We start from the raw sequence: 142,684 nt of genomic DNA, 5'->3' as shown, positions 1-142,684 counted from the left end.
CTACTGGGGAGCAGGTTTGCGTGTATTCTCCTGGAAGGAAAAGGGGGCTCTCGCCTAAGCTCATGTCTCACTGGGTGGGCCCCTGTATGGTAATCGCCCAGCTCTCTGAGGTAGTCTACCGGGTGAGGTTGACGCCTCAGGGAGAGGGTAGCGGCCCTCCTTCCCCCGCAAAAAGTTCACAACGCCAGTGCCGACCACCGTCACACTTCCAGGACTGAGTTCGCCATCGTGACCGGGGACGGTCACAGCTCGGGTGGGGGCAGTGTGGCGTGGGTGGGGTTTGGACTAGTAACCATCATGCTTTGCGGGAGGGGTTGTTAGGTGTTCACCCTGTCGAGGAAAGGTGTTCGGGTTAGTGGCTTCGGCCAGGGTGTGTGTGTGAGTCAGAAGTGTGTCCTGTTGTTCTGTGTTTATTGACTGTTTGACTGTGTGGTTTATGCTGTTTTGTGCCGAGATGAATAAAGTACTCCCAGCCATTTGCATTGGGCAGCAAGGAAGTTCACTCGTCTCTCCAGGTCCCTTTGTAGCAGTGAAAAACGCTACAATATATATATAATTTTTTATTTATTTAATTTTTTCTTATTTACTGTTTTTGCTTTCATTTTCTTTTATCGTAATTCCGTTTATATTTCTTAAAATGTTTTATTTTTATGAGTTCCCCTACTTCCCCCAAAAGGCTTAGCCTTTGCCAGGCCATGGTTGTAAATAAAACCTGTTCTTAATCTGTCTTGCCTGGTTAAATAAAGGTAAAAATAATAATAATAATAATAATAATAATAATAACAATAATAATAATCTACTGTATTTTGGGCAATGAAACTAAACTTTGTTTTTAAATGCATTTATAATCTGTTATTTTAAAGCTGATACTGTACTAAAATAATTAATTCATAATAATATGGACTGGTCCAAAGACAAGCAGATTAGGCTTACTGGCATTCCCAAATTGCCCACTGTGTGTGAATGAGTGTGTGAGTGAGTCTATATGTGTGTGTGCCCTGTGATGGATTGGCACCCTGTGCAATGTATACCCCGCCTCGTGCCCTAAGCCTCCTGGGATAGGCTCCAGGCCCCCACAAACCTAAATACAGGATGAAGCGGTATAGACAATGAGTTGTGGATAGCTGACTAAATTCAAATTTAAATTCAAATTCAAATTTTATTTGTCACGTACACAGTCATACACAGTACGATATGCAGTGAAATGCTTTTTCGACTACCATTGACCTTTAAATAAAAGCTTAAACATAAGAAATAAATACGAATAAAGGTAATACGGTAGAAAATAAAGTTAACTGGTAAAATATACTGTACAAGTAAAAATAAAGATATATTGCAGTAAGAGAAATATTGCAGAAAAATTTAATTAACTAGTAAAATATAGTTATTATATATATATATAAAATACATTAGACTAGCATATATATATATAATATATATAAGACTAGTTATTATTGTTTTAAGATGATGTGTATATATAATGTGTATTTTGGAATTAACTTAAAATCCAACTAGCCAGTAACTAAATACAGTTTCTGTCACAGTAGACACTTGATAAACTTACTGAAGAGGACATCAATCTCACAACATAGTAACTAAGTATCTATTATACGTCGGTGTCTATTACTTGTTTGTATTCTCTTTGATCTGTTTTATGACTTCATTTACACCAGTCTTATTGGTCTTACCTTCTACATGCACTGTGACTGTCCTTCTGTCATTCCCAAGGTCATTCATAGCAGTGCATGTATATACACCATCATCAGCAAATGTGGCTTCAGAAATTGTCAGTGTGGTTTGCCGCCTCCCAGTGGCTTTAGTTTGACTCTGAAAGCTCCATGTCACTTCAGGTTCTGGATTTCCCCCTGCAGTGCAGCTCAGAGACACAGCTTCACCTTTCTGCATCACATGTGATAAATAGTCTGGCTCAATCTCTGGGCCGTCTGTGGAAAATGTTTACACAAGCAAATCTTTAATATATTGCTGTGTATGTATTGTAGCTGTAGGATAGATCTTTTTTTATTATAAAATGGCAGTGGTATAAGGAGAATAAGGCACATGTTTTTTAATATATAAAATAATTTTACATTTTAAACCAGTGAATCTTAAATTCAACAGCACTGTGGTATAAATAAAAGAAACCTACACAGAACATTAACAGCATTTGAAATAAATCACATAATATAGTAAGTCACATAATAGAAACCTGTTATTTGCAGCTTGATGTATTATCAGAGAAGTAATCAATTAATCAACGAAAAATAACTTACACAGAACATTAACAGTCAGACTGTGCTTTTCAACTCCATGCTTGTTCACAGCCGTAATCACATAGGTGCCGCTGTCTTCCCTTGTGAGATTATAAAGAGGGTTCACCGTTTTTCCATCTTTTTCCCAGCTGATGTTTGCTACAGGAGAAGCCATAACTAAACATTTATCTAAGAAGGAGTCATGCTCTTGCTCCTCATAGATAGCAGGACACCTAAATGTAGGAGCATCTAAAATAAATGGAGACAGTCATCAGTATCAAAATATGTAAATCTGTAAATTATAAAACAATTGATGACACCTATATAGTCTTTACAGCTTTTCCACTCACACTCCACCGTGATCTTTATGACACAGGATGCTCTTCCCATGTTGTTGTTCGCAAGTAATTCATACGTGCCCGAGTCATTCCCGCTGAGAATTATATCAGAGCTGACCGGTGATTTGTCTCGATGCCAGTTGATGTGTGGAGTTGGGTTTCCCGTAACATTATAAGGAAAAGAGCTCAATGGGGTGTGTATCATAGGGGACCAATCTGAACAAGGTTTAATTACAGGTTTGTCTGAAAAATAGGCATAAAGCAATGTAAGATGCCATCTTTTGTGATACATATGTAATGTCTAAAGCATCTTTAAAGCACTCACAGTGAACTGCAACTTTAAGAAGATTTGATTTGATCGTAGGAGAAGGCTGAGGTCCTGCTGGTCCCAGTTTCAGCTTTGCCTCACACCAGTACTGAGCTTCACCTTCATCTCTGCCAGCAGTGATCTTATGTGAAACCGTCCGATTACTAGGAGTTTTGGTGGGCAATTCTGCAAATCCTCTATTTTTTAATAACTCTTCCCCTTTGTACCAGAAAGCAGCGAGGACGTTCACAGGAGCAAAATTATAAACCTTACACTGGAGCTCATACTTTTTGCCTTCAATCATCGGTCCTACATGATTCACGATGCTGAAAGACACCTCGTCTGGAAGCTCTGAAAAGAGACATTATTTATCTGACTTCAACATATTTCTTATAGTATTTGAGTTATTATTTATTTGAGATTGTGGTCCACATGTTAGCTATCACAAAGATCAGTAAATCAGCTTACTGTACACGGTGAGGGGGAGAGTCCTCCTGCATTGTACACCATTCAGGATCATGTAGCACACTGGCACTATTTCCCAGTCAGTCAGATTGTCTGTTTTCCAGATAACAGTCTGATTATCAAGCAATGAAACACTTCCCAGTGAAACATCCCAGCCCAGGTCAGTGTATTCAGACAGGGAACGGCAGCTCACTGAGACAGGATCTCCATATCGCACCACCAGCTCAGGAGGGTCCAGGACAAGGTCAGGGCATTGGCTGGATTGTGCTATTGTTAGGAATCATGCAAACACATGTGTATGTTTAGCTGAGGTTTATGCTTATCAAAATAGTATATAAAGATCATTATTCCAATGCTCAGTTGTATGTGCTTTGCTGTAAATATATCATATCTCAGTTTAATTATAAACAGTTAGAATTTACCAGTTGTTGAATGTAACAAATCATGAGGAGCGTTCAAGTCAAACCAGTACTTGTGATAAAAATTTCTGGTGAATGAAAGCCTAAAACCTGTTAACATAACTGTGTTCTCTTATTCAGTACCTGAGGTCACTAATGCTCTTGTAGCTACATAAAAAATCCCTACTGCCCAGAATTGTAGTGAAGCTTATTTGAAAAATACTTTTGTTCTTATTATTCTACCTGAAAACAATACAATGCAGTATTTTCCCTTAGCAAGAATTGGTTTAGTTAAACCAGAACTAATTATGCTCACAATCCTAGGATTAGTAAAACCTAGTTAAACCTTGGATTGCAGGCGTAATTCATTCCGAGTGCTTGCATATCAAAGTACTCATATATCAAAGTATTTCCCCATGAGAAATAATGTCAACTCAGATGATTCATACCACAACCTGTTTTACAATAAGTTTAAGAACAAAAAGGGCAAAACAACAGTAGAAGACAGTTTGTAGTGAAAGAAGATAATACAATTTGACAGTAGTTGATAGTGATCTTCACTGCCATCACATTCATTAACACAACATTTACCTTTTTTCTAAAATGTGTGTTTGCAAAAGATTATGGCATAAACAATGCAAATAAACACAGTCTTTGTGTATGACACACAAGTCCATTTAACTGTGATGATTATATGTGTTGGATGTCCTTCCATGACATGTCATTTTTGATCATGCTGATTTAGAGGTGATTGCCTTAAAGGCATGTAGCTACTAAAACTTATAGACCCCACCAGACATTTAAACAGACAAACCCTGAATTAATAGTAAATTTGAAGGGTGAACATGCAATGACTTAATGCCCTGAAACCTTGAGACAACTGAGAATGAAATCGCGTTCTAAACTTTGGTAGGATTTAATACTGTCAGGATAGCATTGTAACTGTGAATAAGAGGGAAATTTCTAAGTAAAAAATTTACAAAATGAAATTCTCAAAGTATCATAATCTTTACAGATTTTCCACTTACACTCTACTGTGATACTTATGACACAGGATGCATTTCCTATCAGATTGCTTGCAAAGAAAGTATATCGGCCCGAGTAATTTTTGCTTAGAATCACATCAGAGCTGATCAGTAATTCGTCTCGATGCCAGGTGATGTGTGGAGTTGGGTTTCCCACAACATTATAAGGATAGGAGCTCAAGGGAGTGTTTATTATAGGAGACCAATCTAGACAATCCATTTCAGGTTTGTCTGAAAAAAAAGAGAATAAAATGGGAAACTTCTGGTTTAGACTAAAATGCAATATGCAAATATACTGCTGCTGATATGTAAAGCCTATTTTATTCTATGCAGCACTCACAGTGTACTGTGATGTTTAGAGGATCTGATGTCACTATAGGAGGATGTTGCGGTCCTTCTGGTCCCAGGTTCAGTTCTGCCACACATCTGTACTGAACTCCATCATCATCTTTACTCGGTGAGATCTGAAGTTTCACATTTACATTAACAGGAAATTTGTCTTCACCAGAAAGGCTTTCTCTTTCCACAAGATGGTGTCCTTTGTACCAGTTTACAGTGAGGAGACGAACAGGAGCAACATTCTGAACATCACACCGGACCTCGTATTGTCCACCTTCAATCATTGGCCCTGTGTGATCCACGGTGCTGATAGACACCCGGTCTGGACGCTCTGTAGGGAAGGATTCAAAATTCTTTTTATTGTATATGGCATTCTGAACAAGGCAGAAGTTTTTATATCTCATAGCTAATAGGTAAGATATGACTCACTGTAAACAATAACTGGAAGGTTGTTTGAACACTGCGTTTTCATATTCATGAAGCAATATGGTTTTATGTCGTAGTGCGTGAGATTGTCCACCCTCCAGGTGATGAGCTGAACGTTTTCCACCATGTCCACTGCTCCCTGTGATGCCTCCCATCCCATGCCATGGTGGATGATGGTTGTGGAACAGTTAGCTGAGGCTGAAGCACCAAACTCCCTTACTAATTTAACAGGCCAAATTTTAACAGGACAATCACCTGCAAAAACAAAAAATGGGTTTGGGTGAAATCTAGACCTGGGTTTTGTCCGCAATGTTTGGGGATTTGTTCATTTTTATGCTATAGGGACAACAATCAGCCATAACATTATGGCCACTGACAGGTAACACAAATAAAAATTGATTATATCTTTACAATGGCACCAAGTAGGAGAGATGTTGAGCAGTGAGTGTACATTTTGTCCATGAAGTTGATGCGTTAATATCAGAAAACATGCATGTGCAAAGATTTGAGCAACTGTGACAGGTGGAAGGTGAACTTGTGAACCCAGCAACAAGGTCATGGGTGGACAGGGCCACAATTGTGTCAGAGCGCACAATGAACGCACAATGCATTGCTGTTCATTGCAAATGCATGCATGTTCATAGCCACAGACTGGTTACCTCTTAACTTACAGCATTTAAGGATCTGCTACTGACAGCTTGGTGCCAGATACCACAGCACTCCTTCAGTGCTCTAGTGGAGTCCATGCCCTGAGGGGTCAGGGCTGTTTTGGTGGCAAAAGGGAGGACCTATTAAATATTAGATGAGTGGTCATAATGCTACAGCTGATCAGTGTAGTTGTTCAGTTTATTCAGAATGTGTTTCTTCCAGTTTCCTCAGTTTTCTCTCATGTGTCAAAAGCACACCAGTAGGTAAACTGTTTAATACAAATGCATTTAGATGTGAATGGGTGATGCTTGATGAGCCATAATAAATTCCAAACAAGGTAAATTCCTGCCTCAGATATTAAACCATGACAAACATGAAGTGGTTATTGAAGACAAATAAATGAATGAATGAATGAATGAATGAATGAATGTTCAGTTTCACATTCCAACCCTAGTGTTTTACAGCTAATTAAGCATGATGGGGAGAACAATGTCACAAAATGACAGACCATATATATATATATATATATATATATATATATATACATATATATATTACAATAAATACATAAATTTGTTGCCAAAAATTTGGACAGGGGTTCAACTGTTTTCTTTTTTTTTTGGACAGCAGCCCTTGCAAACACAAGTGTTAAGTGTTGTAAATGTGCAGGTGTATCACCTTTCAACTTATTAAATAGTTCTGGTTTCTTTGGAATTATAATCTACTGTATTTTTGGCAATGAAACTAAACTTTGTTTTTAAATGCATTTATAAATTGTTATTGTAAAGCTGATACTGTACTAAAATAATTAATTTATAATAATATGGACTGGTCCAAAGACAAGCAGATTAGGCTAATTGACATTTCCAAATTGCCCACTGTGTGTGAATGAGTGTGTGAGTGAGTGTATATGTGTGTGTGCCCTGCGATGGATTGGCACCCTGTGCAATGTATACCCCGCCTAGTGCCCTAAGCCTCCTGGGATAGACTCCAGGCCCCCACAAACCTAAATACAGGATGAAGCGGTATAGACAATGAGTTGTGGATAGCTAATGTTTACACAAGCAAATCTTTAAATGGTGATTATTCTGCATGTTCTCTAGTGGAGTTTGGCGTTCCGCAGGGTTCCGTTTTAGGTCCACTGCTTTTTTCCCTTTACATGCTTTCTCTGGGCAACATAATCCGTAAGCATGGTATTAGTTTTCATTTTTATGCTGACGACACACAGTTATATGTCTCAGCAAAACCTGATGAGAAAAAACAGCTTACTAAAGTTGAGCAATGTGTGCAGGACATAAGAAATTGGATGCTAATTAACTTCCTTCTGCTTAATCCGGATAAGACAGAAGTTCAAGTCATAGGACCGCATACAGCTAGGAGTAAAATTTTAGATCACACCATAACTTTAGATGGCCTTTCTGTTCCATCAAGTGCAACAGTAAAAGACCCTGGGTGTGATTATAGATTCCAGCCTTTCATTTGAAGCTCATGTAGATAATATTACCAGGATAGCATTCTTTCACCTCAGAAATATTGTCAAGATAAGAAATATATTGTCGCTAAACGATGCAGAAAAACTAGTTCATGCTTTTATCACCTCTAGGTTGGACTATTGTAATGCCTTACTGTCTGGTTGTTCAGCTAGCTGCATAAATAAGCTTCAGCTAGTCCAAAATGCAGCAGCGAGAGTCCTCACTAAAACCAGAAGATATAAGCACATCACCCCTATCTTATCTTTACTGCATTGGCTCCCTGTGAAATTTCGCATTGATTTTAAAATACTACTCTTGACATATAAAGCATTAAATGGTCTCGCACCGCAGTACCTGAGCGAACTGCTAGTGTCTTACGAACCGCCACGCCTACTTCGATCAAAGGATGCAGGCTACCTGTCAGTATTATGAAAAATACAGCTGGGGGCAGAGCTTTTTTTTTTACAAAGCCCCAAAATTATGGAATAGTCTTCCAAATAGTGTTCGGGACTCAAACACAGTCTTAGTGTTTAAGTCCAGGCTAAAAACCTATTTATTTAGCCAAGCATTTTTATAAATAGATTTGCCTTAGGTAAAGGAGCAGATCTGGGTGACTCATGGACGTAGAGTTTTATGGTGAACTGGTATGTTTGGATGCTGTCTTCCTCACTCTCATTGATCACTCAGGTTTGCTGATGGTGAGGTGATTGTTTGCATTACATCTCAGGAAGCCCTCATGTCTGTGTTTCCTTCTGGCTCTCCCTTTTAGTTATGCTGTCATAGTTAGTCCTGCCGGAGTCTCTGCTCGCACTCTACAGTTAATATACATTCACATTATACATTGTGTGACTGTGACCATACCTAACTGCCATCTCTCCTCTTCTTCTCTTTCTCCCCCTCTTTCTCTTTCCTCTCTCCTCCTGTCTCCCCCTTTCACTCTTTCTCTCTCTCTCTGTCGAGCTACACATGTCGTTCCTGAGCTGCCAGTGATCCAGACTCCCTCTGCCCTCCGGACCTGTCTGACCCATCCTGGTGCCCCGCTTCTGGTTGGAGATCTTGTCACATGGATGCCCCGTGTGTCTCTTTGGGATGCGTCTGGTGTCTGAGAATGATTCTCTCTACCTAGAAGATGGTTCTGGCCTTGACTGGTGTTGGCAACTGTTTCTCTGGGGACTTGACAGTTCGATAGTTCAGGACTGGAACTTCCTACAAGTCTACCTGGGTCTTCAATAACTACCTGGACTCCATATTAACATCAATTAACATCAGCTATTATAGCTGACCTGCCTGCCACCTAACACACTGTATAAATGCAGATCATTTACTGCTTTCTGTTTCACCCAAATGAGGATGGGTTCCCTGATGAGTCCGGTTCCTCTCAAGGTTTCTTCCTATTACCATCTCAGGAAGTTTTTCCTTGCCACTGTCGCCTCGGCTTGCCCACCAGGGACAAACTGACTGTTTAGATTCATACACATTCACATTTCATACAAACTGCAATAATTCTTTTGATTGTGTAAAGCTGCTTTGCGGCAATGACAATTGCTAAAAGCGCTATACAAATAAAATTGAATTGAATTGAATTGATTCGTCTTGATGCCAGGTGATGTTTTGGAGTAACAAAGAACACAAAATAACACCAACAGAAATCATATAAAGGGCAACAAAAGCTAGACGCCTGACTGAACTTCAGTCAGGCTATTTATAATAAACTTAATTACTTCCCTCGGTTCAGGTGAATGCCTATGTCACCTGACCGAGGTGCAGTCTGGGACTTGAAGTCCAACTAAAACAAACTACAAACAAAACATAACCAAACCCAGTCTTTGGGCGCTTTGGCGCCCTCTAGGGGTTAACCCTTACAATTATAAGGATAGGAGCTCAAGGGAGTGTTTATTATAGGAGACCAATCTATTCAATTCAATTCAATTCAATTTTATTTATATAGCGCTTTTAACAATGGTCATTGTCTCAAAGCAACTTCACAAAGATGAAAGAAATTCACGAAAAAAAAAATAATAATAATAATAATAATAATAATAAATTGTGTATGTGTGAGAAAAGTGTCTCTAGATAATAACGAGATGAATGAATGAAATTTCTCTGATGAGCAAGCCAACGGTGATGGCGACAGTGGCAAGGAAAAACTCCCTGAGATGGCAATAGGAAGAAACCTTGAGAGGAACCAGACTCAACAGGGAACCCATCCTCATTTGGGTGATAACAGATAGAGATAATATAACACCATGTGTGTTATGCAGCTGAGAGTACAATATAAACAGAAATTATTTAAATTAGAGAGCACAGGAGCAGGATGTGTAGCTCCAATCATAATAAGGCAGAAGACAAATCTAGACAATTTATTTCAGGTTTTTCTGAAAAAAAGAGAATAAAATAGGAAACTTCTGGTTTAGACTAAAATGCAATATGCAAATATACTGCTGCTGATATGTAAAGCCTAAAACTCTATGTAGCACTCACAGTGTACTGTGATGTTTAGAGGATCTGATGTCACTATAGGAGGATGTTGCGGTCCTTCTGGTCCCAGGTTCAGTTCTGCCACACATCTGTACTGAACTCCATCATCATCTTTACTCGGTGAGATCTGAAGTTTCACATTTACATTAACAGGAAATTTGTCTTCACCAGAAAGGCTTTCTCTTTCCACAAGATGGTGTCCTTTGTACCAGTTTACAGTGAGGAGACGAACAGGAGCAACATTCTGAACATCACACCGGAGCTCGTATTGTCCACCTTCAATCATTGGCCCTGTGTGATCCACGGTGCTGATAGACACCCGGTCTGGACGCTCTGTAGGGAAGGATTCAAAATTCTTTTTATTGTATATGGCATTCTGAACAGGGCAGAAGTTTTTATATCTCATAGCTAATAGGTAAGATATGACTCACTGTAAACAATAACTGGAAGGTTGTTTGAACACTGCGTTTTCATATTCATGAAGCAATATGGTTTTATGTCGTAGTGCGTGAGATTGTCCACCCTCCAGGTGATGAGCTGAACGTTTTCCACCATGTCCACTGCTCCCTGTGATGCCTCCCATCCCATGCCATGGTGGATGATGGTTGTGAAACAGTTAGCTGAGGCTGAAGCACCAAACTCCCTTACTAATTTAACAGGCAAAATTTTAACAGGACAATCACCTGCAAAAACAAAAAATGGGTTTGGGTGAAATCTAGACCTGGGTTTTGTCCGCAATGTTTGGGTATTTGTTTATTTTTATGCTATAGGGACAACAATCAGCCATAACATAACAATCAGCCATAACTGACAGGTAACACAAATAAAAATTGATTATATCTTTACAATGGCACCAAGTAGGGGAGATGTTGAGCAGTGAGTGTACATTTTGTCCATGAAGTTGATGCGTTAATATCAGAAAACATGCATGTGCAAAGATTTGAGCAACTGTGACAGGTGAAAGGTGAACTTGTGAACCCAGCAACAAGGTCATGGGTGGACAGGGCCACAATTGTGTCAGAACGCACAATGAACGCACAATGCATTGCTGTTCATTGCAAATGCATGCATGTTCATAGCCACAGACTGGTTAATTCTTAACTTACAGCATTTAAGGATCTGCTACTGACAGCTTGGTGCCAGATACCACAGCACTCCTTCAGTGCTCTAGTGGAGTCCATGCCCTGAAGGGTCAGGGCTGTTTTGGTGGCAAAAGGGTGGACCTATTAAATATTAGATGAGTGGTCATAATGCTACAGCTAATCAGTGTAGTTGTTCAGTTTATTCAGAATGTGTTTCTTCCAGTTTCCTCAGTTTTCTCTCATGTGTCAAAAGCACACCAGTAGGTAAACTGTTTAATACAAATGCATCTAGATGTGAATGGGTGATGCTTGATAAGCCATAATAAATTCCAACCAAGGTAAATTCCTGCCTCAGATATTAAACCATGACAAACATGAAGTGGTTATTGAAGACGAATGAATGAATAAATGAATGATCGAATGAATGAATAAATGTTCAGTTTCACATTCCAACCCTAGTGTTTTACAGCTAATTGAGCATGATGGGGAGAACAATGTCACAAAATGACAGACCGAATGTCCAATGCATTAAATATTGAAATAAATATATAAACTTGTTGCCAAAAATTTGGACAAGGGTTCAACTGTTTTTTTTTTTTTTTGTACAGCAGCCCTTGCAAACACAAGTGTTAAGTGTTGTAAATGGGCAGGTGTCAAACCCCTGGTCTGATCATTAAGTTTTTCATTTTCCTTTCTTTCTTCTCCCTTCCTCTTCCCCCTGTGTTGTTTACATGTCTATTCAAGCACATGGCGTTTGTTTTGATACTTCGCCATGTGTCCGCGTCACTGACATCACCACCTTCCCTCCCACTTCCTCTTTATCACTCTATTAAGATGATTGCACTCACCTGTTCCCCTCGTGTTCGTTGTAATCACTCGCCCTATTTATTCCCTCTTTTTCCGTTGTCCTGTGTCAGACCGTTGTTCCGTGTCGCTAACCATATCGCTTGCCCATTTCATGTCTTGTCTAGTTTTGTCTGTGTAGTTTGTTTTGGCTCCAAGCCAGTATCATCCGGGACTGCTTTTTCACCTTTTTTTCCCTTCTCCCTCTCTCTGGGTTTTTTTTTATCTTCTTTGCATCCAGGCTGGGTCCTGTTTTTTCCCCCCTTCTTTAGTGTGCCCTGCGCTGCGGTTTTCCTTCCCGAAGCCGGCCTGCTCTCGCCCTTCTTCGCGGCCGTGCAGTTCAGCGGGCTTCGGCCCTATCGCCCCCTGCTGGCCACCGACGGAACTACAGTCACGTCTCCCGGACAAGGCCTTTTTCCTCTTCGGAGTGGTTTTTGTTTGTTTTTTGTTTTCCCCCGTTTGGGACGTCGGCGCTCCGGGTTTTCCTTTTACTTAAGAAAAAGAATCTTGCAGCTGGTCACAGTTTTTATTTCTATTCTCATAATTTTGTTTTGTTTTGCTTTATTATTTAAAAAGAAGAAAAATAATAAAGGATTGGAGGAGACCTGCACTTGTGTCCGTTTCAATTCCCTGACAGAACGGTCTGACCAGCATGGACGCAGCAGGTCCAGACCCCATCAGATCAGCAGTGGCCCAACAGGGGGTGCTCCTAGGCCAGCATGAGACCCGGCTGACAAGCACCACGAGAGAGGTCGAGTTCCTCACCAACCAGGTGGCAGACCTCACGGCACGCATCCAGGAACTCCAGCGGGAAGGCACTCAAGCTGGTACCGTCCACCTCTCCTCACGTCATGATCCTGAACCCCGCTGTAACAACCCACCTCCCTATGACGGGGACCCTAACTCCTGCCGAGCCTTCCTGACACAATGCTCTGTAGTGTTCGCCCTGCAGCCACGTACATTCGCGGCAGAGGAGACAAGGGTAGCTTTTATCTTGACTCTTCTTACGGGCAAAGCTCGGGAATGGGGAACGTCTGTCTGGGAGTCCAGAGCCCCGTGTTGTGACTTATTTGACGAGCTTCGACAGGAGATGTTGAGACTTTTTGACCGGTCCGTCAGAGGACAGGAGGCAGCAGAGAAGCTTGCACGGCTTCGTCAGGCAGGCCGCTCAGTCACAGAGTTTGCCATTCAGTTTAAGACCTTAGCAGCCTCCTGTGACTGGAATGAGGCAGCCTGTCGGGCAATGTTCCGGGCAGGACTCGAGGAGGAGATACAGGACGAACTGGCCACGCATGACCTGCCCCGCGACCTTGAGGACCTCATCGACCTGGCACTCCGCATCGAGGCTCGTCTCTGTCGTCGGCACCAGCGCCAGATGATCCGTCCCTCTAGCAGGGTGGAGGGCCCTCACTCTCCCTCGGCGACCGTTGACCTGCCAGAACCTGAACCCATGCAGCTGGGACGCCTCCACCTAACGCCCCAGGAGAAACAACTGCGCCTGGTCAAAGGTCTGTGCCTCTATTGTGGAAAGCCAGGCCACTTTGCCGTCGCATGCCCAGCAAAAGCCAAGGCTCACCAGTGAAGCGGGGGATCCTGGTGAGCGCTATTCCTTTTTCACAATCCCCCTCCTCTCGCACTGTTTTATCTGTCTTAGTTCAGTATGGGGAGACTTCACAGTCATGCTCGGCCTTGGTCGATTCAGGGGCTGAGGGTAATTTCATGAACAGCTCAATAGCTGTACGTTTGGGTATTCCGGCTATTCCCTTGCCTGAACCTATTCCTGCCCGATCCCTAAATGGAACCTTAATTACTGCTGTCTCTCACCAGACACCCAAGGTTAGCTTAGTGGTCTCAGGTAATCACCGTGAACAGACGTTGTACCTTCTGGACTCCCCTAGTGCTCCTATTGTGCTGGGGCACCCCTGGTTGGTACAACATGGCCCTCACATTGATTGGTCTGGAAACTCTGTCCTGTCTTGGAGCCAAAATTGTCTAGCTTCTTGTCTTGGTCCTGCCCCTTTTTCTGGTTCTGTTTGTCCTGTGTTACAGGTGGAGGTTGCTGATCTGTCTGGGGTCCCGGCGGAGTACCACGACCTGCGGCTGGTGTTCAGCAAGTCCCGGGCCATGTCCTTGCCTCCTCATCGCCCTTACGACTGTGCCATTGAGCTCCTCCCAGGCACTTCTCCGCCCAAGGGTCATTTATATTCCCTTTCAGGTCCGGAAAGAGAGGCCATGGACACATACATTAACGAGTCCCTCAAAGCCGGCCTCATCCGTCCCTCCTCCTCTCCTGCGGGTGCGGGGTTCTTCTTTGTCAAGAAGAGAGATGGTTCCCTGCGTCCCTGTATTGATTATCGTGGGCTGAATGACATCACCATTAAGAACAGGTACCCCCTCCCTCTTATGTCTTCAGCTTTCGAGCTTTTGCAGGGAGCCAAGGTCTTCACCAAGCTTGACCTGCGCAACGCCTACCACCTTATCCGTATTCGGGAGGGAGATGAGTGGAAGACAGCTTTCAACACACCCACAGGACACTTTGAATACCGGGTCCTTCCTTTTGGTCTGACCAATGCTCCTGCTGTCTTCCAGGCCCTGGTCAATGATGTGCTGAGAGACATGGTAAATCAATTTGTCTTTGTGTACCTAGATGATATCCTGATATTTTCCCCCTCTTTGCAGGTACACACTCGGCATGTCCGCCAGGTGTTGCAACGGCTTTTGGAGAACCAACTATTCGTTAAAGCGGAGAAGTGCGTTTTCCATGCTAGGTCGGTTTCGTTCTTGGGGTTCATAATTTCGGCGGGTGAGATCAGAGCTGACCCTGCTAAGATAAGGGCGGTAGCTGAGTGGCCAACTCCTGACTCTCGGAAGGCTCTGCAGCGGTTCCTGGGGTTCGCCAACTTTTATCGCCGTTTCATCCGGAACTTCAGTCAGATGGCTGCACCCTTAACAGCGCTCACTTCTCCAAAGGTACTGTTTAAATGGAGTAATGAGGCCCAGGAGGCCTTTGATAAATTAAAGTCCCGGTTTGTCTCTGCTCCTGTCTTGTCTACTCCAGATCCTGAGCAACAGTTTATTGTTGAGGTGGACGCTTCAGATGTTGGAGTTGGTGCGGTCTTGTCACAACGCTCTCTTCGGGATGGGAAAGTGCATCCGTGCGCCTTCTTCTCCCACCGCCTGAGCCCCACTGAGCGGAATTATGACATAGGTAATCGGGAGTTGTTGGCAGTCAGACTGGCTTTGGGTGAGTGGCGTCACTGGCTAAAGGGGGGAAACCAACCATTCATGGTCTGGACCGACCACAAAAATCTAGAATATATCAGTTCAGCCAGGAGACTAAATTCTAGACAGGCCCGCTGGTCCCTTTTCTTTAGCCGTTTCAATTTTACACTCTCCTACAGGCCTGGGTCCAAAAACACCAAACCAGACTCCCTTTCTCGCCTGTTTAAGACCCCCGAGAAGGAGGCCTCCATCGACACCATCCTGCCCAAGGGTGTGGTGGTGGCCTCACTCTCATGGGATGTCGAGAGGGAGGTGCAGGAGGCCCTGCGTAAGTGCCGTGTACCCAGAGGGGTTCCAGCGGGCAAGTTGTATGTCCCTTTGGGACTGCGTCCCAAAGTCATCCAGTGGTGTCACTCATCCAGACTAGTCTGTCACCCAGGAGTTCGGAGATCGCTGGCCTCCATCCGTCAGCGATTTTGGTGGCCCTCCATGACCAAGGATGTCAGGCAGTTCGTGGCAGCTTGCTCAGTTTGCGCCCAGAACAAGAGTTCACCTTCGCCTCCCGTTGGTCTGCTTCGCCCATTACCCATCCCCGCCCGCCCGTGGTCACATATAGCTCTTGATTTTGTCACTGGCCTCCCCGAGTCAAGGGGCAACACGGTCATTCTCACGGTGGTGGACCGCTTTTCCAAAGCAGCCCACTTCATCCCTCTTCCCAAGCTCCCCTCCGCCAAAGAGACTGCTCAGGTGGTGGTTGACCAAGTATTCCGGATTCATGGTCTTCCGGTAGACGTGGTCTCCGAAAGGGGCCCACAGTTCGTCTCTAGGTTTTGGAAGGAGTTTTGCAGACAGATCGGGGCCTCAACGAGTCTGTCATCTGGATTTCATCCCCAGACCAATGGGCAGTCTGAGCGGGCTAACCAGGATTTGGAACGTGCTCTCCGCTGCCTGGCATCCCACAATCCGGCCTCCTGGTGTCAACAGCTGTCCTGGGTAGAGTATGCCCACAATACTCTACCGGTTTCTGCCACAGGTATGTCACCATTTCAGTGTTCTGTTGGCTATCAACCCCCTCTGTTCCCTCCACAGGAACCCGAAGCGGCAGTTCCGTCTGCCTTGGCTTTTGTTCAACGTTGCCGGCGCACGTGGAGAAAAGCTAAGGAGGTCTTGGCCCGGGCTAGTAGACGGACCAAAGCCGCGGCCGATCGCCACCGGACTCCTGCCCCTAACTATGTTTGTGGTCAAAGAGTATGGCTTTCTACCAAGGACTTGCCTCTCAGGGTAGCCTCACGCAAGTTGGCTCCCAAGTTCATCGGTCCGTACCGGATCACAAAGGTCTTGAACCCAGTGGCGATTCGGCTCAAGCTTCCTTCCACGCTTGGTCGGGTACACCCAGTATTTCATGTTTCTAGGGTCAAACCTGTGTTTTCCTCACCTCTTGCCCCTTCTGCTCCGACCCCCCCTCCCCCCCGTCTAGTGGATGGCTCCCCAGTATACACTGTTAGGAGGTTGCTGGACGTCCGTCGCAGAGGTCGGGGTTTTCAGTACTTGGTGGACTGGGAGGGTTATGGCCCAGAGGAGAGGAGTTGGATTCCGGCTCGGGATGTTCTGGATCAGGCGCTGGTCGAGGACCTCCGTCGACGACGAGGTGAGCCCCTCCCTGGGGGCGCCTAGTGGCGCCCAAGGGGGGGGGGGGGGGTACTGTCAAACCCCTGGTCTGATCATTAAGTTTTTCATTTTCCTTTCTTTCTTCAACCTTCCTCTTCCCCCTGTGTTGTTTACATGTCTATTCAAGCACATGGCGTTTGTTTTGATACTTCGCCATGTGTCCGCGTCACTGACATCACCACCTTCCCTCCCACTTCCTCTTTATCACTCTATTAAGATGATTGCACTCACCTGTTCCCCTCGTGTTCGTTGTAATCACTCGCCCTATTTATTCCCTCTTTTTCCGTTGTCCTGTGTCAGACCGTTGTTCCGTGTCGCTAACCATATCGCTTGCCCATTTCATGTCTTGTCTAGTTTTGTCTGTGTAGTTTGTTTTGGCTCCAAGCCAGTATCATCCAGGACTGCTTTTTTGCTTTTTTTTTTTATCTTCTTTGCATCCAGGCTGGGTCCTGTTTTTTCCCCCCTTCTTTAGTGTGCCCTGCGCTGCGGTTTTCCTTCCCGAAGCCGGCCTGCTCTCGCCCTTCTTCGCGGCCGTGCAGTTCAGCGGGCTTCGGCCCTATCGCCCCCTGCTGGCCACCGACGGAACTACAGTCACGTCTCCCGGACAAGGCCTTTTTCCTCTTCGGAGTGGTTTTTGTTTGTTTTTTGTTTTCCCCCGTTTGGGACGTCGGCGCTCCGGGTTTTCCTTTTACTTAAGAAAAAGAATCTTGCAGCTGGTCACAGTTTTTATTTCTATTCTCATAATTTTGTTTTGTTTTGCTTTATTATTTAAAAAGAAGAAAAATAATAAAGGATTGGAGGAGACCTGCACTTGTGTCCGTATGTACATGTATGTGTATGTGTATGTATATAAATATATATATATATATATGTATATATATATGTATATATATATATATATATATATATATATATATATAATTTTTTATTTATTTAATTTATTTTTCTTATTTACTGTTTTTGCTTTCATTTTTTTTTTTCGTAATTTCGTTTATATTTCTTAAAATGTTTTATTTTTATGAGTTTCCCTACTTCCCCCAAAAGGCTTAGCCTTTGCCAGGCCACGGTTGTAAATAAGAAACCTGTTCTTAATCTGTCTTGCCTGGTTAAATAAAGGTAAAAATAATAATAATAATAATAATAATAATAATAATAATAATAATCTACTGTATTTTTGGCAATGAAACTAAACTTTGTTTTTAAATGCATTTATAATCTGTTATTTTAAAGCTGATACTGTACTAAAATAATGAATTCATAATAATATGGACTGGTCCAAAGACAAGCAGATTAGGCTTACTGGCATTCCCAAATTGCCCACTGTGTGTGAATGAGTGTGTGAGTGAGTCTATATGTGTGTGTGCCCTGTGATGGATTGGCACCCTGTGCAATGTATACCCCGCCTCGTGCCCTAAGCCTCCTGGGATAGGCTCCAGGCCCCCACAAACCTAAATACAGGATAAAGCGGTATAGACAATGAGTTGTGGATAGCTGACTAAATTCAAATTTAAATTCAAATTCAAATTTTATTTGTCACGTACACAGTCATACACAGTACGATATGCAGTGAAATGCTTTTTCGACTACCATTGACCTTTAAATAAAAGCTTAAACATAAGAAATAAATACGAATAAAGGTAATACGGTAGAAAATAAAGTTAACTGGTAAAATATACTGTACAAGTAAAAATAAAGATATATTGCAGTAGGAGAAATATTGCAGAAAAATTTAATTAACTAGTAAAATATAGTTATTATATATATATATATATAATACATAAGACTAGCATATATATATATATATATAATATATATAAGACTAGTTATTATTGTTTTAAGATGATGTGTATATATAATGTGTATTTTGGAATAAACTTAAAATCCAACTAGCCAGTAACTAAATACAGTTTCTGTCACAGTAGACACTTGATAAACTTACTGAAGAGGACATCAATCTCACAACATAGTAACTAAGTATCTATTATACGTCGGTATCTATTACTTGTTTGTATTCTCTTTGATCTGTTTTATGACTTCATTTACACCAGTCTTATTGGTCTTACCTTCTACATGCACTGTGACTGTCCTTCTGTCATTCCCAAGGTCATTCATAGCAGTGCATGTATATACACCATCATCAGCAAATGTGGCTTCAGAAATTGTCAGTGTGGTTTGCCGCCTCCCAGTGGCTTTTGTTTGACTCTGAAACCTCCATGTCACTTCAGGTTCTGGATTTCCCCCTGCAGTGCAGCTCAGAGACACAGCTTCACCTTTCTGCATCACATGTGATGAATAGTCTGGCTCAATCTCTGGGCCGTCTGTGGAAAATGTTTACACAAGCAAATCTTTAATATATTGCTGTGTATGTATTGTAGCTGTAGGATAGATCTTTTTTTATTATAAAATGGCAGTGGTATAAGGAGAATAAGGCACATGTTTTTTAATATATAAAATAATTTTACATTTTAAACCAATGAATCTTAAATTCAACAGCACTGTGGTATAAATGAAAGAAACCTACACAGAACATTAACAGCATTTGAAATAAATCGCATAATATAGTAAGTCACATAATAGAAACCTGTTATTTGCAGCTTGATGTATTATCAGAGAAGTAATCAATTAATCAACGAAAAATAACTTACACAGAACATTAACAGTCAGACTGTGCTTTTCAACTCCATGCTTGTTCACAGCCGTAATCACATGGGTGCCGCTGTCTTCCCTTGTGAGATTATAAAGAGGGTTCACCATTTTTCCATCTTTTTCCCAGCTGATGTTTGCTACAGGAGAAGCCATAACTAAACATTTATCTAAGAAGGAGTCATGCTCTTGCCCCTCATAGATAGCAGGACACCTAAATGTAGGAGCATCTAAAATGAATGGAGACAGTCATCAGTATCAAAATATGTAAATCTGTAAATTATAAAACAATTGATGACACCTATATAGTCTTTACAGCTTTTCCACTCACACTCCACTGTGATCTTTATGACACAGGATGCTCTTCCCATGTTGTTGTTCGCAAGTAATTCATACGTGCCCGAGTCATTCCCGCTGAGAATCATATCAGAGCTGACCGGTGATTTGTCTCGATGCCAGGTGATGTGTGGAGTTGGGTTTCCCGTAACATTATAAGGAAAAGAGCTCAAGGGGGTGTGTATCATAGGGGACCAATCTGAACAAGGTTTAATTACAGGTTTGTCTGAAAAATAGGCATAAAGCAATGTAAGATACCATCTTTTGTGATACATATGTAATGTCTAAAGCGTCTTTAAAGCACTCACAGTGAACTGCAACTTTAAGAAGATTAGATTTGATCGTAGGAGAAGGCTGAGGTCCTGCTGGTCCCAGTTTCAGCTTTGCCTCACACCAGTACTGAGCTTCACCTTCATCTCTGCCAGCAGTGATCTTATGTGAAACCGTCCGATTACTAGGAGTTTTGGTGGGCAATTCTGCAAATCCTCTATTTTTTAATAACTTTTCCCCTTTGTACCAGAAAGCAGCGAGGACGTTCACAGGAGCAAAATTATAAACCTTACACTGGAGCTCATACTTTTTGCCTTCAATCATCGGTCCTACATGATTCACGATGCTGAAAGACACCTCGTCTGGAAGCTCTGAAAAGAGAGATTATTTATCTGACTTCAACATATTTCTTATAGTATTTGAGTTATTATTTATTTGAGATTGTGGTCCACATGTTAGCTATCACAAAGATCAGTAAATCAGCTTACTGTACACGGTGAGGGGGAGAGTCCTCCTGCATTGTACACCATTCAGGATCATGTAGCACACTGGCACTATTTCCCAGTCAGTCAGATTGTCTGTTTTCCAGATAACAGTCTGATTATCAAGCAATGAAACACTTCCCAGTGAAACATCCCAGCCCAGGTCAGTGTATTCAGACAGGGAACGGCAGCTCACTGAGACAGGATCTCCATATCGCACCACCAGCTCAGGAGGGTCCAGGACAAGGTCAGGGCATTGGCTGGATTGTGCTATTGTTAGGAATCATGCAAACACATGTGTATGTTTAGCTGAGGTTTATGCTTATCAAAATAGTATATAGAGATCATTATTCCAATGCTCAGTTGTATGTGCTTTGCTGTAAATATATCATATCTCAGTTTAATTATAAACAGTTAGAATTTACCAGTTGTTGAATGTAACAAATCATGAGGAGCGTTCAAGTCAAACCAGTACTTGTGATAAAAATTTCTGGTGAATGAAAGCCTAAAACCTGTTAACATAACTGTGTTCTCTTATTCAGTACCTGAGGTCACTAATGCTCTTGTAGCTACATAAACAAATCCCTACTGCCCAGAATTGTAGTGGAGCTTATTTGAAAAATACTTTTGTTCTTATTATTCTACCTGAAAACAATACAATGCAGTATTTTCCCTTAGCAAGAATTGGTTTAGTTAAACCAGAACTAATTATGCTCACAATCCTAGGATTAGTGAAACCTAGTTAAACCTTGGATTGCAGGCGTAATTCATTCCGAGTGCTTGCATATCAAAGTACTCATATATCAAAGTATTTCCCCATGAGAAATAATGTCAACTCAGATGATTCATACCACAACCTGTTTTACAATAAGTTTAAGAACAAAAAGGGCAAAACAACAGTAGAAGACAGTTTGTAGTGAAAGAAGATAATACAATTTGACAGTAGTTGATAGTGATCTTCACTGCCATTACATTCATTAACACAACATTTACCTTTTTTCTAAAATGTGTGTTTGCAAAAGATTATGGCATAAACAATGCAAATAAACACAGTCTTTGTGTATGACACACAAGTCCATTTAACTGTGATAATTATATGTGTTGGATGTCCTTCAATGACATGTCATTTTTGATCATGCTGATTTAGAGGTGATTGCCTTAAAGGCATGTAGCTACTAAAACTTATAGACCCCACGAGACATTTAAACAGACAAACCCTGAATTAATAGTAAATTTGAAGGGTGAACATGCAATGACTTAATGCCCTGAAACCTTGAGACACCTGAGAATGAAATCGCGTTCTAAACTTTGGTAGGATTTAATACTGTCAGGATAGCATTGTAACTGTGAATAAGAGGGAAATTTCTAAGTAAAAAAATTACAAAATGAAATTCTCAAAGTATCATAATCTTTACAGATTTTCCACTTACACTCTACTGTGATACTTATGACACAGGATGCATTTCCTATCAGATTGCTTGCAAAGAAAGTATATCGGCCCGAGTAATTTTTGCTTAGAATCACATCAGAGCTGATCAGTAATTCGTCTCGATGCCAGGTGATGTGTGGAGTTGGGTTTCCCACAACATTATAAGGATAGGAGCTCAAGGGAGTGTTTATTATAGGAGACCAATCTAGACAATCCATTTCAGGTTTGTCTGAAAAAAAAGAGAATAAAATGGGAAACTTCTGGTTTAGACTAAAATGCAATATGCAAATATACTGCTGCTGATATGTAAAGCCTATTTTATTCTATGTAGCACTTACAGTGTACTGTGATGTTTAGAGGATCTGATGTCACTATAGGAGGATGTTGCGGTCCTTCTGGTCCCAGGTTCAGTTCTGCCACACATCTGTACTGAACTCCATCATCATCTTTACTCGGTGAGATCTGAAGTGTCACATTTACATTAACAGGAAATTTGTCTTCACCAGAAAGGCTTTCTCTTTCCACAAGATGGTGTCCTTTGTACCAGTTTACAGTGAGGAGACGAACAGGAGCAACATTTTGAACATCACACCGGAGCTCGTATTGTCCACCTTCAATCATTGGCCCTGTGTGATCCACGGTGCTGATAGACACCCGGTCTGGACGCTCTGTAGGGAAGGATTCAAAATTCTTTTTATTGTATATGGCATTCTGAACAAGGCAGAAGTTTTTATATCTCATAGCTAATAGGTAAGATATGACTCACTGTAAACAATAACTGGAAGGTTGTTTGAACACTGCGTTTTCATATTCATGAAGCAATATGGTTTTATGTCGTAGTGCGTGAGATTGTCCACCCTCCAGGTGATGAGCTGAACGTTTTCCACCATGTCCACTGCTCCCTGTGATGCCTCCCATCCCATGCTATGGTGGATGATGGTTGTGGAACAGTTAGCTGAGGCTGAAGCACCAAACTCCCTTACTAATTTAACAGGCCAAATTTTAACAGGACAATCACCTGCAAAAACAAAAAATGGGTTTGGGTGAAATCTAGACCTGGGTTTTGTCCGCAATGTTTGGGGATTTGTTTATTTTTATGCTATAGGGACAACAATCAGCCATAACATTATGGCCACTGACAGGTAACACAAATAAAAATTGATTATATCTTTACAATGGCACCAAGTAGGAGAGATGTTGAGCAGTGAGTGTACATTTTGTCCATGAAGTTGATGCGTTAATATCAGAAAACATGCATGTGCAAAGATTTGAGCAACTATGACAGGTGAAAGGTGAACTTGTGAACCCAGCAACAAGGTCATGGGTGGACAGGGCCACAATTGTGTCAGAGCGCACAATGAACGCACAATGCATTGCTGTTCATTGCAAATGCATGCATGTTCATAGCCACATACTGGTTACCTCTTAACTTACAGCATTTAAGGATCTGCTACTGACGGCTTGGTGCCAGATACCACAGCACTCCTTCAGTCCTCTAGTGGAGTCCATGCCCTGAAGGGTCAGGGCTGTTTTGGTGGCAAAAGGGTGGACCTATTAAATATTAGATGAGTGGTCATAATGCTACAGCTGATCAGTGTAGTTGTTCAGTTTATTCAGAATGTGTTTCTTCCAGTTTCCTCAGTTTTCTCTCATGTGTCAAAAGCACACCAGTAGGTAAACTGTTTAATACAAATGCATCTAGATGTGAATGGGTGATGCTTGATGACCCATAATAAATTCCAACCAAGGTAAATTCCTGCCTCAGATATTAAACCATGACAAACATGAAGTGGTTATTGAAGACAAATAAATGAATGAATGAATGAATGAATGAATGTTCAGTTTCACATTCCAACCCTAGTGTTTTACAGCTAATTAAGCATGATGGGGAGAACAATGTCACAAAATGACAGACCATATATATATATATATATATATATATATATATATATATATATATATATATATTACAATAAATACATAAATTTGTTGCCAAAAATTTGGACAGGGGTTCAACTGTTTTCTTTTTTTTTTGGACAGCAGCCCTTGCAAACACAAGTGTTAAGTGTTGTAAATGTGCAGGTGTATCACCTTTCAACTTATTAAATAGTTCTGGTTTCTTTGGAATTATAATCTACTGTATTTTTGGCAATGAAACTAAACTTTGTTTTTAAATGCATTTATAAATTGTTATTGTAAAGCTGATACTGTACTAAAATAATTAATTTATAATAATATGGACTGGTCCAAAGACAAGCAGATTAGGCTAATTGACATTTCCAAATTGCCCACTGTGTGTGAATGAGTGTGTGAGTGAGTGTATATGTGTGTGTGCCCTGCGATGGATTGGCACCCTGTGCAATGTATACCCCGCCTAGTGCCCTAAGCCTCCTGGGATAGACTCCAGGCCCCCACAAACCTAAATACAGGATGAAGCGGTATAGACAATGAGTTGTGGATAGCTAATGTTTACACAAGCAAATCTTTAAATGGTGATTATTCTGCATGTTCTCTAGTGGAGTTTGGCGTTCCGCAGGGTTCCGTTTTAGGTCCACTGCTTTTTTCCCTTTACATGCTTTCTCTGGGCAACATAATCCGTAAGCATGGTATTAGTTTTCATTTTTATGCTGATGACACACAGTTATATGTCTCAGCAAAACCTGATGAGAAAAAACAGCTTACTAAAGTTGAGCAATGTGTGCAGGACATAAGAAATTGGATGCTAATTAACTTCCTTCTGCTTAATCCGGATAAGACAGAAGTTCAAGTCATAGGACCGCATACAGCTAGGAGTAAAATTTTAGATCACACCATGACTTTAGATGGCCTTTCTGTTCCATCAAGTGCAACAGTAAAAGACCCTGGGTGTGATTATAGATTCCAGCCTTTCATTTGAAGCTCATGTAGATAATATTACCAGGATAGCATTCTTTCACCTCAGAAATATTGCCAAGATAAGAAATATATTGTCGCTAAACGATGCAGAAAAACTAGTTCATGCTTTTATCACCTCTAGGTTGGACTATTGTAATGCCTTACTGTCTGGTTGTTCAGCTAGCTGCATAAATAAGCTTCAGCTAGTCCAAAATGCAGCAGCGAGAGTCCTCACTAAAACCAGAAGATATAAGCACATCACCCCTATCTTATCTTTACTGCATTGGCTCCCTGTGAAATTTCGCATTGATTTTAAAATACTACTCTTGACATATAAAGCATTAAATGGTCTCGCACCGCAGTACCTGAGCGAACTGCTAGTGTCTTACGAACCGCCACGCCTACTTCGATCAAAGGATGCAGGCTACCTGTCAGTATTATGAAAAATACAGCTGGGGGCAGAGCTTTTTTTTTTACAAAGCCCCAAAATTATGGAATAGTCTTCCAAATAGTGTTCGGGACTCAAACACAGTCTTAGTGTTTAAGTCCAGGCTAAAAACCTATTTATTTAGCCAAGCATTTTTATAAATAGATTTGCCTTAGGTAAAGGAGCAGATCTGGGTGACTCATGGACGTAGAGTTTTATGGTGAACTGGTATGTTTGGATGCTGTCTTCCTCACTCTCATTGATCACTCAGGTTTGCTGACAGTGAGGTGATTGTTTGCATTACATCTCAGGAAGCCCTCATGTCTGTGTTTCCTTCTGGCTCTCCCTTTTAGTTATGCTGTCATAGTTAGTCCTGCCGGAGTCTCTGCTTGCACTCTACAGTTAATATACATTCACATTATACATTGTGTGACTGTGACCATACCTAACTGCCATCTCTCCTCTTCTTCTCTTTCTCCCCCTCTTTCTCTTTCCTCTCTCCTCCTGTCTCCCCCTTTCACTCTTTCTCTCTCTCTCTGTCGAGCTACACATGTCGTTCCTGAGCTGCCAGTGATCCAGACTCTCTCTGCCCTCCGGACCTGTCTGACCCATCCTGGTGCCCCGCTTCTGGTTGGAGATCTTGTCACATGGATGCCCCGTGTGTCTCTTTGGGATGCGTCTGGTGTCTGAGAATGATTCTCTCTACCTAGAAGATGGTTCTGGCCTTGACTGGTGTTGGCAACTGTTTCTCTGGGGACTTAACAGTTCGATAGTTCAGGACTGGAACTTCCTACAAGTCTACCTGGGTCTTCAATAACTACCTGGACTCCATATTAACATAAATTAACATCAGCTATTATAGCTGACCTGCCTGCCACCTAACACACTGTATAAATGCAGATCATTTACTGCTTTCTGTTTCACCCAAATGAGGATGGGTTCCCTGTTGAGTCTGGGTTCTCTCAAGGTTTCTTCCTATTACTATCTCAGGAAGTTTTTCCTTGCCACTGTCGCCTCGGCTTGCCCACCAGGGACAAACTGACTGTTTAGATTCATACACATTCACATTTCATACAAACTGCAATAATTCTTTTGATTGTGTAAAGCTGCTTTGCGGCAATGACAATTGCTAAAAGCGCTATACAAATAAAATTGAATTGAATTGAATTGATTCGTCTTGATGCCAGGTGATGTTTGGAGTTGGGTTTCCCACAACATTATAAGGATAGGAGCTCAAGGGAGTGTTTATTATAGGAGACCAATCTAGACAATTCATTTCAGGTTTTTCGGAAAAAAAGAGAATAAAATAGGAAACTTCTGGTTTAGACTAAAATGCAATATGCAAATATACTGCTGCTGATATGTAAAGCCTAAAACTCTATGTAGCACTCACAGTGTACTGTGATGTTTAGAGGATCTGATGTCACTATAGGAGGATGTTGCGGTCCTTCTGGTCCCAGGTTCAGTTCTGCCACACATCTGTACTGAACTCCATCATCATCTTTGCTCGGTGAGATCTGAAGTGTCACATTTACATTAACAGGAAATTTGTCTTCACCAGAAACGCTTTCTCTTTCCACAAGATGGTGTCCTTTGTACCAGTTTACAGTGAGGAGACGAACAGGAGCAACATTCTGAACATCACACCGGAGCTCGTATTGTCCACCTTCAATCATTGGCCCTGTGTGATCCACGGTGCTGATAGACACCCGGTCTGGACGCTCTGTAGGGAAGGATTCAAAATTCTTTTTATTGTATATGGCATTCTGAACAGGGCAGAAGTTTTTATATCTCATAGCTAATAGGTAAGATATGACTCACTGTAAACAATAACTGGAAGGTTGTTTGAACACTGCGTTTTCATATTCATGAAGCAATATGGTTTTATGTCGTAGTGCGTGAGATTGTCCACCCTCCAGGTGATGAGCTGAACGTTTTCCACCATGTCCACTGCTCCCTGTGATGCCTCCCATCCCATGCCATGGTGGATGATGGTTGTGAAACAGTTAGCTGAGGCTGAAGCACCAAACTCCCTTACTAATTTAACAGGCAAAATTTTAACAGGACAATCACCTGCAAAAACAAAAAATGGGTTTGGGTGAAATCTAGACCTGGGTTTTGTCCGCAGTGTTTGGGGATTTGTTTATTTTTATGCTATAGGGACAACAATCAGCCATAACATTATGGCCACTGACAGGTAACACAAATAAAAATTGATTATATCTTTACAATGGCACCAAGTAGAGAAGATGTTGAGCAGTGAGTGTACATTTTGTCCATGAAGTTGATGCGTTAATATCAGAAAACATGCATGTGCAAAGATTTGAGCAACTGTGACAGGTGGAAGGTGAACTTGTGAACCCAGCAACAAGGTCATGGGTGGACAGGGCCACAATTGTGTAAGAACGCACAATGAACGCACAATGCATTGCTGTTCATTGCAAATGCATGCATGTTCATAGCCACAGACTGGTTACTTCTTAACTTACAGCATTTAAGGATCTGCTACTGACAGCTTGGTGCCAGATACCACAGCACTCCTTCAGCGCTCTAGTGGAGTCCATGCCCTGAAGGGTCAGGGCTGTTTTGGTGGCAAAAGGGTGGACCTATTAAATATTAGATGAGTGGTCATAATGCTACAGCTGATCAGTGTAGTTGTTCAGTTTATTCAGAATGTGTTTCTTCCAGTTTCCTCAGTTTTCTCTCATGTGTCAAAAGCACACCAGTAGGTAAACTGTTTAATACAAATGCATTTAGATGTGAATGGGTGATGCTTGATGAGCCATAATAAATTCCAACCAAGGTAAATTCCTGCCTCAGATATTAAACCATGACAAACATGAAGTGGTTATTGAAGACGAATGAATGAATGAATGAATGAATAAATGTTCAGTTTCACATTCCAACCCTAGTGTTTTACAGCTAATTAAGCATGATGGGGAGAACAATGTCACAAAATGACAGACCATATATATATATATATATATATATATATATATATATATATATATATATATATATATACATATATATATTACAATAAATATATAAATTTGTTGCCAAAAATTTGGACAAGGGTTCAACTGTTTTTTTTTTTGTACAGCAGCCCTTGCAAACACAAGTGTTAAGTGTTGTAAATGGGCAGGTGTATCACCTTTCAACTTATTTAATAGTTCTGGTTTCTTTGGAATTATAATGTGTGTGTGTGTGTGTGTGTGTGTGTGTGTGTGTGTGTGTATATATATATATATATATATATGTGTGTGTGTATGTATATATGTGTAAGTATATAAATATATATGTATATATATATATATATGTATATATATATATATATATATATATATAATTTTTTATTTATTTAATTTTTTTTCTTATTTACTGTTTATGCTTTCATTTTTTTTTTTTTTCGTAATTTCGTTTATATTTCTTAAAATGTTTTTATTTTTATGAGTTCCCCTACTTCCCCCAAAAGGCTTAGCCTTTGCCAGGCCACGGTTGTAAATAAGAAACCTGTTCTTAATCTGTCTTGCCTGGTTAAATAAAGGTAAAAATAATAATAATAATAATAATAATAATAATAATAATAATAATAATAATAATCTACTGTATTTTTGGCAATTAAACTTTGTTTTTAAATGCATTTATAATCTGTTATTTTAAAGCTGATACTGTACTAAAATAATGAATTCATAATAATATGGACTGGTCCAAAGACAAGCAGATTAGGCTTACTGGCATTCCCAAATTGCCCACTGTGTGTGAATGAGTGTGTGAGTGAGTGTGTGAGTGAGTGTATATGTGTGTGTGCCCAGCGATGGATTGGCACCCTGTGCAAGGTATACCCCGCCTCGTGCCCTAAGCCTCCTGGGATAGACTCCAGGCCCCCACAAACCTAAATACAGGATAAAGCGGTATAGACGATGAGTTGTGGATAGCTGACTAAATTCAAATTTAAATTCAAATTCAAATTTTATTTGTCACGTACACAGTCATACACAGTACGATATGCAGTGAAATGCTTTTTCGACTACCATTGACCTTTAAATAAAAGCTTAAACATAAGAAATAAATACGAATAAAGGTAATACGGTAGAAAATAAAGTTAACTGGTAAAATATACTGTACAAGTAAAAATAAAGATATATTGCAGTAAGAGAAATATTGCAGAAAAATTTAATTAACTAGTAAAATATAGTTATTATATATATATAATACATAAGACTAGCATATATATATATAATATATATAAGACTAGTTATTATTGTTTTAAGATATATATATATATATGTATATATAATGTGTATTTTGGAATTAACTTAAAATCCAACTAGCCAGTAACTAAATACAGTTTCTGTCACAGTAGACACTTGATAAACTTACTGAAGAGGACATCAATCTCACAACATAGTAACTAAGTATCTATTACACGTCGGTGTCTATTACTTGTTTGTATTCTCTTTGATCTGTTTTATGACTTCATTTACACCAGTCTTATTGGTCTTACCTTCTACATGCACTGTGACTGTCCTTCTGTCATACCCAAGGTCATTCATAGCAGTGCATGTATATACACCATCATCAGCAAATGTGGCTTCAGAAATTGCCAGTGTGGTTTGCCGCCTCCCAGTGGCTTTAGTTTGACTCTGAAAGCTCCATGTCACTTCAGGTTCTGGATTTCCCCCTGCAGTGCAGCTCAGAGACACAGCTTCACCTTTCTGCATCACATGTGATGAATAGTCTGGCTTAATCTCTGGGCCGTCTGTGGAAAATGTTTACACAAGCAAATCTTTAATATATTGCTGTGTATGTATTGTAGCTGTAGGATAGATCTTTTTTTATTATAAAATGGCAGTGGTATAAGGAGAATAAGGCACATGTTTTTTAATATATAAAATAATTTTACATTTTAAACCAGTGAATCTTAAATTCAACAGCACTGTGGTATAAATAAAAGAAACCTACACAGAACATTAACAGCATTTGAAATAAATCACATAATATAGTAAGTCACATAATAGAAACCTGTTATTTGCAGCTTGATGTATTATCAGAGAAGTAATCAATTAATCAACGAAAAATAACTTACACAGAACATTAACAGTCAGACTGTGCTTTTCAACTCCATGCTTGTTCACAGCCGTAATCACATGGGTGCCGCTGTCTTCCCTTGTGAGATTATAAAGAGGGTTCACCGTTTTTCCATCTTTTTCCCAGCTGATGTTTGCTACAGGAGAAGCCATAACTGAACATTTATCTAAGAAGGAGTCATGCTCTTGCCCCTCATAGATAGCAGGACACCTAAATGTAGGAGCATCTAAAATGAATGGAGACAGTCATCAGTATCAAAATATGTAAATCTGTAAATTATAAAACAATTGATGACACCTATATAGTCTTTACAGCTTTTCCACTCACACTCCACTGTGATCTTTATGACACAGGATGCTCTTCCCATGTTGTTGTTCGCAAGTAATTCATACGTGCCCGAGTCATTCCCGCTGAGAATCATATCAGAGCTGACCGGTGATTTGTCTTGATGCCAGGTGATGTGTGGAGTTGGGTTTCCCGTAACATTATAAGGAAAAGAGCTCAAGGGGGTGTGTATCATAGGGGACCAATCTGAACAAGGTTTAATTACAGGTTTGTCTGAAAAATAGGCATAAAGCAATGTAAGATACCATCTTTTGTGATACATATGTAATGTCTAAAGCGTCTTTAAAGCACTCACAGTGAACTGCAACTTTAAGAAGATTAGATTTGATCGTAGGAGAAGGCTGAGGTCCTGCTGGTCCCAGTTTCAGCTTTGCCTCACACCAGTACTGAGCTTCACCTTCATCTCTGCCAGCAGTGATCTTATGTGAAACCGTCCGATTACTAGGAGTTTTGGTGGGCAATTCTGCAAATCCTCTATTTTTTAATAACTTTTCCCCTTTGTACCAGAAAGCAGCGAGGACGTTCACAGGAGCAAAATTATAAACCTTACACTGGAGCTCATACTTTTTGCCTTCAATCATCGGTCCTACATGATTCACGATGCTGAAAGACACCTCGTCTGGAAGCTCTGAAAAGAGACATTATTTATCTGACTTCATCATCTTTCTTATAGTATTTAAGTTTTTATTTATTTGTGATTGTGGTCCACACGTTAGCTGTCACAGACAAAGATCAGTAAATCAGCTTACTGTACACGGTGAGGGGGAGAGTCCTCCTGCATTGTACACCATTCAGGATCATGTAGCACACTGGCACTATTTCCCAGTCAGTCAGATGGTCTGTTTTCCAGATGATAGTCTTATTATCAAGCAATGAAACACTTCCCAGTGAAACATCCCAGCCCAGGTCAGTGTATTCAGACAGGGAACGGCAGCTCACTGAGACAGGATCTCCATATCGCACCACCAGCTCAGGAGGGTCCAGGACAAGGTCAGGGCATTGGCTGGATTGTGCTATTGTTAGGAATCATGCAAACACATGTGTATGTTTAGCTGAGGTTTATACTTATCAAAATATTCTATAGAGATCATTATTCCAATTCTCAGTTGTATGTGCTATGCCGTAAATATATTATATCTCAGTTTAATTATGTTCAGTTAGAATTTACCAGTTTACGCATGAGGAGCGTTCGAGTCAAACCAGTACTTGTGATAAAAATTTCTGGTGAATGAAAGCCTAAAACCTGTTAACATAACTGTGTTCTCTTATTCTGTATAGTCAAACGTGCTGATTTGACTAGAATGCAACACAGAAAAAGAAATTCTACTATTGGTACCTCCAGGTTAGATTATTATATATGCTCACATAATATCCTTCTGTAATAGTTACCCATAGCTTCTCCCTGCACATATCCCTTTTAGGTGTACTTAGAACTTATACCTTTATCCTGCACTTTCTGCTGATTGCACTTCTGGTTAGACCTGAACTGCATTTTGTGGCCTTGTACATGTGTAATGACAATAAAGTTGAATCTAATCTAATATAATCTTATAACTACTATATGAAGCTTAATGACAATAATACACTATTTGGCTTTATGTCATACAGGTGTAGAATAATAATGACCCATAATCACGGTATCTAGTGTCGCCCAGAGGAGGATGGTTTCCTTTTTGACTCTGATTTCTTCCTCTTTTAGCCTCAGGAGGATTTTCCTTGCCATTGTGTCTCTGGCTTGTTCATGGGGGATTTAAATATAAATCTATAGCTGTATTTCTGTAAAGCTGATTTTGTGACAATATCTGTTGTTTACATACATTAAATTTAAACTCCACTTTACATGCACAAATTCAAAACGACTATCATACTAGCACTTTAGTCTGTTGTTATGCTAATATTCAAATAAACACATTATATGAGATAAGCTATGATATATTGGCAAGGAAAAATGCTAAATATTTTAATATTTCATACCATGTGTTGCAGTCTACAACTCTCATGTCTGATATGTTATGGCTAAATAGAAGAATACACACAAGAAATTATCTGTAATTTTGCACAGATGAAAAGACTTACATGTACCCCCATTTATGAGTGTGATAAGGAGAAGGCCGGAAAGCCATGTAAGGTACAGCATTGCCTGATTTTACCAGAAGAGCAACAGGTCACTGCAATTACGATAATAACAATGATGATGATCAGAAAAAATTTGTATAAATCCAGCATGTAGTCCAAATGGAACAAAGTCAAAGTGGTCTCCTGTCTGCATCAAGCAGAAGTGTGCACTGAGAAAATAACAAGCGTGAGCAGTAAATCCTGCTAGGTATCTAAAAGGAGGAAGCTTTTCTTTATGAGCAAGACTGGCAGGGGAGGGTTTTCTCAAAAATGTCTCAGAAAAAAATAATATTGTAACTTTAATGAACTTTTATTTTAACAAGAACTGTCAGGAATCCTGTGTAACACAGTGGGTATAGAAAATAATCACATTTTATTACTTTGCAGCCTTTAATGAAGACACAACAAAACTGACCACATGGTGGTTAAAGGAGAAAAAGGTGAATGTCCTTGCATGGCCTAGTCAGACCCCAGACTTAAACCCCATTGAAAATCTGTGGAATGACTTGAAGACTGCCGTCCGCAAACAGTCAACATCAAATTTAACTCAACTTGAGCAGTTCTGCAAAGAAGAAAGGGCAAATATTACAAAGTGTAGAAGTGCAACGTAAGTGGACTTCAACTAAAGGCTGTAATTAACACAAGGGCTGATCCTTTTCTAATGTAGTCATTCTGTTTGTTGTTTTCTATTTTTTCTGAAATGTTGTTGTTATATTCCTCACTTCAGTCTGCAGTGCAACAAAATGAAGGCAGACAAGCTTTATGTTTCTTTTATATGTAATTACTCATTACATATGGAAGAAAAAAAAATTGAAATGGCATACCTTCATTTCTATTTATTGTCATTTCAACCGTATACATAGCAGAGAGAGTACATAGTGAAATGAAACAATATTCCTGCATATTCTATCAAAAATAAGATATAAGAAAATAGATCAATATTCTATTAAAAATAAGCTCAACAGAGACGTTTAGGAGAAGTTATTTTTATAACTTTCAGTTCCTCCGTGTTTTCCCGACACAGAGCACAGATGGCTAGACTTCCCATTTTTAAAGCTAAGAAACAAAGGTATCAATAGTTAATAATAACTAATAAAATAACTAATCTTGTTATAATCTGTGTTTCACATTTAATCGTTGCACCATGCACTTCTATCTGCCGGCGCTTCATTTCTGTAAACAGTATTTAAAATGTGATTTTACAAATATAAAGACAAAATCAGCACCTCCATAAGTGTCTATAGAAGCGTTTATGAAGCAATGCCCTCAAAGTATCCCACTTGCTCTAACACTCCATGTCCAAACGGTCATAATCTGCAAAAAAGCCTGCTGCATTTAGACAAGTTTCTGTTAGAAAGAGAATCTCCCTGATTATCTCGTTCTCTCTCTCCAGCTTTACCTCTGAGGTCAACAAAACACCTTCTGTAGAAGGTTCCATGAGTGTCTCTTTACAGAAAACCTGAACAGCTACACACTTTTTTTACCTGCTTATGTGGAGCATTTGTTCTCTGTTTAGGTCATTAATACAGAAATGATTATGTATTAGAACTACCCAATTTATGTGATTTTCCTTGTAGCTTTAAGTATTATTAAAGGATTGTGATTCTGGTCGACAAGCTTTAAACATATTTTCAGGATGTGGATCATGCCACTGTAGCAAAATGTTTTCACATATTGTACAGTTTCACTGTTAAATATGCAAAAGTTCCAACCTCAAACCACAGGTAATTTTTTAATACCACATTCTGCACGATGTGTATGCAACTTCAAGAAGTGGTCACAAGCAATCTACATAACAACCAACTAACACCCTAAGGCCTTGTTCACATGGGCGTTAAAATCGAGCGTTTTTCTTGCGTTCGTAGCGTCCGGTGAGCGCAGATCAAGTGGCAAGTGTTTCCTACACATAGGAGTCAATGAGAGTGTTCACACGGGCTTTGGTGACGTGCGTTTGTCCGGCTGTGCGTTTATACGGCATTAAAAAAAACGTTACATGCAGCTTTTTCTTGGCGTTCAAAACCCAACGAACGCAAGGAAACCGCTTCTAGTTTGTTTTCTTCGCGTTCATTTTACGCTTCGGAGGACCAGATATATCCCATGATCCTACATGCTATACATAGGGAAATGCGGAAAAGAGCAAGATAAATAAAAAAAAATTAATTGATGAAAAACCTACGCGGAAATTTCCGCATTTCTTCATAAACCACCAAAAAACTTCCTTTAATCCGACGTTGTGCAGTCAGAGAGTGAACCCGGTAGCGGCGGGCTTTCAGTTCCCGACACACTGCCCCCACAGGTTAACACACAAACTACAATTTGCGCTGCAGGCTGACGTTAGACAGAGACAAACGAACGCCAGTGTAGAAGTCAATTGAGCGCCACTACAAAACTCAACATAAACGTCTAGGACATTCAGAGCAAGTTATCCAAAAACTTAAAGCCCGTGTGAACAAGGCCTAAATATACTGTACTAAGGAGAAAGCAAACTTTCACGCGCATTAAGAGTGTCCTTTTAATAAAACGTGCACTGCAGCATTTACAGTTCCCCTTTATTGGAAGAGGCCCAAACTTGTTCCAACGTGACACTGATCCCATGCACAAAGCCAGCTACATAAAGATTCAACTGCTCGGCACTTCTTTGGGATCAACTAGAACTCTAAATATTTCCCAGCTCTACCTCCTCATACAACATCAGTAGCTGAGCTCACTAATGCTCTTGTAGTCAAAGGAACAAATCCCCACAGCCACACTCCAAAATCTGGTGGATAGACTCCCAGAATTGTAGTGGAGTTTATTATGGCAGCAAAGTGGGGACCATATAGTGAACACTAATATCAGCAGTGTTGGGGGAAATTACTTTTTAAAGTAACTAATTACATTACAAAATTCCTGTCTTTAAAAACTAATCAGTTACATTACAGCGCAGAAAATGAAAACTCCTTTGTGACTCCTCATGCATGTTGTTTTAGTCAAGACCTTTATAATTAATCTACCATCATTACTCAGCAAAGTTTTTCTCGTAATCTACTAATACCCCTATCTATCTAATATCTCAATGCGATTTCGCACGGTGGCCGTAAGGACGGTTCATCATAAGTCATCATAAGTTTTGGCGCTGTGGTTAGGTTTCCATTCATCCGCGCGTCGGTCCTTGCATAGTCAAATCGCATAGGTGAGATAAGGGGGGGGCAGCTTGTAGGACGACTTTCACACACACACACAATAACGGACTGGGAATGACTGCTGTCTGGCTCACGGATTGCAAAAACTGTCAGAATAACAGATTACAGATTTTGAAAAAGTAACTAAGTAACTAAATACTTAAATGGCGACCATAACACGTTAGATTACTCGTTACATCAAAAAAGTAATCCCAGTACTCTAACGCGTTACTTTGTAACAGTACTTTATAATGCGTTACACCAAACACTGAATATCAGTATTAGTATATAAGGCTGTTTGAGGTAAAAATATCAATTTAAAGACACAAACCACATATGAATACAAGTAAATTCAAGTATTCTTATAAATGTAACTGTTATTACATTTCAACCGTTGTTTAATCCAAGCTTAGGCTGCAGCTCTTCAATAAGCATCTCATTGTAACAAGCACTGTTCATTGTTGAACCTTTTTCCTGATAATTTTTCAATACTGGCCCTTGAGAATCCCAAAAATTTTAAACATCAATTTTCCAGCTGTAGGGTGACTTTTGAACTTTTCGCGAATTTTCGACAGGTGTGTCCTTTCCGTACTCTGCCGTTTCCTCCCAGGCTCGTAGTGATGAATCCATGTCTCGTCACCAGTAATGATTCTCTTAAATAAACTTTAACTTTCCTTAAAATATCAGTCCAAATATTGTTTGCAGATATCCATACGCTTATTTTGATGCTCTTCCTTGTGTTGTTTTAGGACCAAGTACACCCTCAAACCAAAAAAAGTATCTCTGCATGCTGCTCTTCATTCGTGCAAATCAAAACTGGGTAATCTATTTTTGCTTGCACAAATGAACTGAGAAAACAAGTTCACACCTACTCAGCAGTGGGTGGGGAGATAGTATCTTTGAGCGGAAGTAGAAGTATGAGAGACATTTTACTACCAGAAAGCAGATCATTTTTAACTTGCTCTTATAAATCATTATTATCCTGGTAACATTATTTGAGACTAAGTGCACGATCAGCATAAAAACATTAAGGTACAAGTAAAGTGCTTCAGGTTCACGTCAAAGATCAGAAATTGACCGTAGAGCATTTCATCTTGGCTTGTTTATTGGTGCCAGACAGGCTTAAGTTTTCCCACTCAGAACATTCTGTAAAGTAACTGGAATGGTGCAAAAGACAAAAAATATATCTAATGAGCAGCAGTTTTGTTTTCACTGTGTTGATGGGATAGGTAAGAGGAGACTGGCCAGATCTCCTCAGCCAAAGTCAAATGCTGAAAGGAAAGCTTTCTAACATCTTGTGGAAACCAAGCAGTTAAGAACTTTGTACAGAGAGCAGATGGTTCTTATCCAGTATTAGTATGGTGTTATAACAAAAATAAATATAACAAAAGTAAATAAACATAATGTTCCATATAAATAGTAATTGAATTATTATTATTATTATTATTATTATTATTATTATTATTATAAACATTGTCATGTTTTTTTTTCTTAAATGAAAAATCTTAAAAAATGAACTGACCTTTTTCATTTGGCCACCAGGTGGCAATACACACACGTAAACGACTGTTTAATTTCCACCGTTTTCTAACACGCTGCGTCACACGCGTGCGCAGAACACACGCGCCTTTACGAACTATATTTTCTAACCCGTATTTGGTGACGTCCTCTGTATCTTCTGGATGATATATGGAGTGGACGAAACTCAAAATTTGTAAACCAGAACGCCGAGGTCTTAGAAGAAAAACTAAAATAAAAAAATATATAGAACTAACTATTATTATTAATGGTATTATTTTAAACTAGCACAATTAGCAAAAATGGCATAACTTTAACAACTCTGTTAACTTACAGTTTATAGTAGAAGCTGATATTACAATTTAACAGTAGTTATTAGAGATCTTAATTGCCATCACATTTATTAAAACAACATTTATTTATTTTTTCTAAAATGGCAACAGTTTCATTACAACCTATCTCATTACAAAATACATTTCAATTTCATGTGTTTATACAAAACATTGTCATTAGATGGTTTGTAGATGACTCAGTATTAACAAATTTATTATGATATATATGTCCAGGTCATTTTTTCCACAAGTAATGTGGTATTACAGCATGATGATATATTACTTTTAAATGAAAAAGAGATAACCTTAATCTAAATATATATTTAAACATACAGCAAGTGCCTTAAAAATAAAATTGTTTATAAGAATTACACACGAAAAAGACAGTATGGATGAGATTCATGATTTGTTGAGGGTGTATCCAAATTTGTGACAGAATTTATTTAATACAGTGATGTCATACTGATTTTTAAAAATATTTATTTAATCAACTTTGCCATTGCCTAAGCACTATCTTAAATATTTTTCCCTTGCGTTTATTGATTTAAGTCTAGTGTGTATGCAAAAAAGAAAATTACAGCAAAAACAAAGCAAATAAAACAAAAGCAGTCTCTGAGTATGAAGCTCAGATGGTGATCCAACACTAAAATCACACAGAGGCCCTTTACCCGTGACTATTATCTGGATTATATGGATGTTCTCCATGTCATTTTCATCATTCTGATTCAGTGGTGAACTCTAAATTATTCTCCCCCACCAAACATTTAAACAGGACATCTGAGAACAACTTGAATAAATTGTAAACCTGACCTGAAGAATGACCTGATAACAGGTTTAATGCAATAAACATGCGATGACTTCATGCCCAAACACCTCGCTGCACTCCACTCTTGACACTGCAGCTCTTGTTCTGAGAGACTGGGAGAGCTTTATGGAAAGATCAACATACCAGCGGGTCCGCATATATGCCTTTGAAGAAAAGATTATTCCCATTGGCAAGCATAAATATAAGTCAGTGTTGTTTTTGAGAGTTTTGTTGCTGCAGGAAATTAAGTTGAAGTCATCTTGTGGGGCAAATGTGACCAAGTGAACTGTGTAAATTGAAGGTTTCTGATCAATAGGCCTTCCAGTAGGGCAATAATTTGAAGCTTATGTTTAAATCAACAAAGGTTTTGTTTCTCTGCCAAATCCTGGTGCTGATCACCACAGCACAACCCCAGAGGTCCCATCGAGGTAGAGCTGCCCGGCCGCACAAATGGAACTCAAACCTAGGTGGCTTAAATGTTAATGGTCGTAATGTTATGGCTTATCAGTTTATAATCGGTTTTAATAAACTTTCTTTGAATGTTTCCTAAAGTCTGACTGACACCTTTGCATTACTTTTTTCTAGAATGATTCTTTTTAATTGATATACTTACAAAATGCATACCGTTGTTAAGAAATTTGTTAAGCTATGCCTTAACACAGAACATTGCTTGAAGCTGATTACCTGAAAAAGGGGAAGAAAAAGAATATTTATATTATCAGAAATTCAGTAGTGCATTCCTCACGTCTTGTTTCATTGTGTTTTAAAATGTATATTTTGTATCCAATTTATCAGAAAAACTAAAAATAAATCAATGCTGATAAAGTATGATTTTGTGTTGTTTCAGCCAACATTAACACCATATGAGTCTTACCTTGTACCTGCACTGAGACTGTCCTTGTGTCACTCCCGAGCTCATTGGTAGCAGTGCATGTATATACACCATCATCAGCAAGTGTGGTGTTCCAAATTGTGAATGTGGTTTTCCGCCTTCCAGTGGCCTTAGTTTGACTATGAAAGCTCCATGTCACTTCAGGTTCTGGATTTCCCCCAGCAGTGCAGATTAGAGACACGGCTTCACCTTCCATCACAACTTCTGTGGCCTTGCCGGCCTCAATTTCTGGATCATCTATTTTAAGTTTTTGATTGAAACTTAATCACATTCATACTATTGGTACACATGAAAAGGACAAATACAGCATGAAATAGAGGAAAATACCAAAGTAAAAAACAATAATGCTGCAAAATGAAGCACTCACAGTGTACTGTGATGTTTAGAGGATCTGATGTCACTATAGGAGGACGTTGCGGTCCTTCTGGTCCCAGGTTCAGTCCTGCCTCACATCTGTACTGAACTCCATCATCATCTTTGCTTAGTGAGATCTGAAGTGTCACATTTACATTAACAGGAAATTTGTTTTCACCAGAAACGCTTTCTCTTTTCACAAAATGGTGTCCTTTGTACCAGTTTACAGTGAGAAGATGAACAGGAGCGACATTTTGAACATCACATAGGAGCTTGTATTGTCTGCCTTCAATCATCGGCTCTGTGTGATCCACGGTGCTGATAGATACCTGGTCTGGACGCTCTGTAGGAAAGGATTTTAAAAGGATTAGAAAATATTTTTATCGTAATTGGAATTCTGAACAGGGCAGAAGTTATTATATCTCAATGCTAACAGTAAGTTACAACTCACTGTAAACAGTAACTGGAAGCGCCATTAAACGCTGCTCCCATGCTTTTATGATGAAGCAGATTGGTTGTATGTCCCAGTGTGTGAGATGGTCTACCCGCCAAATGACGGACTGGACATTTTCTTGCAGGTCCACTGCTCCCTGTGATGCCTCCCAGCCCATGCCATGGTGTGTGGTGTTTGTGGAACAGTTAGCTGAGACTGAAGCACCAAACTCCACCACTAATTTACCAGGCCGTATTTCAAGGGGACAACCTGCAGAAATATTTAAATAATTTTCCTATTTGATTATATTTTACTTTTGATTTGAAGTTAAATAAATAAATAAAGCATTTTATAAAGCATACTATAATTTTTTTTCCTTCAATTTACTTCCTGGCCATGTCCAATTTTTCATCCCCAGTAGCGACAAGGCTAATAAAAGATGCATGTCTTTTTGCCGTGACACTCTTGATCCGCTAGTGTCACATAAAATTCTTTCTTCACCCATCTGTGCTGTACAAAGAGGTCATGACTCTCACAGAACATTTAGACTGATAATAATATGCAATATACAGTACCAATCAAAAGTTTGGAAATCCCAGATTTATATTCCTTTCTACATTATAAAACAATCCTAAAGGCATCCAAAAGCTGCAATAATCACCTTTGAACAGTTGATGTTGAGATGTGTATGCTACTTATAAAGCTACTTGTAAAGTCTTCATAACAAGTTTCATCATGGTGTTTCATGGGTTTTGTAAATGCACTGGACAGTACTGTTGTTGCAAGAACTGTTCCAGAGCAGCTGTCCTTCATGTCTTAAATAAATAAATAAATAAATAAATACTGTTGGTGTTATTGTTACTAAATTACATCATTTCATATGTGTTATTTCATAGTTTTGAAATCTCCAATATTGTACTAGAATGTAGAAGGTAAATCCAAACTTGTGTCCAAACTTTTGACTGGTACTGTATACTCAAGTATACTGTATTTACACCAAGACATCAGACTTACAGCCTAACATCAGTGTTCATGTGTAGTTACCAAAGTAGCAGTACACATAACAGCGATTAAATATTAAGGCCAGGATATAAGCAAAATAATTTACGTTCAACTTGCATTTGTCACATAAACAACCAAGTATTACATGCAGTAAAATGACTAACACAAGGAAAATACACTGCACCAAGAAAATCTTAAAGAAACCTTCTGCTGCAAACCTTTAGAGTTGAAAGAAATTAGACTTACCGCCATTACTGAGTGTGATAAGGATCAAGCCTGTAAGCTGTGTAAGATACAGCATGGTCAGAGTACACCAAAAGAATGACGGGTGATATAAGCAACTTCAGATATAACAATGTACAATAAAACGGTCTTTGTGCAAGTGACAGCAGGAAATCCTTCACATGTCTTGTTGACCAGTCGCTCAAGAGTTCACGCTGCAGCCCTGTGGTGTTTGCACATGTTGCAAACATAAATCAGATAGTATTGGGCACTTTTATGGATAAGGCCATGAATGAATTAAATACAAAAAAAGTATACTACAACATTGTTTTTTTTTTTTTTATCATTTCCCAGCACTGTTCACAAGTTCTAAGCTTAAGGTATGAGGTAAGTTTCTTCTTAGAGGTCCAAAACAGGTCTATACAGGCTGAAATAATTTTTGTGGTTAACACATTTCTGATCTATAGGTACAAGCAAGATTTTTCCCTTTCTCGCTATCTTTCTCTCATTAACTACAAGTAAAGTTAGATTCATAGCATGTACAAGGGGTGTTCATGTCAATCTGGGACTTTTTTAATCAAAAACAAACTACACTACACTATTAATTTTACTAACTAACTAATAATTTATTATATGATTATATATAAAATTGTTTATCTAAAATTAGTAAAACATTCCCCAACATCTGACCTCACAAATGTGCTTCTGAAAGAATGATAAGAGCTGAAACTGTTATAGCTGCAAAGGGTGGGCCAATATCATATTAAAACCAATGGATTAAGAATTGGGTGCTGCAAATGCTTTTTTATATATGTGATATTTGCGAATGCTTTTTTATATATGTGATATTTTTGTTGAGTTGTATCATATGCATATCAGATGTTAATGAAGAACTAACTGGTGGGGGTTTGTTTCACCCAACTGATCTCAATACATCATTTGCACTTACATATATTCTGACTATTTTATTAAATGACATCCTAAAGTTCTTAACATAACCTGAAATACGCCAAGCTGCCAGTCCTGTTCTTTCTTCATGTTCTTGTAAGGATGTGTTACATAAAGTATCTACATGTGACTTTTTCTTGTGATAACTAAAACATCGATTACTCCACCAGCACCAACCAGATACCAAAAAACCCACAGATATACCATGACAACCATGATGTATATCACGGTCTACTGTATCATGATGTTGGTGTTTGCACCAACCAGCACAGGAAGGCAAACAGCATTTTAATCTCTTTTAAATTATCATTAACAATAAAATTGTTTGCAAAATGTAAGATTTGACTCTTTGTTCAATCCTGTTTAGCACTGTTTAACAAAAATTAGAACCTAAGAAAAACCTAAGAATTAATGATAAAACATTATGTCTTTAATTATGTCATTTTAATGTCTTTGACCTTGACAGAAAGTGGGAAAACCAGTTTAAGACTAGATTCCTGGCTGTAAGATTCCTAAATGAGGATGGAGAAAGGAGGAGGGGCTTAAAGGAGGTCAGTTAATATGAAAAAGTCCAACACATATACAGTTATCAGTTGGTTCAAATTCATACTGTATGTTAAATGACTCTTATATCAGGGGGGAAAAAAACGACTTTTGCACTTTTACTGTTATTAATACAGTGCTCTTATGAATTAAGCATGGGAGGAGATTTCTGAATAGGCTCCAGTATGCATTAAGAAACATGGCAGCATGATTAAAAAATTGATCAAGTGATTAAAATAATCAGGTTATATGTTGATATAAAAACTAATTATGCACATTCATTAAAGGAGATAACAAATATTTAGGGGAGCTAATGCATAAAAGTCATCTACTGTAGTAACAGCACTGACAATGAGTCAACAACACAGCACTTCATTCAGCAACTGCTCATTATCATCTGTATTGTTTCTGAGTAATGATAGAAAACGTTCAGTTAAATTCTATGCTCCAAACAGATGCAGTCATCAATTCCATTAGGTTGAAACACAATGGATTTACTGCTGACTTGGTGTTTTCTGTTCCTCTGACGTTGGCCCAACTGTACAGATCTGTCTTCACTTCACCAGTAATTGAATGTTCTGAATGGGTTTCACCATCATGGTGACCCTCTTAAGAGAGTACGAGCCTCCGTGGAACTCCGCCCAGTAAACACCATCCTGATAGCGGCTACGGTAATGACCTCCTCTGTACCAAACCCCATTTAGGTTTGAGTGAGCACACATGTGGTACCACCAGCCCCCCTTCTGGAAATGAGCACAGTTACCTAAAGGAGGACACAGGAGACTCCATCAACACCATCACCATCAAATCTCATAACACAAAAGTCATATACTGAAAATTCTGCAGTGAATTCAATTGACTAGACCCCACTGAGCAGTACATTTATTAATAAGAAGGTCTGACAAGTGAATATAAAGCTAATTTTAGGCAACCTGAGTAGGCGTCCTTGTCACGGTCAAGAGTGGTGAAAGCTTTATTGCTGTGCCAGGAGAGCGAGTCACCAGCGGTGCCCTGGTAGGATCCCAGTCTCAGGCGATACCAGTCGCTCTCAGGCTCTATGTAGAAGCTGTCATACTCTGCGAACGCGTGCCGGCCCTGCCAGTCCTCCATGTGCACTCGGAGCTTGTAGGAAGTCTGTGTTGTCAGCCAGTAGAGATTCTCCAGACCTAACCAGTACTCACCATCCAGATTCCCAAAACCTTGCTGTGTAAAAAGGCAGAAAATTCACACTGTGATTATATTTAAATAGGATATAAAAAGACTGTTCTATAGTCTGCCAGCAGATTATTAATAGAGGTTACAGGTGATGGGGAACACAAAAGGAGAAACCAGGCTTTCAGTTTAGTCTTAAAACTAATGTCTGTTGTGTGCTTAAAACTGAATAATTATTATATCTTATTACAAACTACAAAGTTGTAAGCATCACAAGACATATTTGCATTACAAATACTATATTACTGTATATTACCATTTAGCCACTTACGCAATATCAAACCATATGAATCTTTTAGCATTGTTTAAAAGTGTTACTTTAGCCAAATATCACTTCCTGTCTTTAGGCAGCAATGGATCATTTTTAATGCACTTTTAAAAAATTTTTCCCCCGATTTTCTCCCTAATTTAGTCGTGTCCAATTTAACCCCGTCACTAGGAGCTCCCACATTAAGCTACTACTATGTATCAGTCGGGGGCGCCAAAGACTATCACGTGTCCTCTGAACCACGTGACGCCAGCCGACCGCATCTTTTCGAACTGCTCGCTCACACACCGCTGGGGGCGGCGTAACATACTCAGAGGACGGCGTTATCCGCTCCTGCCGCTTGTGTGAGCTCACAGACGCCTCAATTGGCTGTAGAGCTGTGTTTAATGTGTGAGCACTAAGTACCTCTCATCTCTCCCCTCTGAAAGAGCTCGGCCAATCAGCTCTATTTAGACCTCTGCGAGGGGTTACAGCACAGAAAGAGCACTTTACCACTGCACCAGTCGGAGGCTCCAATACACTTTTATTAACAAAAGGGACTATAACATACTGCATTTTATCCTTAGCTATTTTTTCTGCAAAAATAGACAGATGAGCTGAGCCAACCTTGTACTGATCCCAGTTCCTGAAGAAGTTGACAGAGCCGTCTAGTCTTCTCTGGATGACGGTCCAGCCTCCCTGAGCACGGTTCTGGTCACACCATGCCTGGAACAGACGGTTGTTGTTGCGTGGACGCAGCAGGTAGATGCCACTGGTGCTTTCTCCTGAGTCCAGAACATGCTGGCAGTCCTGCCATGGCCCTACAACAACATAAGCGATATTTTTCAGATTAATAAACATATTGAAATTTTTTTTGTATCACTTTCACCACAGCACTGTTAAAGTCTCCAACCTGTTTTGTTAGAAGTTGTTGATTATTTTTCCATTACAAATAAGAGGTTTACTGTATATTAAAGTCCTCATTCTAATACAGTACATTATTGTTTTATTGTAAATAAGGTGAACACTTAGTCTTACTGGATGAATTTAACAAAGGTCAAATGCAGTACAGAGTAAACCTTGCTTTGTCTTGTCAATGGAGGAATAAGGTAGGACATTTCCACAGGCTGTTCATTAACCAATCAGGTTATTTCTACTGGTGACAATGCATTAAATTTGGACATGAAATAGGAATCCGGCTTGTTTAACTCATCAAGATATTCAGCAGCTTTTTGTATTTTCTGTATTTTGGTTCAACAGTTGTGGGCTAGTTTTCAACAAAAATCCACAGCAAGGTCATGCACTGCTAAGTATATACACCAGCTATCTCTCAGCCTGCGCTTATCTGTGCACTATGGAGGAATGTTCAATATCAGCATCACTCTCACACAAAGCCCACACTGACTGATATTGAGTATCGTACATCACCCACAAGACACACACACACACACACACACACAGACCAATACACTCACACGAAGATAGAGAGAGCTGTAAAAAAAATCTTAAAATGGGTCCAGTGTGCCTCATGCCCGTGTTATCTGCAGGCTCTCCCTTTTAGTAATGAGGTCATAGCTTGACCTGCTGGGTAAATGTGGAGATTCTTTCAACACACTCAATAGCAAGTTTTGAATTTTCAGTATTTACAGTATGGAGTTGTGAACAAGTAATGACTCTAACAATCATATAATAATTTCACCATGTGGTTCCTCTTAATGTTTATTTATGTTAATCATCACTTATTTGCTCTTTTGGGAGGTTAATCTATGTCTGGAATTGGGTAAGGCAGCTTTCTCACAATGTCTATTAATAAAAGTGTATATATACTGTATACTGTAAATGTCATTTAGCTCATTCAAATTATTTATAAATATGGCACAATAATAATAGTGATCTTTTTTTTTTTGACTGGTACATCTGAACCTATAGCCACACCCCAACCCCTCCATAAAACCTGTAATTGTTATTTCTCACACCCATCTCGCTGCAGTTGAGTGTAATTTGGGAAGGTGTGGCTGTCAAATCAACGACTGCGTTCAGCCCGGGCCCTGTCATTTCATGGTGTTTGAACCAAAGTAAAGTCCCATGACTGGTGTTGCCAGTTTATAATAAAAAAGCCAGTGGATTTTGAGTGTGTGTGTGTGTGTCTGTGTGTGTGTGTGTAAGAGAGAGAGAGAGAGAGAGAGATGTGTCTAGGTCAATGACACAAAGGGTTTCTACAGAGCACATGAAGAGTTTCATATACACTCACACTCCTTAAATACACTATATATATAAAATATATATATATTATATATAAAACACATGTTTCATTCCCACACAAAAATTCCATAAATTCCATAAATTCTATGTTTCTACATTGTACAGCTGTTTTTCTTATTCTACATTTTTTCAGCTATTTTCTTATATTGTATATTTTGTACAGTACAGTTATTTCATTTTAATTTGTATATTTAATTTTATTTTTTCTTAGTTAAATTTACCTTCTATTTTCTTTTTCATATTTATTTCATATTCATAGTCTTTTATTTTAAGGTCACGAGCGGTTGTCTAAGCATTTCACTGCATGTTGTACTTATATGACTGTGTATGTGACAAATAAAATTTTAATTTTAATTAGTGGGTAATATGTCCCTTAAAACCAAAAAATAAATACAAATGTGAAGATGATTTCCAACATGTTATATAAAGACATGTGACATCAAATGTGAACAATACATGATCACACACTTAAACGAAACATTTAAATAAAAAAAAAGCAATGAAAATTGTATCAACTGTGTGAAATTCATAAAATTTTTTGTAAGATTTATCATGTGAGTAATCACGTGTGTGCATTGGAACCTGAATGGCCGTACTATTTTATGACACATTAACTCTTTTACAAAGAAGTTCAATTAAGTATTCACATTTTTTTTTAAGTAATATCTGTCTTTCACAAACCTGGTGATTTAGTGGCAGGGAAACTGATGAACGGTGCGTTTGTATGGAGATCTGCGTCTGTGGTGAGAAGTCCATGCATCTCCTGCAGCTCTTGTTTCTGTTGCAGTGAGGCGCTTTGGTCTCGCTGAATGTTCTTGCCCTCGTGTTTAGGCCCGGAGCTGGACTGACCGAGCGCTGATGATTCGGCCTCCTGCATCAGATACTCTGTCTTACTCCAGTGATGTATAACATACAGAACATATGGAGCTGAGTGTTACTGTATATTGTGTTACTGATGAGGCCTCTCACCTGCTCTGGTTTGCTGATCTGACACCTTTTCTCAAACTGCGTCATTAGCTGACTGTGGTTGTTCACCAGAGACGTAAGTGCCTCGTACTTCCTCTCCAGCTCTCTGTAACTGTTGGATATCTGCAGCACCTGAAGCCAGAGAAAGATCAGCAAGGGGATTCATTTGAATTGCTGACCCTGTTACTTACTGTAGGGTTTCCTGTCTAATGAATGACGGCTAGTACAGATCACTGAGATTACCTGCAATGTGGTATTCAGGAGCAGCTCCTCCAGACGCCGCTGCTCTACTGCCTGCTCCTGCTTGTTAAGGATTTCATGGAGCAGCTGGGCGTACATCTGGGTTATCCGGGCGTTCATTGTGCTGCTCTCTCTGCGCAGGGTGTTCACCTCGCTTGCCAACGCGCCCTCCTGTTCCAGGCGTACACGCAACCTTTCCAGCTGCTCCTGTTGGTTATTGAGTTGAGCACGCAGGTCGGCGGTCTCAGACCCATTGGCCCGTGCAGTCTCGGTGCTCACACACAGGGCACCCTTGAGCTTCTGCTGGGGAACGATGAACGTGTATGAGCAACGGCCAGCTTTGGGCTCAGAAGAGCGTGACGGACGTTTCGGAGCCCCTTCGCTCCCCGAGGTGTCAGTATGAGATGCATTGCTACCACAGATTAGGCCAAACTTTAGCAACCACACTACAATCAGGAGAAGAGACAGCACACGTCTTTTATTTGTCTCCATCATCGTCTCCAGTGTCTCCTCTTGCTGAAAATGGTAACAAGGAAAAAACAAAAAAAAACATTTGGGGTTACAGGCACTCTCAGCTCTTAGGTTTTCCATTTTAATGCACAGGCTCTGGAACTTTTGACGCATACCAGATGTTTGTGTCTGACTCCAACAGCCAGGAGCTGATTGCAGGGTTAATTAGCAGGTCAACATGAACAGAACTACAGTCAACAGAAAAGTCTCAGAAAAACACACTTCCTCACTCCATGGTCAAAGTTTCACAGTCAATGCACTTCCAATTAGACATCTCAGCACACACACACACACATATATATACACATATATTTTGGGAACATCCCTATGATATAAGGACCTTTTCTATTTAAATTTTAAAAGTAGCATATCTTTTCTTACCATGGGCCAATTGCGATGAAACAAAGCCTATATTTTACTTCAACTTTGGCCAAATACACCTATAAAACCCTTTTTAAAATTTGCTCAGTAGTTTGACATGATGTGTGCACAAACATACAGACAAACAGACAGACAAAAATTACAAAAATCATCTTGATGTGTTCTATTACTGATTTTATGTCCTTCCAAATTATTGTCATGCAAATAACTTCAATGTAAATACACACCAACTTCATAGTTTTATTATATTTTATAGACATACAGTATATAACTACAGATATTTAAAAATTTGAAAAATCAACCACATGAATCAGGAAAAACGTACAATAGAAGAGTATATAAACAATTAATATTTAATATTTAAATTAGTATTTAATAATAAAAGTGCCACATGGATCAATATTACTTTAATGAACATTTTATGCTAGAATATTACTATTTACAGTGACAGTTTTATGTGATAGAATGCCTTGAGAACATGCATGTTTTCATATAAATACTGGCATTATATTATATTCTATATCTTGTAGTTAGATATTGTTTAGACGAGTCCCTGTAAAACAGACAATACTTAGATGAAATATGACAATAGGATAATATAATTTTAGAAAGAAGGGGAACCAAAAGCTCTAAAAAAGGATTTGAAAGAGGTTGTAGGGAGGAACAGACATTACAAATAGTGTTGTGGAATTACAGTGTTTTTATATCACATACAGAAAGGCAAACTAAACTTTTGAGCTGAAATAAATGACTGCAGTATATCTTAATATCTTTATCAACAATACTTAACATATTTAACGATTTTGATAATTATGCTGATTTGTAAAACTCAAAAAAGGGTATTCCCAATATACAGTGGATTCATTCTAAACAATGTTATAAGGGTATTTAAACTTTTTCTCTCCGCAGTAAGCTTTAAAATGTCTTACCTCAATAACAAGCAAGAAAATCTCTTCTAGTGTGCTGTGAAGTTTTGTCCTCAAGAAGCAGGTCAAGCTGAGAGGACAAATCACACTCCACTGCAGTCTTCAGTCAAACTTTAAAAACAGCAGAAAACTGAAATCCACTGCAAAATTAAGAATTAGAAAGACAGAAAGAAAATGTGAGTGACAGAAACACTACAGAAGTGATGACTGGACTTGGCTGAACTGTCTAAACTACACTGAGATTCATGACTCAAGTGCAAGATGAGACACGGGCACGCACGCACACGCACACACACACAAACTCACAGTGGGGTCTTAAAGTAGTAAAATCACTCCCCTTTCTCAGCCTTTCCAAACAAAGAGAAAGGTAAACTACAAAGCAGCCTGATGGCATGTTGACTCTCTGCTCAGTGGCCACACAGTCCTGACCTCCTCCCTCATTCCAGGATGAAGTGTTTAGATAGATAAAGAGATGATTGATTGATTGATTGATTGATTGATTGATTGATTGATTGATTGATTATTGATCCCTCTGGGCAATTCATACTGAAGCCAGAGAGCAGAATAAACTAAAAACTACATGACATTTTTCAGTAAACCCAAGCAGAAAAGTTTACATATGATGTTTTATATCGAGGTATTGAGCCTATTTAGTTAAATGATTTAGATTTAATTAATGAAACAGGAACAAATGTTTTACAGCAACAGGCTGCAAGGGCCTAAAGATACAATTTTTTAAAAATTATTGTTTATGTAACAACCTTAGCAGCAACCTCATTTCCCCTCTCAACCATTCATCATCACCAAAATCACCAGCCTGATGAACAGAGACTGGACTGAAAATGAATCATATACAGTACTGTATATGAACAGCGCTGTTCTCCTTTTGGCCACGTGGTGGCGATAGAAACAAATGTTTCTTCTTCGCTGTCTCCTCGTGTTCTACGCACGCGTGCGAAAGACAATCCACATGTCTTTTAACATGGTCCTTTATTTTTCCAACCCGTTTTCACAGAACTAGCCAATCAGCTAAGGCAACCGTTGACTTAAACCAATCGGGACGAAAGGGGCGGGAAATGAGTAACCAATGGTAGAACAGAATATTGCATTTGTCAGAATGCTGGTGGGAAAACGCGCATTGGCGAGCAGCGTGGTTTCTGGTGTGTGCTCTGCTTAAGGCTGGCAACGGAAATGCGGTTTATCATAAAATAAAACATCCACTTTATAGTCTAATTTTCTTATTTATTTATTTCGCGGTTGTTATTTAATTTTCAGTTAAAGAAAATGGGGAAAAGTAAGGTAAGAGCAGCTTTAGGTTTTAGCGCAGCAGCATAGCTGAGTAAAGCTAACTGCTAACGCATTAGCTGAGCTTTTCAAGCTATAAAGTTTACAGGACTTTTTCCTGCAACGTTCCATGTGCTTATTTACAATTGCTTATTTGTACTATAAAGTTAGAAATACTTAAACTGTTCTTTATTGATTTATAGCTGTATGAGAGTGAGCTGGGTTACATTGGGTAATAATGATTACATACATACACCCCAGCTCTTTATATGTAAATATACCACCTGATGCAACATTATCACAATACCTTAGTCTCGATTCGATATAGATTTATTTATACTGATTCAATATTATTTTTGGCCAGATTTCCTTAAATTGCTAAACCGTAGAAAATAACTTGCTTAGGATGCTATGCTGCCTGCAAATGTTTGAATACATATTTTAATATGAATACATAGTTTCTGTTAAGTGTTGTTCTGTCCTTGAGTTGACATCTTTGTTTATGTATTGAATGTTTGTCTGATATTGTTAATATTAAATTTTGTAGACTAAAAACCAGAAGAAGGCACGTGTCACAGCAAATCATTTGTCTGGTGAGACGTATGGAAGCGTACCACACTCCTTCGTCTTTCACCGTGGCCAGATTGGGAAGAGTGTGGAACAGCTGATGATGGACATGCGGCGTGTCATGGAGCCGTACACCGCGCAGTCCTTGAAGGTCTTTACTCCGAATCGTGCATACGTTTAGTTTTATGTTAAATATTCAGTGTCTTAAAATTCTCCCTTCAAAGGGTCAAATACTCAACTGGAAAATTGACATTAGATATGAAGTAACCTGGTGTATTTGACACATCTTAATTTCGACCCTACAAGTTGATCTAAATGAGCTGCTGGACGAATGCCATGTCGTCCTTGCTTAAAAAGACTGGCAAATTAATTTCCTGAACTATGACAAGATGTTCAATTTATTTGGTGTGAGAGAATTTTTTTTCTCTGTTTTTCAGGTCCGAAAAAAAAACGTTTTAAAAGATTTTGTGACTGCAGCAGGACCACTGGGAGTCTCACACTTTCTCATCTTCACCAAAACCGAGACCAGTGTTAATTTGGTATGAACAGACTTATTTAGACAGGGCTTATTTAGACATTTAGACATGTAAAACAGGATTCTAACTTGCCAAGGCATTAAAATGTGATCACTTTATTTAACTATCGCAGTATTGTGGTCACAGTCATGCAGGTCTTGTCAGTTAAAAAAGAAATTCTAATTGTGTTTTAACACTCTTTCATTCTATTTTTGGAGAAATTATAGCTGTACAGATTTCAATTTTCTGTATGATCAGCACAGAATTGGTTATATCTCAACAACTGATCACTGGTCTTTTGCTTTGGTCTTATTTAACAATATTTTGCTCACAATAAAGTAACTTTGGTGCTGAAATGCTTTTGAATGCACATGAAGATATAAACAAAGTCTGAATGTATATTGCGTTTAATGATTGTTAAAACGTTTTGAATCCAATTTCTGATGCATGAATTGCATCTTTTGCAAGCATAACTCTAAAAGTAGACTTAAATTAAAGTGAATGATCCTCTTGCAGAGACTGGCACGACTTCCTAAAGGCCCCACTGTCCATTTCCAGGTTACTAAGGTATGCTGGCTATGTTAATACTTAGGATTTGTTTGTAAATTTAAAGCCCTCAGATACAAATGATGAAATTTTATTATTTTGACTGTTAAGTGATAACTTTAAAGTAAACGCACTGATGTATCTGCTGATAAAGTTCTTATTCATAAACTAAAGTTCCTGTTGCGTATTAACTAATGCATGTGATTTATTTATTTATTTATTTTTCTTCATTTTCAGTATACGCTCATCAAGGATGTCATCTCGTCATTAAAAAGGCACAGGATGCATGAGCAGCAGTTTACTCATCACCCACTGCTGGTGCTGAATAATTTCGGCTTAGAGGGCATGCACATCAAACTGATGGCCACCATGTTACAGAACATGTTCCCCTCTATCAATGTGTACAAGGTATACAATCAGGAGTCCACCAGAAGTTTTTGTTATTAAAAAAAGCATGATGAATGTATAGTCTCCTGAGGTTTGCTGTGATTTGACTTGTACTCTGATATCTCATCTGTCACATTGCTGTTTTTACCCAGATACACTAAAATAAATACTTTTTCTTGTTTACCTAATTAAGGTCAACCTGAACGACATAAAGAGGTGTGTGTTGGTGAACTACGATCCTGCATCTCAGGAAATAGAGTTTCGGCATTAGTAAGTAAAATTATTGAGCGTACCGCTGCCGTGGCTCACGGCATAAAGATATGGTGGTGCACATGATGAGATCTTTACACGTGACTGTTCAGTGATAGTGTTCAAAGTAAACGCACTGAAGCACTCATTTTAATTGTCACTGGGTGTGACACTCACACATGCACAGTTAACACCTCCCCTATTCTCCCTCTGCCCTGTAGTAGTCTAAAGGTGGTTCCTGTAGGCATGAGCAAAGGTGTGAAGAAGCTCTTGCAGGAGAAGTTCCCTAACATGAGCAAACTAGAAGACATCAGTGAGCTGCTTCTAAAGTAAGTCAGATGAAAGGAGGGTGGTTTCAGAGCACTGGGAAGAAATAGAGGGAGGACTACGGGGGGATTCTGTTTATTTGGTTTTATTTTTTTAATTCCATAGAAATTGCTATTCTCTTCTCAGGCAGCAGGGGGCTCAAAATATCCTGTCTGTTTTAGATTGAGATGCTTAAGGATGGCCTTAAAGGGGTCATACAGCACTACATGCACTTTTTTAAGCTGTTTGGACTGAACTGTGTGTTAGGAGAGTGCGTACACAACCACTCTACGATGATAAAGAGCCGCCCAGTGGTTTTCTTTTCATTTATTACAATAACATGCCCCTTCTGAAATCAGGCCAATCGCAAATGCCTGTCACTGTGACGCCACACCACAAGAGGCCGCTCCTACACTAGTTGATTGACACTGTGAGAACACGAGTGAGAAGAAGCTGTCGGCCATTGTTTTTCGCCGCTGGAGCAAAATGGCGCCTAAGCGAGTGTTGTGTACAGTTGTTGGGTGTAATAGCGAACACAGCAGTTGTCATTCACTACCTAGGGTTAGTGACCTAGGGTACCTACCTAGGGTTAGGTATCTGAGCCACTGAGGACGCAGTGGCTGAATTTAGTTTTTGAAGCTAACGTCCCCGCCGATTTACCTAAATGCGTTCATGTTTGCGATAATCATTTTTCACCAGACTGCTTTATAAACGCGGGTCAATATAAAGCAGGTTTTACTAGGAAGCTGCTCCTAAAAATCGGATCTGTACTAACGCTTCGTGTTCCTGCTTCATCTTCACCAGACTCAGTGAGTAATTCCTTTTACTATGACTCTTTGCAGATCGCCTTTTCTAATAATCACGATGAATGCGGAGTGTGAGTTAACTTACACTCTCATAGAACATGGTTATGGCTTCTTCTCTATGTACATCCGTCTCTATATAATCCCTAATCGCCCGTTTATAATAAACAATGGATTAAGGTGATTGTCTAGTTGCGAACTGTGTACGTAGTCGGAAAACTATATTATGCTTACCTTTTTTACGTTAGATGGTTTATAACGATGTCTGTCGAAGATTAAGAAGTCATGTAAACACATCAGTAAACACATCGCGTCCGTATCTCCTTCGGTAAGTTTCTCCGCTTTTTGTTGTTGTTGCTCGCGGCAGCGTAACAGCCCGTTAATTCATGCCCATGCAGTGATGAGAGAGACAAATCGAGTCGATGCATGTCCGTTCTTTTAATTTCTGCGTTGTCAGGCGATATTACAAACTTCCGCGTAGGTTCCGTACTTAAATCAAACCAAAAACTACTGAAGAAAACAGGCTCAGGCTCTATAATCCAGTGTTTTCCAGTTTGGACTGCATTACCCACGAAGCACTGAGTTGTGGTCAATGCTTTGTGGGTAATGCAGTCCAAAGCATTGCCCGCACTGGACTACACTTCCGTGGCTATACCCCACGTGTGTTGTGAAGACACGCCCCACAGAACTGGGGGGGGCGGGCTCAGCAGAGGTCATGAGCATTTAAATTAGCATGTACTGAAACAGGTTGCTGAGAACAGAGCTAGTTTTTACCAGGTAAAAGTAGTGTTTTTTTTTTACACAATCCTTTTGAATTTTTAATTAATGTATAACACAAACTTTTCATTAGGACCCTAAAGATCATTAACATTTAATGAAAAATAGGATGTGTAGGACCTTTAAGAATGGGTTGTGAGATGTTTGGCAAACTTCACACAATTAATCTCATGTAAAATCGAAGTACGGTCCTGTGCGATTATGTAATGACAAAAGGCTGTGGGAATTTACACAGTTGGAGAATTTATATTGAATTTTCTAAAAAAAAAATTTGTTTCATTTATTTGTTTTTTTCTCAGGCATAAATATTGGCAAATGTCCTCTTAAGATAATTTTTTCAATTATTTGTTGTTAGTCTAGAAAAATGTTTGAATAAAAAGTGGTACATTTAATAGTTTAAATCAACATTGTAATATGTGTGAATCATAGTACAAATAAAATTAAAATTATGTGACCCTATGTTACACATCATATGTATTTCAAGCTAAAATTACTGTGGTCACTTTTGGTCACCTACAGCTGTTTACATATTGGTTTGTGGGTTACAGGGGTAATCCTGTAAGAACTGACCGCAAGGCTGTATGAACGCTGCATCTATAGAAAGTTGCTGAGTGCCTTCAAGTACTTATTTTTATGCTTAGAGATATTGAGGAGAAATTTCCAGTAGAATCGAGTGATGTTAGTCACCAAATCATATTTGATATATATAGTTATAATCATTTTAGAACTGCAATAAAGACAAAAAATAAACTCTCCTCACTGACTATTCATCTTCATTACCAATGTTAAATAAAAAAAAAAAGCTCTAACTAGGTCGGTCGGTTAGAAGACTCTAGTTGGACTGATAAGACTGTTGGTATGGTTACAGCCTTGTAATTGTATCGCCGCCAAACCTTGTGTTCCAGCCAGGGCTTTTTTTGTGACGGAAAGAAACAAGAGAAAACTCTCCATGTGGTGTTGGTGGTTGTTTTTCTGGGCTAGAAATTTGCTTTTGCTCAAGTTGGACAAGCTGTACACCTTTGCCATTTTCCATCCAGCTTTGCCATCCCGCCAAGCAAATGTAGTTTTAAAGAGAATAAAGATGGTAGGAGGGCTTTTGTTGTTGTTGCAATTCACTTTACAGGTAGCACAGGGATGTAAAGACAACTGCTTAATAAACCATAAAAAGCATGAAATTTTGTTTGTTCTTTTTGCTGTAGATTAAGGATTCAATTGTATCATCTGAATTTCTCTCAGATTTTCTCATTTGATTTCAAATGTAAACAGGCTAATGGGTTACATGCAATGTGGTGCAAATGATGACAATTTTGAATTTCACTGACTGCTTGGTGATTTTTCAAAGTAAACGCTCTGATGCTTTAGAAATATTAAATCTAAAAATGGCCTTCCTTTAATACATGTCCATTAAGAGTCTGTTTTGTTTGTTTTTGTTTTACCCTGTAAGGGGTGTAAACCTTTCAGAGAGCGAAGCAGAGCTGGATGGCGAGCACAACGTCACCGAGCTGCCTCAGGTGTACTCGGGTCGCGGGAACATGAGGTCACAGCAGAGTGCCGTCCGACTTACCGAGGTGAGGGAGGGGAGCATTTATTAAGCTTTTTGTAGTCATTGTTTTCTGTAACCTATGAGAGTAATTATTTATTTATTCGATTTGTAGATTGGCCCCAGAATGACCCTGCAGCTGGTGAAGATTGTAGAAGGCATGGGAGAGGGGAACGTGCTTTATCATTCTATTGGTGAGTGTCCTTTTAATGCAGTTATAGGAGTACATTTAGTCTGTGGTGCTTAAGTACTGAGTATATTTTTTGCTTTTTATAGTAACGAAGAGCGAAAAGGAGATTCAGGAGATCCTGAAGAGGAAGGAGGCCCGACTGAAGGAGAAAGCAGAACGCAGGACTAAACAGGAGCAGAACATAGCCCAGAAGAAAGAGAAGCGAGATGAGAACAAGTAAAAGTTTGCCACAAATAAATGATTGTCTAGGACCTGATACAATATCCTAGGGTTCATGTTCAGCAAACATGTTCATCTCACAGACATAGTGTGTGTATACTCTAGTGGGCAGTTTCTCATGCAACCATTTTAATTTTAATCAGCTGATTTATACGTAAACTGATTTACACTTAAATTACACACCAACTGATTTTACAATTTCTAACTGCAGTCAAATAGTCAGCATTACTTTAACATGCAACACCACAGTTTCTCGCATCACAAAATCAAGATTGTGCAAGTGTGCATGCCATTTCCTCAACAAACCCAGTCCATATATGCTGAACCATCAACAATGTCTGTTTCTAAGTGCAGTTATACATTAGCTTAGCAGAAGTAGTTTTCTGAGAAATTAATTTTATTTGAAACAAAACTGTAAGGGAAGTAGGATTGCAATCATATCTTTAATGCATTGCTTACACAGTTACCAGATGCAACCGTACTTTTGAAATATTTTTTTCCTTCTGTTGTGTGGTTGCTGCTTTAAACTTAATATCTTAGGACACACCGAAAGAGGGAGAGAGATGTGTATATTAACCATTGTAGCATTGTAATTCCTCACTCACTCACTCACTCACTCACTCATTATACCCCTTTATCATGTGTAGAAGGGTCATGGGGTCCTGGAGCCTATCCCAGGGGCACAAGGCAGGATGGTACATCCTGCATGGGGTGCAAATCCATCCAACCCGCAAAAAAACCCATCAAGCACAGACACAAGCACCTGATTACATGTTTATTTTGGTGTGTGTGCGCACAGAAAAAGGAGCCTGGAGGGCATGAAAAGAAAACAACATCAGGATGGTGAAGTGTCTGATGACAGTGAGGTGGAGGATCCTGGGATGCAGGGGGACCAGCCTGAGGCAGAGGAGTCTGAAGACGAGGCAGAGTATTACAGACAGGCCGTCGGAGAGGAACCTGATGAAGGTATAAGCATTCGTACCCATGTTGGTTAGCCTTTTCAGAATACTTTCAATAGTCACTATGTCCACAAAACCATAGCTACTTTCGGTACCCGCATTTGTTTCCCATAACTGCACATACTCTCACTCTTTGCATGCATTTATATTTTATTACATTTTTAATAATTCTTACCTGAGGAGTGGAGCAGTGAGTAGCTATTAAGTACTAATGCTATATATATTATTACTATACTATTGTATTACTTACTATGGGAAATATACATAAGTGTTTAATTTAATTAGACATACAGTTGCTTACTATGCCAGAGTAAGCTTTCCTATATGGCAAGGGCTGGAGTGGGTGAAGAATTTTATTTCAAACAACCTCAGTATTGGACACTGGTGCTCTCTATGCAGATGTATCATATACAGTGGGGCCTCAGTTCATGAACGCATTTCGTTCCTAACTTCTGTTCATGACCCCATTTACTTGTAGACCGATTCAGTTTTTTACATATGAATATATGTAAATAAAATCAATTCCTCCCCCATTAATATGAACTATATTAGCAGAGAACGAGCACTTAATTTTTATATGTAGTGGTTTGATCACGTGCCTTTCTTAGGCTAAGAGGCTTGCTGAAGTGAAGAAACGGAGGAGAGAAAGATGGATGGGGGGGAGATTAATGTTTGGAAGGAGATTTACCTTCCGTAATAACAGCGGGTAACTCTCTTTCAGGGGTTTCTTGTCCTCTGGGTTGTACGTGGCAGCCATTTTTACAAAAAAAATCTATCCAGAGGGAATTTTTTGTTTGGATGGTGCTTCTTGTCAAAGGTTTAGATGTTGCTCCACTTTGCACAAAATTCTTTTATGTTAGTGAGCAAAACTGATGCTCGGTGACGCATTCATGCCTTCAGCTGATGACGGCACCTCGTGATGGCAGTTTCTGGGTCGTGTTCTGAGAAGGAGTACATGAACATAAAGTGGGGCAAAAAAGTATTTAGTCAGCCACCAATTGTGCAAGTTCTCCCACTTAAAAAGATGAGAGAGGCCTATAATTTTCATTATGGGTATACCTCACCTATAAGAGACAAAATAAGAAATATAATCCAGAAAATCACATTGTAGGTTTTTTGAAGAGTTTATTTGCAAATTATGGTGGCAAAGTATTTGGTCAATAACAAAATTTCATTTCAATACTTTGTTATATACCCTTGGCAATGACGGAGGTTAAACGTTTTCTGCAAGTCTCCACAAGGTTTTCACACACTGTTGCTGGTATTTTGGCCCATTCCCACATGCAGATCTCCTCCAGAGCAGTGATGTTTTGGGTCTGTCACTGGGCAACGCAGACTTTCAACTCTCTCCAAAGTTTATGAACTGAGGTTCTGCTGTACTTGTTTATTTAGGCGCTTTAACCTGATTCTCTTTTTATCAATTTTCAGACATGTTTCCCACCGCAAAGAGGAAGCATGGCCCAGGCAAGTCCCCCATGCCCTTTAAGAAGAGGAAACTGTCCATGTCAAAAGCTGCTGGTGAAGGAAAATCAAGATCCAGACCTATGGGCAAGCCTTCATTTGGTGCTAAAAACTTTGCTGGTAAAAGGTTTGGCGGGAAGAACGCAGGTAAAATCACATCAGGAAACAAAGGATTTAAAGCGGCAAAAACGGGGGTCACTGGTCGGTTTGGGAAAAGTAAAGGAGGAAAGAGTTTTGGAGGAAACAAAAGGAGAAGGTTTGGGGAAAAGACAAGTAGGGCACAAAGTTCAAAGGGGAAAGGACAACGACCAAAAACCAGCTCTGCATTTAAAGGGGGCCCAAGGGGTGGACAAACCAAAAAGGACTTCAAGAAGAAGAAAGAGAAAAGATAAGATATGAGCCAGGATCTACGTTGCAGTGACTGGACAAGCAGCATGCAGCCCAGTGGTGGGAGTGATCTGCTTTAACAGCTGTAAAAAGACTGATCTGTCTGAGAAATGTTCATACAAATGTTTATTGCATTTACAGTGAGAAATAAGTCATTCATTAAATTTGTGATTCTTATGAAATTGGTTGGTGTGATGTAATGACAAATTGGTGCGACAGGAAAAGGGTTGTGAAACGAAATGAAACTTGCATCAGTTAGATGTGGACAAGTTACAAGAAAATATTTAGTTTTTAAAGATTGGTTGTTTGTCCAGAATGCAGGTAGGTAAACAAATTCTACTAGTCATTTAAGTATTTAAATGTAATACTCCAGTTTATGTTGAACTGTTATTGAGGAGAAGATTTTCAGATCAAGTGCACTTTATAAATGCTTTTTGGATATTATTTTATCTTGAATTTTTAGAAGATTTTTTTAGATTTTTTTATTTTTTTTAACTTGTTTTTAGGAATTAATGTTTGTTGGTATATATTGAAAGGATGTTTACTGGTGTATTAATATTGAAGAAATCTTGCTTCAATATCACAATGTGCAAAGATCTATATAATTCATGAGTTTGTTAGTTTTACACTAATGTGTATATGATTTTGGAATATGTTAACAGCTGTGCTCCAGGATTATAAATACATTTAAGTAGTGACATTTAAAAAAAAAACAATTAACACAGGGAATTAGAAATACTAGAAATTAAGGGGGGTAAACCCAAATACCCAAGAAATAGAGAAATTGTCTTTAGTTGTTTATAGATTGCCAGTCACTCGGCTGCTCAGATAAATTGGGCAATAACTTCCTCCAAATGCCTCTGCAGTGCAGAACAGGGTGTGAATAAGAGCTTTGAGGTAACGAGGCGTTTGTAGCTTTGTAGACAAGCATCAGTGTTTTGAATTTGCTGCCATTAACTAAAGGAAGTTATGGAGTGAAGACTGAAGGAGTGATGAGTGTTGTCCAGGGAGGTCATACAGCAGTTCAGTTTTACTGAGATTAAATTTCACTTAATGAGCTGCTATCCAGGTTGAGGCATCTGCCAGACATTTTGAGATCCAGGTGGAACTTCAGTGTCTTAGGGGAGGAAAGGAGACAATTAGTTTAATGTCATAATAGTACGAAAAGCCATTCGGTGATCTGACCTCAACAAGAGATTGGGTATAGAGGGAGAACAGAAGTGGACCAAGTATTGAACCTTGTGGGTCACTGGTGGAAAGTCTGCATAAAGAAAATGCAGATCCCCACCTTGTGACCTCATACAAACGATGAGAGGTTTGTAAAAGGCAAACCATTGTCAAATAAGAGGTTCAGAAAGTTGAGAACATCCGACCGTTTATCTGATCTACTGTAGCAGCATACACCTTCTCGGTCAATTTGCCACTTTGAATCCAGATTGGCGTCATTGAGGTTTTTCAGCAGAAGATAAAGAAATACTTAGAGAAGAGAATTCTTGATTCTACAAGCATAAATGCTTGCTTTAATCATCTATATATCTATATGAATGCTATTCATGTCTGCTGTCAGTGGTTTTAATGTTGAGGTTAACCTGTGCTTTCTATATGTAGCAGCTCTCACTGGAGGAAGAGGTGAATAATTCTGTTGCTTTGTTTTCTTAACTGCTACAGTGTGTGCCACAGCTGTGAACTGTGCATAAAAGCAAATGATGGATACTAGTTAAGTAATAATAATTAGAAGAACTTAGTAGATTTTATCTCATAGATTTTGTTTATCTTTCAAATTAACCACATCTTTTCAGAAAGTCTAAAAATCCCTAAATGTATGCTGGATTTCCATGAAAAGGTATTTAGGGTTTGGACAACTTTTTTCACTTAATAAATGAAATCATGAAGTAAAAATTACATCAATCATTTACGTGTGACAAAAATCAGTAAGAGGTAAACTCACTGCACTGCATTTGCCCATATTTACTACAATTTTGAGATGAAGATAAGATGCTTGTTGCTGAAAATTGCAAAATGAGGCAGATTTGTAGTCCAGCCTTTTAAATTGCTTATTAAATTGGATTGTTTTTTAATCCAAAAACATTTTATATACACTGATCAGCCATAACATAAAACCACTAGACTAATATTGTCTAGGTCCCCTATTGTATCACCAAAACAGCGCTGACTTCTCAAGGCATGAACTTCACAAGTTGTACATGGCACCAAGGTGTCATGCTCCTCAAACCACCAATTTTTGGTGTGTAGCAGTGTGCATTATTCTGCTGAGAGGTCACTCATTAGGGAATACTGTTGCCATGAAGAGGTCTGACTTGGTTAGCAGCAACAATTAGGTAGGTAGTACGTGTCAAAGTAACATCCACATGAATGGCGAAACTCAAGGTTTCCCACACAGGAGGCTGGAATCAATATAACAGATGGTGTCTATAAGTTAATATGGAGTCCAGTTCGTTATTGGAGGCTCAGTTAGACTATAGGAAACTCCAGTCTTTAACTCTTAGGCGACTTCAGACGTCAGGGAACATCTGTCAGCATACGTCGAGGCCACGACCGTTTTCATGGTAAATTGGAACCGTCCCTAGTCACCAAATGCATCCCAAGCGGACAACATGGGGCATCCCAAGCGGACAACATGGGGCATCCAAGCGACATAGTCTCTAAACAGAAGCGCGAAACCAGGACAAGTCAGACAGGTCCAGAGAACACAGGGGGTCTGGATCACTGGCAGCTCAGAAGCAACATGTGTACTGTAGCTCTACAGAGAGAGAAGAGAAGAGACAGGAGAAAGCTTTAGAGAAGGAGAGATAACAGTTACAGTAGATCTAGTCAAAGTCATATAATGTATAAGGTAAATTTATATTTAATGCGGAGTGCAAGCAGCGACTCCAGAACTAACTATGACAGCAAAACTAAAAGGGAGAGACAGAGGGAAACAAATCTTTAGCAGGCTTTGAAAGCAGAAAGTTTCATGACTAAGGTATACAGCCTAAGCGGTGACTAATTCTGCTACATATTTTTCAGTACATTGTAATTTTTCCATTGTCATTTTGTGTGCAACAGCTGCAAACTATGAGTAAAAGCAGATGTTGGATACTAGTTTAGTCAAAGTAGCAATACTAAGATGTAGTAGTTTAGGAATGTAAAAATGGCATTAGACATGGATGACTCTTCCTGCATGTTTCTCCTAATTAAGAGGTCAGAGATTCTTTAATGAAGACCACAGGCAGTTGAATGGGGACTTTCTAAAATGAAGTAAAACTTAAGTTTTTAGCCGGCAGTGAATCAACTTGGTGTGATAACACCCACTGTTCTTGAGATTAGGACTAAAGCACTTACTGGAGATGAATAAGTCAATAAACTGATGGACTGTGTTTTGAAAGAATGGTGTTTTGTCCCTATAGTTCCAGGGACCTTAGAATCCATGGAACAGCACATTAAACCTATTCTGGATTCTTCTGATTACCCCAGTATGTGAACGGTAACTATGCAAACAAAGCCATCAAAGAATCACAAAGGGGAAGCAGTCTGGGGAAGAAAGAAAAAAACTCCAAAGTGCTGAAAGTCTGCTGAGAAGAAGTTTGGAGAGAAGAGAAATGAGGGAAAAGCAGACCAGAATATAAAGAAGATGTATAAGAAGGTTAAAGGAGCAGTGTATACTGTGATGACATTCACACAGTAGGGGTTGTACTAGTACAAACAGGAAATGAAAACTCAATTTTAAAAAAGTGATCGGAGTACATTTAGTCACTCAATGCACACATAGAAGACTCAGACATCTGTACAGGATCTGTGAACAGACTACCGGTGAGTGAGCTGTTTACTTTAGGATATTTATTTTATTTTGTTGGTGAAAGCACTGTGTAAAAAAAATGCTAAATGCCTAATATTAAAATGCCATTGTATTTACAAGAGATTTAGGTAACCTAACTTAACAATTTAAGATTACATTATTCACTGGGTCACATATTTTGTTAGGAGTTTATTAATTGTTAAAGACTAGCTTTAAAAGAACTTTCCTTACGAGAATGATTGTTAAACATTTTAAAGGACTTTGACAGTCCTTTTGTTTGACAGGATTGTTCAGGTCAGCTTGGGCGTGATTTGAAATTAAACAGATGTGACATTCAAATTGCAGAACAGAAGTAATCCCTGGTGTGTTCAGGTTGATTTTGCTGGAAAATCCGATCTGGTGGGTTGTTGCTAATTAGGGCACGGAGGAAATTAGAACAGAGAATAGAAAGATGTAAATATTATATTTTGGTTATGATCATTTAAACTTGTCTGTGTGAATAATGTTATTTTAATAATTTAGGTCACAAATTATGGTTAGTTATCTTAATCATCTCATCTTGCTGTTATCAGTTTTTGGTCCAATAGCCCAGGTAAAAAAAAATTTTTTTGTTGGGGTTAGGTCTTTATCTATACATGTTCATTTAGAGGTAGGGAGTATATTGAAACAGAGGAAAAAATCTGTTGTACTGATATATCCATAACCCTATATGGTTATCGGTTTTCAAGATGGATTACTTTAAATAGTTTTGCTGTCTGCGTTCTTTTCTCTCACCGGTATAGTTTGCTACTAAACTCACAGGAAGTCTTTGTGGTATTGCTAAGCTTTTCTACATACCACTTCCTTCACATAAATTTCATCTAAGTTTAACTAAGGTTGACAATTGTACGTCGCTTCATAAAGTACAGGCTATCAAATTAAAAATAAAATTTTATCTTAATATTTAGTGTTATTCATGTGGTATATAATAATTATAATAATAATAATTATTATTATTATAACATATAATAATAAAGACTATGCTATTGTTACCCAACAAAGTTTTTTCTTCACTATTTCACAGATGATGTGTGAATGAATTCATTATTCATTCTTTCATCTCATGATTATCTAGACACATTTTTGCCATACACACACACTTCCAAATATTTTCCTTTAAAAAAAATAATTCTTTCATTTATGTGAAGCTGCTTCGAGACAATGACCATTGTTAAAAGGGCTATATAAATAAAATAGAAATGAATGACAGATACTAGTTTAGTCAAAGTAATAATAATAAGATGTAGTAGTTAAGGAATTAAAAAATGTCATTAGCGACTGGATGCTCTCTCCTTAACTTTCTCCTAATTAAGTAGCCAGAGATTGTTTAATGAAGACCACAGGAAGCTGAAGGGGGGCTTTGCAAAATAAAGTAAAAATTAGTTACATGAATTAGTTACAATGAATCAACTTGGTGTGATAACACCCACTGGTCTTGAGATTAGAGTAAAGAGTAAAGTACTTACCGAAGATAAATAAATCAATAAACTGTGGGTTTGTGTGTGATTGTGTTTGAAAGAATGGTGGTTTATCCCTATATTTCCATAGACTATTTCCATCTATACATGTTCATTTAGAGGTAGAGAGGTAGTATATCGAAACATGGGAAAATCTGTTGTACTGATAAACATTTAACCGTATATGATTATTGTTTTTTATGATGGATTACTTTAAATTGTTTGCCCTCTGCGTACTTAGTAATAAAGCAATGTATGGATTGCTACTAGACTCACAAGAAGCCTTTGTGGTATGGCTAAGCTATATAATAATAATAATAATAATAATAATAATAATAAAGAGTTTTGGGTGATGCTGTAAGATGTTATTATTACCCTTCAAGTTTTTTTTTTTTTTTACTATTTAGCAGATTACAGATACTAGTTTAGTCGGTATTATTAATAATAATGTAGACTTTGGGGCATGCTCTTAGAAGTCTTTGTTACCCATCAAAGTTTTTATCTTCACTATTTTCTTTTTTTTTTTTTTTTCATTTTAAACCACAAAAAAATAAATTCCTGATTTATCAAAGAACATCTACATCTTTTGTAGCAGTACATTTAAAACATTTCTGTTACCTCCCATAGAAAGGAAATTAACCTCTCCCTTTATATGTTTTTCAGGTGTCTTGGTGAAATTGAAGGTAAGGATGAACAGCAGCAGATGTAACAATACATTTTCAAAGGAATTGTTACCTCCCATTTATGGTGTGGAGATGTGTGTGGCACTGATGGGGAACATACTGGCACTGTGGCTGCTTGTGACTAAGGAGAGGAAAAACTGGCACACAGGAGTGGTGTTCTCGTGCAACCTGGTCATCAGTGACATTTTTTATGCCCTAACTCTACCACTTCTTATCCACGCCTATGCAAGAGAACGAAAATGGGTATTTGGAGTTGCGGTCTGCAAAATAGAGCGGTTCCTTTTCATATGCAACCTCTATGCCAGCATTTACTTCATCATGTGCATCAGTGTTAATAGATACCTGGCCATCGTTCATCCCTACTTTACACGCAGACATATTCGCCCAAAACATGCCAAGATCACCAGTTTGCTGGTGTGGATCGTGGTGGCAGGCCTGGCATCTCCAATCCTCTACTACTCAGGTATAGAAAAAGGCAAAGACAAATGTTCCTTATTTGCAGACAGAGAACATAAGAACAAAAGGTTTTCGTACATGGTATTTATTGCTATTTTAGGCTGTTTTATCCCATTTTTGGCTACGTTTGCATCCTATTTTGGTGTTTTGTGGGTGGTCTGTAAAAATGCAAATATCACCTCATTGGAGAAGAAAAAAGTAGCTCTGATTGTGGGTGTGGTCTGCGTTCTGTACACCGTGTCTTTTGTCCCCTATAACATCCTGCAAATACTGAACTTTAACGGTCAAAAGAATTGTTACATAAATAATATGTTTCAAGTGTCAAAGGCATTAGCCTGTCTGAACATGTGCCTCCATCCCATCCTGTATATGGCTGTATTTGACAGTATCAGGGCGTTGTGCTGTAGAAGGTGCTCAAATAGATCAAATGTACAAAGCACAGTTTCAGAACAACTATAAAATAATTTTACATTGAAATACAACCACTGTATTTGCAAAATGTTTTATTTCATAAACATTTGTGTTGATTTGTTGATGTGTGGACTCAATACTGTGTTAATAGTTTCATCTATGGTCAAATCTTACCAGAGACAACCAGGTTTTGAGGTAAAATCTTCCCGTAGTTAGTAGAATATTTAATACACACAATGATCGCAAGCAGTAAAACATTATTGTACTATATATATTATTGTGTAATATATTATTGTACTATTATGCACTATAAGAATTAAGTTATTGGATTGTCCTTGTATGCAGTTGCTACTGCCCCCAAATATGCTGATGGACAGAAACATATTTTGGTCTCATCTGAACTGATTTTAATTGTAGACGATGTTTGATTTTAGACTCTTATAAATATAATCTTTTGTGCAATTTTTCAAAATGGTGTATTGTTAAACTTTGACAGTTCCTAAAATAAAACGACTTGTGTTCTTTAGTTGTGTTAGCTTCAAATCATTTTACTTTTATAATGATTTTGTTTTAGATTTAACCCTTTTGTGCCACAAAATAAATTTACAGCAAATTCTTAAACTCATGGCACAGTATAATCCCTTTTAAATAGTTATTTTAAAGAAGGTTAAAGAAAATCAGATCATGTTTAGTCCATACCAAGCCACACTGTATTATCAGTTCCATTAATTTTAAACACTGTCTAAGTAGGTAAATGATTACGGTGATTTGGAGTCAATAAGATTTCACTAGCCTTTTGTGTGAGGAGGTTATGAGAGAACCCCCATTTTTTATGGTAGTTATAATTTTAGAAACACTGAGCTACAGTATGTGAGCTGTGTGTCACCTTTAGCATGTGTGAAAAGATATGCTCTAGTTTCTAGTTTATGACCATGGTGGTGACAATAAAATACATGGAGTCCTGTCTGGCCCACATAAAGCTGTCTTTCAAAAAAGAAAAAAAAAACCTCAGTGTCACTGTTTTTGTAAAAATACACATTTTTGGTTTTGCTGTGATCAAAAACTTAACTGAATTTTATGGGCCTAGACCACATGGTGAGACACAAACTATGACAAGTTTCAGAGTCGTCTAAACATTCCTCCTCTAAGCCTACAGTATAACAACATTTAACTGCCTGCTGCCATCTGCTGCCATCTGCTGCACAAGGCAAAACATACAAAATAAATAATAAACTGCACTATAGCGTACATATTTTATACAAATTTACATGAATTATGTTCTCCAACATTATATAATTTTAAAATAATTTCAACAAATTAATTCTACCCTTATCTTAAAGAAAATAAGCTAAGTGAGAGCAATTGTTGCTGGGATAAAACATGAACCAGCATTTAAACTAAAGTGACTGTACTGAACAGGGACACACCCTGGTGTTGGCAATGTTACCAAACACTGTTATCTGATGAATATTGATGTGTTTAGTGAACACTGTCTAAATTGGTGGAATGGTCTCATCTGTACATCCCACACAGGTAAACTGATGTGAGTAAGAGAAGTTTGTTTGTAAATAATTCAGGTGAGTAGGTCAGTGCTTTATCAAATTATGCTTTTCTAGGGTCAATGAGCTCCAAATGTTTTATTTTTATTTTTATTTTTGAAAAATTCAGTAGAAAGGTTTTGTATAATTAGTACACATATAGTTAATCCAGAATATCTGCCAACATTTGCCTTCTGGTTAGTGATCGTTTAATAATGCATTCTGGCTCTCAAACTTCTGTGTGGTTGACAGTGAATTGTAGATGTTGATTGTTTTTTTTGTTTTTTTTTTTCACATTGCTTAGTTTAGATTTGAAGTAGCTTATATTAATGTGGGATTTCATGTGTCTCCATTTCTTTTGGTCTGTGCATAATGAATGTTGTTTTCTGAGTATTCTGGTAATATAAACATGAAATATTTATTTAATTCTCGGTTCCTATAATAAATAACGTGATTATAAATTATAGAAAAAATAATTCCTGATGATTTTTTACAAAAATCAATACTAATATTGATGCAAAAGAAAGTATATTGACTGCAAAATATACTTTCTAATAATTACTATTAAAACTGCATATTGTTTTTTAGGTGTCTTACATATAACTCTAAACATTTATACAACAGTTCAAACATTTATACATGTATTTAAAAATATATATATATATTATATATATATATATATATATATATATATATATATATATATATATATATATATATATATATATATATATATACAAACTCCCAAATTGCAAATGAGGCAGAAGACACTGCATATGCATACAATGCTTTCATAAGAATTAATCTGCTTTCTAATGCAAATGTGCAAATACTATTTGATAAAGAAGCCTCAAACAAAGCAGGTAGTCAAAGAACACATGACCTCAGGGAACTGTTCTAAAGGTCTGCATTGTTAAGAGCCGGCAGTTACAACATTTATAAAAATAAAAAAAAGGCTTCAAATAATAAGCTGAAAGGTAAGGATTAAACAACCAACACAATGTTGATAGTATTTGTACATAATTACACTCTTTGTGAATCTTTTAGTGTTTCTTGAAGTATATTAGAGACTCTGTAGTCTTTAATCCTGCATGCCAGATAATTATATAAACTTGCTTCATGTTCAGTTTATATTTCAGTTGCTATGAAGTAAATGTAAGTGCATGTCTGGTCTAAATCCAGTCTATGTCCAATAGTATTGCTGTGCTGGAGACATTATTATTTTTCATTTGTTTTACTGACATGCACAAATGACCTTATTCTGAAAGAAGACATCCCCAAAGCACAATGCTGCCTCACTATGTTTTACTGAGTTTTCACTGATAATTGAGTTATGGTCGGTGTTCAGCTTACACCATGCTCAGCCTTTTAAAGGGCCAAATACAGTATCTCAGTAAAGCTCTTATCACATAACAGGAGCATCAATACTGTGCTTGTGTTTAGACTTTCTTTAGTAAGTTTCTTCCTTCTAGCCAGGCTCCCACAAAATTCATACATATGTTATGTTACATTTATGGGGCAGTGGTGGCTCAGTGTGTTAAGGCTCTCAGTTACGGATCGGAAGATCGGCGGTTCGAGCCCCAGCTCCGCCAGGTTGCCACTGTTGGGCCCTTGAGCAAGGCCCTTAACCCTGTCTGCTCCAGGGGCGCTGTAAAAATGGCTGACCCTGCGCTCTGACCCCTGCCTACTAACAAGAAGCTGGGATATGCGAGGAATAAAGAATTTCACTGTGCAGTAATGTATGTGTGACGAATAAAGGCTTAACTTAACTTAAAACTTTATTTCTTTCAGTGCTAAGTGGCAGAAATAAATTCTACATTACTATTTTTGCAGGAGACAACATAAAATGTCAGAAAACAGCAATTGTAGCAGTAAATTTCAAAAAAATCTGTTACCTTCCATCTATAGTGTGGAGTTGGGGATGGCACTGGTGATGAACATAGTAACACTGTGGGTGCTTGTCACTAAGAAGAGGACGAACTGGAACACGGGAGTGGTGTTCTTCTGTAACCTGCTCATCAGTAATATCCTTTACGCCCTCACTCTTCCCTTTCTCATTGATTACTATTCAAAAGGACGTAAATGGGACTATGGTGAAGCTTTCTGCAAAATAGAGCGCTTCTTATTTACCTGTAACCTCTACATCAGCATTTACTTCATCATGTGCATCAGCGTCATTCGATACCTTGCCATCGTGCATCCCTTCTTCACACATGAGCACATTCACTTAAAGCATGCCAAGATCATCAGCGTGTTCATCTGGATCTATGTGGCAAGCATTTCATCTCCAATCTTCTACTATTCAAGTGTTAAATCGAATAGATGTTCATTAGTTTCACACAAAGATAAAAAACTTATAGTTAGGGTGTTTATGGCTGTTATTGGCTGCTTGGTTCCATTTGTGGTTACCTTTGCATCATATTTTGGAATACTAATGACAGTTTTTAAAAATGCAAATATCACCCCACTAGAAAAGAAAAAGGTGTGTCTGATTGTGGGTTTAGTCAGCATCCTGTATGCTGTGTCTTTTTTACCCTATCACATTCTGCAAATATGGCACTATTCACTGAAGGAAGTAGGAATTCTTAATTATTATTTGTGTAATGGAAATCAAATGGGAAAAGTCCTAGCCTGCCTTAACATGTGCTTTCATCCAATCCTGTACATAGTTGTTTGATTACATTATATGTTGTAGGATTTAATCCAATTCAATTTTATTTATATGGTGCTTTTTACAATTGTCATTTACACAATCAAAAGGAATTATGGAAGGTTAAATAAAATGTGAGTGTGTATGAATCAAAATGATTAGATAGAATAAGCTTAAATGAATATTCCTGAATATTTGTTCTTGAATATCAATCCTTAAATAGCTGTCCACTGTTAGGTGTAAAGCTTAGATATGCAAAAGCTTACTGTTGTATAATTGTACTGTTTAGGTACAATTTTGCATGATAATGTTGGACTATTTCCTGTTTCCTTTTCTGTGCTTAAAGCCTATTTATGCTTTGGATGGGAATTTAATTTTATAAAATTTTATTTGTATAGCTCTTTTACCACTTGTCATTGTCGCAAAGCAGCTTTACACTATCAAAAAAAAAGTGGAAATTTGTATGAAATGTGAAAAATGTATATGAATCAAAATGATTAGGTAGTTCCTGATGATTAAGCCGAGGGCAACGGTGGCAAGGAAAAACTCCCTGAGATGGCACTAGGAGGAAACCTTGAGAGGAACCATGAGGAACCAACAGGGAACACATCCTCATTTGGGTAACGACAGATACAGTAGCAGGGATTGATCTGCAGTCATACTGTGTGTTAGACGCCTGGAAGTTCAGTTGATGTCTTTTAGTTAATATGGAGTCCAGTTTGTTATTGGAGGCTCAGGTAGACTTTAGGAAACTCCAATCCTAAACTATTGAGCAACTGTAGTCGCAAGATCTCAAAGAACAGCCGTCAGCACCAGCCGAGGCCAGGGCCTTCTTCATGGTGAAGTGGAACCATCCCCAGTCACCACACGCAACCCAAGTAGATAACACAGGGCATCCAAGCAATGACATCTCCAACCAGAAGTGGGGCACAAGAACAAGTCAGACAGGTCCATAGGGCAGAGCAGTCTAGATCACTGGCAGCACAGGAGCGACATGTGTAACTCAACAGAGAGAGAGACAGGAGAGAGCACAGAAATAAATGACAGATAAATGAAGGTTAAATGAAGAACCAAATTACTGTATTCTGAATATTCTCACAACTGCTGTCCTAGCTCCACTGGCCTACAGTAATGACTACAACTAATAGAACAGACTGCATAATAAGTCAATAAATCTCAATAAATTTACACAGGGCATAAATTATGGATACACCCACTGACGGTACTCACCATCACATTTTAATGCACCTGGTACCATTTTTAATGTCTTTCAAAACCAAAACATTACACAACCACATAATGACTTTTGGTCTTACTCTCCATTTCCTTTTTGGTAAGTTATTTTGGTCTAAATTTCACCTTTAGGCATTTGGCAGACACTCTTATCCAGAGCGACTTACATTTTTATCTCATTACACATCTGGACAGTTGAGGGTTAAGGGCCTTGCTCAAGGGCCCAACGGTGGCAACTTGGTGGTTGTGGGGTTTGAACCTGGGCTCTTCCAAACCGTAGTCCAATGCCTTAACCACTGAGCTACCCCTGGCACCTTTAGTTTTGGATTTGCCTTTTTAAGGCTTACAGTTCCAAGTGATGAAAGTGTTATAAATAAAAAATAATAGTTCACAGTATACACACTAATGCATCCCTTGAGTCATACATTTATGATATCCAGTATTTCCTGCTGATGTTAAATGAGGCGTACGCTTGTTTCCCCTTCTAGACACACTCATCTGGTATTGTACAACCACAGAATCACAGGATGCATGAACAGCGACTTATTCACCATCCACTGTAAGAGCAGGCCATGCCAGTCCAAAACATATCTGATGGAAGAAAAAAAATCCTTTGACTTTAGGTGCTGCATGTCTGCTAGCAGGACATTTGGAGGGGCAGAAAATATAATGTAAAAATGTATTAAGAAATGAGGCTAGGAAGAACACAAATGTAAGATGAGCAACAAAACAGAGAACTAAATAATGGGGAAGGCATTTGGAAAAAGAATCATAAGGGTCACAAAGTTTTATGCATGACATCCAAAGACCAAAGAGCAGGTAAAGCAGGCCTGAGTGGACAACATGGGAAAAAAAATAAGAAAAGATGATGAACTGAAACTTAACCACAGTCTACACATCAGTCGATGAATTAGCAAAATTTAACCTGGTGATGGCAATGTTGTCACATAATTCAAGTTCATTTGTGGGCTAGTAAAATTAATCTTTTTCAGCAAACCATGAAAAGATTAGTCCTCTTTTTAAAATTTTTTTTTTTTTTTAGGAAATACCAAAAAAAGGCTAAATTTCTTGCATTCTCAGGATCAAACATTAAAGTTGATCATACACTGCAATAATTCATGTTGGCTTTTTTGTGTTTTATATAAGACACAAAAACACACATGGAAAAAAATGTGAACAGAGGAAATGAAAGTCAGAGTCAGAAAAAGAGATGTGTTGCCTTGATGTAGATGTCACACAGGAAAACACAGGCGTAGAGCACATGGGTATCTGTACAGAATTTGTGAAAAGACTTTGTACTGAGTAACCAAGCCAAGGGTGAGCAGGGAGGCAAATTCAACAGTTTCATCTATACATTCTCAAGGTAATCTACTGTATACGAGTTACTTGTTTTATTTGAGGAAATGTATGAAATGTTTTTACCAAACTTTTATCAGGATCTGGTTTTATAGAGAAAACATTTTTAAATGTAGTCAAAAACTTTCCTGGGTGATACCAAGAGATTTTATGCTTATTGGAAGCGTGGCTATAAATAGTGTAGAGATTTTTTTGTGGTTGAGAGAATCTTAGCCATTAATTAAAAGAAAGAACTTAACTGTGACCCAAATAATATAATTTCAACAATAAATTGCACATGGATAACATTAGTGACCAGAAACATCTATAAGTATTTGAGTATACTTTTTAATTTTTTTACCCTTAAGACTTTTAATATCGTTGTGGCCAAATTCAGGTTTATGTTACTTAAGATTTTATGCCCACAATAAATCTGGAATATTAATCACAAAATCAAATGTTTTCCATCACTGATAATTTGTTCACTTTACTGGCTTCGCACTAAAAGTTTTTTTTTTTTTTTTGTGGTTTATCATAGCCTCAGAGTGCCATGTACAGGGAGGTTATGATGTATTGGGTGAATAAAATCCTATTGATGATTTTTTTTTTATTACCACATTTTGCTACCACATTTGGTAAGTTACAAGTGGCAGTATCAGTACCTCAAAAAAGAAAAAAATATATTTGCAGAAAATATAAGTATTTGTGCACATTTTATGTTTAAATAACATCCCTCTATTCATAATTTATATTTTTCCCCAAAATACACACACACACACACACACACACACACACACACACACATATATATATATATGGAAAAAATGTTCTAGACAGGCAAGGAACTATACTGTATATCCTAACTTCAAAATAAAGGTATGATATGTTTCTTTCATATCCATAACTGCCCTTCTTTTATTTTATTTTTACGAATCCCAACACTTTTGTTTATTTTACATTTTATAGTTTTTCATATAGAGCATATTATTCTGTCACTACTAATTATTCAGAACTGTGCGCAAATCTAAGCACACAGACTGAAAAACAAACAAATCTGTGCCTTACATATGAAAGTGTCATATCATTATCAAGAACGGTGGTTTGAGAGTAGATGATAAATCATCTTCAGCTGTGTATGTGCAAGCTGTTTTACAACCTAAGCAAACACAACAGTCAGTTCACCCTTGTGAGTGTATCAGGTATATGAAATACAGAAATACAAATTGACGTGACTGTGGGTAAATAAAAGGAAATAAATTTTATAAAATAGCTTTTAAACAGAGCCTAGTGTTGTTTTTGTTTTTTAGTGATTTTTTTGTTGTTGCAGAATGCATGCTTGCGTAAAGTAGACATATTTCTAAAACACTTTTTAGTATTACATTAATCAGTTTTCTGGTTTAGAAGCAGTGGTGGCACAGTGTGTGTCTTTCTCATCTACCATGCAAAAGGCTAACTCTAGTTCCCAGCCAGTGCCCCAAACACATGGCGTCCATGTGCACATAGCTTTCTTAGTTCTGGTCCCAAGCCCCTATGAAAATGGGAAGGTTGTGTCAGGAAGGGCAATTACTGTGCCAAGTTAAATGTATAGATTTGCTGTGGCAAACCCTGAACAGGAGCAGCAGCCAAAAGACCAATAATAATAATGAGCTTAGAGAATCAGTTTCATTAATATCTAGTGCTTTTAACAATAGTCTACATCATGAACAATAATTGGCATGGTTTTATATATATATGTTTTTTTTTCAGTAACACAGTAGTCCTTGCAACAAATAATAAATTGGATGAATAAATAGACCTGGGGAGAGGTCTGCAAGCAATGAAATAAGGAGCACAAAACCTCCAGTATGTCACTTGGGACAGGACTTCTGTTCAACCTCCGCCCATTCCCCTCTTTCTAGCTGTGTGTGTGTGTGTGTGTGTGTGAGTTAAACAGACCTTAGCACTGCAGACGTTACTGTTGCCAGGTAAGCAGGAATCCCCTACTGGAATTTTTAACTTGAATTAGTTGTTATAAATTGTTTCATTTATTCATTGATCTGCAGTAACTACTTTCATGCACATGCTCTTGTGTAACAATACAATATTTCAAAAATAATTTAAAAGAATGTGTTAGTGAAAATATTTAAAAAAATGAGTGACTCAGTGGAATAGTGTTAGTAGTGTGTGTGTGTGTGTGTGTGTGTGTGTGTGTGTGTGTGTGTGTGTGTGTGTGTGTGTGTGTGTGTGTGTGTGCACTGTGATGGAATAGCATGCTGTCCAGGGTGTAACCTGTCTTGTGCCCGCCTTTCTCCTGGAATAGGCTCCAAGCCCCTTGCGACCCTGGACAGAATAAGCAGTATAGGTGAATCAATGTTATTTAACATTCTGTAATTTACTGTCAAGTTGAATTACATTGTATATAAGCGGTTTGGTTTACCAATTTTTGTAGATTTTTCATATAAACGGTATGCAAATTATAGGAAAAGGATGGGATAGGGTCGTTCCACATACAATGAGCGACAGATACCCTGGTGATATATCTATAATTTTTTGTGGCAGTTACTTAAGGGGTCGGGTTGCCACCTTGACACATGTGGGAGGGACGGACCTTGTTTAAGGATCCAACAGTGGCGGCCCAGTGAAGTTTGGGCACAACATCCTGATCAGCAGTCCAACACCTTAACTACTGAACTACCCCTGCAAACTATGCTAACATTGAAATGAATCTGAAAAATCTGGTGTTTTATTATGATTTTTTAAAAGTAATTATGTATGTTAAATTTAATTACTGTATGTACGTGTTTATGGTTACACCACATTAACATTGTTTGGGGTTTATGACCCAATATTCTATCGAAATTGATTTTGCCAGAAAAATTTACATTACGTCTGCATAGAAAGAATTTGTGTAAGTCATTTATTTTTATTTTAAACTCTTTCAAAAAAAACTATATGGACATGAAGCAACGAGCATCATGTTATGACCCATTTAACACCTTATGATATCTGCCCATCTGCACAAAACATTATGATGTCTTTTCATATACACATAATATCTAAGAAAGCATGTGTGTACTATATAAAGTCATGTTACATAACCTCTTGTGGTAGCTGCTCTTACATTCCTATACCTATATTCATTGATTTGTGTTCATTTAGCTACAAGGTCATGAACAGATGTTTGGTCAGGTGGTCTGGAGTGCAGTCAGTGTTCTAGTCCATCCCAAAAGTGTTCAGTGGACTTGAGGTCAAGGATTTATGCTGGACATTTAAGTTCTTTCACTCTAACCTTGGAGTTCACAATGCACAATACATTGTCATGCTGAAACAGGTTTGGATGTTGCAGCTAGAATCATTGCCTCATAACTTCATGGTCCCTGGTTCAATCATGCCCTCAGGGTACTGTGTGCGTGGAGTTCCTCATTTTCTTTCACTCATTTCTATGTGATTTCCTAAATACTCAGTAAGGTAAAGCCCTTATTTGTCAAATATTCATTCCTGCACAGAGAAATTCTTTCGTTACATATGCCAGCGTAGATGGGGTCAGAGCGCAGGGTCAGCAAATAGGGCCCAAAAGATAAGCGTCTTGCTCAAGGGCCCAAAAATGGCAACCATGTGGAGCTGGGGCTTGAACTGCCGACCTTCCCATCAGTTTAAAACCCTTCACCTTCAAAGATAAATGTTAATGAATCGACTACCTACATGCAGAGTGTACATGCAAAGAGTGTTATTTAAAAGAATGTCATTTATATATACTTGTTTTTTAAAATGCAGTTTCAGGTCGATCATTTTAAAACCTGCTAGTCTACCACTGGTCTGGTTGTATTACGAGGGATCTGGCAACCCTGTCAGTTATGTGGACGGAGGGACTGAATAAGGCATCGCGGCGGGACAGAGAGGTGTATTCATAGATGTCAGCCTGTTTAATAAACATGTGACTGGTTGTTGGAAATGATTTGGTTTTGTTAGAGATATTTAATAAATACATCTTTGCTAGTGTTTTGGATCTTATGAATATTTCCGCAGAGCTCCAGGTGCTGAGGGGTTTCACTTGACGCGGCGTTTAACGGTTTCCCGTAAAAAGAAAAAGCAGCGTGTATGCTGGAGAGAAAGGTCTGTCTCCAGGTCATTCTTCTTCCTTGTTTGTTCTCTTACATTGTTTCATTTGATACAGTAGCAGTGAGCTGCACTGAAAGGAAAAGAAAATAATAATGCACGAACAAATTCAGGGAAGTAAATTCTTGCATGTGTACTCTACCTGGATAAAATGTGTAAGATTTACTAAAGGAAAACTCTGTATGAATTTTACACTCTAGAAGTAGAAGTGCAAACCTGTCTTTCTTTAATAACAGCTGTTGTTTATTCTAAGGTCCTTCAGTATCTTTGCTCATAGTTTCTGGAGAGCTTTTTTATTTATTATTAATGTTTGTTCCGAAAAATCTAGGATAGTCCTTGCATCAAAGAATAAACTGGATTCATATTTGATTAATAACATAAGAAGGCTTTTTCTACAAAAACATCTGTTTTCACTCCATCCAGTCTTATCTTATGAAAGCTCATTCCTTAAAGATTAGAACATGGCCAGCTTGTGCCGCCCAGCCCAGAGGTTCCTCATCACATAGGAATTACTTTGTACTACAGTAACTCTTGTATGCATTATCGTATGCATAAAATGTTTTCATTATTATTATTATTATTATTATTATTATTTCGGGCGTAAAAACGCTACATTATTATTATTATTGATTATAGTTTGGTATCTTAATACACTTGCATGATAAATGTTGCACACCAACTGCAGGATGTCACAGGAAATAAGATCTTGTAAAAAAAATACTCTGCATAAAAATATACAGTAAAAAAAATTCTGTCTAGACTATTGCATTTTTAGTTTGCTGACATGCAAACTAAAAATGCATTAGTCCAGACAGAAAGTTTTTTGTTAACAGTCACATTCGCTGTTAACATGTTAACGATGTTAACGATCACATTCGCTTCTGCAAGAACCAGAGTTTAAAATACGGTTACAGGATTCAGACAAAACATTTGCTTGTGTGCCTTGTGATGGGTTGGCACCCAGTTCATGGTGGGAAGAACTTACACCCACACAGCTGAAGCTTATTTGTCAAATTGCTCATAATTCCCCAGTTTTTTTTTTTTTTGTTTAGTGGTTTGTGTGAATTCCTGTGCAATCACCATCTATAATCTGATCCACTCAGAGGGGCGTTTAATTCTTTTGACCATGCTGCTTTATTTTATTCCAGTCCAAGTTTATTTGAAACATATGTCTTATGATTTCAGTCAGTGTTTTTAGCATGTACAACTTTCATAACATCTAGTTTTGGCATATAATTTGAACTGGAACATTTTGATTTTGTCAGCTGATTCTATGTGAATAGCTAAGGGCAGAAATAAACGATATCTTTATTTTTGCAGGCAACACCATAAAATGACAGCAAACATCAGCAGCACCAGTTCTGCCAAGGCATTTTCAAAGGATGTGTTACCTCCCATTTATGGGGTGGAGATGTGTGTGGCACTGGTGGGGAATTTACTAGCACTAGGGCTGATTGTGACTAAGGAGAGGAAGAACTGGCACACAGGAGTCGTGTTCACCTGCAACCTGGTCATCAGTGACATCCTGTATGCCCTCACTCTGCCCCTGCTTGTTGACTACTACGCAAGAGACCGGAATTGGACATTTGGTGAAGCTGCCTGCAAACTAGAGCGCTTCCTCTTCACCTGCAACCTCTACGCCAGCATTTACTTCATCATGTGTATCAGTGTTAATAGATACCTGGGCATTGTTCATCCCTTCTTTACACGCACCTATGTACAAACGAAACATGCCAAGATCATTAGTTTGATGGTGTGGATCGTTGTGGCAGGCCTGGCATCTCCAATCCTCTACTATTCAGGTGTATCCAAAACCAGATGTTCTTTATTCGCAGACTCTGCATCTAAATCTAAAAAGTTTATGTTCAGGGTGTTCATGGCTGTTATAGGTTGCTTGGTTCCATTTTTGGCTACATTTGCATCCTATTTTGGTGTCATTTGGGTGGTTTTTAAAAATGAGAATATCACATTACTGGAGAAGAAAAAAGTGGCTCTGATGGTGTGTACGGTCTGTGTCTTGTATGCCGTGTCTTTTGTACCTTATCACTCCTTGCAAATATTGCACTTTAAACTGAAGGCAGAAGGAATTGCCAACTATTATGTGCGTAATGGATACCAAGTGTCAAAAGCATTAGCCTGCCTGAACATGTGCCTCCACCCCATCCTCTATATGGCTGTGTTTGACAGTATCAGGGCTCTGTGCTGTAGAAAATGCTCAAAAGAATCAAATTAATTTACCAAATATTTTTTATTATTATTATTATTATTATTATTATTATTATTATTCTCTCAGGTTCACCTTGAATTAAAAATGGTTGTTTTCATGGACATTTATTCAATGTATATAATCAAAGATTTTAAAATAAAACAGCTGGATGTAATCATGTTTTATGTAATGTATTGTTAATGTCATCGACTAGTTATTTGAATGTCTGCCCTCATTGTAAATATACAGTTTATTACAAATAAATGAGTTATTAAAAAAGTATCTTAGTGCAGTACTTCTATATGAAATTGTCATAAGAAATTCCACTTATTATGTAGCAGACAAAGTACATAAAGTCAAATTGGGATGGATTATAAATATGAAATGTACCTAATATAATTAAAGGAGTTATTATATCATACAGTGGTGTGAAAAACTATTTGCCCCCTTTCTGATTTCTTATTCTTTTGCATGTTTGTCACACAAAATGTTTCTGATCATCAAACACATTTAACAATTAGTCAAAGATAACACAAGTAAACACAAAATGCAGTTTTTTTAAATGATGGCTTTTATTATTTAGGGAAAAAAAAAATCCAAACCTACATGGCCCTGTGTGAAAAAGTAATTGCCCCCTAAACCTAATAACTAGTTGGGCCACCCTTAGCAGCAATAACTGCAATCAAGCGTTTGCGATAACTTGCAACAAGTCTTTTACAGCGCTCTGGAGGAATTTTGGCCCACTCATCTTTGCAGAATTGTTGTAATTCAGCTTTATTTGAGGGTTTTCTAGCATGAACTGCCTTTTTAAGGTCATGCCACAACATCTTAATAGGATTCAGGTCAGGATTTTGTCTAGGCCACTCCAAAGTCTTCATTTTGTTTTTCTTCAGCCATTCAGAGGTGGATTTGCTGGTGTGTTTTGGGTCATTGTCCTGCTGCAGCACCCAAGATCGCTTTAGCTTGAGTTGACAAACAGATGACCAGACATTCCCCTTCAGGATTTTTTGGTAGACAGTAGAATTCATGGTTCCATCTATCCCAGCAAGCCTTCCAGGTCCTGAAGCAGCAAAACAACCCCAGACCATCACACTACCACCATCATATTTTACTGTTGATATGATGTTCTTTTTCTGAAATGCTGTGTTACTTTTACGCCAGATGTAACGGGACACGCACCTTCCAAAAAGTTCAACTTTTGTCTCGTCAGTCCACAAGGTATATTCCCAAAAGTCTTGGCAATCATTGAGATGTTTTTAAGCAAAATTGAGACGAGCCTTAATGTTCTTTTTGCTTAAAAGTGGTTTGCGTCTTGGAAATCTGCCATGCAGGCCGTTTTTGCCCAGTCTCTTTCTTATGGTGGAGTCGTGGACACTGACCTTAATTGAGGCAAGTGAGGCCTGCAGTTCTTTAGATGTTGTTCGGGGTCTTTTGTGGCCTCTCGGATGAGTTGTCTCTGCGCTCTTGGGGTAATTTTGGTCGGCCGGCCAGTCCTGGGAAGGTTCACCACTGTTCCATGTTTTTGCCATTTGTGGATAATGGCTCTCACTGTGGTTCGCTGGAGTCCCAAAGCTTTAGAAATGGCTTTATAACCTTTACAAGACTGATAGATCTCAATTACTTTTGTTCTCATTTGTTCCTGAATTTCTTTGGATCTTGGCATGATGTCTAGCTTTTGAGGTGCTTTTGGTCTACTTCTCTGTGTCAGGTAGCTCCTATTTAAGTGATTTCTTGATTGAAACAGGTGTGGCAGTAATCAGGCCTGGGGGTGACTACAGAAATTGAACTCAGATGTGATAAACCACAGTTAAGTTATTTTTTAACAAGAGGGCAATCACTTTTTCACACGGGGCCATGTAGGTTTGGAGTTTTTTTCTCCCTTAATAACAAACTTTCATTTAAAAACTGCATTTTGTGTTCAATTATGTTTTTTTTTTACTAATAGTTAACGGTTTTGGATGAGCAGAAACATTTAAGTGTGACAAACATTCAAAAGAATAAGAAATCAGGAAGGGGGCAAAAAGTTTTTCACACCACTGTATTTGTCAAACTTGTCAATTGAGACACTGATGAAGCTGTTTAACATATTCTGCCAGAGCTTTTTTTTTTGTAATTATTGCAACTTTATTACAAAATAATTACATAAAATAAAGAGTGTACGGATCAAAATATTTATATCACATCAATTGCTTTCTTGGAGTGCTAGTGTGGTATATATCCACCCTTTATTTACAAACTGAACAACATACTGCTGCTTGTTCTGTTAATAAAAGTTTGCAAAATGCATTTGTAAAAAAATAAAGAACCTAAATATTGATCAGTAAAAATATGAACTTCAACATACAAACCTTGCTGAGCATATACAATGAAGTATTTGCCCCTTCCAGATATTTGTCACACTTTCAGATTATCAAACAAATTTTTATACTGCACAAATATAAAGTAAGCGCTGCACAAAATGCAGTTTTTAAATGACGATTTTATTTATTGAGAAAAAAAGCTGCCCAAAGCTGCCTTGCTCAATGCACAAAAGAAATTGTGTTACTGATAATTGGCAATATCTTCTAAAATTGTTCTAATTAAGCCACACTGGAGGGTTTTCAAGGATGAACGGGCTGTTTATGGTAATCCCAATCGGATTTAAGTCTGGACTTTGATTAGGCTACTCCAAAAGGCTACTTTTTTGTCATTCAGAGGTGGAATGTCCTACTTCATAACCCATGTGCGCTTGAGCTTGAGGTCACAAACTGATGGCCGGACGTTCTCCTTCAGGATTTTCTGGTAGAGCACAGAATGGAGCATAAGTCTCAAAGCCTTAGAAATGGATTGGCTCCAGACTAATACATATCAATTACTTTGTTTATCATCTGTTTTTGAATTTCTTTAGATCATGTTTTTTTAATAGGTTTTTTAGCGTGCTTCAGTTTGTCAGACTTGATTTTTACATGATTTCTTGATTCAACAGTTCTAGAAGTAATCAGGCCTGGTTGTGGCAAGTGAAATTTAACTCAGCTTTTCAAAAATCACAGGTCCTTCATGATTTAGCAAAATAAGCGGAAGAAAAAAAAAAGGGGGGGGGGTACTTTTCCACATTGTGCCAGGTAGGTTTTGACAGCTTTTCTTTTAATTAATTAAATCATCGGAAGGCCCGGGTTCGTTTCCCAGCCAGTGTCCTAACCCCAGCCACTGGATGCAGTGTCCCAAGTCCCATGCCAAGCTTGGTCTGCTGTGACGACCCTTTGTCAGGAGCATTCAAAAGACCACAACAACATCATTTATAAAACTGCATTTTGTATTTACTCAGTTATCTTTGTCATATTAAAGTTTTTGTTTGATGATCTCAATTATTTATGTGTGACAAATATGCAGAAAAATAAAAATTCAAGATGGGGCAAATCCTTTATACAGCACTGTATTACAAAAATAATAAGATTGTATAACTAAATAATCTCTCTGTTACTATTAACTAAACGTGTGCAATGCAACTTCTTAAAAAAAAATTTAGTTGACGCCTACGTACTGGGAGGTACAAAGGCGTCATTGTGACATTGAAATCTCGCGAGATTTCCTTCTTAACGTTCCCGGGAAACTAGCTGAGACGTTATCAGCGCTGGGCCAAAATGCCGTCGATTGAATACGACGAGTAAGTCTCTATTCATAAACAGAATACGATTTTAACGTTAAATATCACATATCAAGCTAATTACACATATCTTTCCTAGCTCAAAGCCAAGCTGGGCCGACCAGGTTGAAGAAGAAGGAGATGAAGGTAAGTTTAGCATGGGTTAGCTTAGCACGCGCGTGTGTTCTTGAAAAGCGAGGCCTTACGGCAACGTCCCAAATGACGGCGCAGTTTCTGTCTAGGTGTTCTACATAGGGTTATACTTTTCACTTAAATAGTACGTAATGTAAGTGCACTATATCTGCATTTGGGATGTGGCTTAATTTAAACGGTTGAATTGACTTTCCACGTATGAAAACGTGATTCTATAAAATGCCATTTATTTAATACTAACACTTAGAATGTTAATAAAAGGTTTATTATTGAAACTTGATTATTTTGATGTTATCTAGCTTTATACATTTACGTTTGGCTAGGGCTCATTGCTAACCTCATCCTACCGCTATATCGATACGTCCAGCCTCCTCATGATTTGGATTGGATATCGGTGTTTCGCTGCCCACACGGGGATTGGCTCACCGGCCGACACGTAAGCTGACTTTAGGATTAATACCAGTGAAGAGGTGAGGTTAGACAGAATATAGACGAGAAAACGGAGGAAACATATGACAGTTGTATGTGTAATATATTTAATTTACGAAAAATGACCAAACTGAATAACATCCCCCTTCTTATACTTTTATATTTGCATGTCATATAGGTTGTCATACCGAAAACAATGAGCACTTCTAACAAACAACGTCTGAGCTGTCACCATGTGAACAATGTCATACAATAAGTATGTTCATATTAGACTGATCTTCCAGTCTTTCAACATGATTCTTTAAAGTGAAGTGCAATGCTTACACCCTCAACTTCAAGAATATATATAATAAATGGCAAGTAACTAGATAAAATGATTAAAAGGGCAATTAATAGTTTTACTTGGATAAGTGCCATGAATGTCAACCTCAAATGTGTCATGTAAAATTAAGTTCCACAAAATACTTTAAAACACCACAAAATTTACTTATTCCATCTGTGTCGATGAGTTTGTAAGGTATACTTTTTTTTAAGTGTGTTATGTGACCATTGAACAAACGAACAGCAACAATGAAGCAACAATGAAGCGGCAAAGATTTTTCCTCTTGAGATTTTTCCTGATTTTCTCACTAATTTAGTTATGGCTAATTTCCACCATCATTACAGCACATCAGGGCTACAACTACCAACCAGTAGTACCAACCAGACGAGGACTATCACATGTTTCTCTCAAACCACATGACGCTGACCAACCATGTCTTTTCTAACTGCTCACTTGTGCATCATTGCAAGTGGCAATTAATTGGGAATAAAATTCATACTCTATGTGATGGGGTTAATGGCCCCTGTGTCACTCGGGGGACTGTTAAAATATCCTTAAATCTTCATAATAAGTACTAAGCTATGAGGAAAGCACAAATGTACACAACGCATGAACACAGGAAATCTGGAGTAGACGTGCAGTTGCACAAACCATCCTTCCTCTGCTCACAAAGTGTTACTGACAGAACATCTTCCTCTGTGTGCCTGCCTTTGTAAATGGTCGTGCAATTAAACAGCATAATTTACGTGAGGATAGTTTTAACTTTTTTGTGTGCGCAAAAGTGTGCGTCCATATGAGAGTGCACAAGCACAGTCATTGAGAGTAAATGCAAAAATGCTATGGATTAGGAGCTAACGTTGCACTGTGGTGTGCTGCATCAAAATACAGATCTTTAAAGCATGAACGCTGATTATGACTATGGACACCTTAAATCTATAGATCATGCATAAAAGGGCGCACAATGCTTTTTAGTGTTTTTGTTGAAAATGCATATTCATGCAAGTTGTGCAGGTGCATTGCGGAGGGGGAAAACAATGTCCCAGGAACATGTTGGAGGTTTTATCATCAATGTAGAAAGTCTTTGATTTTGTATCCAAAATATATATATATATATTTTTTTGTTTGTTTATGATTTTATTGGCACTTAATTTGAGATTGACGATGGAGCGGGATAACCAGCGCTTTTGCCAGTCGTAAAAGGTATTGAATAGAAAACTCTCCCGCAGGCATGATTCACGTAATGACCCTGAATCGTGGTTAGGGTCAGGGGAAAGTAGTAAAACCAGCAGGTTGAAAAAGAACTAAGATGTAAAAGTCTTTCTAATAAAGTCATCTTTAATTAAATGTTTTATTTTTTCAAGGCACACTTCCGTCGCCCAAAGAGACAGTCAAAGGCAATATCAAGACTGTTACAGAGTACAAGATAGATGAGGATGGCAAAAAGGTCAAGGTAAAAGCAGTTCTGAAAAACGGCTGTTGTGCTTTCTAAACGAGAGTCATTACCGTCTCAGCTTATCGCTGTATTCTTTTACTTTCAGATTGTCCGGACCTTTAAAATTGAGACAAGGAAAGCCTCCAAAGCTGTTGCTAGGAGAAAGGTATGATGGCTTAGGCAGAGGTGTTTTCTGTATGAGAAACAAATCTACATGAGGTAATATTTCTTTCTCGTTGCAGAATTGGAAAAAATTTGGAAATTCTGAATTTGACGCTCCAGGGCCCAATGTTGCCACTACCACTGTCAGTGATGATGTCTACATGACCTTCATTTCCAGCAAGGAGGTTTGTTTTATGTGTCTTGATTGCACATATCCACTGGACAGTGTAGTGCTATACAAGATGGTGGCAAATACGGTACCAGTCAAAAGTTTGGACACCCCTTCTAATTCAGTATGTTTAATTCAGTAATTTTTTTATATACTCAAGAACAATACTGGATTTTGGTGCATATGGCATTAGGTAATTAACAACAGTTGGTTGCTATTTTAAGTCAAAGTCAGCTGTTCTGGAATAATTCTCATAAGAACAGTGTTGTCAAGTGCATTTGCAAAACTCTCAAAGAGACCATCCTAGGAAAATAAGACCAAAACTGACCTCTGCTGCCGAGGAGAAGTTCATTTAGAGTTACTCAAAATCATGATTTAACAAACAGCACATCAGATTAGAACCGCTATGAAGGCTTTACAAAGCATAAGTAGCAGACACATCTCAATATCAACTGTTCAAAGGAGATTATTGCATATTTTAGACGGCTTTAGCATTTGTTTACAATGTAGAAAGAAATAAAAATCGGCCATGGATTTAGAAGGGGAGTTTAAACGTTTGACTGGTAGTGCGTCTTATTTTATGCATTTATCACATGAGTTTTATCAAGTAAGAAATGTCAGTATCCCACAAGCTTCAGAAAACTTCTATATTCTAAGTTTTGATTTGAGATTAAAAACTGTTTGCTGTGCCACACTGTCACTGTAGATCCTGCTTTAAGATGGATGGATATAAGAATTGATGGGTGGGTTGATAACAGGGAGAGATTGATTGTTGGATTGATCGGGGTTGATTTTTAAGAATGTATGGATGGATTGTGGATTTATAGTTTAAATTGATTGGATGGGTGCAGATGGATGGATTGATGGGTTGTTTGGATGGATAGATCGGTGGTGTCTTCCCAAGTGGAAATTCAAGAACTTTTAGCACAAAACAGGACTTGCAATGCTTCTCCCCTCTTTTCCAGGACTTAAATTCTCAAGACCAAGATGAAGATCCCATGAACAAGCTAAAAGGCCAAAAGATCGTGTCCTGCCGTATTTGTAAAGGGGATCACTGGACCACCCGCTGTCCTTATAAAGACACACTGGGTCCCATGCAGAAAGAGCTGGCTGAACAGCTGGGTCTGTCAACAGGGGAGAAGGAGAAGGCTGCAGGTGGGGTAACAGAACAGCATTATGGAAAAGAAGCTGGATATTTCATGGATATTTTTTCTTATGACAGCGCATGATTGTCACTTTTGAGAATTGTTTACTGGATCTTTGATTTAGTATTGTATACTTTTGTTAAATAATGTTTTTTTTTATATTTATTAAACTGAAATTTTTATAGATTCACGTCAACATTGTAAAGCTAGCGCTTTACTAAGATTGCAATGGTAAAATGGTACATAATTTTCTTATTTTCTTAATGCTTTCCACCATGTTTTTTCCTTTTTGATAAAACTAGAAAATGCGTCCACTTTGCTGTTTTGGAAAATTACAAATCCAGAGAATAACAAAACAAAGGGACAAATTATTATAGCTCTGTTGTAACTGATAAGTAACATGTAATATGAAAACAATTTACTCTTCTCTGCCTGATGTTTAGAGCCTGAGCCTGCTCAGCCAGTGCAGAGCAAGACCGGGAAGTACGTTCCCCCTAGCTTGCGGGATGGAGGCACGCGCAGAGGAGAGTCAATGCAGCCAAACCGCAGAGGTGTGTTAAGATCCTTCCATTCCCCTATCTTGGCAAGTTAGTTTTGTTCTCACCTTCACGTTAACGTGTTCTTTTATATCCAGCTGATGACAATGCTACAATCCGTGTGACCAACCTGTCTGAGGACACAAGGGAGACGGATCTGCAGGAGCTCTTCAGACCATTCGGCTCCATCTCTAGGATCTACCTGGCCAAGGATAAGAATACAGGCCAGTCTAAAGTAAGTCTATTAGTCTAAGTCTAAAGTACATCTCGGAGGGCTCTGTACTTATGCCCTTTTCCTTTTTATTTTTTAAGCAAAATGTCATTTATTCACACAACATCCTCTACATGATTTAATGTTTTTAAAAAGAAATGGCGATCATCTCTCCTAGTGATGAATTATCCATGTAAGTTGCTTAATTCTAGAGAAATCCTAATTTCATTAATAAACTCTTAAGGGAAATTAAATCAGCCCTGCATTATATATGCAGCGAATTATGATTCAAACATGCTTTTTACATAAAAGCAGCTTTGCTGAATAAAATGTAGTTTTAGTCTCAACTCCTGTAGGTATGACATTGGAGTTACAGGGAGTTCACTTCAATTTTATTGCGTTGCAGAAGTACCTCTGCATCTACTGAAGGCATTTTTTTTTTTGCTGTGTGTATGAGCTGTAAAATGCTTCACATGGCTACTGTCTGACTGTAGCTGTGTCAGTATATGCTCGCTTAAGGTGTTAAAGTAAAAAGAGCAAGATGTGTGCAAAGCAACACTTGTCACAAATGTGACAACTGGTACATGACGTAAAATTGCTTTTCTTGGAGCACAGCAGTTGGCCAATTATTACAATTTCTGCATTAATTAATTAAGCAACATGGCTGTTTTATTCATGTATAGCTATGTTTAATGTTTCGGAATCACTTGTTTATATGTTTTGGCTTTCGTGAAGATAAGAAATATTTTTATTACTACTACAGAAAATCTGCCATGAGATGACCTCCTCATGGTGGAAATCGTTATCCTACAACGGGATGACCTTGGAGACTCCTTCCATTGATCTTAAATTTATTTCTGCAAGTCATTTATTTGAAGATCTGTAATCTTTTGTTTTGCTCTGCAGGGTTTTGCCTTTATTAGCTTCCACCGGCGTGAGGATGCAGCCAGAGCCATCGCAGGAGTGTCGGGCTTCGGTTATGATCATCTTATCCTTAATGTGGAATGGGCCAAGTAAGTAGTGCTGAAGTACATATACTGTAAGTATGTGCATATGTCTAAAACATGATAACCCTTTTTTTTTATTTCCTCCAGACCATCTAACAACTGAGGGCGGTGTGCATCGTTTATATTCCAAAGGACAAATGAACATTGTTCTATTAGTTGAATAAATAAATGTAATGAGTAATTTGCTTTTTGGGTTTTATTTACCTTCCTTTCTCATCAGTGAGTGAAGCAGTTTTTTGATCATTTTACAAGTGCTAAGGAGGAACTGATCAAGCTGTTGCAAAAGTAAAGCTATTTTTATAAAAGGGAACCTAGTGAAAAGGAACCATACACATCCTTTACTTTGCCAGTCTGTACAATTTTAATTAAATAGGTCAGGGGTCCGTTCTTCGTACGTCGCTAACTCAGTTAGCTGGATTTGATTGTTGTAGATTTGTCCTGACCTTGGATTGTTTTGTTCTTCGATGCGCTTCTCGCATTTGTTGTCATAGCAACATATTCGTAAGCTTGAACCTGCTCGGAAGCAGGTTTATTTTATGTAAACAGGATTTAGCCTGCGCTCCTGCCGAGTTATGATTGGTTGAAATGGCGAGATCACATCTGATTGGTTAAAAAGCACGACTGACGCGGACTGACTCACGTGGGAAAAGAAAAGTATATGCTCCTCTGCCATGGACTCCCCCACCACCCCATAATCACTATCAAATATTATATATGACCATAAATTCATAGGTTTATTGTTATCAAATATGATATTACTATTATAATAAACCCTAGGCACGAGACAGCCGTCAAGACCATTAATAGAAATTCTTGTATAATGTTTATTTTGTAACACACTTATTTTTCAGGGGTTTGTCATAAAAAATTGCAAATAAATATTTATATATATATTAAAAATAAATATTTTATAATAAATTAGACGAAACTAATTTTATTATAAAAAACCATATAAAAGTATACAGGTTGTATTTGAAAAAAATATTTTTCATATACAACATTTATTTTCATACTGCTTATTTTATTTTATTGTCTTATGTAATTTGTAAACCATTACCCCATGAATTTATGTTCTAATATAATGTTTGATAGCAATTATGTAGGGGGCAATCCATGGCAGGATTGCAGGGGGCATTTTAGCGCACAAAAAGTTGAGCCGCTCTTTTTCCATTTCGTCAACCAAAGGGGTTGTGATCAGTGTTTCTACTGTCGATGCATATTGCCTTTTAAACCAACGCATGAACACGCAATAATCCTAGACAACTCAATCCAGCTATACTAATCAACAACAGATGAGCTCGAAGAACCGAATTAGCCAGATCGTAATTAGCACGATGATCCCATCTTAGATGTGTCAGTTTATCTCGGATGTGACAAGCGACTTACGAAGAACGGACCCCAGGAAGTTCCATTATTTATTTATTTTTGTTGTTGCCTCTGCTGTTTTAAGACCCACATAAGCATGAGCTAGTCTTCACTCTATGATGTGATTTGTAATTATTATTTATGGTTCAAGGATACCCTTAGTGGGCCTTAGTTGGAAACAGTGTTTCACTACTTAAAAAATACCTGCAGCAGCAAGTGTACTACAGTAATGTGGTGAGAAAGTGAGGTTAAAGGAAATAAAGACATCTGTCATGTAGGAAGTGGTCTCGGTATGACTACATATTTGCTTACTGTTTGAGGAATGGTGAAGGGCTGTGGTATAAACAAGAAATGGTACCAAAACTTTCACCACACCCTGGGTAAATTCTCTCATAATTAAGGTAGTGATCAGTTTTAATGCTGGGTGCAAATTATAGGTTCTTGAGGGAGAATGTGCCTAATCACAGGGACTTGAAGGGGCTAACCGTGAAATTGACCTCGACAATTTTTCTTGGTAAATTTAATATACGTTTAAGCTCAAAATTATTCATACCCCTGGCAAATTCTGACTTAGTTACTTTTATTCAACCAGCAAGTTTTTTTTCTCAGGAGATATGATATACAAGAGGCATCATTGTGGGAAAAAAATACTTTTGACATTTAAACAAAAAGTGGCATGTCATTATTCATACCCTTCTCAATGGGAAAAGCCTTTATTGACCATTACAGCACTCAAACACTTCCTATAATTGCTGACCAGCTTTTTGCATGTCTCCACTGGTATTTTTGCCCATTTATCTTTAGCGATAAGCTCCAACTCTTTGAAGTTAGAAGGTCTCCTTGCCATCACCCTGATCTTTAGCTCCCTCCACAGATTCTCAATTGGACTTAAGTTAGTACTCTGGCTGGGCCACAGCAAAACGTTAATGTTTGTCTGCTAACCATTTTTTCCGGGTCGTTGTCGTGCTGAAATGTTTACTGGTGACCATGGCCAAGTTTCTCTGCAGACTTGCCTGATGCTGAGAATATTGATGTATTGCTCCTTTTTCATGGTGCTATTTACTGTAATTAGGTTCCCTGGTCCACTGGCTAAAAAAATGAATGAAATTAAATTTGTTTCTTCTGACCATGAAACAGAAGTCTCCACCAGCAGAGTCTAGATTCATCAGGATGCCCTTGGTGGTGATTCCTTGGATACTTTTTTTGCCTCTCACTATCCCCCTGGCCAGCAAAGGTGTCATATGGTCTTATGGCACTTTCCCAACTTGTGCAGCCACAGTTGCTCAGTGAGCTTTGGTTTTAGCCATAACTGTCCACAAACCAACAGCAAAGAGCTTCTAATTATAAAAAAAACTGTTGCTAATGAATCAGGGTAATTAGGATGCTTTAAAACAGCTTGGACTATTTGGAATAAACTGACCAAATGTAAAAGCTGAGAATTTTTATTTTCCCACAATGATGCCTCTTGTACATCATTGACTTTTGGGAGAAGCAAGTCATGTTAAAGTTAAAAATAAAAACCTTGGTTGAAAATTAAGTCAGAATTTGACAGGGGTATGAATAATTTGTGGCCAAAAGTTGAGAATTACATAAATATTGGAAAAGTTGCTGCTTAAATTTTTATAATAGCAATTTGCATATACTTAAAATGTTATGAAGAGTGATCAGATGAATTGCATAGTCCTTCTTTGCCATAAAAATTAACTTAAGGATCGGAGTGCCACCACTGCAGAGCTTGCTCAGAAATGGCAGCAGGCAGTTGAGCGCATCTGCACGCACAGTGAGGCGAAGACTTTTGAAAGATGGCATGGTGTCAAGAAGAGCAGCAAAGAAGCCACTTCTCAAAAAAAAAAAAAATCAGGGACAGATTGATCTTCTGCAGAAAGTATGGCGATTGGACTGCTGAGGACTAGGGCATAGTGATATTCTCTGATGAAGCCTCTTTACGATTGTTTGGGGCATCTGGAAAAGAAAAGGTGAGCGCTACCATCAGTCCTGTGTCATGCCAACAGTAAAGCATCCTGAGACCATTCATGTGTGGGGTTGCTTCTCATCCAAGGGAGTGGGCTCACTCACAATTTTGCCCAAAAACACATCCATGAATAAAGAATGGTACCAAAACACCCTCCAACAGCAACTTCTTCCAACAATCCAACAACATTTTGGTGAAGAACAGTGCGTTTTCCAGCACGATAGAGCACCGTGCCATAAGACAAAAGTGATAACCAAGTGGCTCGGGACCAAAACGTTGAAATTTTGGGTCCATGGCCTGGAAACTCTCCAGATCTTAATCCCATTGAGAACTTGGTCAATCCTTAAGTTGGACAAAAAAACAAAACAAAAAAACCCCCACTAATTCTTGACAAACTCCAAGAAGTGATTATGAAAGAATGGGTTGCTATCAGTCAGGATTTGTCCCAGAAGTTGATTGAGAGCATGCCCAGTCAAATTGCAGAGGTCCTGAAAAAGAAGGGCCAACACTGCAAATACTGACTCTTTGCATAAATGTCATGTAATTGTCAATAAAAGCCTTTGAAACTTATGAAGTGCTTGTAATTACATTTCAGTACATCACAGAAACAAAGATCTAAAAGCAGTTTAGCAGCAAATTTTAAAAACTAATTCGTCTCTCTCAAAACTTTTGGCCATGACTGTAGAGAAAAATCTGATTTTGTTTAGCGAAACAAATCTGTACCTTTTTTGATAGCAGCTGTAGCATCTCACCAGCCTTTAAACATGCAACCTTAAATGGATGGTCCAAAACAGCCTAAGCAAAAAAGTGTTAATTGTGGTAGTAATTTTACAGAATTGTTTTGAACCACCTTTATTTGGTCTGATTATAGAGAGTTCATGATTTAAAATTCCCCACCCACAAAACATCATCCTTGAGTGGGTCTCAAGTATGAACTTAACTGAGTAAAAAATAGATTTCCCCGATTCTATATTTGATCCTAACAGTAAGTGGACCTGCATGAATGAGCAAGAGTTCATAATTTAAGTGCATTCAATCATTACATTTACTGCAGCATTACCCACATAATACAAAGCAGTACTGAACTAGTTGTGGCATGAGACTTCATTTATGTGTTGTGGCAAGAATTAACTTTAGTAAACACACATTTACCATCCAGTTAATAAGAGCTTTATTTGAAATATTACAACATATAAAAACTACATAGAATTTATTCCACCACCTCAGAGTGGAGATTGCAAATACAATTAAAATTACATTTAGAAAATGAATAAAACATCACTTGATGGCACAGCACGTCCATAGAGAAGCCAGCTGAGTGGCCAGACTCGACACCAGCACATGGGTTAATGGAATGAGTTGAATAAGCTGGAGGTGAGAAAAGCCTCCATGTGTATTTTAAAAACTTAGGAGTGCTACTCGCATACCTCCATCTTCTCCTGTTTTACAGGCTCTGAAAGGGGCAGGTAAAAAGGAATGAACCAATCTAATTGACGAGAGAGAGTCTAATTTTTGAAAGATCGGACACCAACATACCTGTAGCATTCTCCTTCATCTTCTCCTCAACGCATTTCTTAATTTCAAGTCCAATGGCTTTTGACAGAGGTGGAGGAACTGCGTTTCCAACCTAACCAGAAAAAAAATAATTAAATTGTACATTTATACATGTTTGCATTTAAGGTGGTAGTGTTGCAGTTCCTCTAGATTCCTACAGATAGTGTGCTCTAAACTATTCACACACTGGGAGGCAGTACACCGTCCTTTAGGGGAGGAGCAAATTACTTGCCAAGCTTGTTTAAAATTGTAATATTCTATAAAAATCAGGACATGCACAGTATCACAATACACACTGAATTGATGTCTAGGTATTGCGGTATCGTATTGGGTAGTCCTCTGCGATTTCCATCCCTAGTAAACATCAGCTTGTTGTTACACTTCCAATGAAGCAGCAGACTACAGCTCCCGTTGCATGACTCGTACCTGTCTGTGCTTGTCCAGGATGTTGCCGAAGAATCGATACGTATCTGGGAAACCTTGTGAGCGAGCACATTCTCTAACGCTGACCACGCGGTGCTGCTCTGGATGTAGCACGCGTCCCTGAAACACACAAATTACTCTTTACTTTGACATGAAAATTAAAACAATTCCATCAGCTATGACCTATATATGAGGATTGAAATGAGCATACACACGTATATGAGAAATATGACCAATATAAATGGTGTGGAGTGAAATTCAACTTGTATTCTCCCTCACTATTTCAGTAATCACTCCTATTAATTATCTGCATGGTGGGTTTGTTTCCAAAGTTCACCAAGGACCTGCTGCCCAGTTTCCACTTACTTGGCCTTGGTTAATTCAAGAACATAATTAACCAACATGCTTTTCTTACTTTGCTAGTCATAGACCTCAAGTTTAAATGATGACAAAAATAAATTTATGCACCGCCCTAAAAATCATACCGAAGATTCACACTACTGAATCTTTCTAGTTTTAGGAATGCCACGTTATCCAACACCAGTGATGAAACAAATACACAGAAGTTTAGCAATACACTGAAAAAATGTTGCCACTACAAAGTAGAGGATTCAATTTAAAATTGCATGGTACATTCCATTTAATATTTAAGGACCTGCATCAAAAAAAAAAAAAAAAAAAAAAAAAAAAAAAAAAAAAAGTATTTATCTCCAGAAATAAACAAAGCTTAAGTGCTGTGTTCAGAGCTGTACCTGCTTGCCCATGGGCTCAGGGTTGGTAACAGTGGTGCTGAAGAAGCCATCCCACTCCAGCCTGCCATATAGTCCAGCCCAGTGGTTATGGCGATTACCCGTGTGAGGCAAACACCATGGGATCAGTGTGTTGAACTGCCTGTCTGCTGGGTCACATGGTTTACCTAATTGGGGGTGTAAGTAATAAATAGTTTACTGCAGGCTTTAAGGGTTTTGAGTGGGGGGGGAGAAAAAAAAAAAAAAAAGAAAAGTACCTCCAGCACAAGTACACACTCCTCTCAGTGCACCAGTGCCACTGCGGCCGTTTTTCTTGTCCAAGTGTGTGTAACGAAGCTTCTTTGTTGTGGTTCCATCCCGTAGCCGCACCTCAATGTTAGGCAGATCTCTCCAGTCCGACCCTGGCGCCAAAGGGATGTGACGCATACGTGCTTCTACCAGGGCACTCATGTCCTGCAAGATAATGAATAAGATTAACAAGACAGCTTAAATAATGAAAGGCACAGGACTAGTTGTGGTCAATTCCCCCAACAGGTAGATCCTGCCATTAAGGTTCCTAATTTCAGGCTAACCTTGCATATATGGTCCCTGAGAATGGGCTGGTATTGTGCACCCCGAATATGTCGCTGGAACCAGGATTGTGGCTCGCCGTTGTAAGAGATCTCCAGAGCAGAGGCTCCATTACGGATCTCTGGGAGGTCAGACATTGTGTCCCGGACTGTAATGGTTCGATAGATACCACCATTCCCTCTAAGGACGAAAAATAATTAGTACACAATAACATCTGACTAACATACAAACCCAAAAATTGGAAAGGAGTAATTACCTGGTTACGTTGGAGACAAATTTTTTGTCATCAACCACTACGCTGAGAGAGCACGCTCTTGGAGCAAATACATGCAGTGGCTCTGGGTAGCGAGGGAGTTTCTCACCTGGAGCAGCAGCCAGTATAATTGCTCTACGCCGTGTTTGGGCCACCCCATACTGCCCTGCCTACAAAGAACAGTAAAAGTAGTTCCCACAAAATAACTTGACAAAAAAGCCTTCTAAAAAAAAAAAAAGACATTTTAATTGGTAGCAGAGAAACTTACTTGAAGTACACCAAATGTGCACTGATAGCCCATACGCACTAGGCAACGCAGAGTGAGTTTCAAGACCATGGAGCGCTTAAAGGACACAAAGTTTCTGACGTTCTCCAACAAGAAGAACTTTGGCCTGTAGTAGTCACAGTAACTAAAAACAAAAACGCATGCAGGAGTGTCAGGCTTAGGTTATGATCAGAAATGTCTACATTGCCAAAAGGTAAATCCTTGCAGGCAGGCAAGTAGGTTCCCACGATAAATCAATGAGCAAAATTCAGGCATATGCTAAGCAACAGTAAGACAACATGGCACAAGTTCAGTATGAATGCTACATAATAGGCAGCAATGTAAACAACTGCTCTCAGTAAACTGAAAAAATGAGTAATTTCTGTTCTGACAAAATAAGGGAAGGAGAGGAGATTGGGGGGTGCCAAATGCTGCAGTTAGACTGCAGCAGATGTTGGCACCTGGTGACAGTTATTTTTGGTCTCACAAATGGGTGGTTACATTTATAAAAAAAAATATAAACTGTGGTTAAAATGCAACAGATATTGGCACCAGGTGATTAAGTTACTGTTAAAACCACAAATTAAGATTCATTTAATTTACCTTGTATTTCTTTTTTTAACTTGTGACACTTTAAAAATTGCTTTGACAAAGCAGGACTGCAATGTGCAACAACCCTTTGTACTGACCTCAGATAAGAGACAACAAGGGAGTTCTTAAACTTTGAGTATGTGCGCGAATTGAAGCGGTTCATTCCACTGAAGCCTTGGCATGGCGGCCCTCCACACAGCATCTCCACGTCACCTCTTTGTGGCAGTTTTTGGCCAAGTGAGTTAGTCTTCTCTCCAGACATTACCAGCTTCAGCAGAACATTGCAGTCTTCAGTGAACACTGTGGTGCCTGGGTTATTCAGCCTGAAGGCCTGCGCAGCAGGATCCCACATTTCAATAGCCCAGAGGGTCTCAGAAATACCTAGAAGCATTAAAAATGCATTCATCCGATTTGTACAAGACAAAGGGGAGGTCCATGTATGGAAGGAATTTAAGTTGATATGAATTACCTGCTTGGTGGAAGCCTTCAGATAGACCACCACAGCCGGAGAAAACATCCAGTGTGCGCAGTTTAGGGGCTTTGATTGCTGGAGTCTCCTGCTCTTGGGCATCCTGTGAGGAAGCTTTTCCTTTCCCTTTACCTAAACAAAAAGAACCCTAGCAGTTTCTGCTGAAGTGTAGAAATGTGCAACTTAAAAATAATAATAATCTACACATACCTTTTCCCTTTCCTTTCCCCTTGCCCTTGTTTACAACAGAGCGTGCATGGTTTGGTGGGTCTTCAAAGGATTTTGATTTGGCACTGTAGGCCTGTGATGAACAATAGAACCTTGTAATTGCAACAAATACAGTTTAACTAGAATAAAGTTTGCAAAATAACTTTCAATGGAATTTTTTCTTTACACATAATGTCACCACCAAATATTTAAGCATTTTCCAAACAAAAATCAAGTCCCAAAAATGCTTCATTCCTCATAATAATGCTATATCCGAGAATGAGTGTAACGCATAAGCTCTAGTTTTACCTCTAGGAAGTAGAACCGATCAGGTCCACCGCTGCAGTAGTCCTGCACACTCTCCACCAGATCCTCGCCATACTCCACACGACAACGACCCAGTACATCTGCCATGTTCACAGACACCTCTTCATCGCTCCAGTAAAGCTGGTTTATATCAGTGTGGTACCCTGCCTTTGGCCCCTTGTGAGTATTCTCTGGTCTGTATAGGATGGTGTTGAAAATGTACAAGGTAATTAAATAGTTTATGGGTTGCATTTTTACTTTGACTTAGATACATAAATACTTGCCTATAGAATTTGTAGAGGCGCAGTTTGACCTCTGATTGATCTGGCTTGCCGTTGCTGCGCTTGGTGCAGTAGATCTCTTTAATGCGCCCAATACGGAAGGGCTCTGGAGCATCTAGATTGGATCCCTTGATGTAGTCCGAGGACTTCCTGTAGTATTCTGGATAAAGGTCCTCATCCACATCCTCTTTTCGGTGAGGACGTTTTACTGGGCTTGCAGCTTTTACCCTGAAATAAAGAGGTTTTTGAGAAATAAGAAAATTGTCTGAGGAAAAAGTAGATGATCAGCATGGCGAATCTAGTTAATTTCATGTATTTAAAACTTCTAAATTTGCCAAAAAAGTCAAGTTATTAGGGATGCACCGAAACGAAATTCTTGGCCGAAGCCGAACAATAATGAAATGCTTGGCCGAAGGGGGTGTTTCGCATTTTTTTCGCCAATTTACATTAATCATTTATTTGAATAATTTTTTTTTTTACTTTTTACTATTTTGTGTTGCTTTTCAGAAAAATCAAATAAAAACAATTTTAAAATATTTAACACTGAACATTAACATTCCAGCAGATATAGCACAATATAACTTAAAAAAAATAAATTAGTAAAATAAATTTTTTTTTTTTTTTTGGCCATCTTTGAAGCCCCCCCTTCTTGAATAGCCCATGTTAGGCCTATAACTGACTGCTGAAAGAATGTAACTCTGTATGTCTACAACAAACGTGCATTTAATAGTGCAAAAAAATGTGGATTCGCTGTTGCCGTAGCTGCCGCCATGTCCTTCTCGTACTCTGCAAGATGTTCGATTTTAAGTGATAAACTTAAAGTGCTGTACGTTTTTGCAGATGCACCCCCTCTGGACAATTCAGCAGAACAGTGTCTGCAATCATTAAAAACGTCATCGCTCGGCAAAATTTATTCTGCCTTTTTACGTAATTTGCAATACACAAAACCTTTGATTTCTTACCCAAAGTTGAATGCCTCAGGTGGCAAGTACACACCGTCTCCCACTCGGTATTGCTCCCCCTTCAGGCAAGCCAGGGAATACAAGACCTTAGTGTCACGTTCCTCATCTTCAATAGGATCAAAGACACGAGGTATCTCCTGCTCCTGCTGTTCTTTATTTCTAGTGCAACTAGCACAGAACCTGCAGTAAAAAACAGTTCAGATTTTAGCCAAAAATAACTTTATCTTCTTGCACTATAATTAATCAATACATAGCATTTTTGCTCAGATGGAAAGAATTAAATTATTCCAAAACTCAACAAACTTGTATTTGGAGTCTTCCTCTGGAATAACCTTGGGTGGCGTTTCAAACCGAGCAAAATCCCCATCGTACCATAACTGATAAAAGAAGCTTTTTCCATCATCCTCAATGACCTTTATCTCATCAACAAGACCACCCTGAATTAAAAAAAAAAAAAAAAGTTACATAAACAGGTACCCTTTAAAATGGGTAAGACTAAACATTGACATTCATTGCAATCCAGGGGTTTGAACAAATGAATCTTATTTCTACTTTAAAGCCCTCTGCAGTATCAGAAAGCACAAATGCCCAATAGGCCAAATTATGTTGTCCAGAATTCTGCAGGTAATAAATCAGTGTATGAAACCCCAGTAGAAATCAACTGGGTTTAACAAAAAGCAAAGCAAACCCACCTCCATGAACCAGTCCTCTGAAGGAGCCTTGTAGAGCATGTTGACTTTACCATGCACAAAGCTGAGCTGCATGTCCTCACACTCATCTACAAGGAAGAGTTCCAAAGGGTCAGAGGACTCGCCAAGAACAGTGTCTGTGCCACGGCAAAACCAGTGCGCATGAAACATCTTTTCCCCTTCATCCCACAAAGCTGTAATCCTTGAAGGGGGCGGGGGGAAAAAAAAAAAGATACATCATAGGTTATACAGCATGCAATTACTAAACTAACCCTATAATACTTGCTGTAAATAATGTTCTTTAAACCTTATGCTCATAACCTTTAAAACAACCAGAGTCCAAACTTGACCTTAAGCATTTGCACAACTAATTACCAGAAATCACATGAGAATTCTGGGGTATTTTATCAGGATGTTGACTCAGACTGTGATGCAGACTTTAAATTTGTTTTAGAACAATCGTTTCAGAATCCTGTCAACATTAAGAATAAACATCCTGCCCAAGTTTATTTCCCTACCAAAAAAAAAAAAAAAAAAAAAAAAATCCCTTTCATTTTAAAACCAGGGACATTTTAAAAGTAGTTTCATTTTCATCTTCCAGGCAACTTTAGAGCACCTGTTACCTGGCAAGGTAGAGCGGATGTGAGGGGTCATCTGGGCTGACAGACACACAGTCTCCAACTTCCAGGACCTCATTTTCCACACGCACCTTCATATAATAGTCACGTTTTCCTTCAGTCTGTGGGAGGACAAACATGTAAATAAACTAGTCAAGCAGGCAGGGCTAATGAGGTTTTTCTTGATGCTTAATCAGTTCTGCAAGATAAATTTTAAATTTGCACATACCCTAATGGGGTCTCCCACCCAGGTGATCTTATTTTTGGTCTGCTTTTTCTTGGCTTGAGACATCTTTTTGGATGCATCTTTAAGGAGCAGTACAACATCTTCCTCGTCTATATTCTCATCATCTTCTGCTTCCTTCACTGCCATGTTGGGACATCTGAATAAAATGCACATCTGTTTAGCTCAATTTACCAACAGCAGGCTTAGACACATTCATCTCCATTAAGTAGTCTTTTCTTAAGATTAAGCATCTCACTTTACCATGTTCTCCTTTCAACAGAGATTTTTCCAACTGAAATGGTGTCTGGTGTTCATTAGTATTATTACTCACAAGCAAGAAATGCTGTCTCTTTAAATGGAAAATATGAGAACACAGTACTCACAACCAAAACACCCCGGGACACAAACTTCAAATCATTACAGATAAGCCTGGGTTTAAAGCATGAAGCACATTCCACAGATTGTCCAATTAAACGTGGCAACCCCCAATGGATGGGGGGGTCGGACCCAAAAAAAAAAAAAAAAAAAAAAAAAAAAAACCCTTCCCCATACAAGATCAGATTTTATCATACTTGCTCCCCCTCCCTCCCAAATGTAGGCAAATTACAAATTGTTTTAACATACAAAGCTTGTATAAAGCTTGTGTCACAAAAAGCAGCAACAAATGTAGCAAAAGGGAGCACACCTTCTCTTTTGACAAGCCTGCTTGCTGCGACCACTGCCTCCAAACTTGATCATGTCCTTACATGAAGAACATTTGCCACAATCAGAAGCTTGGCACACCTGGAGGAACACAGAACATGTTTAAATGAAATAAAGCCAAAGGGATCACGTTAATTTCCTAAACTTTGGGCCAAATTCCAAAGGTTTCAGTTAATGCTAACATGGGGCACAACCACGCCATACTAGACCCTCCAGGTAAGATTATAGCGCACTATGTTTGAGATTAAGCCACTGGGAATGTCAGACTTCAATAACCATTTTTGTATTAAGATCCAACTTAATCAGCTGAGATTAAATGTTTATTTAAAAAGGCATTATTTAGATCATTTCAGCATTATGCAGATTGTAAAACATGTTCCAGTGATAGCTGGTAGTACAAGAAAGATGTATGTTTTTCTAACTCCTTTTACATTTGACAAATGTTAATGCAGGACCTGCTTGTTATTAAGTAGGCATCTGTATTCAAGGCTAAAAATGCTTTCTTCCCCCCACAAAAAGTAGGGATATTTTGAAAGGTTATAATAAAGGCTGTTGCAAAAATTTGTGTTCAAAGAGGGTGATGCTAAATAATTTGAAACAGTTTAGTTATTTGTATAATTTATTTCCCCTGGCACAGAAGTATTATTAGAATTATATCATTAGGAGCTTTTGATACACTGGCAATTTCAGGATTGGTGCGTCCATTTTTTCTGTAGGGGATGGAACCCCCCGCCCCAACAACCCTAGTGAACACTGCTTTAGGACACATGGTTTCAACTGAATTTTTCTTCTTTTCTTTTAAATTGCCAAAAAAACAAAAACCCACAAACCTTCTCCAACAGTGAAACCTGATCAAAGTAAAAAAAAAAAAAAAAAAGAAACAGATCAGGTTTACCTCACAGACCCCACAGCGTTGCCTCTTGGCACCTCCCCCGTCCTTATTGTTTTGATCAATCTGCTCTGCAAAAAAGGCATCGAAGATCTGATACACAAGTTTTGTTGTAGTAGCTTTTGTCGGACCCTTGACATCCTTCTCTATCTTTGTAGGATGACGAATAGCTTGTCTTCTGGCTGCCCTCCTAAAAAAAAAAAAGAAAAAAAAAAAAAAAAAGGGAAGTGGCAACATTAGGAACAAATACAGCTTAAAGACAAAATGAGACCACTTACCAAAATGGAGTCTAAAATTGAAACATGCAGTTATGAGGCGGAAAAAAATAAATAAAAATAAAAGCTGAGCTCAGGGCAGGGTGATGCATGCCTTTTTTTTTTTAGAAAAAATTCTAAACTGACATTTTCAAAGCTACAGCAGGTTTTTAAAAACAGACCAAAAAACACCCATTTGTAAGCAAGATTAAAAGTCCCCTGCAACAAACCGAGTAATTTGGATTTGCATCTACATATATAATTTATTCAGACCAACACAATATGTTTAGATAAATACAAAGTAAAGCAAAATGACGGCTACATCACCCATCCCTTACAGCTGAAAATAAGGTCTGGCAATCACTGCTTTCCATTGCAACTCAAGATCAAAACAACCAAAAATCACAATCACTCCAGAGGCGCAAATTAAAGGTTACCTACCAGTACAGCAGCATGCTGCATTAGGGAATGCCAGAGAAGCATTAGACATTACCATTGCACAAGCAGCAAAACCATTTGTAAAACAAAACCTAAACCCACATCAAATTTCAGTTTGTATCCAAAATCAGTTTTAGACTAAAACAAAAAAGAGGAAGTACATTACCAGTACTCGCATCTACACATTTATACCACTATCCTGTATTCAGGGTTGTAGGAGTCCCAAAGCCAGCAGACTTGGGCCACGAGGCACAGTATACCCTAAATGGGGTGCCTATCCATCACAAGGAACACACAATGGGCAATTTGGGAATGCCAATTAAACTAATCTGCAAGTTTTTGGACTATTGGAGGAAACCCACCAAGCACCGAAATCGCACCCATGCGCTGAAGGTGCAAGGAGACAGTGCTAAACACTAAGTAACCATGCCGCCCATCTAAATAGGCAATTAAAATGACCGGCTGCTTTATTACATAAACTGAAGGCATATTAATTCATAATGACTCCAGGTTCTGCCCAAGTCTAGCCTGGAAAATTCACAGTATTTTGAGTGTTATTAGATTTGACATGTTCATGATTTGTAGAGCAGAGGTTAGTCTTGAACTTATTCACTAATGTACTGTAGAATTATATAAGGAGGAAGCACTTTTTTGGGGGGTGGTGGTGTTTAATAGCACTGTATTAACACAGCCAGGAAATAAACAGAACATTAAACCACACCCTTTTAGTAATTGGTTTCAAATCATTGTTACAAACCATTAGATTTTAGCTTGCAAAAAGAAACTCACTCCATCACCTGCTGCCACAGCTTTACATTTAAAAAGCTTTTATAGATGGAATTACTACAAATCAGTTCACAGCTGTCAGGATTAAGCCCAACAGTACAATTATAAGTTTTTTTGCACTTCTTGGAGTAATTGTTCCAGAAGATGCAAACGCTAAGTGGGTAGGGGGGCTGTGGGTAGCGGGTAGAGGTGGTGGAGTATAAATCAAATCAAACATCTCAGCCAATTGGATCTAAAATCAATCACATCTTTAACACTCCAAGTCCCCAGCCTACCTCTTGCCCAGGGTGACACCAGCAAGTTTAATTAGGTCCCTCATGCATGGGGTGACGATGATGGGCTGCTCATCCGAATCTCCAGCTTCATCGTAGCTTTCCACCTGCTCCACAACAAACTGAGCATGGCGCAGGAGAGTGTCCTCGGTAAAACGATTGAAGTTTAGCCCAGCCGGGGGAACTGTGGTCTGCACAGAAATAAATAGCAGCACACCCTCAGAAAACTGCTGCACTTATTTTCAACAACTCAATGGGACTTCAGAAATCTACCTCAATTTTGTTAAGCAAGTCCTCATATGTAGCATCTGGATTTTTCTGAAGAAATTCAACCACAATCTTACTCATGTAGATCTTCTCCTGCATCAGAGCAAAGATTTGAGAGTATTCCTCACTTGGTTCCATTAGGATGTAATCAGCAAACGCTGCAGAGAGCAAAAGACCAAAGCTATTAGCAGCTAAAATAAAATTTTGGTGGCAATACCGTTAATAACATCTTATAATGCTACCTGTGGTGAAGCCAATCAGAGCTTTCTCTCCTCCATCAAAGCCAGTAATCCACCAAGCATTGATGGGGCCCAGCTTTTTAGCAGGAACACCACCTTGAAGACAAAGGGGAGGCAGCATTTTAGCCACAAAACAACAAATACACCTCTATTTAGGACAGCTAAAATACTTAATACATACCATCCATACAAGGATTGTCATCATAGATGGGCTTGACTGCACAACTGAAGTACAATTCAACATTTTTCTCAATGAGTCCAGAATCAAAAGGACATAGGTGGCCCCGTTTGTCATAGACGCTAGAGGGAAGGCAAGTATGTTCATAAGAAAATTGCATGCATGTATATTTTTAACATACACATTTTATATCGGACACAAAGTGAGAAAGGAGAATCTCAAAAACCTACCTAAAGCTTGTAATCTTGTGTTGAGGCAGGTCATCATAACTTTCAAATCCATCTTCATTCGAATCAAACAAAGAAAGGCGCTCATCTGTTAACATCTCTGGTTCATCAAGCTGTCAAAAAAAATAAAAATTTTCATACAAAAGCAGGTGTTTCAAAAATAAGGTGTTTAAAATGAATACAGGAACACCAAATTACAGCATCATCAGGATCTCCCTGGAAAAACTTGAGGTCAGAGTCATCCAGGTACTGCCTGCAATCAGGACACTTAGGTGGAGGTGTCTGAAATAAGAGGCAGGGGGAAGTCGGCGTTAGAGGTTTGTGAGCCAACGCCATTAAAAAGCAGGTTGAAGAGATGTCATGTACTTTTCATGAAATAAAATGCATCACCTTGGCTGTGTTCACAGGCTTGGTCTTCTCAACACAAGAATTTTCAGTACTTGGTCTGAAGAGAGTGGAGGGGGAAAAAAAAATTACGTTATATATTTATATAGGCCTATATAAAAAAATTATAATCATTTTCATGCTGCCTTATCTCAGCTGAATGAAAGCCTTAAATGAGTTACGCCAAAATTTAACCTACTTTTCATCCTCTTCAGTTTTAAGACGCTTTTCCTCACGAGTCTTGATAAAAATAAAATTCTAAATCAGGCTATTGTTAAAACAAAAAATAAGCACTCAAGCAGACAAATGCAGTACAGTTGTCTACCTCCTCAGCATCAGGTTCCTCAGGGTTAACCTCTGCATCACCATTTGTAGTCTCACCATTCACCTCATCAGACTTGCGTTTGGGCCTGCAGAAAAAAATTAAGTTGGTAAAAAAATAATAATAAAAAAAATCCCTTCCTTCTGAGAGAGCTCAGCCAATCGACTCTCTCCAGGCCCCCAGGTGCGAGAAGTAGCAATTTCCGGATATGCTGATCGGATGTTTGTAAGTCTTTTTTCTTCTTTCTAAACAGTATGCTTTGCCTTGCAACCTTAACACTACTGCATGCAATGCTATAATTCCACATGGTCTCATTTCTGTTTTATAGAAACAATTCTGAACTGGATAACGTAATTTTCCAGAAGACAATAAATCCGATTAGGTACCAGTCATTTCTCATATCACCCAGATACATGCCCATTTGTCCAATTTCCCTTGTCTTTAAAAATTAAGTAGCAAGTTGTTTTTTTATTTCCTCTGACAGACCAAACCTTAGTTAAATATTTTAAAATTGAATATTTATTATAAAAAAAGACAAAAGGGCATAGATGATTTTCTGTAATGTCAATTAACAAAAATAAATAATTTTAGATTCTCTTACACTCTTGAGAACATGGACAGGATGGTTTGTTGCTTTCCAGAGTTGCGTGTGACCCTTGAGCTTGCAGGAGATTCTGTGGGTTGGATCAAAGAAAAGATCTTGCAGCATTACAACATAAATTAAGTATAATAATTTATGAAATACCTTGGCAAATATGCTGCAGTAAAACTCGTCACATACTTTTAGGCTCAGAGTCTGCTTTACTGCGTCTGCCACCCCGGCCCTTTGATGTGCTGGGAGATTTCATGGTTTCTCCTTCCTCCTGAGTTTCCATAGCCCCTTGTTTTTCACCGTTATCTTTATGAGATCCATTTTCAGAGAAGCCGTTGGAGTGCCCGTTCTGCTCTGCTCCATCACTGTGACCTTCCTTGCCCAAACCTAAAGCCTTCTTCAGCACAGCTTTTACTTCAGATGTGTACACCTCCTACAAAATGTCCAGTAAGTGAGAAAGCGGTTACAGTTCAGTTCTAACACTGGAGCCAAGATTTTAACTTTATAATTAGGAAAAAAAAAAAAAAAAAAAAAAATCAAGCAAGACGCTCACTGTGGTAAGTTCAGAGTTTTTCAGTTTGAGCTCAAGGTCTTTAAGTTGGTCCTGAGTGTCATCATGCAGGAAGTCCTGCAGTAACCTGATCTTCTCCTTCACACAATCCTAAAAAAAAGGAGACAAATGGGAAATGTATAGAGTAGAAGTGGACACCATGGGTAAACACACAACTATAGTAAATAATGTATGTGGTGGTGCTTCAAAGACGCCAAGACCTCCAAATGCAGCATCTAAATTCAAAGCTGATTATTAACATTCCTAAGAGATGAAGATTTTACATTTACATTTAGGCATTTGGCAGACGCTCTTATCCAGAGCGACTTACAAAAAGTGCTTTAATGTTTACAACATTGGATACATACTTACACTGGGTTAACTAAGTTAATAACTATAAAACACCATTTTATAGTTAAGCGTTAAAAAAAAAAAAAAAAAAAAAAAAAAAAAAGAGGACTAGATCACAGTCAATTACCAACATCTCAGGTATTTCTGAAACAATGGCTTTAGAATCAATGACAGCGATACCTCCACCAACACCACTAGTTGCTCTTATTAATGTGTATACCTTAAATAAAACATTTTAAACAGTCTCGATGCTATTTGATGATGTGTACATACCTCATCCGACAAGCTGTCATCACCTTTATCCAGAGCTTGCAACCTGGAAATATTAACACATTCAAATATTAGAGCAAAATAAAGGAAAATAAGTAGATTTGCCAGTGTTAATCCTATTCTTTATAAACGTGTGTTTCTAGCCTTGAAAATAAAATGAATCAATAAAAATTAGTAGTTAAAAATTTGTATTATAATTAAAAGCAGTCTACACAATTTATTCATCCATAAATTGCCTATACTTGGAGCCTATCCCAGGAGACTGGCTATCCCAGGCACCTGGCTAATCCACACACCAGACAAAGTCTTCGGACTGTGGGAGAAAACCATGGTACACAGAAAATCAACCAAGCACAAAGAGAACATGCAACCTCCACACCCAGACTGGAGGCAGGAATCAAAACCTTGACCATGGAGATGCCACACCACAGTGCCAACCACTACACCAAGGTGCTGCCACAAATTTGTTGGAAAATTTGATAAATGGATCCTTAGGGGTTCAATTTGAGTAATTAAGGGTTCTTGAAGATCCTAAAAAAGGTTCTGTTTGTAACCTTGATCCGATCTCCTCAGTTGAGCTATCAGGACTTGACTGAATATCAAACGCTACACCTCAAAGTTTTCCTGTTTGATTTTAATACTCTTGACAGCATACTGGGGGAAAAAAAGTCTCCTACATCTGATTCCCTGCTTTAGGGCCTCACTTGTGCATTTTCAGAATTAAAACTTACAAGCGAGTCTTTTAATGCATTGTGGTCCTAAATGTCTCCTGTGTTCGTTTTAACGGTTTGATTTATACCAATTACCTGTTTTGGATTTCCCCTTAATGTATACTTTTACCTATGTTTTAAATGACCTGAAAACAAAGAAATAAACATCCCGATTATGATAGTACATTTTACCCCCTACTACCTCCAAGCTCTACGTCATGCCTCCTATATAAGGCTTGACAGTACAGGCTCTTTTATAGAAAACTGATTAACAAACACCATGTCATGAGAAAAAGACCACGGCTCAAGCAGGGAAAATATGACTGCGTACCTTGTGAGTAAATACACAAGGTCGTGTGGGTGAGTAAAACAGACTTATGGTGGGGAGACTTGACACGCGGGGTAATAACAGTAAGCAGCCATTATGATTTGGCGCCAAATTCAGCCTGCTGGTTGACAGCGGGCGCGTGAGCCAAGTTAGCTAGCATGCTAACACAGGGACCAAAACAAGACGCTTGCTAGCAAGCTAATGCGAGTTCTTTTTTTCAATGCTGAAGGAATAGCAAAGCTTGTTAGTTCACCAGCTAACGTTTCTTAAGCAAATATATATATATATAATTTGGGTTTATTAGACTACATAGTTATGCCAAACTAAGTGGATATTTTGTAAAACAATCGTAGCCCGAAGACAGCTAGCTTAGCTTTTTTTTTTTTTGCAAACGTACCGTTCTTTCACATCCTCCGGCAAACACAGCGAAGTCCTGGTGGGCATTTCAGCAGATAAAACGACAATTAAGTGCAGGCTAAGAGAATTCCTTTTTTAAAATAATAATAATACAGCGTTTAAAAGCGTTAAGGTTTATAAAAACTGCCAGCAAGAAGGCATAAGCAGCAGCACGGCTAAACCGCAGCACCGGGAGGCGGCTTTAAACACTCCACAGCAGCCGTGCAAGCGTGCGCGCGCGGGACGTTTTTTTCGCGCGGGTAATATGGACCGTACCACGAGTTCAAAGAATAGGGTGCACCAAAGTTAGAAATACATCTTTTTAAATATATTTTGTCAAATTAATTCGCACCTGATTACTGATATATTTATTTTAGATATACAATTCATATCGTCGTTAATTTATTTTTCACAGATTATTTTAACAAGCAAAGTTATTCAAAACACTTGTCGCAATGGAACGATCCAAAATGACGTTACACCACGGAGGTCACCAAATGCTGAATAGTAATACAATGTTGCCAAATCGTCACATATTAATCTGACATGTATTAAAATAAAGTACTAGCTGGCATGTTTGTTCTGGACCAATGTCACCCACTCTTTATCTGTGACGATGTAAATGTAAAACAGTAGTAATACCTAAAATAAAACAAGACCAATATAGACACCGTGGTGAAAAACGCTCAAATTATAAGTGTAAATAATTTTTTTTTTATCTGTGGCTATTTTTTTAAATACATTTCGCATCACGTTGTATTTAATGCTTCTATCTATTTTACAATGTTAGTCTTTTGATGAAGAAATTCAGAAGCGTTTTTGGAAAGGAATATGAAGTTGGGTAATGTTTTTGGCTGATTCTTTTGAACAAGCTAAAAGATTTTGAAACGTAAATCTGGCGCCCTTAATTTTACCGCTTTGACTGGTGCCAGTAAAGGCGGGAGATTAGCTGCAGAGGCTCCACTGGAGCAGCGATGCAAGTTTGCATTCAGGTGTTGATATTATCCTCCTCCTTATCATCATCATCATCATCATTATCAACAACAACAATAAAATATCTAATACTTCTCGTGATAAAGTCTACTCATAATAAAGTATAACCGTTTCACTTAAATCTGAAAAACTTGAATGAGTAGTAGTTGAATATTTCTGCCCAACAAAAGAGAAGTCCATTTGGCATGACTCAACTCCCATTATTATTTTTATGGGGAGGAGTGGTGGCACACACAGTTAAGTCGCCGATCTAGGAAGTATATCCGGCGTAAAACCTGTGCCAAGTTTTGTGCGGATTGGATGGTCTTCTGTGGCAACCTCTCAACGCGAGGAGCCAAAAAAAAACATTATTATTTTAGGTATTTTGGTCCGTACAAGTACCAATGCTCCCCACCGTAAAGATATATCCGACGTTTCTAGTTACTTAAAGGGTCGTTTACACACTACGTGCACTTTGGGAATGCCAATTAGCTTAATCTGCATTCTTATCTGTCTTTTGACTGTAGGAGGAAACCAGAGTACCTGGAGGCAACTCACCAAGCACAGGGAGAACACAAACCCCAAGGTGGGAATCGAACCCAGACCCTGGTGGTACATTATTGTTCTTATTGAGCCACGCTGCTGCCTCACAGCTCCAGGGTCTCTGGTTTAATCTCCTATCACTATCCCCTATTACTACACATGTAGGTTTTCTCTGGCTTCTCCATTTTTTGACAGAACCAAACCATTAGGTTGACTGGCTGAGATAAATTGCTCCTAGGACAATTCATACATTCAAACATTTTGTTCAGAGAAGAAAATCCCTGAGATGACCTGAGGAAGAAACCTTGTTTGGGTGATACCAGATAGCATAACAAAAACAAACAAACAGACAGACAAACAAATAAATTAAAGTCAACACAATGCTTTTTGACACACTTGATTGTGAAATGGCATGATAATATCCTTGTGAAAACTATGCTTAACATGAATGTGTGTGAATGTATCTGGCCTGCAGCAGTTATTGGACTGCAACTGTACAATGGCAATTACATAAATTTTAGACCTTTAGATGATCTTTTCTGACTTAAAAAAAAAAAAATCTATCTGATAATTTTACACTTATTCAGGGAGAACATTTGAAAAAACAAAGGCACGTCTTTAAATAATACCATAGCCCAGAGTTTGGCCTACCAAAATAGGTAACAATTTATTGCTGTCTGTTTATTCTGTGTGTTGGTTTAATTTTTTTTAAATCTTAGTGCAGGCATTGATATGGTTTACTCTTCTGGATTGTCTGAAGTGTGGTGTAGGCATTCAGGGTTAGCCATCTGTAGAGTTGTATGCCTCTTAATGCATTATAGCAGGGTTTTCTCAGACTGGATTGTGAACTTTGGACTGCTCTTACCCTCAGGTAACCCGATGATCTATCCTGGGCCATTGTTTTCCTTTGCTTGGGCCTATCATTTAAAATTATAACATTCCTTAACACTACACAAAAACTAGCGTACCATAAGCTGAAATCAAGTAAAAAAAACTTTGAGTCTCAGTTTCAAATGTTTCTAAGACATTACTTATTGGATGTCAAGCAACCTTCAGTAACTGAACGAGGGTGTAGCTGAAAGCATTATATTTTAACCACTTGCTTTCAAAAAAGGTATAGCAGATGGATGATCTGGGCTCATTGTAATATAAAATCTAGTATACAAAGAAAATCTAGGTGTGATTCTTCCCTGAACTTGCAAATGACCTGAGTTATGAGGGGGAATCCTACTCAGTCATTGCTAACCTAAAAAACATCTTATCATTTAAAGATCTGTAAATGGTCTGAAAGATCTGTAAATTCTATATAAACTATGAAAGTTCTTTTTATTTTGGAATCAGTCAGTCAACCTGGTCCAAAAAGCATCTGTGAGGCTTTTAATGGTATTATGAATTCTATATAATATAATATAAATAATATATAAAAGAACAATACAAATAATTTATAATAATATTAAATAGTATTGTATTATTTAATCCATTATCAAGTAATATATTTTTTCTTTTAATTATATTATTTTATACTATTATTTCTGGTACAGTGTTATGAACCCCTGAAAACAAGACTTCCATTCACTCTGCACTACAAGGCCAATTGTGCAGAGGGCGCTATAGTTTCAAAAGTGTGAAAATCCATGCAAAAATCATCCAGGCATTGGGCTTCATAGCTTTAACCACAAGATGGTGGTGTTTTCTTTAGGCTCAGATTCGATCTTAAGCATTTCACACATATTTTTGTTTCCAGTCTGTTTCCAACTTTACCTATCAACTATTGATTAAATATTTCCTGAGCATTATCAAGTGTAATCAAGGTTAAATCACTAAACATTAAGTTCTTAGGACAAAGCCTTATGAAATATGAAATTATTCAGGTTACTAGCTCAGATCTGAAATCACAGCTGTTGTACAGCGGTTTGTTAAACCTGATGTCATTTCCTGCTGACAGTTATTGGTCTTTTTCCCAGCAGCTTGGTCTCCCATGGGGCTGCACTGGATTCCCACCCAGGGATCGTCTGTCAGAGTCTACCAGACTTCTCTACAACTGCAAATCTTTTGTTTAAAATCTGTTTTTGTTTAAAAAAGGAGAAAATCACAAAAAACACATTACATAAGTATACTCTTAGAAAAAGACTCTTTAAAGCTTCTTTAGATAGTTACAGTTCCTTCCTTCATCCCCTGAATCCCCAGCTAATCTTTTGGTGCAGCAAGCAGTGTTGGTGCCTTTCATCCCAGCTCCAGTATCCAGGGTTTGATTATGAGCTCGAGTTACTGCATCTGAAGAGTTTTTACATCTTCTTCGATGTCTGATTGGTTTTCTTCTAGGATCTTTGATTTCCTCCCACATGGCAGACAGTGCCAGTAAATGGTCTGGCTGCTTAAATTTTTTATAAAGTATAAATGAGTGCTTGAGTATTAAAAAAAAAAAGTGTGTAGTGTGTAGTGACCTTTATGTACTGGCAACTTTTCAAGGTCCCATTCCTGCCTTGGACTTAAGGTTCCCAGGATAGAATTTAGATTCAGCAGTTACTGAAGAAAAATGGAAAAGAATACAATGATTTGTACTACTACTACTACTACTACTACAATTACTACTACTACTACTACACGCGTCATTCAAGTCAAAGCGGAACTTCTGATTGTTCAGAATAGCAGAGCACAGTTATGTTCCCCTGCTACACTAATGCACTTATCCCAGCGTTTCATTAGTGCTTGGGATACCATCATGGTGAAAGGTTTTCTAAGTACACCTGAGCCATGATCGGACTGCCTGCGTCGCGTCTTAAACGCTGGTCTTCCAGGAACTCCTTTAATGGCTCAAACATGTGGAAATGGCTTAATGCGAGGTCAGAACTGTACAGGCGATGAGGCAATATGTGGTGTGATGTGGTGGTTCCCACAGACTGATTTTCAAGAATTAGGCATTCAGCTAGGTTAATTTACATGGATACAACTGCTGTTGGCTGATCGTTCGGGATCATAATTCATAAACATATGGCCTTCTTTAAAAAATTTGCACCATTCAAATGGTTTACTTTTACTTGCCTTGAGTTTTTCATCACCGACCTGTGCTTGATGTCTTCTGTAAATGTCAATTGGTTTTAGGGCGAATTTACAAAAAGTTTTATTACAAGTTTCTGTTTGACTTGAAACACCCCCTTGTACTGCCACTACTACTACTACTATTATTACTATTATTATTATTATTAATATTATTATTACATCATTATTATAACAATGATCATACCACGTCTGTTTATTAGCATCACAAAAGAGAACCTTGTCTCTGCCCATAAATACCACTACCCTAGTTCCTTAATGGTTCTAGTAGTTCCTTAGTTTCTCTCTCTAGGGGGACCCATAATGGTTCTATGAGAACTCAGAAACAGATGGTTTTCCTACCGCAAATTATTCCACTTATGGATATTCAAAAGAGAAAACCTTGTCACACTTAAAAACAGAAAGAAGAAATAGAAACAGAAGTCTTGAATGTATAAAGTATATGTATAGTACCTTAGATGTTAGGACAAAGTCATTTGACAAATAATACTCTATATTGTAATATTTTATATAAAAATACAGTAAAATTTTAACATTTTTTATATATATAAAACTACTTATTTTGAGTTTCTAAAGAGCATTAACATTTACAAGGTCACAAAGTAAAAACAAGCCATTTAATTTATTAGTAATAAATTAAGAATAAATCTATAAAAATACTTGTAACTCAGGAAAAGGCTTCGGAACAAAATGCTTCCATAAACTAATAATAGGCTGTATTTATATAAGTATTTATACTTACATTTTAATCCAGGTTTAAATTCTCAACCTACTTTATTCCAGAGGTTAATGGCTATGTAAGAAAAACATCTTCCCTCTGCTTCGCTGTGAGTCATTACAAAGTTTCGGGTTAAATATGCCTGCCTCAGCTGTGTAAAGTGCTTTGTCAAATCTTTAAACATCATAAGCTGCACCTTTTAAGCCAAGATGCAATAAATCGCCACTGTGTGATGAAGTAGTGCATAGGTTAGAATGTAGAGATGTGTTCATGGTTGACGGAAGTTAAAGGCATACTGAGCAGGCTAAAGGTGATTTATAAAGGCAGACTCGAATTTTTTAAATGTAAAATATTATGTCAAGTATAGTTTGCAGATATATTTAAAGTGTAAAATATTTGAAACACATTTGGAATACTTTTATGTTTATCAAGGCACCATTATTATTTCTCCAAGATTTAAAAATTATTTCTTCAAAATGGAAACTTTAAACTTAATTCTCACCTAAATTTGACCTATGAACACAAGATGTTATCAGTTACCTCACGTCACCCTCTTACCTCCCTTCAGTTCCAAACCTTTGGCTATAACAGTCTGATACACCCCTGTAACTGGCAGGAAGTTTTGTGTAAATAGGCAGAGCCAATGGTTCTAGGCGAATGTCTTTTCATGTCCTAGCGAGCCTGGCTTCATCCTTGTCAGTGCATGTTGAGTGTAATTTAATTTCCAGTGAAGCTATCGTTCTTAGTAAGAATACCACAGTCATGTGTGCCAAGGCAGAAAACACCTTTTTAGATGATATGCAGTATAAAGAGCAATCTTGACACAAAAGTCCCTAAAAGTATCAATAATAATAGACAGAATCCACTTTTGTTAAATGTTAATAAAATGAGACATGAACATGTGTTTGCATTTTGTAGCTGATTTATTTTATATAAAAGTAATGAACAAAAACGTTTATGTACCAATATTAGTGTTTAGGATTGTACCGTTTTAACACAGGTAGCTCGCTACTAGACACACAATGCTATTGCACACAAGACATTTCATACATATACACATATTAGACATAAATACAATACATACATTGTCATAAATGCATAATACAAAACTTGTTTTGCACAGGGTTTTACACAAAATGGAAGTGATAGGCATGCTTGCACAGTCTTCATATAAAAAAAGCGAAAAACAAATAGCAAAAAAACGAACGAACCAACAAAAATTAATTGAATAAATTTGGAAGAGCTGCCAAAGTGCTTTCTCTGATGGTCAACAGAGGAAAAGACAGCAAGACAATTTGGGATGAACGTTTCATGTTTGCATGCTTGAGTGGTATGTGAGAATATTAATAAAAGATGAGGTCAGTCCTGAACAACAGGAAGTACCATAGGAAACACTAAACTTCCTGCCAGTGCAGGAAGTGTGGTTTTAGGCAAAGTAATTAGCCTCTGACCTTTGACATAAGAGCGCAGCCGACTCCCCCTCATCCGCCTGAAGTGTGTGCGTTTAGACGCCATGACACAAAACAATGAAAAAAAGAGGTTTGACTAGTTTATTTTATCCCAATGTCATGGGTTTCCATCTCTGCAACCTGCTGAGTTTCATCAGTGAGCTAAAACATGGTGATCATTTTCAAGACTTCACAGTGACATTACTCCTCGTTATTGTCTCAGACAGCCTCAATACTCAACAAGATGAAAACAATCAGTGTTCGGTAATACTGTCACAAGGAGAAGCATTTCGCTCCAGACACTTTATGCATACATTCAGTTTTAGGAGAACACAAAAACAGAAAGGACACGCTGCTGCAGCAAGGCTACAACATTGTCAAGACAAGTCCGGGGGATTACTGTAGGCCGGGTGAAACATGTCAGTGCCATTTCGCTTTAGGAAATGTACTTTCTGTTTGAGTCTTCCTTAAAGGAGTCACTTATCATAAAACACACACACATATATATACACACACAGACACACACACGAACAAACACAAGCAAAAGCCAGAGAGGCTGAGAGACAAGGGTTAATGATGAAATTGTACATGAATACGCCATAGATAGTAATCATTTATACACAGGTTATGCCATGCAATATAATGAAGTGTAGTACTTTGTGTCTACTGTACTTAATTAAAGGGGAATATAATGGAATACATACTATGGTTTTGCACCCATGGCTCATGAGGAGTGCAGTGGAGTCTAGCTATTCAGTACCTCCCTTTTCTTTTGTTAATCAGGTCTGCTGAGTCACTTCAGGACTCAACTGTTCATGTTTATGCAACATTGCCTTTGTTAGTTTGACTTACTCACAAGTCACAAATACATACAATCACAGATATGCTTAAAAGTGCATTATCTTAGACTTTGATTTAAGACAAAGTAAAATTAAAAAAGGTCACTGCCAAACGGCTAAAAAGGACGTGGTGACTAATAACGGTATCAAAACAAGTAAAAATTATATTCAGTGGAGGTCGTATAAAAAAAAGAGTGTGTCCATACTAAAATTGCAATACTTGCGTTTAGCTCCTAAGAGTCAATAAAAAAAGTGATTGAAAAAATTCACACAGGTCTGACTGCTTTGTAAAAAGTCACATGCAAACCTCTGTCACCTAATGCCTCCCTGGCCGACAGATTCTTTGGGTGTCTTTTGTTTGCGTGCCTAACATTTAAACACAAATACCTCAACTTTCTCAGGGACCTTTACAGATATAGTAAGGACACTTTCCCCAGCTCAAACACACGTTGTACAGTCTTGCATGATGGGAGTGGTCTGATGTTCATGTTTGCTCGTGCAGTGGTCCATCGAGCTCGAGCTCTTGAGCTGCATCAAGCAGCGTTCTGCTGGACGGCCGCTGTGGAGGAGCCCCCAGCAGCATAGCACGCGCAGGAACTCCCGCCTCATGTCCTTACTGCGCAGTGTGTAGATCAGCGGGTTTAGAGCAGAGTTCAAGGTGGCGATCCCAAAGAAGATTTCGGCCTGGCTGAGAATGGGACAGGAGGACATCCTGCATGAGGTGTCGAGGAGCAGGATACTGAAGGCAGGCAGCCAGCACACAATGAACACACCCAGGACAATGGTCACAGTCTTAAGCAGAGCGTAGGAAGGTGAATTAGTGGTTTCCTCATGGCTGGAACGGACGATTAGGTAGATGCGGACATACAGGATGACAATGGAAAGCAGGATGACGCTGAAGATGGTCACCACAAAGCAGATGTAGCGCCTAGAGTTGAGAGGCAGAACGGCCGAGCATCCAGCCAGATTGTTGATGCAGTTCCAGCCTATAATAGGAAGTCCTCCGATAAGAATTGAGGTGACCCAGCATGCCCCGATAAGCAGGAACATGCGGCAGGTCTTATTGGAGCCATACACCTTGACTTTGGTTATGGCAATGTAGCGCTCTATAGCAATGGCAAGCAGACTGAACACTGATGCGGACAATGCAATAAAAACAGTCCCTTCTCTTATGAACCACTGCACAGGCGTTAGCTTAAAAGTTCTTGATCCTGATAGAAATATATTGGCGATGTAGGCAGAGCCAGCCAGCAGATCTGAGAATGCTAGATTGCCAATAAAGAAGAACATGGCTGAATGGAACTTTTTGTTTCGGAAAACAGCAATGAGCACCAGGAGGTTCTCCAGAATAATGATGCTGCAGATGATCATAAAGATGATGTTGAGCAAGCTATGCCCATCTTTATGAGACATACGTTCATCCACATCCTGCTGGCTCATGTTCTTGGCACAGACATAGTGCAATTTGATGAGGTCTGAATTGTAGTACTGAGAATACTTGCTCTTTGTTGGGTCATCGATGCATTTTGGTAGGGACGCCATTGTCTCTCTTAAAGTTCACCCCGTTGTCTGTCTGAGATTTTCGGGGCCAGGAGACTGCACCAAGCCTAGAGTCACGTCTCAGTGGCCCAGGAAGTCCCTCTGGATTGCCTGCAGAATAACACAAAAGCATAGACAGTGAATATATACCATGTTTAGCAGCAAATCACAGTAGGCGTTTCCACAACATTAAACATAACTATAAAAGAATACAAACTTAATTTTTTTTTATTGTTCATCAGTTTAATATGACATAAAACACTTCAGAATGTTGTTATAGTAAATAAATCTGTGAGGGGGCAAAAGCAACTGAATGACACATTAGACCGCACAACAAAATGGTGATATTGATTATTTTCTTTGAACTGGTTTCCTTATACGCCAGTTAGAAGTTAAATGCAAAATCCCCAGTTGAAGCTGTGATGAAAAGTGTGAAGGACACATGATCTAAAGCAAGTATGAAGGATTTTAATTGTATTTTTGCATAGACTTATGTGGATCACACAGATGTTCGGGAGTCAAAAATAGCTCTAGCAGAGTTCTGGAATTTCCCTTTGAGAAAACGTTCACCATGCCAAAATCTATGCTAGACACACACACACACGCACACACACACACACACACGCACACACACACACACACATGCACATACACAAACACACTTGCGTGTACCAAGGTGATTGTCTCAGATCGTTCTTCACACCTCCCACATGTTGTAGGTAGAATAGGAAAATCAGAGTTAAAGGTGGTGTGTTACAAATCTGTTGACGTGATGAATAAGGTAGCCAAGGTAAAAAAAAAAAAAAAAAATCCAGACAGTATCATTAGTGTTGGAAAAAAATGCAAATGAATAATAGTTTTAGTCATTTAAGTCAGCATGCTGATAGGTTACAAACTTTTCTTTTGTCTAAAACCCCCTTTTATCTGAAAATGAGTAAAGAAACAAGGTGACAGACTGACACAAAACACCAAACCCAAGATGCTAGGAAATGTGACCTCAGCCTTTTCTCCAACAACAGAACTAATCTGTGTTCAACTTTGATTTCCTCCCGCTGCACATCTCGCCTTTCTGTCGCATTAATGCAGAAACAAACAGAACATTGCAAATCTTCGAAACAACAAATGTTTACTCTTAACAGTGTCACAGTCAAGTAGTTTTACACACCCTATCTTAACTCCACAGCCAACGAAACACACGTTATCTAGCATTCATTGGTCTGCTACCTAATTCAGTCTGTATTTATTATTTGAGTGTAACTATGCTATCGACTTCCCCTTCGCGGTAGCCACTGGTTTTGAATATCAAAGTCATGAATTTGAATATTGCTCTGTTTGATGGCAAAAAAAAAACGTTTTTTTAACCGATTGTTGCGAGGACATAGAGTAGTTTTTTCCAGCAGCAGATGGAACTTCCTATCAATTTTTTTTCCATGACGACAGCAATAATGAAGTAGGTCATAATCACGTAACTACTGGTTATTTAACATTCTGCTAATATTACAGTATCCCATCAAACTCATAATGGGGAATTTCATACACCCAAAGATTGATGTGGACGGTATTATTAAAACCCATTGTGATTATTTCAGAAAGCTTGTTCCATGTAAATTGGCTATCTAACTGCCACAATATCTACACAATGTGTTCAGGATGATCGGTTAAACAGCCGTTATTTTTTGCCATCCAAGTGAATAATAGTCAAATGACTGCCTTTATAAATAATTAAGATGCTTACGTAGGCTAAATCACCCTACATGAAAACATGCAGGCAAATGAAAAGAAAGATATTTTAGCATGATAGCGTGGCCTGAATATCGGTTTCAATTTCAGTCAAAAATCTTGAATAAAATGCTTCACTGATTATAATAAATGACATAAACTGAAATTACTCACAAAACCTAAGAATAGCTATTTATACTGCATTAAAAGTCAACACCTAAGTCATTTTTGTTCAGTGTATCAGAGTGACTCATGTGGAGTGTAGTAACTTATTACAGACAGTGCTGAAAGTTTGACTATTTAATATAAAACATGGTGCAAGTTTCAACTCTTATCTTACATGTGTACTCTTCACCAACATAATTAAATTAATGTTTGACACGCACAATGATAAATCAACATAACTTGGATTACTATAAGAAAATAATTAATAATCGAGTGGTCTGATAAAGCAGAGTTACTGTTACTAATCTGTTGTGGGTGGTGAAGTTGCACACAGAAATATTTTATTTCTTTTACACCATACCACGTAACTTTCATTCATTGTGGTGCACCCTAGACAGGTCATCTTTATTACTCTCTCTTAAAGTGAATAAGGCAATAAAAAAGAAAGAAAGAACGAAAGCAGCTCGTCTTGTTTCTAAGAATGTCGTCTGTCCAAGATTTTATTATGATGAATATAAAATTACAACTTTACCTCTGCCTGCTACAATGTGCTGACAGTGGAGACTCCTTCCATAAACATTAGAAAAAATCTTTTCATAAAGAAAGAAAACACCAAGATCTCAACATATCAACAATTACACACGTTTTTAAAACTGTTTATGCGGTCGTATAAGTCCCTGTGTAAGCTGTTGTGATATAAAGCTGTAATTTGGAAAACTACTGTCAAAGCTGCTGTGAAAGAATATTAATTGACACTTTCTGATGGAATCAGATTTCAAAAATTCAACAGTGCTGCGGTAAAGTCCAACTTATTTTTCAGAATAGGTCAACGCTCGTTTATGTTATGTTGTGGAGCCATGCTGCAGGGACGACTCTATCAAGCGGAATGGAATCTTAACACAAAGCAAGGAATCTGAAACATCTGCACAACACAGACAAACACACACTTCATATCACATACCCGCATGCATGCTAACATGTCAAGCGCACATGCACACACAGACATGCTGAACTAAAGTAAGCACAGCATGACACATGGCTCAAGAATCGCCAAACAGACAATAGGGTACAGTTGCATTTAGGTCTGTCGCACATCTGCAGGCCAGAGTCACTCCAGCCGTTTCCTGATCGAACAATGAACAATGGTCTAACTTCGGCACCAAGTGAAGATCAACGTAAACACATTCAAATAAACATATTTGTAAAATAATCTTGATCACACGATCAAATTTTTGGCACAAACAACAAGGACAGATATATTCCTAGACGTGAGAGCGTTTTTAAAATTCAATTGTTTAGAGTAAATGCTCTATGAGCATAACCTGGTAAAAATAAGCACGTTTTTGGACAACTGTTTAGGCAAACATATCTCATAGAAGACATGCACATAGAAAATGAAATCTAAAATAATAAGATAAAATGGTTTGGTTAGACCGTGGGCCCTGAACATGATTCCCAAAACAGAGACTGGGCCTGAAAGGAAAATACTGTAGCTGAATACTGTAGCTGTTTATCTAGCTGTAGCTGATAAATCTATGAAAAAAACAACAACAACAACAACAAAGTCTTATAGTCTGGGAACTCTAGTGTTCTAAACTTTTACTTCTGTAGTAGATCTTCTGTTGCTGTCAATCACAATCATTTATGCAAATTATTTCTCTGAAGGGAGTGAAATTTATCTGCAGGGCTGAAGAGGGAATGTTATGAAAATCTGATTAGTAAAACTTGAGCACCAAAACAGAATGTTTGGAGAAGGACAGATTAAATTTGTGAGTCGAAAGGAGTAACATCCAGCTCCAATATGAAACCACGATATATATGTAGCTGTTACTGCCATGCCGTAATGCTAGCCGTTTAGCCAAACCTTTGTAAGCTAGCAATGCTACGCAACATGACGTTTTTTGTTGTTTTCTGAATCCCTCTGAGCTGATGAATGTTTGTAATATACCTATTAGTTAAAAATAACCGTATCTTAAGTCTAATTAGTTAAAATGTAAAACTAAGAATTTAAATCCAGACCTACAGGATGTATTGTTACGTTTGGGTTTAAACATTTTAAATCTATTCAGTGATACAGGTTTGTGTCTCACGACCACAGATGAGTGGTGATTCCAAAAAAAAAAAAAAAAAAAAAAAGGCCAGCATGTGACACTCGAGATGTTTAACAGCTTTGCTGAGCTGTTGCTAAGTAACCTTGCTTTTAAATGCCTTTAGATATACACATGTGGACTGGTTTCTCCGGCGTTTCTCAGATCGTTCATTCTGAGAAATTTTCGCTCTCACATCTTTGGCCCCTAAGATTTTGATTCAAATATAGCTTTACATTGAAGGGGACCATAACCACAGGCTTATAGGGTTGTGCCCTCATCATTACTGTGCAGACAGAACTCAACAAGAGCTTTTGCTAGCGTGTGAAACCTGATGGGCTGGTTTGTCTGTGGGGCTGCTGACATCTCCAGCCCTGACAGCAGACCCCAAACCACACACACATATGCCCGGCAACCGCCCCCATCCAAAATACATACTCATCCACTAAGTCTTTACCAACATTTACAGTGTATACAACACATAATTTATATATTTATCTCAATGAATGATGTAAACCCTAAAATCTTTTAGCTGTAACATGGTGTTTTGTGCACATTTTACCTTACATTATCCACTTGTATGCCTGTGTATAGCATATCACGCAACATGCTTCTATCTGTTTTTGCTTTTATCTGTTTTTATCAGTTCTCTTTTGAAATAAAGATCTTGATCTCGACCACATGAATAAATATAGTTAACTTACAGTAATGAACCCTATTCTGGAAAAATAATGATTTAAAAGTGTACATTCTCCATCTCGGTTCTCATGCAAGAACTAAGTCTGCTACTAGAACTATAAAAAGGCCAGCGGAAGTCAAGGTGCTGATAGAACTAACATCCTGTTTTAGTGCAGTGAGGGGGGGGGGTGAGACAGACAAGAGGACGCACTCTCAAAGTGTTCCAGTTATGGGACAGGAAATAAAATTCAGCAGAAAAAAAAAGTTAAACTCCCTTTAAACTAACAGGTAGAAAAACCACATCATGGCAGACTGCACTTTTGCGGGTTGCTCCCTGTGTTACTTATTTTTGAGAACTGAGAATGTGAGCCAAAGTGGCGCCTGCCATGTGAACGTAAGCACATCTAGAGAACAGGACTTGTGTTTGTCCTCCCTATTGATGTGACTAGAGACCAACATGCTGTGAAACCTGATTCGAGGGCCTCAGTATGCATGCTGATTTCCCCGCAGTCCACTGACAACTTTACAAAAGGCTCGGGTGTTTATGTGCTACTCAGCAACACCTGATAAGCCCCAATTAGCTCCTGAATAATTCTAACCCCGATGCACATATGCAGCAAGCTGTTGTATATGTCAGCTACACCAAATAATCTCTTGTACCTTGCACCGTCTATTTAACTATGCATGCATGAAAGCATTACTGCAGCCTCCCTGACCACACACTGATTTAGATCTTGTTTAATAACATTTAATTAATTACCACTAACTGCAACAGCTATAATAAAATACCCAATGGATCGTTTTCAATTCCTCTTTTCTTCCCTGTCCAAAGATTTATTACACACTTACTTCATGTACTGTGTACTGTATGTCTGTATTCTATGCATGTGCCACAAAAAGCATGCATGTAAATAACACAATGTACAAAGAATAATACAACCCGAACAAAGCCAATGACCTTGGTTTTTATTCATGATAGTTTTACCATAAAATGACATCATGCACTGTCTCTGCGGGTTTTCTCAAAGTCTTCTAGTTTCATCCCACGATCCAAAAACATGGCATTAAGTGTTTTGGCTTTGCTTAATACAGGTATGAATGTGCACCTGCGTGGTGCCCTTTGATGGATTGGTTTCCCAACTAGTAGGCTTTGGATCTACTATGAAACAGACCAGTATAAAGCTGCCACTCATACATACAACATCATTTTATTATACAATAAAATCATGCTAGTGTAAATAGTATATGATCCAGGAATACAATACGACTAACACTTATTGGATGTACTGTATGCACGCACTACTTAGGTATACTATATGTAGTGCAAAATATTCCAAATGAAACACTATTAGAACAAATTACAAATAATAATAAAAATCAAACTACTAAAATCATCTTTTACAATGTTTCCATACATCCTTTTGATAAAAGCTAGCTAAATTTGAAAGTAAAAGTACTTTCAAAAAGTACTTTTTTTGTTGTTGTTCAAATGGCTTGAAAAAAAAAAGTTAATAATAATTAAATTAAATATAACAGTGCAGATCGTGTGAACCTTTGTTCTGACAGCCCTGATGTGTGGGCGTGTGCATGTGTGTACATGCACACGTTTCAGTTGTCCCTTTCTCCTAAGTCAGCCGTCCATACGGCGTGTAGACGTCTCAGTTGTGCAATGATTTATCTCGCACTACTGGGCTGTGTGTGCTGTTTCAGTCCTCTTCAATGTAAAAAATCTACCTTCGTTCTCTCTTAACGCTGTGATCACTCATATCATCACGTTTACACCCTTCCCACCTCACGGCCTTTAGTAAAGCCACAAAGCTCAGCACGACCGTCGTCACGTAAGCAGAAAGATTTGTAAATGAACAACCACAAATATCAAACACACTGGGGGAAAACTTTGTGCCAAACTAAATTTAGTACCTGTAAGAGATTTCTTTTAGATTTATGTTACACAAGCGAATGAAACAGACAGTTTAAAGAAGCTTGAGCTCCCATACTCTGCTGTACTGTACACTGTCAAATGTAATGATATTGATTCGAGCTACGTAATGTAAAGTATATGGAGCTGAGAGCACGGGGGAGGGATAGAGAGTAAAGGAGAGCGAGAGAGAGAGAAACAGGAGGAAAAGATCCCATGTGAAGGACAAGGCCGCAGAGGGAGTCATAGGTGAATTTGTGTGACCTTAGCTGAGCTGATAAATTGTAGTGCTCTCTCTCTCTCTCATGCTCCAAGGCTAAACACTATCACGTTATCAGCACAGTATCAAGAAGCTGTCATTCATTCACACCTCCCTACTGACCTGTCCCAAATACTTCCCCTCACTATTGACTGTTCCAAAGTACCAATCATTTATCATAATGTTAGTTTTACACCATAGCGTTGTTGAATTCTCAAATCTGATAGATCAAAAAGTTTTGATTACATTTCTATAACGGCAACATTTCTTCTAATGAATATTGGTTTCCAGGGTAACTGCTAACTCGCCAGGGCTTGTACAGACACAAGCATATACAGTACAGTACAGCACAGTATATTACAATACAGTAGCTATGGATATTCTAAGATCAGAACAAGTCGTATAAAAATGTTTAGGTAAGGTATTTATATCTTGTATGTCCCCCTTGCCCGATTTGGCAGACGAGGCTACCTTCTTCTATTACTTATTGGTCCAGTTCTGATGCTCATATAACAGCATGGGAACTGGGCCCGATCTACGGCTATCATTCTCTCATAACCAGCATACACTTTTTTACCAATTTGTGGTACACTAGCACTTGTGGCAAACCTTCACTCCGCACATGCATCAATGAAACTTAGGTGACCCATAAGGCCTGCTGTTTCGGAGACGCTCTGTCCCAGTCATTCAGGTATCAGAATTTGGCCCTTACATCCTTGCACTTACATTTTTCCTGCTTTTAGAACATGTCCATTAAAAACTGACTGCTCAATAGTTGCATAATACTGCATTTCTCACCCCCTGAAATGATCTAGGAGCTTATGCGCAATAGGCTGATCAATTCGCCGCAACTGTCAAATATAGATATATTTACAGATATCTTCTTCTGCATCAGCGCTTAGTAACAGTAAGTACACTTGCTTCAGCACAGAGGATGTTGGGCTTTCTGGTTTCTTGGTTACACAACAAGCAACAGTTTGTTTTTAGTCTGATTATGAGAAAAAGAGAAGCTATTATTGGTATAATGAAAATGCGAACATGTGCTTACTTTAAATAAACAGTTTATTTAATAAAGTACGATGGCATTTTTAAATAAATAAAAATCTGTTCGATGGTCAATTGCTGTGGTTTAAGAGAATGAAAGCATATCAAAGTGTCTTGTGCTAAAAAAAACCAGCCAAAAATCAAAGCGGCAAAAATAGGTGATAAGCAAAAGTGGGCAGACACTCTTCAAAAGGACACGAAAGCTAAATAGAGGAAAATATCTAAGTAAAGCGAGTAGCACAAAGGTGAACAAGTATATCGACAGGACGTGTGCAGAGAAAGAAATGCATATCATGCAGAGCAAATCAGCCACAGACAGAGATGTCTAGCTTGCCGTCTCTTTCCCATCCGCTGTGTTCGTCTAGCACAGGTAGCAGAGCAGCAAGAGCGGCAGATACGTGCAGCATCTCAATGTTCGTACAGGATCCGTGCGCATGCACATGCACGCAGGCACGCACAAACACTTCTCAACATGGATTAGTGCAAATAAGTCACGCAACAGGCTTTAAAAAAAGCAGAATTTTGCAATGACCTTCAACCTTTGCCATTATTCCAAGCAATGAGAGAAGAGTTTAGTCTGTGTAAAGGTTTGAAGTGGATGCTCTTTCACTTCTCCCTGACTGACGCCACATAAGAACCGCAGGCATCAGCAAGTGCATTTAAATGCTCACTAATAATACATTACTCTAAAGCTATCTGATTTCAGCAGTTACCATTAGTCAAACGCTCATTAAGCAACACACTGAGACATCTGATCATCTGATTTAAGCCATTATTGGATTTCAAGACACCTGGATTTTAGCTTGGTAATCAGGTTATTCAGTGCATGTATTCTGGTAATCTGATATATTCCTCCTTTTCTGGTCCGCTAATGCACACTACGCACTCTGGCGTGATGCCTTACCTAGACTCAACATGAGTCTGTGTATGACTTAAAGAGTCTTTAACTTAACATGACAAATGCAAATCAATGCAATCGAATTGGATAGTTGGGCCTCAGTACACTGGTTTCCCCAAGGCGATACAAACTTTTGAACACCATGATTACGATGAGCTGTTTAAGAGCAACGTATAATCGTATATAGTTTAGTAGTTGGATGCTTGTAAGGTCACACACACCTCTTCCTGTGAAAGTAGGCAATTTTTTTTGTCCTGTTTAGGAAGAAAAAGATGGTAGCTCTTGAAAATACATAGCACTTATTAAAGACATCGCCATATGCAGAAAGAGAATTATTACAAAATTTTGGGTAAAAAAAATTATTACAGCATCTTAATAAATAAATATATTAAATAATAAGATTTTCTTTAAACCTTTCAGAACATCAAGAGTATAAAAGACATATCGTGAGTATAAAAGAAAGTCAATGATTTACTCAAAGCAAAGTTTAAAAGTGATGTTTTTTAAATATTTAACGTATATATACATAAAACTGTATCGTGAAGTCATTCGTATGGCATCGATTTCACAGCTCATGTGCAGCACACACCCGGATATACATATAAGGACTGGAAGCATAGAACCTACAGAATATATTTCATCACTGTGAAACCTCAGCTGGCAAACTTGGAAACTTATTCAAATTACTGTGCCAGTTTCTAACCATTGAACCATCTTACAATCAACATCTTTCTTATCTGAGTAGGTTTATTAGCATGTTGCATTTGCAAATTGACCACAGAGGTAGACACGTTGCGTGTTTAAAAGAGAAACCATTAAATATTTGTGGTTGCTGTGTGTTAAAAAAAAAGCATGTTCACACTAGGCCACTTCCTCTTCCACATGCTCTAGCAAGGACAGTTTAATTGCTTGTATGACACAATTTTGTATTTTAAATGATACGAATCAGGCAACTGTAAGCAAGCTGTAACGTTAGATGCATCCATTCAGAACGAATAAATAAATAAATAAATAAATAAAAATACTATTGCATTACACAAATGCATGTGGTACCTAAGTGGTTTCTGGTGATGACCTACAGAAGGGCATGCAATTTAATTCCTGCATTGCCAAGCTACTGTTCTCGGGCAGCCTGTCTGCTCAGTTGCATCCTCTCTCAGCTGTACGGCAGCTTGAATAATGTATCAGTCTAACAGGTAACTGTTCAGAAAAAACTAGTGCGTGACATACCGTATATTTATAAAATCTGCGCACATCCCACAACCTAACACATCATAAGCAAACAACATACTACTGTGTATTCGTCAGATTCAAATAAAGCCAGTCGCTCAGGAATCAGGTTATTCTCTGTGAGTATATTCTTAATCAGATTAATTAGTTATCATCCTTCCTTTTCTTAAATCAAATATTATCACATCGGCATAAAGTTTCTTTCCATCCCTTGGATAAAATCAGTTTTTTTTTTTTAAATGTACGTTTTGGCTGCTATTCATGTGCATGTTGTCTACCTGCTGCAGCTCTCCTTTGTGTTTCCTGCATTGTGGTGCGCTCGGTTTACTGGAAAGTCGTGTATCATTCTCGTTTTACGTTTGATGTACTTTACATGCACGCTACCGTGCAGCAGTTTCCTCTGAATTGTGTCGTACAACATATACACGAAATAATCTGTCCCGATTTGAATGTGCGGAAAGGTCAAAAGAGCAAGAAAGATGTAGAAAAAGTATTCACATAATGGAAACTGTAGCAAATAACAGCAACAACAAGAGACAACATTCCTCTTCACTTCACTTTTCTCACCTCTTATCAGGAAGGCACGACTGAAAGCTACCACAGACGCTGAAAATATACACAGGCAAAAGAGCTGAGCTTGCAGAAGCATAAACATACACACGCACATACGTTCAAACTGAAAGAGGAATCAGAGACTGTAAAAATGAACAATGCAACAACCAACACACACACACACACACATACACATCCACACACAGTGACAGTAGCGAAGTTATCAAATTGTTTGTGCCAATATTTATCTATAATGCTCTGGTGTTGCACATGGGACGTTAAAATCATAATTAAAACCGGGACTTGTGATGGGATTTCTTGTGAGCGAAGGCGTAAAAGCGATCGACATTTACAGATGACTTCAGGCACAGTACGATGACTCTTAGCCGCAGAAAAACGTTTAAATGGTGGGAACGCTTTAAAGAAGGCCATATGTCTGGGGATGATGAGCACAGCTGAGATGCCTCTGCAGTCATTCCTGTGAACGCTTAGCGAGTGGAGGGACTGATCCTTAAAAATTGATGGATAGTTTTTGCCAACTTTGCGGAAGAGACGCATCTGTCTGTGGGAGCTGTACACACAATTGTTCACCAACACCACTTTACAGGAACTTGGCCGGGATTTATTGCCACATTCACCATACAGTCCTGACCTCACTCTAAACCATTTCCACATGGTTTGAACCATTAAAGGAGTTCCTGGGAGGCCAGCGTTTCAGGCGTTAAGCAGGCAGGTCGATCATAGTTCCAGCGGGTTCTGTTATCCTACACAATCGAAAGACATTGGGCTTAAGCTTAATTGTGGAACCACATTTTATTATGCTGGTTAGCGAGTAGCGCATTGCTGCTCAATGCACAAAATCTGACTGCTCACGGTCAGTTTTGTCAAGAATGACTATACACCAAGATTTAATAAGGTATGTGCAGAGCCAGAGAGAGAAATAGCAAGATGAAAGAAAGACAAAAATGTGAGCAAATCAACTCTGGTAGTGCATGACGGAAAAGATCTGCTGCATGTGATTTTTCAAAGCTGTGCACTACAAGATAACCACAGACTCCAGTATCAAGACGGCAGAACATAACGTTCGTGGCTTTGTGGCAAAACCTTGCTTAAGACTGCAGCTGAATCTAAAATTAATTATCCTCCATGGATTGTGTACCTTGAACTGGTATTCATAAACAGTCTGTCCCTAATGTTGCATAATCTCATAAGAATGAGGCAGTAGCACCACAACTTAAAACTTGATGGCCTCTGGTAAGTAATTCTCGAAAGTTTTGAAATTTTACACTGTTAATTTTACTCTTCAGCTTTTTCACATGAGGTGAAAAAGTTTCAGTTTAGCCACAACTTCCTCTAAGGCCTAATGAGAAATTGACACATTATTCATGACGCTGCCTATCAAATATCCTGCCGGTTGCAAAAGTGTTCACCCCCTCACCATGGTTTTATGACTGAGAAAAAAAAAAAAAAAAAAGATTCCTACGTTTACCATTTCTGTACATGAAATAAAGAGAGGATTTGAAAGCTTTTTTAGAGGATATGAAAAAAAGGTTTAGGAATGAAAGTTAAAGCTATAAAGTTTTAAAGTTATAAAAAAATTCTGAAATAGTAGTGATATATTGAAGTATACAAACGTAACAATCAGAACGAAGGGTGTAAATATTTGAATTTTTTTAACAGTAAAAAACCCAACATTCTGTAATCGGTAACATTCCTTTTTTTCTAATACAAACTTTTGCACTAGTCACTGGCTTCCATGCACAATTACATACTCACTTGTGAGTCTTTTTTATGGTTTGTTTATTGCTGTTGTTTATTTGTTGCCTGATTCTTTGCATGTGGGTGCCAGGAGACAGGAACAAAAAGACATGGCTATGTAATGATGGACAGCAGACTTGAAGACTGACAGTTTCTCCAATCTGACCAATGGGACGAGGGGCAGTCGAAGTAGTTCTTTGTTGGCTATAGTCCGGTTGTGAAGACCACTCACAAGACATAGAGGCAAAGACGCAGCGGTGAGACCTCAGCTCACTTCCTGATCAAGTCAAATGAATTTATTGCCTTAGGTTTGCTTGACACGGGCCGTTCTTTTCTGTGCCAGCTATGCCCAAGAACATTATTTGGCCCAGAGATACAGAGCAGAAAACTGAACTAAATTTAGTGATGAATATTTTTAGGCACCTCTCAAATATACTCAACTGTGACTTTCTCACACTCACATCCTCCCCCACATACATAAACACATGCTGGCATGCTCGTTTCACAGCCATCCTCTAGTTCTACATAATGCTAATCCTGTCCATCTATCCATGCTCTATCATATTTTTCTGCCTTATCAGTGTCAGTGTCAGGAAGAGGGGAAGAGTGTACAGACGGGCACCCACAGAATCGAAACTATTAAAACAAATAAAAAAGCACTCATTTCTTCAGTGCTCCTGATAACAGCACTCGCTATCTGTCTCATGCTTTGCTGAAGAATGATGTGAAAATAAAACATGCTTATCTCTTTCAGTTGAACAAAATGAGTCAAGCTCCGATTTCTTCTTCTTTTTTTTTTTTTCGTACTTGTTGCGACATGTATTGGAGAAGACACCAACATAAAAAAAATCAAACATAATATTCCAGTGAAAAACTGTCCTTTAAAAAGCATTACACAGACACTGTATATGCAGTATACGGTACACCAATCAGCCACACCATTATGACCACACGCCTAATTATGTAGGTGCCCCTTCTGCAACCAAAAGAGTAATGCACTGTTCTGTGTGTTCTGACACCTTTCTATCAGAACCAGCATTAGCCTTTTGGTAGGTCCTGAGCACTGCAGATCAATAACAACTACCAAGAGCTGCAGATTTGGAGTTGCTCTAACCCAATCGTCTAGACATCTCAACATGTCCCTTCTCACAGTTGCTCAAATCCGTACACTTGACCAATTTTCCTGGTTTCAAAGGACAAAATGTTCCATTGCTGCCTAATATATCCCACTCACTTCCAAATGCCATTAAACGAGATATTGCTAGTGTGACATGGACCAAATTGTAATATAAAGGTGACTGAGCCAGAGCAGCTCCAAAACTGCAGCTCTTGTGAAATGTTCCCAGGTATTACTAAATAAATGTTTGGTCAGGTATTACCAAAAGTGGTTGAAGGAAGGAAAACCAGTGACTTGGTAACAGGGTTGTGGGCAGCCACTGCTTATTGATGCACATGTGGAGTGAAGCCTGGCCTGTGTGGTCTGATCCAATAAAGGTGTTGACAAGGTTGATGCTGGTTCTGATGGAAAAGGTGGGGGGGGGGGATGGGGGACTACACAATTTCAAGCCGGTGTATGTTGTGTGTGGTTCGAGTAGGATTTAGTTCAGGCTATTGATATAAAGGCGGTTAAAATTTAGACAGTACTGTTTTACTGAAACACACTCAATGAGACAGGAGAGTGAGAACCACACAGATCACGGTCTGTCGATCTTATCAGTACTGTGCTTTAAATGAGTCAGCTGAGACCCAGATAAAGAAAATAAGCTACTGAGAGAGAGTGCAACTGTATAATCAGTAGATAAGCAGCTGGTGCTGCAAATGTTTAGTTATGTTTGTAGATGAGTTTGATGAGCTGCTAGAAAATTTCCCATGAGCAACTACTTAGAAAAATGTTGCTACTTTATGACAGAATAAACACCTAGAACAACAGGAACAACTTGTAACCCAATGATCCTTTTAGTTCATATTATTCAAATAATGACCTTAAACTTCTGAAAAATCTAGGCTAATTTGCAATCAGAGGCAGGAGGCAGAGGTGTGTCATTTAATTAAGGTATTCTTTATAAATCCTGAATAGTAATTAATCTACAGATACGTATGAAACGAGTCTTTAACTTCTATCCATCCATTGTCTCTATAGCTCTTGAGGCCCTGGAGGAGGAGCTCAGGGCACAAGGTGTGGTATACCATGGATGGGGTGCCAACCCATCGAGGGGCATAAACACACACACTCAGACACACAATCGAACACTATGGGCAATTTGGAAAAAACATCATGCCTACCATGTCTTTGGACTGTGGGAGAAAACTGCAGTACTTGGAGAAAACCTGACAAGAATAGGGAGAATGTTTACGCTCCATGCACACAGCCTGGGGTGAGATTCGGACCCCCAACCCTGAAGATTCGAGGTAACCATGTTAACGCCTAAAACTATGCATAGGCACATAAAGATATTAAAAGACAAGAGTTGAGCACTTGGACATAATCGGAAATGAAAACCATTGGACCAACGTTATAAAGTTGTTATTAGTCTGTTTGACTGAAAAACAAGTCGACCTATAAATAACAGAATCTAATCTGTTCTATCACTGTAAATACAAGAACTGAAAGTTCTGCTATACTAATGAGTAAGGACGTACTGACTAATTTATTTCATTATTTATTGCAATAAATATGTACTTCCATGAAATTAATTTTACATTATAAAGGGGTATCTGGCTGCAGAACCCTTGCTGTAATTTATTTGACAACTGCAGTAAAATAAATGGCACGACATGCACGAGTGCAATGCAAGAGTGAAGAAAGTTAATTCTGAACCCATCAACAGGTTCTGTGAGTGTTGACCACTTTGGAATTTGGAAAAGGAGTTTAAATATGTTTCAATTTTAATAAATGCCTGGTTAAGTAGCAGTAACAGCCTATTGTCGAAACCTGTTCACATCCGTGCATGTGTGTATTTTTGGTTATCACTACGCATACATCTTATCACTGACCCGTGTGTTAGCCACTGCCCAATTTGGTGCGCAGAAAACTGACAGTCACACACTTGCACATTCAAATTCACATACCGAACTGCTCCGTTTACTGGAAAAACACTAGGGCCTAAAAAGATAGTTATATTAGAATGTCATTATTCTGATCAATCTACAGGTGTGGATTTCTACACTGAAACAGTTTATTCAAAATCTTTTAAACGATTTTATGCAAATTCATTGTAGTTTCATCTGCCTTCTGTATAGGGCTCCACAAAAAGCATTGCATAATCTTCAATCTCCTGTTTCAACATGTGACTATGCAATGATTAGGCCACACAAGTCAACGGCAACAATGTCCCAGAAGAGCACAAAACCCAGACTCCAGGCATTCTCATGTTAAAAAGCACAGGATCCATCTTCGACTGCCCCTCATGGACATTCATGACTTCTCATTACCATCCGGATGGGTCTAATCCCATCACAGAGGGCTGGACTGAAAGGACGGGCTCGACAGAGACAGATCAGAAAGAAAGCCAGGAAAAACCCCCGACTTTCTCAGGAACATTTCATGAACCATCCAACTTTTTCTTCTCTTTCTGCAACCCAACAGGAGGGATCTGCACGAGCTTCTCCAGCTGCACAAACAAAAGCAGGGAGTAGAAACAATGCATTGAGAAAGGGGAGGAGGGGAACATGCAGTGTCCTCTTTTCCACTTCTACTGCTTTACCTGCTCTTGCTTTTCAGGCCCTCTGCAGCCGAACCACTGTAGTACTGTAGGACCACGAAGCTGCCGACAGCTTTAGACCACAAACTCCAGGGTCAGATAAAGCACATATAGCCACAAATTCATCAGAAAATGCTTTATGACTCCATGCTTCAGTAACACCAGAGACGGCGTCCAAGCCTCTTTGCGGCCAGGAAAATGGAGAACATTATCACAGAGTGTGGGAAATAACTAGACGCAAAGCATTTTTTATGCTAGCATAGAGATTGCACCTGTTTTTCCTTCCCCTCAAACTGTAAAACTGTGGTCGCACAGATGGCAAGCTGTCAGGATACATGATGTTCGACTTGTTAACACAAACCATAAAGTGTCGCGAACATTTTAACTTTTAAGAAAAAGAGAACTGAGGGTATTTGACATTTAGCCGTGATGACTCATTCAAAAAAATTTCCACAAAGTAAAAAACCCACAACTTTTCAATCCGTCCATGTGGCACAACATAAGACTTTTGATTTTTGTTACGAAATTGAACAAAAACAAAACAAAAACTCAATCCGTTGTTTTATATCAGACATCAAAAACTCCTACAACCGAACTTAGTCACAGGCACATTAGTTAAACTATTAACCTTTTTCAATTTATTCCTTTGAGGGACCCCATTTCACCTTTTCACCTTATGTTGTTATTTGGACTGCTTTTGTCATGGGTTTGCCACAGCAGACCATCTGATCCACAGATTCGACTTGGCACAGGTTGCACACCGGATGCCCTCATTGACGCAACCCTCCCATTCAATCCGAACTTGGACCGGCACTGCATCCCGTTGGCTGGGGTTTGGGCACTGGCTGGGATTCGAACCCGGGCCTTCCAAATAGCATGCGAGCCACCTACCACTCATTTATATTTAGGCATTTTGGCAGACGCCCTTATCCAGAGCGACTTACATTTTTATCTCATTATACATCCGAGCAGTTAAGGGTTAAGTGTCTTGCTCAAGGGCCCAACATGGACAACTTGGTGGTCGTGGGATTTGAACCTGGGACCTTACATATTATGTAGAACCATTGAAAGGTGGTATCAGGCAGATACAATTAGAACCCCTTTAGGTGATCAAGAACCATTGTTAATGGAAAAAAGTTACATTTTAAACCATTAAAACTGTCTTTTACTTTGAAGGTGCTCTGTAAAAAGATAAAACTAAACTACATGTTGTAGCTAGTGAAGAACCTCTTTTCTAACCAAAGGAACCTTAAAAAACAATTTCCAATGATTTAAGAAACAGGTTATCCAGGTTATTTCTTTAAGGTAACCCGTTTTATGTAGAACCCTACATTAGTGAAGCTTCATATCAGAACCTTTTACAACTTGCACCCCTTTAGGAAACTAGGGATACTTTGTTGCAACACTTTTTTTGAAAAAAGCAAAACAAAAAACTATTTTTTGTGTGTTAATCAATAGTGCATGTAGAAGACAACATCAAGTGTTTCCTTTTCAGAGAAAATTACAAGTAGAACCCTGTTTACGAATCTAAGAATCCTTAACAAACCTTTTTTTTTAAAGTTCTTTAGATTGTTCCACTTATTGAGGGAAACAATTAGGTTTGCATGTACAACAAGTGTTTTCAGTAATGCATACAAATAGGACCATGAAAGGAATATAAGATGAATAACCAGATCAAAGTTTATTTGTTAAGCAAAAATAATTTATCTAATGTATAAATGTGGTTAACAGCAGAGACAGCGAGACCTTTGAAAGCAAGACCATTGAAGGCTCTCCCCTTTTTCTCATGAGTTGAAAATGTGGCCTGTCCTAAAATGGCTAAAGTTTTTCCCTAGCTAGATCCCTGCTCAGTAAATATTTATAAAGTTTTCCCCATGGAGCCTGGGCTACATCTGTCTGCGGAAGCCAGACAAATTGTCCTGGGTGTCTGTACTGTATACAGCATAAATTTCAGGACGTGTTTTCAATGGTCCCCGTGCTAAATGAGCGCATGCTACTGTTTATAAGACGGATGTGTCAGACGGTCAGCAGGAGACTGATAGGAAGAGACAGGCAGTTTGTGCTTTTGTGTGCGGGAGAACGGTGCTTGAGCTGAGACTGTTTCTGGCGTTCCTGGGACGCGCCCATTTCTTGGCACTAAGGTTTGAGACAGCCACACTGCCGGCTGTGAGTTGTGACTTGCTGAGAAGCAGCTTCATGTAACAGAAGGCGTTTAACTCGCTGCAGCTGCCACACCCAGGGAAAAAACAGTGATTCTCAGTCCAGACATGCATGCTGGCATCAAAACCATCAAGGCAGCGAAAGCATAATGGGTCTTGCACCACTTCAGACATTTAATATTAAGCAAACCACTATGATTGACCATGAAGACGATAATGAATGTTAGAGCCGCCACGGTTGCATATCAATTATCGTTATATAATGGACAGTGAGCAAATGCGTTATGTCTTATTATAATTATTGTATAACACATGCTAGAAATGCACATAAATATCTTCAGGCAATAATACGGTATTCCCATGCTTAGAAGCAAATTTCCATCACATTCAGGATTTATGACTTTCTTTTGTTTTCAAAATTCTCATAGGACTGACTGAGCTTTTAGACCTGAACTCCACGAGAGAGAGAGAGAGAGAGAGAGATGGAGGAAGAGGAGTGAGAGAGGATAGCTCCTCCCACCACGTTACATGGATCCGCCCTTAACCTTTCGTGTGACCAAGCCCAAGAATCCCACACATCCAGTTCCCACCACTGCACTCCTCCTCCATTCGTTTATCCTTCCGCTCACTCGTACATTTGTTTATTTATTCGCCTGTTTATTTAGCCTTCTTTCTCATGCACTGGTTATAAGGATTTTTCAGACAAATAAGTGATCTGGTTACCTCATGTGACCTTTTACAGACCTGATCTTTAAAATCTAATTTTCCTCTGGAACAGTGTGTCTTCAGAGAAGAGTTGAAATGCAGGTTAATAAACTTAGGTGGCCGTTTGCAACCACTTTCTGTAACTTGTGATTCAGAAAGTTAGAAGAATAAAAGTGTGAGTAATCTGTCATGTGCTTAGTTTAACTTTAATCTATAGCCTAATTCTCAGAAACAGACTATTACCAAGTCATATACGGCAAGCAACCAACAAATATTTGCCATGCTGTTTACTCTTCGCTAATCATTTTTTACCTTGTTTACATTTATTTACCTTAATCAAACACAGTTATCTCAGTTGAGAGGTTGACCCAGTGACACAAATTTAGGAAAATCCTCAACAAGAAATACTTACTCACTAAAGAAGGTGTGACCTACACCCGTGAAAAGCAATTTTTATCATAAACCAATCCGGGATTTTTTTTTTAATAGTTATAATAAATGTTGTAGAGTGTCCATGAAACAAGGTTACTTTTTCACATACATTATAGTATTTAGAAACAGTATTTCCCTGTCTCTTCACCTTGAGACAAAAAAAAAATCTAGTTCGTTATACCTTTCAACACAACCTCTCACATGACCAGCGAGTGTCATAAATAGTACAGCTTTACAACATGACACTGGAGACTCCTTCCAATTTAAAATGCTAAATGACTGAAAACCTCACCAACATCATGTGTAGCCAATCAACAGTGCAGAGGTATAAACATTAACAAAATACTGTGATAAATAGCTTTTATCAAGCATTAATCAAGCATGTTATGCTACGTTGCCGGAGACGCTCGATCGATATTCAAGTGTGACGTGAAACAATTAATCAGAGAGCTGAACTTTGCCAGACAGTGTGACATTTTATTCCACTATCTGCAGCCGAATAGATCTGCTGATCTAAATCTTCAGGAAACACAACGTCCATGACCTTAATACGGATGAGAGCAGCAAGCATTCCTCATATTTGCTATGACATATGTACTTAGCGTAAGAGCTGTTACATGACAAAAGAACTGTATACAAAAGAACAGAAGGCAAACAGAAAAACTTTGTTTCCTCAGAGGATTAATCTAAAGAACACTTCAGGGTCATGGACAGACTGTTTTTTTCCCCAGAACACTTCACCCCTATACAGGAGGAAAGTGGCTACTGTTTCCTTAATCTAAATTTGAATACACGAGATTGCACGAAAGCATTCTGTTCGAGTGATTTTAATGCATCAGTTGTAAATGTATATTTTACATAATAACTTAAAGCATGTTTAGATTTTACTTTCTGCAACAGTTTAATTGGTTATAATTTCACAAAATTAAATTTAGCAGCAGTTAAGTGCTCTATGGTTTGTTCCTGTGGGGGAAATCCTTAAGGGCCTTATGTGGAACCTTAAAAAAGGTGGTTCCTTACAAAACAATTATACAGGTAATATCACTTTAGGTAAACACATCAACTTAAAGGTTACAAACTTAGTTTGTAATTTTAAAGGAATACTTATATGTTCCATGTTAAATTCTACAACAGAATTGTTTCTTATCAGACAGAAATACAAGTAGAAGCCCAGTAGAAAGCTTAGAACATCCCTGAAATGATCACACCCTTAAAATGGCTAAACTTGGGGAAACCTTAGAGAATCCTACATTGTTTTCTGTCAGACAGCATTATATCACAAATATAGTCTTTTGGATTTCAAGAACATTAGCTTTTCAAATAACCTCCAAAGAAGCACATTTTCAACACATATATTGGAACATATTATTCTTAGGGGTTCTTCAGTTTATTCTTTCAGGGGAACTGTAAGAGTTGTTTTATGTTTAAAAAAAAAAAAAAAAAAGATAAAGGCCTTTAAAAAAAAGGAAACATTTTGTTTTTTAATAACTAAGGATTAATTGCTTAGTAGAAGCGATCTATTTGCTATTAAAAAATACAGCTAAAGATTCTTTTACACAAAGCTTTCAAAGGATCTTTTAAGTCTCCTGAGTGTTTGTCTTTTCTCTAATAATGTCAGAACAGATGGACAGGTCACGATGTTACAGTAGGATATTGAGTCTCATTGTCATAATCTGAATGACATTATATGTGACTTTGCAATAAGGGCCCTCTGTCTGTACACCCAGATGTTTCAGGCTCATCAGAGTATTGGGTGTTTAGAGTTTGAGTACAGGGCATATCACAGTGTAATTCACAGCTGGGCTTCTCTATCAACGAAGCCTGTGAATGTTCGTTGTCAGCAGTCAGCACAGACGGCACTGTCGCCTTTTTTCGGCTCTAATGAAGCATGGAGTGACGTGAGGCAAACACAGACAGTAGACTTTAGATATTAAGCTGAAGAATACACCAAAGAATGACCTGCCAACGCCTAAATACGACACTCTGGCCATCAATAGAACCTCATTCAACACCTGATATTTCTGCCTTGCTTCATCTGTCCTCTGTCCTGCTGGCCTTTTGAACGGCTCTTATCATCACATCTCATTGTTTGCTTTTCTCTGCATCGCATACACCCGAGTTTATTGTTTAAAAAATCAGCCGCAGATCCTTATGGGAAAAGCAAGGCTACAAACTTAGCACATACACAAACACATTCTCCTCCAGAGTCTGTAATGGCCGGAAAGACGGATGAACACCTTTCAGTGATGCAATGAGTATTTCCTCCTCCATATCAGCTTATCTGTAAACTAAAGAGAGGAATCTCGTACTAGAAGAACACCTCCCCCTCCCTTCCTCTGCCCTCTCACACTCTCTAAACCCTGACATGCTGGGGTACCAGTGGAGAAGAATTAACATTGTGCGTCCAAGGTCACCTGTTTTGACCAGCTCTCCAACCCTGAGTCTGAGTACTCACATCCAACATAGATCTTACTCAGAAATAAGCTCGGGGTGAAAAGGGAGATGGAGACACCTGAGCTCTCAAAGACGCACAAACATTCCATTGTCTCATTTCACAATATTCAATTGTTATGCCCGTCAAAACAGCACACAGGGGACCTGCTTGAGTCTGTAACACTTTTGTAATCAGTATTGATAGCACAGAAGGTGTGGTTTTGGTGATGCTTTGTACTACTTGGGAAAGTGGATAAAAAATAAGGATGTCCCCTACTGTTCTGAAACTGAGACACTGGACTGGCTAATGGATCTAATTACCCAAACCTATCCATTGGGATATTTTATTACATGGATCTTGCACGCACGCATCAGACATGACCTCAGACACGTCTTTATGGCACTTGTATGAATTTATTCAACCAGATTACAACAAGTGGTAGAAGTGGTCACAATTAGTGGCCAAGGCTGACGGTTTTGGAATAAAATCATCAGCTAAGTGAGCAAAAGCACTGTTAATATGATGTCAAACATCAGAATGTCATAAGGATGTTAGATTTTCACTAGTATCAGGTATTAGCCAACACCCTCAGCTGTATCAAAATTATGAGAAGTAAATTTCTGCATATAAAAAAAAGACAATTATGCATGGCATGATCTTTGGGAGCACTGGAGCGCTCGGGGAGTAGGATCGAACCCTGACACAAAGGTATAATAGATCCTTTGTCTTATTAATACATCCTTTAGGAACAATACAACCATTGCGGATGAGAAAATCCCCCGAAACTCCCAGTGCATGGATGAAGGGATGAAGGGGAGGGGATGGGAGCGTCTTTCATAGACTGAATAATGTAGAGCAGCACCCTGCTATGTGTGTGTGTGTGTATGTGCATGTATATGTGTATGCATGAAGGGGTGCCACAGTCCATTCTGTTCATAAATGAGTGACCACAATAAACAGCGTGTCGTAAAGGACCCCCTTTTTAGACGGTTGATGTTTAACTGCGGACACGTTACACGTTAAAGTGTTCGCACATTAAAGGGCGCGTTCACACGTGTGGACAATAAAATGCGCGCGATCCTTTATAATAGCAGTTGATATAAACAATGTAAACAGAGTGTATATATAATAGATACATTGTTTATATCAACTGGTATAAACAATGAATATATATATAGTATCTATATAAATAATTGATGTGCCTATTGTAGTCTATGTTTTAACGCACATAGACTTACAGAATATCATACACATCGTAGATGTTTGTCAACAATAAAAACCCCGCGAAATATTGTTCCGCATTAATGATTCGCTCTAAAACATCTTCAAGATCTCATGTATGCTGTTATCATCATTATTATAATTATTATTATTATTACTACAACAGTTTATAAGCTATATATATAAAACTGCACTCACCCCATGTGAGATGCCCGGCGCAGAGGGGAACACAGCGATCTGCTTAAACCTTACACGCTCCTCGTTTACAAAACTCAGTCCGTGAGTGATTTCAGTCCAAGTGATTTCCTGATTCCCGCCAGCGACTCATACAATGAATCATAGACCCCAAAAAACCCCAAATAACACTACAAAAAGTTCAGCTTAAGGGTTTAGACAACTCCAGGAACAGCCATCAGTGGTTACAACCGCAGGTTTTGTGTAAAAATGCGTGCAAATAAAAAAATCCCTTGAGAAAAAAAATATTTTATAGTCCTTCCTTTAAATAATAATAATACATCTATTACAATTCCACGCGTAAAACTGATTTTCTTAGGTGAAACTCCACGGACCAGGCGAGGAAAAGCTTTCCCTCAGCTTACTCTGAAAACTGTCGGTCAGCTAGACATCAGGAAGGCGCAACACACACACACATGCACAAGAACACGCCCCACACACACACACACACACACACCTCCAGCTGCCGTGACCTGCTACCTGAACTAGCTTGTGTACTCAGACTAATGATCGTAGGGTGCCAAAAGTTATGCTACTCGAATATGTTGTTCTCAATCAACCAAGTAAAAGGTTAAAAATGTCGTTCTTTAAAGCGCTTTTATTGTTGGGTTGTATTTTCTCTCTCTTTCCCCCAGGGTCCAAATGAGCTCCAGATGTTTTTCTTCTTTCTTTTCTCTCTCTCTCTCGGTTTTTTTTTTTTTTGGGTTACTGTTCCGCCTCCTCCTTCACCTTCTCCTCTTCACTTCCTCCCTCAGCTCGTTTCTTGACTCAGAGTTCTGTAGTCTCTGTATGGAGGTTTTTTTTTCAGTTAAAAATCAATAAAACATAAAGCAACACAAGGAAGAGCTGGACTTAGGGATGAACTCTGGTCCTTTTTTTTTTTTTGAAAGGATCTCATTTGATAAAATTATAAAATTATTATATTATATCTCATTATAAAATAATAAGGCTCGGTTCACATAGAGAATAAAATAAACGATGGTGTTTCAACTGGTGCTTAAAGTCAGCCTGGTGGCTTAGTTGTTAGCATTGCTTCTTTGCACCTTCAGGGTTTGGGTTCAATTCCCATCTTGGTGGGTTTCCTCAATGTGTGTGCTTGGTGTGGTTCCTCTGGGCACTCCGGTTTCTTTACAAAGACATGCGGATTAGGCTAATTGGCTTTCATGTGTATGAAGGGGTGCCACAGTCCATTCTGTTCACAAATGAGTGGCTCCAATAAACAGTGTGTAGCAAAGGACCCCCCCTTTTAGATGGACATGTTAAAATGTTCACATATTAAAGGGCGCGTTCACACATGTGGACAATACATTGTGTGTGATTCTTATAATAGCAGTTGATATAAACAATGTGTACATAATAGATACATTGTTTATATCAACTGGTATAAACATTGGATGTATGATTATATCAACTGGTATAAATGAAGCATTATGGACAATGAGTGAGAGTGAATGAGTGTTGCTTAAAGATGCAGCTGTATGCAACATGTTGCGGGGGTGAACCAGCCTTCATCAATG

General features: G+C 38.5%; 12 protein-coding genes across 16 annotated transcripts in view; 4 read left to right on the top strand and 8 right to left on the bottom strand.

Annotated features, from left to right (window-relative positions):
* The window catches only part of LOC128518680 (hemicentin-1-like), a 17,398-nt gene extending 14,906 nt beyond the window's left edge, over nt 1-2,492 (bottom strand). Inside the window, exons 1-2 of the mRNA XM_053491926.1 lie at nt 2,271-2,492; nt 1,689-1,943 (exon numbers count right to left, since the gene is read on the bottom strand). Coding sequence (XP_053347901.1) covers nt 1,689-1,943; nt 2,271-2,424 — 409 coding nt within the window. The 5' untranslated portion in view covers nt 2,425-2,492. The remainder of the gene's footprint in view (nt 1-1,688; nt 1,944-2,270) is intronic.
* Nucleotides 2,493-2,526: 34 nt separating this feature from the next.
* LOC128518679 (uncharacterized) lies at nt 2,527-6,293 on the bottom strand. Its single transcript, XM_053491924.1, has 8 exons — nt 6,260-6,293; nt 5,551-5,802; nt 5,123-5,452; nt 4,786-5,013; nt 3,363-3,626; nt 2,913-3,245; nt 2,706-2,830; nt 2,527-2,541 (listed from the first exon to the last, which is right to left on the bottom strand). Exons 1-8 carry the CDS (start codon nt 6,291-6,293, stop codon nt 2,527-2,529), a joined length of 1,581 nt encoding a protein of 526 aa, XP_053347899.1.
* Nucleotides 6,294-10,125: 3,832 nt separating this feature from the next.
* Nucleotides 10,126-23,023, bottom strand: LOC128518678 (hemicentin-1-like). The gene is made up of 10 exons (XM_053491923.1): nt 22,887-23,023; nt 22,459-22,788; nt 22,122-22,349; nt 20,698-20,961; nt 20,248-20,580; nt 19,935-20,165; nt 19,606-19,833; nt 19,024-19,278; nt 10,577-10,828; nt 10,126-10,478 (listed from the first exon to the last, which is right to left on the bottom strand). The coding sequence occupies exons 1-10, from the start codon at nt 23,008-23,010 to the stop codon at nt 10,126-10,128; spliced, it is 2,598 nt and encodes an 865-aa protein (XP_053347898.1). The 5' UTR covers nt 23,011-23,023.
* Nucleotides 23,024-26,789: 3,766 nt separating this feature from the next.
* Nucleotides 26,790-31,864, bottom strand: LOC128519471 (hemicentin-1-like). Its single transcript, XM_053493206.1, has 7 exons — nt 31,607-31,864; nt 31,153-31,485; nt 30,840-31,070; nt 30,511-30,738; nt 29,929-30,183; nt 27,243-27,494; nt 26,790-27,144 (listed from the first exon to the last, which is right to left on the bottom strand). The coding sequence occupies exons 1-7, from the start codon at nt 31,656-31,658 to the stop codon at nt 26,792-26,794; spliced, it is 1,704 nt and encodes a 567-aa protein (XP_053349181.1). The 5' UTR covers nt 31,659-31,864; the 3' UTR covers nt 26,790-26,791.
* Nucleotides 31,865-38,100: 6,236 nt separating this feature from the next.
* LOC128519472 (cell adhesion molecule 4-like) lies at nt 38,101-41,796 on the bottom strand. Of its 2 annotated transcripts, none has more exons than XM_053493208.1 (5): nt 41,716-41,796; nt 40,486-40,737; nt 40,048-40,377; nt 39,663-39,917; nt 38,101-39,472 (listed from the first exon to the last, which is right to left on the bottom strand). In XM_053493208.1, the coding sequence occupies exons 1-5, from the start codon at nt 41,768-41,770 to the stop codon at nt 39,435-39,437; spliced, it is 930 nt and encodes a 309-aa protein (XP_053349183.1). In that variant the 5' UTR covers nt 41,771-41,796; the 3' UTR covers nt 38,101-39,434. The 2 variants fall into 2 exon arrangements, with proteins under 2 accessions (XP_053349183.1, XP_053349182.1); XM_053493207.1 differs by having other exon boundaries at nt 39,670-39,917.
* Nucleotides 41,797-43,046: 1,250 nt separating this feature from the next.
* angptl6 (angiopoietin-like 6) lies at nt 43,047-50,061 on the bottom strand. Its single transcript, XM_053492717.1, has 7 exons — nt 49,930-50,061; nt 48,113-48,625; nt 47,873-48,001; nt 47,585-47,774; nt 45,269-45,462; nt 44,115-44,385; nt 43,047-43,945 (listed from the first exon to the last, which is right to left on the bottom strand). The coding sequence occupies exons 2-7, from the start codon at nt 48,602-48,604 to the stop codon at nt 43,737-43,739; spliced, it is 1,485 nt and encodes a 494-aa protein (XP_053348692.1). The 5' UTR covers nt 48,605-48,625; nt 49,930-50,061; the 3' UTR covers nt 43,047-43,736.
* A 974-nt stretch (nt 50,062-51,035) lies between these two features.
* On the top strand, nt 51,036-67,484 carry ppan (peter pan homolog). Its single transcript, XM_053491922.1, has 13 exons — nt 51,036-51,225; nt 51,758-51,928; nt 52,215-52,316; nt 52,809-52,859; nt 53,076-53,246; nt 53,419-53,495; nt 53,696-53,803; nt 56,805-56,928; nt 57,016-57,094; nt 57,177-57,306; nt 58,109-58,275; nt 59,697-60,119; nt 66,072-67,484. The coding sequence occupies exons 1-13, from the start codon at nt 51,211-51,213 to the stop codon at nt 67,004-67,006; spliced, it is 2,553 nt and encodes an 850-aa protein (XP_053347897.1). The 5' UTR covers nt 51,036-51,210; the 3' UTR covers nt 67,007-67,484.
* A 2,858-nt stretch (nt 67,485-70,342) lies between these two features.
* On the top strand, nt 70,343-71,208 carry LOC128519405 (P2Y purinoceptor 11-like). The gene has a single exon (XM_053493127.1). It carries the CDS (start codon nt 70,343-70,345, stop codon nt 71,171-71,173), a length of 831 nt encoding a protein of 276 aa, XP_053349102.1. The 3' UTR covers nt 71,174-71,208.
* A 2,409-nt stretch (nt 71,209-73,617) lies between these two features.
* Nucleotides 73,618-80,373, top strand: p2ry11 (purinergic receptor P2Y11). 4 transcript variants are annotated; one of them, XM_053493505.1, is made up of 3 exons: nt 73,692-73,742; nt 77,720-77,806; nt 79,130-80,372. In XM_053493505.1, the coding sequence occupies exon 3, from the start codon at nt 79,143-79,145 to the stop codon at nt 80,040-80,042; it is 900 nt and encodes a 299-aa protein (XP_053349480.1). In that variant the 5' UTR covers nt 73,692-73,742; nt 77,720-77,806; nt 79,130-79,142; the 3' UTR covers nt 80,043-80,372. The 4 variants fall into 4 exon arrangements, with proteins under 4 accessions (XP_053349482.1, XP_053349480.1, XP_053349481.1 ...); XM_053493506.1 differs by lacking the exon at nt 73,692-73,742 and adding an exon at nt 75,964-77,592; XM_053493503.1 differs by lacking the exon at nt 73,692-73,742 and adding an exon at nt 75,964-77,606.
* Nucleotides 80,374-83,573: 3,200 nt separating this feature from the next.
* Nucleotides 83,574-89,384, top strand: eif3g (eukaryotic translation initiation factor 3, subunit G). The gene is made up of 10 exons (XM_053493517.1): nt 83,574-83,658; nt 83,738-83,784; nt 85,903-85,991; nt 86,080-86,139; nt 86,216-86,320; nt 87,270-87,459; nt 87,893-88,000; nt 88,084-88,220; nt 89,103-89,209; nt 89,291-89,384. Exons 1-10 carry the CDS (start codon nt 83,636-83,638, stop codon nt 89,304-89,306), a joined length of 882 nt encoding a protein of 293 aa, XP_053349492.1. The 5' UTR covers nt 83,574-83,635; the 3' UTR covers nt 89,307-89,384.
* A 4,310-nt stretch (nt 89,385-93,694) lies between these two features.
* Nucleotides 93,695-109,086, bottom strand: dnmt1 (DNA (cytosine-5-)-methyltransferase 1). Its single transcript, XM_053492477.1, has 34 exons — nt 108,859-109,086; nt 107,427-107,469; nt 106,806-106,913; nt 106,442-106,685; nt 106,262-106,334; nt 105,664-105,748; nt 105,538-105,578; nt 105,345-105,399; nt 105,153-105,236; nt 104,958-105,067; nt 104,731-104,849; nt 104,553-104,645; nt 104,317-104,468; nt 104,047-104,234; nt 102,300-102,483; nt 101,388-101,485; nt 100,706-100,859; nt 100,483-100,598; nt 99,863-100,061; nt 99,474-99,607; nt 99,171-99,350; nt 98,212-98,436; nt 97,931-98,123; nt 97,625-97,715; nt 97,415-97,546; nt 97,044-97,326; nt 96,358-96,499; nt 96,093-96,259; nt 95,839-96,016; nt 95,524-95,719; nt 95,270-95,433; nt 94,521-94,637; nt 94,077-94,167; nt 93,695-93,993 (listed from the first exon to the last, which is right to left on the bottom strand). The coding sequence occupies exons 1-34, from the start codon at nt 108,903-108,905 to the stop codon at nt 93,956-93,958; spliced, it is 4,524 nt and encodes a 1,507-aa protein (XP_053348452.1). The 5' UTR covers nt 108,906-109,086; the 3' UTR covers nt 93,695-93,955.
* Nucleotides 109,087-115,051: 5,965 nt separating this feature from the next.
* s1pr2 (sphingosine-1-phosphate receptor 2) lies at nt 115,052-141,805 on the bottom strand. Its single transcript, XM_053492666.1, has 2 exons — nt 141,132-141,805; nt 115,052-118,084 (listed from the first exon to the last, which is right to left on the bottom strand). Exon 2 carries the CDS (start codon nt 117,974-117,976, stop codon nt 116,873-116,875), a length of 1,104 nt encoding a protein of 367 aa, XP_053348641.1. The 5' UTR covers nt 117,977-118,084; nt 141,132-141,805; the 3' UTR covers nt 115,052-116,872.
* Nucleotides 141,806-142,684: the final 879 nt, after the last annotated feature.

The sequence above is a fragment of the Clarias gariepinus genome, chromosome 3 (genome assembly GCF_024256425.1).
Source record: "Clarias gariepinus isolate MV-2021 ecotype Netherlands chromosome 3, CGAR_prim_01v2, whole genome shotgun sequence".
Classification (NCBI taxonomy): domain Eukaryota; kingdom Metazoa; phylum Chordata; class Actinopteri; order Siluriformes; family Clariidae; genus Clarias; species Clarias gariepinus.
Note: the sequence above shows the minus strand (reverse complement) of the source record. Positions and strands in the feature narration are given on the sequence as shown.

What these genes read in the sequence shown, in the direction of transcription:
- LOC128518679 (XM_053491924.1), bottom strand. Translation starts at nt 6,293, where the DNA reads ATGGACTCCACTAGAGCACTGAAGGAGTGCTGTG. An exon ending in CCTTCCAGTTATTGTTTACA is followed by an intron (nt 5,453 to 5,550) that starts GTGAGTCATATC and finishes CCTTCCCTACAG; the next exon opens with AGCGTCCAGACCGGGTGTCT. An exon ending in TCTAAACATCACAGTACACT is followed by an intron (nt 5,014 to 5,122) that starts GTGAGTGCTGCA and finishes CTTTTTTTTCAG; the next exon opens with ACAAACCTGAAATGGATTGT.
- LOC128518678 (XM_053491923.1), bottom strand. Translation starts at nt 23,010, where the DNA reads ATGGTGGAAAACGTTCAGCTCATCACCTGGAGGGTGGACAATCTCACG. An exon ending in CATAAGTATCACAGTAGAGT is followed by an intron (nt 20,962 to 22,121) that starts GTAAGTGGAAAA and finishes TCCTAACAATAG; the next exon opens with CACAATCCAGCCAATGCCCT. An exon ending in CATAAAGATCACAGTGGAGT is followed by an intron (nt 19,834 to 19,934) that starts GTGAGTGGAAAA and finishes CATTCATTTTAG; the next exon opens with ATGCTCCTACATTTAGGTGT.
- LOC128519471 (XM_053493206.1), bottom strand. Translation starts at nt 31,658, where the DNA reads ATGATCCTGAATGGTGTACAATGCAGGAGGACTCTCCCCCTCACCGTG. An exon ending in TCTTAAAGTTGCAGTTCACT is followed by an intron (nt 31,071 to 31,152) that starts GTGAGTGCTTTA and finishes CCTATTTTTCAG; the next exon opens with ACAAACCTGTAATTAAACCT. An exon ending in CCTTCCAGTTATTGTTTACA is followed by an intron (nt 27,145 to 27,242) that starts GTGAGTCATATC and finishes CCTTCCCTACAG; the next exon opens with AGCGTCCAGACCGGGTGTCT.
- LOC128519472 (XM_053493207.1), bottom strand. Translation starts at nt 41,770, where the DNA reads ATGCTGTATCTTACACAGCTTACAGGCTTGATCCTTATCACACTCAGT. An exon ending in TCTAAACATCACAGTACACT is followed by an intron (nt 39,918 to 40,047) that starts GTGAGTGCTTCA and finishes AACTTAAAATAG; the next exon opens with ATGATCCAGAAATTGAGGCC. An exon ending in CAAGGACAGTCTCAGTGCAG is followed by an intron (nt 39,473 to 39,669) that starts GTACAAGGTAAG and finishes CCCCTTTTTCAG; the next exon opens with GTAATCAGCTTCAAGCAATG.
- angptl6 (XM_053492717.1), bottom strand. Translation starts at nt 48,604, where the DNA reads ATGATGGAGACAAATAAAAGACGTGTGCTGTCTCTTCTCCTGATTGTA. An exon ending in CCCTGCCACTAAATCACCAG is followed by an intron (nt 45,463 to 47,584) that starts GTTTGTGAAAGA and finishes ATGTTGTTGTAG; the next exon opens with GGCCATGGCAGGACTGCCAG. An exon ending in GGAACTGGGATCAGTACAAG is followed by an intron (nt 44,386 to 45,268) that starts GTTGGCTCAGCT and finishes CTTTTTACACAG; the next exon opens with CAAGGTTTTGGGAATCTGGA.
- ppan (XM_053491922.1), top strand. An exon ending in ACACCGCGCAGTCCTTGAAG is followed by an intron (nt 51,929 to 52,214) that starts GTCTTTACTCCG and finishes TCTGTTTTTCAG; the next exon opens with GTCCGAAAAAAAAACGTTTT. An exon ending in TCCATTTCCAGGTTACTAAG is followed by an intron (nt 52,860 to 53,075) that starts GTATGCTGGCTA and finishes CTTCATTTTCAG; the next exon opens with TATACGCTCATCAAGGATGT.
- LOC128519405 (XM_053493127.1), top strand. Translation starts at nt 70,343, where the DNA reads ATGTCAGAAAACAGCAATTGTAGCAGTAAATTTCAAAAAAATCTGTTA.
- p2ry11 (XM_053493507.1), top strand. Translation starts at nt 79,143, where the DNA reads ATGACAGCAAACATCAGCAGCACCAGTTCTGCCAAGGCATTTTCAAAG.
- eif3g (XM_053493517.1), top strand. Translation starts at nt 83,636, where the DNA reads ATGCCGTCGATTGAATACGACGA. An exon ending in TGAAGAAGAAGGAGATGAAG is followed by an intron (nt 83,785 to 85,902) that starts GTAAGTTTAGCA and finishes TATTTTTTCAAG; the next exon opens with GCACACTTCCGTCGCCCAAA. An exon ending in GGAGAAGGAGAAGGCTGCAG is followed by an intron (nt 87,460 to 87,892) that starts GTGGGGTAACAG and finishes CCTGATGTTTAG; the next exon opens with AGCCTGAGCCTGCTCAGCCA.
- dnmt1 (XM_053492477.1), bottom strand. Translation starts at nt 108,905, where the DNA reads ATGCCCACCAGGACTTCGCTGTGTTTGCCGGAGGATGTGAAAGAACG. An exon ending in CCTGAGGCATTCAACTTTGG is followed by an intron (nt 98,437 to 99,170) that starts GTAAGAAATCAA and finishes TCTTTATTTCAG; the next exon opens with GGTAAAAGCTGCAAGCCCAG. An exon ending in CTGAGCCCATGGGCAAGCAG is followed by an intron (nt 94,638 to 95,269) that starts GTACAGCTCTGA and finishes TGTGTGTTTCAG; the next exon opens with GGACGCGTGCTACATCCAGA.
- s1pr2 (XM_053492666.1), bottom strand. Translation starts at nt 117,976, where the DNA reads ATGGCGTCCCTACCAAAATGCATCGATGACCCAACAAAGAGCAAGTAT.